Genomic DNA, 143,227 nt, shown 5'->3' on the forward strand with positions numbered 1-143,227 from the left:
GTATTTGCTAAGCAGAGTACTACACACGCATTCAGCACACGTCATCTAATCACTTATATCTCGTACATTTTTGCTATAATAAGCATGAACTTAACACAGTTACACTTAGTATGAACGTTAGTTAAGTTGGAAGCAGCAATGATTGGGGATGTAGAAGTACTATGTATATATTATATGAAATAGTTAATGCATGCAAAAATACAGATATATGATATAGTATTTGAATTAGTAATTTTCCAGTTATGTGAAATTGTTAGTAATAATATATATTAAAAAAATTAATAATAATAATAATAAAATTGCTACCTGAGGGTTTCCCGTTCAAGATCCCCGGAGACTGACCTAGATCGACCCCACCTTTCCCGGAGAGAAATTTGCTCAGAGTGTTAAGGCCACTCACTTACCCGGCCGGGGTTTGTTTCTGTTCGGGATAGGGGTAAAGCAGTTGTTCAGTCTCAGATGAAATTAAAAGGAAAAAAATAGATCTCGCTGAAGGGCCTCCAGCTGTTAAAGACGGGAGGGGATCTCACTTCTTCTCAGGTAGACAAAAGAGATTACCTATATAGATTTCCTATAGGAATGACGCTTCAAATAAGACACTCACTACAGACTGTCTCAAGAGAATGATTCTGTTTATTTTAAGATGTAATATAATTATATACCCCAATCAACGTGGGTTGTGCTTTGATACATGCGTATGAGATGATGTAAGTAATATGTTATCTTTGGCGCAGAATAATTAAATAACAGGTGCTTGTCAATACATCTGCAGGATATTCATGATGTATGATACTCCCAACATCCTTTCTCACTGATAGTACTGAATACAGTTCAGGTCATGGTGAACTTAGGGAGTTTCTTGGTGGTGATATATTGGGACTTTATTTTGTGTACAGACATAGGACAAGTATGATAATTATAAACCAATGAGCCAATTCTTATAAAGGTCATGAGAACACTACAAGAAAACAGAACAAACAAAAGTATTGCTAAATAAGGATTATCTAACTGAAAAACAAGTCTTCTTAAAGGCAATGATTCGAAGCTGACCCATTATTTTAACACCTTCAGTACCCCCCTACATCTCCTCCGTCGTCTCAGTCTACCACCCTTCCCGTGCCCTCCGTTCTGCTAATAACTTTAAACTAAAATCCTCCGTAATCCGAACCTCCCACTCCCGTATCCAAGATTTCTCGCGTGCTGCACCAATTCTGTGGAATGCACTACCCAGGACAATTCGATTAATTCCCAATACCCACAGTTTTAAGCGTACCGTAAAAACCCATTTCTTTAGACTGGCCTATCACCTCAACACACTAACTGTCCCAGTTTGGTCCATATTAAAATTTTCTTCAAAATCATGCTCATACCATCCATGCAGTGATTAGCCTCTGTCTGTACTGTACACATACTGGCAGGCGACCAGTTCATGTAGTGTTATGTACTTACCCTATTTAGCATATTAAGGCTGTATTATAGAATATATGTACATTTTACCTTTGTGTCTCCCTATTTTCTTATAGACTGTAAGCTTGCGACCCTCACTCCTTTTAATATCTGAGCTATGTTCATTCTGTAAAGTCTGTATTGTCTGTATAAGTCCCCCCTAAAATTGTAAAGTGATGAGGAATATGTTGGAGCTATAAAAATCAAAATTATTATTATAATTAAATTCAGATGTAAATCTAAAGCCCACTCTACTGATGTTGAGTTCCTCGACAAATTAAAAAGATTGTTCACTCATCCCCGACCAGATGATAAAAATGTAGTCAATATATTTGCACCATATCCCAGTATATGAATGCCACCACTTATAATCATCTCTGAATATTATGGATTCCTCCCACGAGTCCAGGGATAAGTTAGCACATGAGGGGGCACAGGGGCTCCCCATCGCAGTACCCCTGAGCTGGAGGAAGTACTGCCTGTCAATAAGAAAGAAGTTATGAGTAAGAGTGAATTTTAGAAGATCCTCCATGAAGTCATTATGTCTGCTGCACTGTACTGATCTCGATTTAAAGAAATGTCTTACTCCTCTGATACCATCCTCATGCCGTATATTACTGTACAAAGCCTCGATATCTAGTAAGGCCGGCTGCTCCCCTACATGCATGTATACATGCTCGAGGGTATACATGGAGGGGAGCAGGCAAAGGGAAAACCAACTGCAGAGGGATTATTCCAACTGCAGGACCTCAGGCGGTACTGTGGGGGCATCATACATACTGCATAAGGGGCATAATGGTGGCATTATACTGTGTGGGGGCATCATACATACTGCATAAGGGGCATAACACTGTGTGGGGGCATCATACATCCTGCATAAGGGGCATAATGGGGGCATTACACTGTGTGGGGGCATCATACATCCTGTATAAGGGGCATAATGGGGGCATTACACTGTGTGGGGGCATCATACATACTGCATAAGGAGCATAATGGGGGCATTACACTGTGTGGGGGCATCATACATACTGCATAAGGGGCATAATGGGGGCATTATACTGTGGGGGCATCATACATCCTGCATAAGGGGCCTAATGGGGGCATTACACTGTGTGGGGGCATCATACATCCTGCATAAGGGGCATAATGGGGGCATTACACTGTGTGGGGGCATCATACATACTGCATAAGGAGCATAATGGGGGCATTACATTGTGTGGGGCATCATACATACTGCATACGGGGCATAATGGGGGCATTACACTGTGTGGGGCATCATACATCCTGTATAAGGGGCATAATGGGGGCATTACACATCCTGCATAAGGGGTATAATGGGGGCATTACACTATGTGGGGGCATCATACATACTGCATAAGGGGCATTACACTGTGTGGGGGCATCATAAATACTGCATAAGGGTTATAATGGGGGCATTACACTATGTGGGGGCATCATACCTCCTGCATAAGGGGCATTACACTATGTGGGGGCATCATACCTCCTGCATAAGGGGCATTACACTGTGGGGGCATCATACATCCTGCATAAGGGGCATAATGGGGGCATTACATTGTGTGGGACATCATACATACTGCATACGGGGCATAATGGGGGCATTACACTGTGTGGGGCATCATACATCCTGTATAAGGGGCATAATGGGGGCATTACACTGTGTGGGGGCATCATACATCCTGCATAAGGAGTATAATGGGGGCATTACACTATGTGGGGACATCATACATACTGCATAAGGGGCATTACACTGTGTAGGGCATCATACATACTGCATAAGGGGCATAATGGGGGCATTACACATACTGCATAAGGGGCATAATGGGGGCAATACACTGTGTAGGGGGCATCATACATACTGCATAAGGGGCATAATGGGGGCATTACACTGTGTGGGGGGCATCTTACATAATGCATAAGGAGCATAATGGGGGAATAACACTGTGTGGAGGCATCATACATCCTGCATAAGGGGCATAATGGGGGCATTATACTGTGTGAGAGGCATCATACATCCTGCATAAGGGGCATAATGGGGGCATAACACTGTGTGGAGGCATCATACATCCTGCATAAGGGGCATAATGGGGGCATTACACTGTGTGGGGACATCATACATCCTGCATAAGGGGCATAATGGGGGCATTACACTGTGTGGGGGCATCATACATCCAGCATAAGGGGCATAATGGGGGCATTACACTGCGTGGGGGGCATCATACATCCTGTATAAGGGGCATAATGGGGCATTACACTGTGTGGGGACATCATACATCCTGCATAAGGGGCATAATGGGGGCATTACACTGTGTGGGGCATCATACATCCTGCATAAGGGGCACTGGTTGCATTACACTGTGTGGGGGGCATCATACATCCTGCATAAGGGGCATTACACTGTGGGGGCATCATACATCCTGCATAAGGGGCATAATGGGGGCATTACATTGTGTGGGGGCATCATACATCCTGCATAAGGGGCATAATGGGGGCATTACACTGTTACACTGTGTGGGGACATCATACATCCAACATAAGGGGCATAATGGGGGCATTACACTGTGTGGGGACATCATGCATCCTGCATAAGGGGTATAATGGGGGCATTACACTGTGGGGGGCATCATACATCCTGCATAAGGGGCATAATGGGGGCATTACACTGTGTGGGGACATCATACATCCTGCATACGGGGCATAATGGGGGCATTACACTGTGTGGGGACATCATACATCCTGCATAAGGGGCATAATGGGGGCATTACACTGTATGGGGGGCATCATACATCCTGCATAAGGGGCATAATGGGGGCATTACACTGTGTGGGGACATCATACATCCTGCATAAGGGGCATAACACTGTGTGGGAACATCATACATCCTGCATAAGGGGCATAATGGGGGCAATACACTATGGGGGCATCATACATACTGCATAAGGGGCGTAATAGGGGCAATACACTGTGGGGGCATCATACATACTGCATAAGGGGCATAATGGAGGCATTACACTGTGTGGGGACATCATACATCCAACATAAGGGGCATAATGGGGGCATTACACTGTGTGGGGGCATCATACATCCTGCATAAGGGGCATAATGGGGGCGTTACACTGTGTGGGGACATCATACATCCTGCATAAAGAGCATAATGGGGCATTACACTGTGGGGGGGGCATCATACATCCTGCATAAGGGGCATAATGGGGGCATTACACTGTGTGGGGGGCATCATACATCCTGCATAAGGGGTATAATGGGGGCATTACACTGTGGGGGTCCTGTACTCTGAGAACAATACGTTTCCTCCCTTCCTGTCTCCATAGTGGGGTCGTATGTATCTATTACAGGAAACAGAACAGAAACCTTATGATTCTTATAAAGGGGCAACACAAGACCCCAAAAGTCTCCGTGCTGAAGGGGTTAATGCCCCCTGCGCCCAGTAATGGGGGTCTCCACATACCTCCACCTGCAGAGCCGCCACCACATATATGGCTGTTGTGTGCGCACAGGAGCTGTGATGAGGTCACAGGAGGGGAGGAGTCAGGGGTCACATGATCAGGGGCCTCAGTGGATGCAGGACTCTGCTGTGCTGGTTGTCATGGTGCTGGATGAGCTGAAGTATATGTGTGGGGTCAGGAGGGGTTTACAGTGTGGATGTAGCAGAGCCGCGCGTGTACGGAGCAGAGCCGTGTGTGTACGAGGTGTACGGAGCGGAGCCGCGCGTGTACGAGGTGTACGGAGCGGAGCCGCGCGTGTACGAGGCGTACGGAGAGGAGCCGCGTGTGTACGAGGCGTACGGAGCGGAGCCGCGTGTGTACGAGGTGTACGGAGCAGAGCCGCGTGTGTACGAGGCGTACGGAGCGGAGCCGCGTGTGTACGAGGCGTACGGAGCGGAGCCGCGGGTGTACGAGGTGTACGGAGCGGAGCCGCGCGTGTACGAGGCGTACGGAGCGGAGCCGCGGGTGTACGAGGCGTACGGAGCGGAGCCGCGCGTGCACGAGGTGTACGGAGCGGAGCCGCGCGTGCACGAGGTGTACGGAGCGGAGCCGCGCGTGCACGAGGTGTACGGAGCGGAGCCGCGTGTGCACGAGGTGTACGGAGCGGAGCCGCGTGTGCACGAGGTGTACGGAGCGGAGCCGCGTGTGCACGAGGTGTACGGAGCGGAGCCGCGTGTGCACGAGGTGTACGGAGCGGAGCCGCGTGTGCACGAGGTGTACGGAGCGGAGCCGCGTGTGCACGAGGTGTACGGAGCGGAGCCGCGCGTGTACGAGGTGTACGGAGCGGAGCCGCGCGTGTACGAGGTGTACGGAGCAGAGCCGCGCGTGTACGAGGTGTACGAGGTGTACGGAGCGGAGCCGCGCGTGTACGAGGTGTACGGAGCGGAGCCGCGCGTGCACGAGGTGTACGGAGCGGAGCCGCGCGTGCACGAGGTGTACGGAGCGGAGCCGCGCGTGCACGAGGTGTACGGAGCGGAGCCGCGCGTGCACGAGGTGTACGGAGCGGAGCCGCGTGTGTACGAGGTGTACGGAGCGGAGCCGCGTGTGTACGAGGTGTACAGAGCGGAGCCGCGTGTGTACGGAGCGGAGCCGCATGTGTACGAGTTGTACGGAGAGGAGCCGCATGTGTACGAGTTGTACGGAGCGGAGCCGTGCGTGTACGAGGTGTACGGAGCAGAGCAGCGTGTGTTCGAGGTGTATGGAGCTGTGTATCTACCAAGTGTATGGAGAGGAGCCGCGCGTGTACGAGGTGTACGGAGCGGAGCCGGGCGTGTACGAGGTGTACGGAGCGGAGCCGCGTGTGCACGAGGTGTATGGAGCGGAGCCGCGTGTGCACGAGGTGTACGGAGCGGAGCCGCGTGTGCACGAGGTGTACGGAGCGGAGCCGCGTGTGCACGAGGTGTACGGAGCGGAGCCGCGTGTGCACGAGGTGTACGGAGCGGAGCCCCGCGTGTACGAGGTGTGCGGAGCGGAGCCGCACGTGTACGAGGTGTACGGAGCGGAGCCGCGCGTGTACGAGGTGTACGGAGCGGAGCCGCGCCGCGCGTGTACGAGGTGTACGGAGCGGAACCGGCTTTGTATGAGGTGTACGGAGCGGAACCGGCTTTGTACGAGGTGTACGGAGCGGAGCCGCGCGTGTACGAGGTGTACGGAGCGGAGCCGTGTGTGTGTACGAGGTGTACGGAGCGGAGCCGCATGTGTACGAGGTGTACGGAGCGGAGCCGCGTGTGCACGAGGTGTACGGAGCAGAGCCGCGTGTACACGAGGTGTACGGAGCAGAGCCGTGTGTGTACGAGGTATACGGAGCGGAGCCGCGTGTGTACGAGGTGTACGGAGCGGAGCCGCGTGTGTACGGAGCGGAGCCGCGTGTGTATGAGGTGTACGGAGAGGAGCCGCATGTGTACGAGTTGTACGGAGAGGAGCCGCATGTGTACGAGTTGTACGGAGCGGAGCCGTGCGTGTACGAGGTGTACGGAGCAGAGCAGCGTGTGTTCGAGGTGTATGGAGCTGTGTGTCTACCAAGTGTATGGAGAGGAGCCGCGCGTGTACGAGGTGTACGGAGCGGAGCCGGGCCGCGTGTGTACGAGGTGTTCGGAGCGGAGCCGCGCGTGTAAGAGGTGTACGGAGCGGAGCCCCGCGTGTACGAGGTGTGCGGAGCAGAGCCGCGCGTGTACGAGGTGTACGGAGCGGAGCCGCGCGTGTACGAGGTGTACGGAGCGGAGCCGCGCGTGTACGAGGTGTACGGAGCGGAGCCGCGCGTGTACGAGGTGTACGGAGCAGAGCCGCGCGTGTACGAGGTGTACGGAGCAGAGCCGCGCGTGTACGAGGTGTACGGAGCAGAGCCGCGCGTGTACGAGGTGTACGGAGCGGAGCCGCGTGTGCACGAGGTGTACGGAGCGGAGCCGCGTGTGCACGAGGTGTACGGAGCGGAGCCGCGTGTGCACGAGGTGTACGGAGCGGAGCCGCGTGTGCACGAGGTGTACGGAGCAGAGCCGCGTGTGCACGAGGTGTACGGAGCAGAGCCGCGTGTGCACGAGGTGTACGGAGCGGAGCCGCGTGTGTACGAGGTGTACGGAGCGGAGCCGCGTGTGTATGAGGTGTACGGAGAGGAGCCGCATGTGTACGAGTTGTACGGAGAGGAGCCGCATGTGTACGAGTTGTACGGAGCGGAGCCGTGCGTGTACGAGGTGTACGGAGCAGAGCAGCGTGTGTTCGAGGTGTATGAAGCTGCGTGTCTACCAAGTGTATGGAGAGGAGCCGCGCGTGTACGAGGTGTACGGAGCGGAGCCGCGCCGCGTGTGTACGAGGTGTTCGGAGCGGAGCCGCGCGTGTAAGAGGTGTACGGAGCGGAGCCCCGCGTGTACGAGGTGTGCGGAGCGGAGCCGCGCGTGTACGAGGTGTGCGGAGCGGAGCCGCGCGTGTACGAGGTGTGCGGAGCGGAGCCGCGCGTGTACGAGGTGTACGGAGCGGAGCCGCGCGTGTACGAGGTGTACGGAGCGGAGCCGCGCGTGTACGAGGTGTACGGAGCGGAACCGGCTTTGTATGAGGTGTACGGAGCGGAACCGGCTTTGTACGAGGTGTACGGAGCGGAGCCGCACGTGTACGAGGTGTACGGAGCGGAGCCGTGTGTGTGTACGAGGTGTACGGAGCAAAGCCGTGTGTACGAGGTGTACGGAGCGAAGCCGTGTGTGTGTACGAGGTGTACGGAGCGGAGCCGCGCATGTACGAGGTGTACGGAGTGGAGCCGCGCGTGTACGAGGTGTACGGAGTGGAGCCGCGCGTGTACGAGGTGTACGGAGCGGAGCCGCGCGTGTACGAGGTGTACGGAGCGGAGCCGCACGTGTACGAGGTGTACGGAGCGGAGTCGCGCGTGTACGAGGTGTATGGAGCGGAGCCGCACGTGTACGAGGTGTACAGAGCGGAGCCGTGTGTATGAGGTGTACGGAGCGGAGCCGCGCGTGTACGAGGTGTACAGAGGGGGACCTCTGCAAATTTATTAAAAAGAAAAACTGAAATATCACATGGCCATAAGTATTCACACCCTTTGCTCGATATTGAGTAGAAGCCCCTTTTGAGCTAGTACAGCCATGTCTTCTTGGGAATGATGCAACAGGTTTTCACACCTGGATTTGGGGATCCTCTGCCATTCTTCCTTGCAGATCCTCTCCAGTTCCGTCAGGTTGGATGGTGAACGTTGGTGGACAGCCATTTTCAGGTCTCTCCAGAGATGCTCAAGTGGGTTTAGGTCAGGGCTCTGGCTGGGCCAGTCAAGAATGGTCACAGAGTTGTTATAAAACCACCCCTTTGTTATTTTAGCTGTGTGCTTAGGGTCATTGTCTTGTTGGAAGGTGAACCTTCCGACAAGTCTGAGGTCCAGAGCACTCTGGAAGAGGTTTTCATCCACGATATCTCTGTACTTGGCCGCATTCATGTTTCCTTCAATTGCAACCAGTCGTCCTGTCCCTGCATCTGAAAATCACCCCCATAGCATGATGCTGCCACCACCATGTTTCACTGTTGGGATTGTATTGGGCAGGTGATGAGCAGGGCCTGGTTTTTGCTACACATAATTCTAAGCGCTATCACCAAAAAGTTCTATCTTCATCTTATCAGACCAGAGAATCTTATTTCTCATAGTCTGGGAGTCCTTCATGTGTTTTTGAGCAAACTTTATGTGGACTTTCATAGGTCTTGCACTGAGGAGAGGCTTCCATTGGGCCACTCTGCCATAAAGGCCCAACTGGTGGAGGGCTGCAGTGATAGTTGACTTTGTGGAAATTTCTCCCATCTCCCTACTGCATCTCTGGAGCTCAGCCACAGTGATCTTTGGGTTCTTCTTTACCTCTCTCACCAAGGCTCTTCTCCCACGATTGCTCAGTTTGGCTGGACGACCAGGTCTAGGAAGACTTCTGGTGGTCTCAAACTTCTTCCATTTAAGTATTATGGAGGCCACTGTGCTCCTAAGAACCTTGAGTAATGCAGACATTCTTTTGTAACCTTGGCCAGATCTGTGCCTTGCCACAATTCTGTCTCTGAGCTCCTTGGGCAGTTCCTTTGAGCTCATGATTCTCATTTGGTCTGACATGCACTGTGAGCTATGAGGTCTTATATACACAGGTGTGTGCCTTTCCAAATCAAGTCCTATCAGTTTAATTAAACACAGCTGGACTCCAATGAAGGAGTAGAACCATCTCAAGGAGGATCACAAGGAATGGACAGTATGTGACTTAAATATGAGTGCCTGAGCAAAGGGTCTGAAGACTTATGACCATGCGATATTTCAGTTTTTCTTTTTTAATAAATTTGCAAAAATGTCTACATTTCTGTTTTTTTCAGTCAAGATGGGGTGCAGAGTGTACTTTAATGAGAAAAAAATGAACTTTTTAGAATTTACCAAATGGCTGCAATGAAACAAAGAGTGAAAAATTTAAAGGAGTTTGAATACTTTCCGTATCCACGGTATATGGTTTCTGGATTGCTGATTTGTCTGGAATATTGTGTGTAGCTGCCAAAACAGCAGACCCCCTCTCCCACTACAGTGACCCCACTTAGGAAACGATATTCCTCTGGTATTAGAGGTTTATAATACAAAGGGACATGATGAATTCTAAGTCTTTTCTTTAGACTATGGACTTCTTAGGGTGCCAACCTCTGCAGTCATTCAGTGTTAATAGTAATAAGGGTGAAATAGTAATTATCAATAAACCCCATCCTATTTCCTCTCATCTCCCAATGTGCCCGTCCATCTTTGTTATCATTTTTATTCTATCTCATATAAAGACTTAAGAGTCCATCACGCCCCTATGTATTCTAAGCCTCTAATCCCACATTTGTTATTATTCCTCCCCCACGATGGGGGTAAAGGCTGCTGGAATAATTATGTCTAACATTCCGGGAGGGTGTCATGGGTGTATCAGGTTTGACAGACAGTCGTTCTGGATCCAGCTATAGAAGGTCGCTGCGCTTGGCTTTGCAGACACCTTTATGATTCTTTCATCCCTGTAGTGTAGTGCTATCCTTCTCTCGCTAGGACCCAGCAGTGATCTCCTCTTTCTGCTGCTAATTGACACACCCTTGCTTGATATTTAAAAACCCACAGTGTCTCCAGAGAGTCACCAGTGAACTATTTTCCTCTGTTAAGGCCTGGAGTTCCAGCAGTCGGCTAGTTTCTTCTTGGAGTTTCTTGGTGATTAGGGACGATAGGGGAGTCAGGGTGTTGTAAGATCTGCCTAGGGGGTCTCCTCTCTCACTTTCCCTAGTTGTTGGGTTTCCCCCATGTTCCCATGGTCATACATTTGGTCCTTCCCTTCTACTTTGAAGAACCTAGAATATAAGACATATTTTCAGTTGTTTCACACTTTTTTGTTAAGTATATCATTCCACATGTGTTAATTCATAGTTTTGATGCCTTCAGTGTGAATTTACAATTTTCATAGTCATGAAAATACAGAAAAATCTTTAAATGAGGTGTGCCCAAACTTTTGGTCTGTAATGTATCAACCAGATATGGTCGTCATTGTGTCCATGGAGTAAGAGAGAGACAGCACATGTGTCTTGTGATTTTACATCCAGTCCAAGAGGGGCATCTCCAGCCCCCGATGTGGGGGACTGATAGCACCAGCCTATTGTATTCTCCCATTTTCCCCCATCACTGACTAAGAGCTATGATGAACCCTGGTAACCTCAGCTGATAGGACAGAAGGGAACTGGTGTTACGAGTTGTATACACCACCTTTACACAACTATTGTAAATCTGCTTCTGATTTGCCCAGACTGAGCTTCTGTTCAGAGAAAAGTCCTTCCCCCTCCAGCAAAGCACACTGTCTTATATACACACTATATATATATATATATATATATATATATATATATATATATAATAATATATACTCACACACACACACGAGTGGAGCAATATTCATGTGGGATAATATATGTATATATAGTATATGTATACTGTGGGGAAAAAAAGTATTTAGTCAGCCCCCAATTGTGCAAGTTCTCCCACTTACAGAGATGAGCGAGGCCTGTAATTGACATCATAGGCCGAGATCAACTATGAGAGACAAAATGAGAAAACAAATCCTGAAAATCACATTGTCTGATTTGGAAATATTTTTTTTAAATATATATAAATATACATGTATTAAAATGATAACAAATATTAATTTCATATATAAAGAGATAAAACTCAAATAAAAGCTGTGACACCTTCCCATAATGGCTACAGCCAGAGGCATCAAAAGAGAAAACGTATTCAGAGCATACCCCGGCCCCCTCACACCACCCCAACGCCGTATTGCTGATGCTTCGTCAGGGGCACTGTGATTTTCTTGATTTTTTTGGGATATTCTCTCTCTCAATGTTAAAATTAATCTACCCTTAAAATTATAGACTCTTCATGTCTTTGTCAGTGGGCAAACTTACAAAAACAGCAAGGGATCAAATACTTATTTCCTTCACTGTATATAGATATATACACACACACTGCTCAGAAAAATAAAGGAAACACTGAAATAACACATCCTAGATCTGAATGAATGAAATATTGTCATTGAATACTTTGTTCTGTACAAAGTTGAATGTGCTGACAAAATCACACAAAAATCAGCAATGGAAATCAAATTTATTAACCAATGGAGGCCTGGATTTGGAGTCACCCCCAACATTAAAGTGGAAAAACACACTACAGGCTGATCCAACCTTGATGTAATGTCCTTAAAACAAGTCAAAATGAGGCTCAGTATTGTGTGTGGCCTCCACGAGCCTGTATGACCTCCCTATAACGCCTGGGCATGCTCCTGATGAGGTTGCGGATGGTCTCCTGTGGGATCTCCTCCCAGACCTGGACCAAAGCATCCGCCAACTCCTGGACAGTCTGTGGTGCAACGTGACGTTGGTGGATGGAGCGAGACATGATGTCCCAGATGTGCTCAATCGGATTCAGGTCTGGGGAACGGGCGGGCCAGTCTACGGCTTCAATGCCTTCATCTTGCAGGAACTGCTGACACACTCCAGCCACATGAGGTCTGGCATTGTCCTGCATTAGGGGGAACCCAGAGACAACCGCACCAGCATATGGTCTCACAAGGGGTCTGAGGATCTCACCTCATTACCTAATGGCAGTCAGGCTACCTCTGGCGAGCACACGGAGGGCTGTGCGGCCCTCCAAAGAAATGCCACCCCACACCATTACTGACCCACTACCAAGCCGGTCATGCTGAAGGATGCTGCAGGCAGCAGATCGCTCTCCACGGCGTCTCCAGACTCTGTCACGTCTGTCACATGTGCTCAGTGTGAACCTGCTTTCATCTGTGAAGAGCACAGGGCGCCAGTGGCCTGCACGGTCTTGGGCTGTGAGCACAGCCCCCATCTGTGGACGTCGGGCCCTCATACCACCCTCATGGAGTCAGTTTCTAACCGTTTGTGCGGACACATGCACATTTGTGGCCTGCTGGAGGTCATTTTGCAGGGCTCTGGCAGTGCACCTCCAGTTCCTCCTTGCACAAAGGCAGAGGTAGCGGTCCTGCTGCTGGGTTGTTGCCCTCCTATGGCCCCCTCCATGTCTCCTGGTGTACTGGCCTGTCTCCTGGTAGCGCCTCCAGCCTCTGGACACTACGCTGACAGACACAGCAAACCTTCTTGCCACGGCTCGCATTGATGTGCCATCCTGGATAAGCTGCACTAGCTGAGCAACTTCTGTGGGTTGTAGAGTCTGTCTCATGCTACCACGAGTGTGAAAGCACAACCAACATTCAAAAGTGGCCAAAACATCAGCCAGAAAGCATTGGTACTGAGATGTGGTCTGCGGTCCCCACCTGCAGAACCACTCCTTTATAGGGGGGAATCTTTCTAATTGCCGATCATTTCTACAAGTTGTTTGTTCCATTTGCACAACAGCATGTGAAATTGATTGACAATCAGTGTTGCTTCCTAAGTGGACAGTTTGATTTCACAGAAGTTTGATTTACTTGGAGTTATATTCTGTTAAGTGTTCCCTTTATTTTTTTGAGCAGAGTAGTATGGTTGGGTAGTAGTTAATAATTTCTATCTGTCAATAACGTTGCGGACTTCCATTCTGCTATTGGATAATATGGACATAATTGCTGGCACTGTATTGTCTCTCAAGATCTGTAACTTTTTTTCTGTGTGCGCATTTTTTGTCCAGTTATTATTGTATATATTTCGCATTTATAGATTGATATTTTGAGAGATATTTTCTTATATGTTATTATGCATTTATACTATGATCTCATATAATCGTGTTATACTTCATGCTTCACTGTTCTCTGTGGTGTCCTCGTTGGCCGTATCAATTTATCCTCCATGACGTGCGGTCACGTGGTTCCCCACGTGCTTGCGGTGTGATGGATCATATGATGCGTTTGCCTTGGATGCGGCGGTGTAGCAGTGATTGCCATGTGTCATGCCACGCCGTCCCCACACCCATTGGCCGAGAGACTACACACCCCTTTTTCTATTGGCTCAAGGGTCCTTTTTAAACCCTACCCACCTTCATTAACGCCACCTCTTGATGAAGGCATCTGTGCCGAAACGCGCATCAGGGTGAGCGTAATTGAGGGGCGTGTTCACATCCACTGGCTGTAAGTATTTTATAGGGTTCATGCTACACTCTTTTTGCTGCCGTTCTTTAATCTTTTTTTCCTACTTAGGTGCATTTTCTAGGCTTTAATATGTATTAGGATATACTTTTATCCTGTAGCCTAAGAGGTCAGGGCACGGATACCACTTATAATGATCTGCTGTCCCCGGTATGAGCTATCTATATTAGTCCCTATATATAGACAGCGGTGTGACTAACCTCTTATATAGCAACTACTTCTGACCTACCTCACAAGCACCTGCACTTTTATTGAATGCTTCACTGCATTTTAACAATATATTCTTATTTTTTGGCAGCCCAATTATGTATTTACATCAGAAAAGAATCATGTTAATTTGTCTCATGCTCCTCATTAGTGCTCCTCCATTGTTTTACTATTAACGGTCTCTGTTTCTGCGATTCATATTTTTTTCCTGTATAAATTATAATTAATAACATTTTGTAATTTTTTCACTATTATATGGGACTCTGACTTGAAGTTTTTTCCTCTAGTTTCTTATGTATGGAGGAGGATGTGGGGCCCATTATACTGTATACTGGTTGGCCCACGACTTTGTCAAAGTTTTCATGTTGTGAGTTTTACATTCCTGATGTAGAATCAGTCTGGGTAAATGTACATGGACATGGCAATAATGGAAAGCTGCTAATTGGACTTTGCTACAAGCCTCCTAATGTATAGCTGAACACGTAGAGGATGAAATGCTGCAACAAATAAAAAGGCAACAAAAACAAGTCATGGTGAAAAGTGTTGGCTCCCTTGAAATTGTTTCAGAAAATGAAGTAATTCTCCCAGAAAATTATTGCAATTACATGTTTTGTTATACACGTTTATTTCCTTTGCGTGTATTGGAACAACACAAGAAAACAGAGAAAAAAAGGCAAATTGAACATAATTTCACACAAAATAGGCTGGACAAAATTGTTGGCACCTTGCCAAAATTGTGGGTAAACAACTTTGTTTCAAGCATGTGAAGCTTGTTCAAATGCAATTGTGGCAAGTAACAGGTGTGGGCAATAAGAAAATCACAACTAAAACTAGATAAAAAAGGGAGAAGTTGATTCAATCTTTGCATTGTGTGCATATGTGTGCCACACTAAGCATGGAGAAAACAGAAAGAGGAGAAGAGAACTGTCTGAGGACTTGAGAACCAAAATTGTTGAAAAATATCAACAATTTCAAGGTTATAAGTCCATCTTTAGGGAAAAGCATGTTCCTTTGTCCAAGGTGCGCAGCATAATCAATAAATTTACAACCCATACAGTCAAATATGGTGGAGGTTCAAAGGTGATTTGGGGTTGTTTTGCTGCCTCTGGCACTAGGTGCCTTGACTGTGTGCAAGACATTATGAAATCTGAAGATTAGCAAAGGATTTTGGGTCACAATTTAGTGCCTAGTGTCAGAAAGCTGGGTTTGCGTCCTAGGTCATGGATCTTCATACTTTACTTTCCCCTTGTTGACTGTGTGTTGCAGCCTCCCCTCTGGTTCCTCAGGAGGTATGAGAAACTCCTCAACGGCTTATTAGGGAGTTAGGTCTGTGGTGGCGTTTTTAGTTGTGCAGTTAGGGCCTTTCTTGTCTATACAGAGACTAGTTGTGTGTAGTTGCAGCATTCTCCCCTTTGTGGGTTCTCCGGTGGTTATCAAGATGCGCTTTCTGGTTAAAACATTTTCTACAATCTGAACATGAAAAAGGCTTTTCCACTGTGTGGGTCCTCTGGTGCTTAAGAAAACTAGATTTCTGGTTAAAACATTTTCCACATTCTGAACATGGAAAAGGCTTCTCCCCTGTGTGAGTTCTCTGATGTTTGATAAGAGGTGATTTGTCTATAAAACATTTCCCACATTCTGAACATGGAAAAGGCTTCTCCCCTGTGTGAGTTCTCTGATGTTTGATCAGAGGTGATTTGTCTATAAAACATTTCCCACATTCTGAACATGGAAAAGGCTTCTCCCCTGTGTGAGTTCTCTGATGTTTGATAAGATTTGATTTCTCTGTAAAACATTTCCCACATTCTGAACATGGAAAAGGCTTCTCCCCTGTGTGAGTTCTCTGATGTGTGATAAGAGTTGAGTTCTGTATAAAACATTTCCCACATTCTGAACATGAAAATGGCTTCTCCCCTGTGTGAGTTTTGTGATGTTTGATAAGATTTGAGTTCTCTGTAAAACATTTCCCACATTCTGAACATGAAAATGGCTTGTCTCCTGTGTGAGTTCTCTGATGGTTGATGAGAGTTGATTTCTCTGTAAAACATTTTCCACATTCTGAACATGGAAAAGGCTTGTCCCCTGTGTGAGTTCTCTGATGTGCGATAAGATATGATTTCTTTACAAAACATTTCCCACATTCTGAACATGAAAATGGCTTGTTTCCTGTGTGAGTTCTCTGATGTTTGAGAAGAGATGATTTCTCTGTAAAACATTTTCCACAATCTGAACATGAAAAAGGCTTCTCCCCTGTGTGAGTTCTCTGATGTGCGATAAGATGTGATTTCTGTACAAAACATTTCCCACATTCTGAACAGGAAAATGGTTTCTCTCCTGTGTGAGTTCTCTCATGCCTAACAAGATTTGATTTCTGATTAAAACATTTCCCACACTTGGAGCAAGAAAATCTATTCTTCACTGTGTGAATTTTTTGATGTTTAAGAAAAGACTTTTTGAGAGGAAAACTATTTCTATATTCTGAATGTGAAAATGGTTTCTTTGCATTAGGAGCAGTTTGTTTTTTAATGCTTATTTTGTGACTATGATTTTCCTTAGTAGTCGGTAATGAATCAGAAGACAGGACCTGTTTCATAGGACCGGATGACAGATCTTTGCTGTGAAGGGATGATGGTATATCTGGGGAAATGTCATTCACTTCAATTGTATCCTGTGGGATCTGAAAATTATCTGATTTGAAAATTGAAGATGTCAGCTGTCCCTCTGATCTCCAGGTACAGTTATCTGCCAAGAATAAAACTAACTATTATTTTTTAATAAAAAAGCCTTGAATTTTATATTTTTGAACATTTCTACTTACACTGTCTGTAAAAAAAGGCAAGTTCTATAAAAAAAAATTCACTTATTCACCAGGACAATGACCATCTAATAGAAAACCTCATAGGATGAACCAGTGGAGCGTGGTGTTCAACTGTTTGTTCATTCTGCCTCCCAAATATGGAGTAAAAGGCGCAGGCTCTGTCCAGCCACTAAGATTAGGTAACCTGGGACCAGTAGTACCCTCCAGTCTGGCAGTATGGGTGTGTGTGCTGTCCAGCTGGAGTAATCTGCTCCCTGCTTCAGCCATTTGGAAAGCACCGCACCCTACTAAAGCTGGAAGCATATTGCCGGAAGCTGCCAGATCCAGCCTTGTTCTCCTCTGGTTCAGTCCTCTGTGCTCAGCTCCCGGCTTGTGTATTTGTTTCCTGTTGTGACCTCGGCCCGTTTACTGACTACTCTCGTGTCTTCTGATTTAGTATTTTCTCTGCCCTCCTGGTTCTGACCCGGCTACCTGACTATTCTTCTACCCATCTCACACCATAGAACAGCAGGTAACACCGTGGCCCAAGCCTAGTGGGTCTCTGTGTAAGTCCAGATCCATATAGAGGGGTTAAAGGGTGATGAGCAAAGTAATTTGTGAAATCTGTAAATGGAGTAGATAGTGACAAGCCTGTTTGTGGTGGCCATCTTTTGAGCTGCCAGGTGACCATGAACAGCTCCCCCAATACATTGCGTCTGCGAACTATTCCATGAAAATCTGCATTCCTAAAAGCTAAATGGCGCTCCTTCCCTTCTTACCCTGCCATGTGCCCAGACAGTAGTGTACAACCGTATATAGGGGATTGTCAGATTCAGGAGAAGTTGGAAAATAATTTGTAAGGTCCATTTGTTTCCTATTATCATTTGTGAAGAATTCCAAAGTTATCACCACATAAAGTGACACACGTCAGATTTGAAAAATGGGGCCTGATTAGGAACACAAAACTGTCTGCGGGAAGGGGTTAAATCAGAGGATTACTGAAGTCAAAAACTGCGACTATAGACAATAAAACATCTACTGAAATGATCAAACTCAACAGTCTCCATCAGAGAAAAATGAGCAACTAGTGGAGAAACCTCTCTGGGGTAATTAGAGTCTGGGGCTCGGTGGCTCTTGGCAATCTAAACTATCGTAAGGGACAATATTTTCTGTCACATGAGTGTCAAGAAGAAATATTAGACATTTAAAGTGAAGTTTTTTACAATACTGCAAAGCTGAGGTGTCTTAAATTTAGATTTCTGGCATTTGGAAGAAGCAATGGAGATCTTTTTGAAAGACGACCAGGGAGTTACAGACTCACATAAGTGAGGCCGGCCGATCCCACCACAATCAGACTATCATACAGAATGAACTTGTAAAAAAAAGAAAGAACATATAAACATGTAACATCCCCAACAACAACGTATGTATGAAGGGAGAAATCCAACACTAAACTCATATATGGTGGACCATTGGAGGTATGATGAGTCCTGACCAGAAGAGTAGAGAAAGTATTAGTGCCCCCATTTCAGGACAGATTGTGCAGGAATCTGAATTCTTTAGGACTGAAAACATAATGTAATTTATGACGTGGAGTGAATCCATGAAACCAGGGCTTGAGCCATGCCACCACATCTCCTGCAGGAATGAATAAATGTATATTTCAGCCATCAGCCATGCACAGCTTAGAGACATATCATGGCACAAGTGTAATGTTATTGATGTAGTTTATCAAGATCCTGTTTGAAGTTAGTTGGTTTAAAAAGAAATTGAAAAGTCAGGATAAAGGGAAACTCCGTTGTTATTGTACAGAAATTCACACTTGGCCCTCACTGCACATTTAATATTGTCGATCATAAAAGTGAAGTTTGGCCAGAAGACTGGACCTGATCTTGTAGGGACCATATGAGCACATTCAGCCGCACAGAGCGGAGAGAAGGTGGATTCATCCAATAAGATATCAGGGATCTAGGAAGCCAACAGCATCATTACCCTCCGCTTTCTCTTACAGACCCATCAGAATATTTTTCTTCAAGTGATTTTCTCACTTGTCTGCACTTTCTACGTACGCTGTCATTTGGCTTTGTAGTTTACAGATCTGGACAGGTAACGGTCAGCGTCTACTAATCCCAGGGGGTAGGTAGATCCTCCAGGTTATAAGTTCTATAGAAAAGGGCTTTTAAAATTACACAAAGTAAATTGAATAATTTCGGACGGAGGAGAATGTTGTGGTCTAGCGGCAAAATGGTGATCACACGATTGTGATACGGCCGGACTACACCACCGATAAAGCAGCCACAGCCGATGACTGAGAAGAATCTGTGACTTCTCTGCATTTAGTGGTTACTACTCACCTGGGTAGTCATATGAAGGAATCTCCTCCTTACACCGCTCATCACCCCTCACATATGTCTCTGTAGTATTAATATGGGTCAGATCTTCACCCTGAAACAAATATTGTAAAAGTCACAGACAGATGGAGAAGTCACATGTATGATCAGATCTAATCCTGTCATCTCCACCGTTCTCATTACACAAGTATAAAACATATAATATTGGTGGATAAAACAAGACGGAGCACAAGACCTTCACAGCCGTCTACACATCATAGGGGAGATCCCATGACACCTTCTCTCCATCTACCTGATGATCCCGAGGAACATTGGGATCTTCTTGTTCACAGTCCTGTGGAAGAAGAGGACGGGGACATCTCTCTGGTGTTGTCCTCTTACTGGATAGACCTGGAGGAAACACATACAGGGAATGAATTCATTCTTTACATACAGATAATTATAGGCCGTGTGTATTTAGTCCTGTCTATTACCTGGTGATGTGAGGGGCTGGGGAACCTCCATCATGATGTCCCTGTACACATCTTTGCGTCCTTCTAAATACTCCCACTCCTCCATGGAGAAATAGACGGCGACATCCTGACACCTTATAGGAACCTGATACATACAATGATACCGTCATCTCCCCGATCCCTTCATAGTGTTACTGTATAATGTCCCAGCATTCCCAGCAGTGTCACCTCTCCAGTCAGCAGCTCAATCATCTTATAGGCGAGTTCTAGGATCTGGTCATTGATGTCCTCACGTCTTAGGGGGTGAGGTGGAGGCTCCATGATTAACCTCTGGTTATTGAGAGACACATTAATAAATCTCACTACAGACATTTCCAGAGTCCTCACCTCTCCAGTTCTGTCCGTCTGTTATCCCCATAGATAAGAATGATGTAATGTGATGTCATCAGAATCTCTCACCTCTCCAGTAAGCCGGAAGAGAATCTCTAGGGTGAGGTGTAATATCCTCTCCACCATCTTGTCCGTGTCCATATCCATCTTTGATAGGTAAATCAGGAAAATTTTCTTATATAGACGATCTTCACTGAGAGGATCCGGTATTGTAGAGTCCTGAACGAGAAGAAGATGAGCCGAGGTAACATCATAAAAATCCTGTGTAATAATACAATTACTGGAGATAATAAGGGAAACATATGAGGAGATTTATTATTTTTTATTTAGCTTTTTCTTTACATCTAGTAATAAAACCTTTATATTTTAGGCCACAGACAACAAGCAGTTTCTTCCTCGGAGTCTGCAGCTGAATACGTTTCTCATAGACTCACCTTCCATAATTCTCGTCTCATTTTCCGTCACTGGAATTGGCATTAGCAATACTGCAGGAGATATTTATTTTGCGTGACATGAGAAATAACTACTTCATGATGAGGAAACATCTTCTACTACGGATCTAAAACCATATTTGGAGACAGTCCGTCACTGACTACATCTCCACTGGCCGTCTGTATGAATGTTTCCCGTCTTCCCCGAACTGTAATCTTCTATCAAGTTAGATCTCAGGTCTGATTCACACACAGAAGTTTGAGGCTTTTATAAAAGCTGTTTTGTTTGAACAAATGCCGCAGACAGAAATTATTTGATACTAAAGTCTACATGTACAGTGTATTATGGGTTTTATTTCTAGCCTTAGGCTTTCCTTCCTATATTACAAGAAAACAAAAAACAAAAAAGCAAATATTAAAAGGTTTCAAAAGAAAATTTGCACCAACAATTCTTGTAAAAAGAAAAAACATGCAAAAAGCAGAAGACACATTTTGTAATTTTTTAACATGTTATGAACTCTTTTGGGCACCAGAACATAGATGTACACCTCAGGGATGGCACAGGTGTGGCTGCAATAAAATCCCTGGCAGTTTAACCACTTGCTCCTGCAAAAAGCAAACAAGGCATTTAAGAAGGTGTGACAGAGTTCGGCTGAATGCCCTCCTCCCCCAAGTACTGAGCCTGTAATGTACAAAAGTCTATTAGGCCGGGCCAGAGGCAGAGTTCCATAACTTACTTTTTAACACCTCCATAAACATTAGACTAAAGTTACATGGAAGCACTGATTTTGGTCGACTATATAATGTATTTGGGGACCTCCCTACAGATGCAGTCAGTCATACAAACCACAGGAAAGCTGGAATATTTGTGTATGGGGGAGTCTGGAGAGATAGCCATCTGCCAAATGATCCTTCAGCCAACACTTATCTCATGTGTATGGGGCAGTTAGTATTACACTGACAGGCAGTGATAATACACGGCACTACAGTAGTACAGTGCATCACCTGAGCAATCAAAAGCTTCTGTGTTGTATGATCATACTAATGAGAGTTATTTTAAAAAGTTTATAAAAAAGGTTTAAAAAAAGTTTTAAAGTGAAAATATCACAGTTTTAGCAAAAATAAATATTTGTCACTTTAAGGAAAACATGCATATAATGAGAAAATGGAGAGGGAGGTCAGCTCACTGTTTATTTAATGCACCTTGTCTGAAGAATACAGCATGAGCCGCCCTGGTCAGGGACTGTAAAGACCCGGGGTCTTCTGTGGGCGAAACGCTACTCAAACAACACAGGGTGAGGGTAAAACAGTGTGGCAATACTTTATTGAACCACAAAGCGGACATTAAACATACAGAACAGTCCAGCAAATACCCAAGATGGTACATTACACAGTCTCATCCTTCCATCTCCGCCCACCTGGGATAGAACAGCTGCGACTTTGGAGACGTCCAGGGCCAACTACCTCAACCAATGGCCCTCCACTTCTGGCGGGCCCCCACAGAGAGAAGGTAGCGGCAAGATTAGGAAGTCAACAGTCCATCGAGGTACAAGACCAGGAGACCCGATGGTCCCATCCTGGCCTCTCCGAGAGTTTCCATGGGACCAGACGACCGGTGGGTCCCTCCTGGCAACTCCAAATTTCTCCATGGGTTCTAGGTGACCGGTGGGTCCCTCCTAACAACACCAAAACAGCATATCCATGGGGCCAAGTGACTTTTTCATCCTCTCCTGGACTTCCCAAAAGTATCCATGGTCTCTCTGATGGTTAATAGAGCAGATCTGAAACTTTCCAGTGAGGGCTGATACCCTTAGACTAGAATCATGTAGAATACAAATCTGTGTCTCTTTAGATGAAATGCAATCCATCTACTTTCCTGAAGGATGTCTCCCATTTTCCTTCCAAAGTCCTTCTGATGTTCCGTGATTCTCTGTCCCAAATTTCATTCCGTCTACAGCACTACAGACATCCCTGTTTATATTTACATCTGTGTGAGGTCATAAAGCCCAGGTAAAAGAGGTGAAAGGTGCAGGGATCACCTATCATTGTTTGAGCTAATCTATTTACATAGTTGGTATCACAGGGGCTGTTGTAAATAAACTTTCAGCTGACTTAGTACAATTTGTCATTAGCACAGTAAACATGATTGTTTCCAAACGAATAGAATTCAGCATTCAGGGTTATACAAATACTATGACCTTTTTGATCAGCAAGAGAAATACAGCCACTGACTAAGCTACTGTAGTAGTGATACGCGTAGGGCTTACCTCTCTACCGTGGACTCCCTCAGTAGGTATCTATGCCCTACGTGTATCACTACTACATTAGCTTCGTCAGGGGTCGTATGTTTTTTAACCACTTGTGTCCCTACATGAAATAAAGTTGCTATTTATTATTTGTAGTAATTCTTATTATTTTTGGATGTGCATTATCTCACTGTGCAAGCTTTTCTCTACCTACTTCTTTAAGTGCTTTGTTGCACAGTTACCATTGCCCCCCGTATCATATTTCAGTGATTTAGATTGTGTGGTGCCGACTGCCAAATAGATTAATGTCTTCTAATACATTTTTTTAGCGGACCTGACGTGCATCCCACGTATTGTAGTTAACTCTCTATACACTCTATTAAATAAATGACCCCCTATAGTGGTACAATTGATGAAATTGTGTATTGAAAATTGCTGTACAGTTATGTTTTCTTCAAATGTGTCGGTTTTATTAACATAGTTGCATGCTTTACAGGGTGTATGTCCACATTTAAAAACCCCTTATAGGATAACCAAGTTACATTGCGTTTGATATTTGTTTCTTGCTTATTCCGCCTGGTGTAGAAGCCTTTTTGGATCCAAAACTCAAACAAAATATGCAAAAGAATTTGCAAAGTCTGGAGGATGCCATCTCAGACATCAAAAAAACTACGTTTGAGAGAGATATCAAAGACTACGAGTCAAATTCAATTTACACATGGAAATTAAACAAACCAGGAGCTACTGTTCTGAAATACAGGTCACACAATAAATTCAAAGGAAACAGGGGAGAGCGGAGGTCAGCTTCACAAATCCTAATGTGTCCATGGGTTCCTCTAATTATAATTCTCTGAGGACTTATCTGATGCATCAGTGGGATCAACTAAAGAAAGATGGAACAAAAATAAATTCTCAAGAACGCCCCACAATCCAGCACAAAACAACGGGCGGGCAGAAAGCTCAAACGTGCCCGGACATGTGCGTTCCATGCCGGAGGGCATCACGGTCTCCTATCTGCGAATGCGCATGTCCGGAAGCATGCGTTCCACGCCGGATCGCATATGGTATTGGATTGCATACCACCAACATAGAAAAATCCTATCTCTGAGATCAGCATCATGGGAGACTAAAAACAAGTACTGCACATCCTCCCATCATGTAATAGGCATGTCGATCTACTTTATCACCACAAAAATATGGGATGGTGGCCCACAGTATATTCCTAAATGGACAAATTTGACCTCTATTGCACAATTAGAGATACACAGAGTTCACCACACTTGTCAATGACGAAATAGTATAAGTGGAATATAATTGATAAGTAATAATTCTGATATAGAAGCTCAGATATCTCGGTGAAGTACAACAATATGTGAACCCCATTCACAGGGAACTGACTAGCAATGGGTAGAGCATACAATCCAAAAATATAATCCAGAATGGGGCTGTATTCCCACAAATCAGGCATAGGAAATTTGCTCATTGAGTCCCTTAGGGGCTCGAGAATCCAGTCTAACAATCCACTCACTTTCCTTTCAGAGGATACATCTATTGTGATCACCTCCTCTCACATTGGCTTTAACCACCTCAATGATACAAAAGGAGAGGTCTCCGGTTTCACCTCGATGTGCACTGTTCATGTGTCTCACTAATGGGATCTCCTGACCATGGCGTATATTGCCCAAATGCTCCCCTACTCTCCTCCTAGACTCCCTCTTGATCTTGTCTACATATTCTAGGGGGCAGGTGCATGTGACCATATATAGTAGTCCTGAGGTTTTACAGCTGGAATAATACCACTGGAAAAAGATTTTAACCATGGAGGAACTTGAGAAAGATTTACATGGTCTCATCCAATTACATGTACAACATTCTCCAGATCTAAAGAAACCGCAGATTCTTCTATCTAGACAAATCCCCTTGGGGGCAGGTATTTTATAGAAACTGTGCACTAAATTGTCCCTAATTGACCAACCCTTTCTGAAAGTTATTGTGGGAGTAGCTTCCACAGCACCCTCAGGTCCGGGTCGACCACAAGTATATCCCAGTGTTTTCTGAGGATATGAAAGATACAGTCACTCTGATTGCCATAAGTTTTTCTTACTCGTGTAGTCCAATCTTCTTCTTGGTCTCTTGGATTGGTATGCAGGAGTGTCTCTCTTCTCTCCCATTTTTCTGCAAATGATGATGCGGAATTCAAAATGTACCATGAGTACCCTTTATCCCTTAATCTGGTGTTCAGGTCTATTGCCTGTATATTAAAATCTGTGACATTCGAGCAGTACCTTCTCAACCGTAAAAATTGGCCCTTGGGTTTTCCTCTTTGTATGGGGATGGGGGTGGTGGTTATCCCACTTCAATAGTTTATTAGTGCTTGAAGGTTTATGGTAGATGAGTGACCCTGGGGTCCCATTCCAAACTAACTTGATCAGTACATACAGGAACATCAACAGGTAATAATTAGTGTTGGTCTGCCCCTTTAAACAAAATGTACTTTTCAGGTTATCCCCCCAGCACCCTCACTTATCTTCCCTTCTTTTGAGGCCCACAGAGTCAGACTCTACAGGCCATTCTCCCTGCGAGTGGCGGTTGTGTATCGCCCTCCGGGCCCCTCCCGTCAGTTTGTGGATCATTTTGCCACTTGGCTTCCAAATTTTCTATCCTATGACATCCCCACCCTCATCATGGGAGACTTTAACATCCCAATTGGCGATTCCGTCTCCCCATCTGCCGCTGATCTTTTATCTCTAACTTCCTCCTTAGGCCTTTCACAGCTTGCTAATTATCCTACAGTCATGGCCAAAAGTATTGAGAATGACACCAAAATTATATTTTCACATGATCTGCTGGCCTCTGGTTTTTATTAGTGTTTGTCTGATGTTTATATCACATACAGAAATATAGTTGCAATCATATTATGAGTACCAATAGGTTATATTGACAGTTAGAATGAGTTAATGCAGCAAGTCAATATTTGCAGTGTTGCCCCTTCTTCTTCAAGACCTCTGTAATTCTCCCTGGCATGCTCTCAATCAACTTTTGGACCAAATCCTGACTGATAGCAGTCCATTCTTGCATAATCAATGCTTGCATTTTGCCAGAATTTGTTGGTTTTTGTTTGTCCACCCGTCTCTTGATGATTGACCACAAGTTCTCAATGGGATTAAGATCTGGGGAGTTTCCAGGCCATGGACCCAAAATCTCTATGTTTTGTTCCATGAGCCATTTAGTTATCACCTTTGCTTTATGGCAAGGTGCTCCATCATGCTGGAAAAGGCATTGTTGGGCGCCAAACTGCTCTTGGACGGTTGGGAGAAGTTGCTCTTGGAGGACATTCTGGTACCATTCTTTATTCATGGCTGTGTTTTTAGGCAAGACTGTGAGTGAGGCGATTCCCTTGGCTGAGAAGCAACCCCACACATGAATGGTTTCAGGATGCTTTACAGTTGGCATGAGGCAAGACTGGTGGTAGCGCTCACCTCTTCTTCTCCGAATAAGCTGTTTTCCAGATGTCCCAAACAATCGAAATGGGGATTCATCAGAGAAAATGACTTTGCCCCAGTCCTCAGCAGTCCACTCCCTGTACCTTTTGCAGAATATCAGTCGGTCCCTGATGTTTTTTCTGGAGAGAAGTGGCTTCTTTGCTGTCCTCCTTGAAACTAGCCCTTGCTCAAAGAGTCTCCGCCTCACAGTGCGTGCAGAAGCACTCACACCAGCCTGCTGCCATTCCTGAGCAAGCTCGGCACTGCTGATAGTCCGATCCCGCAGCTGAAACAGTTTTAAGATATGGTCCTGGCGCTTGCTGGTCTTTCTTGGGCGCCCTGGAGCCTTTTTGACAACAATGGAAGCTCTCTCCTTGAAGTTCTTGATGATGCGATAGATTGTTGACTGAGGTGAAATCTTTGTAGCTGCGATACTCGTCCCTGTTAGGCCATTTTTGTGCAGTGCAATGATGGCTGCACGTGTTTCTTTAGAGATAACCATGGTTAACTGAAGAGAAACAATGATACCAAGAACCAGCCTCCTTTTAAAGTGTCCAGTGATGTCATTCTTACTTAATCATGACTGATTGATCGCCAGCCCTGTCCTCATCAACACCCACACCTGTGTTAATGGATCAATCACTAAAACGATGTTAGCTGCTCCTTTTAAGGCAGGACTGCAATGATGTTGAAATGTGTTTTGGGGGTTAAAGTTCATTTTCTGGGCAAATATTGACTTTGCAAGTACAGTAATTGCTGTTAAACTGATCACTCTTTGACATTCAGGAGTATATGCAAATTGCCATTACAAAAAATGAAGCAGTAAACTTTGGAAAAATTACTATTTGTCTCATTCTCAATACTTTTGGCCATGACTGTACACATGTAAATGGAAATACTCTTGACTTGATCTTCGCCCGGCTCTGTTCAATAGATGACTTTACTAACGCTCTTCTTGCACTCTCTGATCACAACCTTCATTCATTCTCTGTCAAGGACTGTCCCCCTGCTCAGGACACCCCCACTTTCCACACTTACAGAAATATACAATCCATTAACACCCAGAAATTTATGAAAACGTTGCAAACATCATTGGCCCAAATCTCCTCCCTCTCATGTCCGGACTCTGCACTGAAGCATTATAACGAAACATTGCAATGCTCCCTGGATGAAGCTGCACCTCCTACATAGAGAACAACTCGACACAGACGGCGACAACCCTGGAACACGCCGCAAACACGTCTTCTCCAGCGGTGCTCCAGGTGCGCTGAACGGCTGTGGAGAAAATCTAATCTCGCCGAAGATTTCCTCCATTATAAATTTATGCTTAAAACCTATAAATCCGCCCTTCACCTCTCCAAACAAACCTACTTTAACAACCTCATCATCTCACGGTCCAATAATCCTAAAAGCCTGTTTGACACTTTTCACTCTCTCAATCAAACAGCACAGGCCCCGACCACCGACCTCAACGCTGACGATCTGGTCAATTATTTCAAAGAGAAAATTAACCATATCTGACAGAAACTTTTCTCCCAATCCTCAAATGTAATGCATGCTCCTCCCTCCCACACTGCATCTTGCTCATTTTCTGAGTTCGAACCAGTCACGGAAGAAGAAGAAGAAAAAAACCATCCCTGGACCAGAACAGTGGTGCTAACTACAGACCTGTCTCCAATCTTCCCTTTATCTCTAAACTCCTGGAATGCCTGGTCCACTCTTAATCTGCTATCTCTCAGATAACTCTCTTCTTGACCCTTTACAATCTGGTTTCCGCTCTTTACATTCTACTGAAACTGCCCTCACTAAAGTCCCTAATGATCTACTAACAGCTAAATCTAATGGTCACTACTCCCTGCAATTTCTCTGGATCTCTCGGAATCATTCGACACTGTGGATCACCAGCTCCTCCTCACTACGCTCCGCTCTATCGGCCTCAAGGACACTGCCCTCTCCTGGTTCTCCTCCTACCTCTCTGACCGCTCCTTCACTGTATCTTTTGCTGGCTCCTCTTCTTCTCCCCTTCCCCTTATTGTCAGGGTTCCTCAAGGATCAGTCCTAGGCACCCTTCTTTTCTCCTTATACATCGCTCCTATTGGACAATCAGCAGATTCGGTGTTCAGTACCATCTCTATGCTGATGACCCAATCATACACCTCTTCTCCAAACATCACACCGGAATTATTACAAAACACCAGTGATTGTCTTTACGCTGTCTCTAACATTATGTCCTCTCTCTATCTAAAATTGAATCTGTCAAAAACTGAACTACTCGTATTTCCTCCCTCCACTAACCTACCTGTGCCCGATATAGCCATTTCCATTTGTGGCTCCACCATTACTCGCCAGCAACATGCCCGCTTGTCTTGGAGTCATACTTGATTCAGATATTTCCTTCACTCCTCATATCATCTACACCTCAAAAACATCTCTAGATTCAGAAATTTTCTTACTTTTGACTCTGCAAAAACTCTTACTGTAGCTCTTATTCATTCTCGTCTAGACTATTGCAACTCTCTACTAATCAGTCTCCCTCTTTCTAAACTCTCCCCTCTCCAATCCGTCCTGAATGCAGCAGCCAGGGTCATATTCCTCGCCAACCGCTACACCGATGCCTCTTCCCTGTGCCAGTCATTGCACTGGTTGCCCATCCAATACAAAGTTCAATATAAACGTATCACTCTCACCCACAAAGCGCTCCATGCTTCAGTACCCCCCTACATCTCCTCCCTCGTCTCAGTCTACTACCCTTCCTGTGTCCTCCGTTCTGCTAATAACTTTAAACTAAAATCCTCTGTAATCCGAACCTCCCACTCCCGTCTCCAAGATTTCTCACGTGCTGCACCAATTCTTTGGAATGCACTACCCAGGTTAATTCAATTAATTCCCAATACGGAGAGTTTTAAGCGTGCCATAAAAACCCATTTCTTTAGACCGGCCCATCACCTCAACACACTTATCTAACTGTCCCAGTTTGGCCCATATTAAAATTTTCTTCAAAATCATGCTCATACAATCCATGCACTGATTAGCCTCTATCTGTTCTGTACACATACTGGCTGGCGACCAGTTCATGTAGAGTTATGTACTTACCCTATTTAGTATAATATAGCTGTATTATAGAATATATGTACATTTTACCTTTGTGTCTCCCCTATTTCCTTATAGACTGTAAGCTTGCGACCCTCACTCCTTTTAATATCTGAGTTAAGCTTATTCTGTAAAGTCTGTATGGTCTGTATAAGTCCCCCCTAAAATTGAAAAGTGATGCGGAATATGTTGGTGCTATAAAAATAAAAATTATTATTATAATTAAATTCAGATGTAAATCTAAGGCCCACTCTATTGATGCATAGTTCCTCGACAAATTAAAAAGATTGTTCACTTGTCCCCGACCAGATGATAAAAGTGTAGTCAATATATTTGTACCATACCCCAGTATATGGATGCCACCACTTATAATCATCTCTGAATATTGTGGATTCCTCCCACCAGTCCAGGGATAAGTTAGCATATGAGGGGGCACAGGGGCTCTGCATCGCAGTACCCCTGAGCTGGAGGAAGTACTGCCTGTCAATAAGAAAGAAGTTATGAGTAAGAGTGAATTTTAGAAGATCCTCCATGAAGTCATTATGTCTGCTACACTGTATTGATCTCGATTTAAAGAAATGTCTTACTCCTCTGATACTATCCTCATGCCGAATATTACTGTACAAAGCCTCGATATCTAGTAAGGCCGGCTGCTCCCCTACATGCATGTATACATGCTCGAGGGTATACATGGAGGGGAGCAGGCAAAGGGAAAACCAACTCCAGAGGGATTATTCCAACTGCAGGACCTCGGGCGGTACTGTGGGGGCAACATACATCCTGCATAAGGGGCATAATGGAGGCATTACACTGTGTGGGGACAACATTCATACTGCATAAGGGGAATAATGGGGGCATTACACTGTGTGGGGGCATCATACATCCTGCATAAGGGGCATAATGGGGGCATGACACTGTGTGTGGGCATCATACATACTACATAAGGGGAATAATGGGGGCATTACACTGTGGGGGGCATCATACATCCTGCATAAGGGGCATAATGGGGGCATTACATTGTGTGGGGGCATCATACATACTGCATAAGGGGCATAATGGGGGCATTACACTGTGGGGGGCATAATACATCCTGCATAAGGGGCATAATGGGGACATTACACTGTGTGGGGGCATCATACATACTGGATAAGGGGCATAATGGGGACATTACACTGTGTGGGGGCATCATACATCCTGCATAAGGGGCATAATGGGGGCATTACACTGTGTGGGGGCATCATACATACTGTATAAGGGGCATAATGGGGGCATTACACAGTGTGGGGGCATCAAACATCCTGTATAAGGGGCATAATGGGGGCATTACACTGTGTGGGGGCATCATACATACTGCATAAGGGGCATAATGGGGGCATTACACTGTGTGGGGGCATCATACATACTGTATAAGGGGCATAATGGGGGCATTACATTGTGTGGGGGCATCATATATACTGTATAAGGGGCATAATGGGGGCATTACACAGTGTGGGGGCATCATATATACTGCATAAAGGGTATAATGGGGGCATTACACTGTGTGGGGGCATCATACATACTGCATAAGGGGCATAATGGGGGCATTACACTGTGTGGGGGCATCATACATACTGTATAAGGGGCATAATGGGGGCATCATGCATACTGTATAAGGGGCATAATGGGGGCATTACACTGTGTGGGGGCATCATACATCCTGTATAAGGGGCATAATGGGGGCATTACACTGTGTGGGGGCATCATACATACTGCATAAGGGGCATAATGGGGGCATTACACTGTGTGGGGGCATCATACATACTGTATAAGGGGCATAATGGGGGCATTACACTGTGTGGGGGCATCATACATACTGTATAAGGGGCATAATGGGGGCATTACACTGTGTGGGGGCATCATACATACTGCATAAAGGGTATAATGGGGGCATTACACTGTGTGGGGGGCATCATACATACTGCATAAGGGGCATAATGGGGGCATTACACTGTGTGGGGGCATCATACATCCCGCATAAGGGGCATAATGGGGGCATTACACTGTGTGGGGGCATCATACATCCCGCATAAGGGGCATAATGGGGGCATTACACTGTGTGGGGGCATCATACATCCTGCATAAGGGGCATAATGGGGGCATTACACTGTGTGGGGGCATCATACATCCCGCATAAGGGGCATAATGGGGGCATTACACTGTGTGGGGGCATCATACATCCTGCATAAGGGGCATAATGGGGGCATTACACTGTGGGGGTCCTGTACTCTGAGAACAATACGTTTCCTCCCTTCCTGTCTCCATAGTTGGGTCGTATGTATCTATTACAGGAAACAGAACAAAACCTTATGATTCTTATAAAGGGGCAACACAAGACCCCAAAGAGCCTGCGTGCTGAAGGGGTTAATGCCCCCTGCGCCCAGTAATGGGGGTCTCCACATACCTCCACCTGCAGAGCCGCCACCACATATATGGCTGCTGTGTGCGCACAGGAGCTGTGATGAGGTCACAGGAGGGGAGGAGTCAGGGGTCACATGATCAGGGGCCTCAGTGGATGCAGGACTCTGCTGTGCTGGTTGTCATGGTGCTGGATGAGCTGAAGTTTATGTGTGGGGTCAGGAGGGGTTTACAGTGTGGATGTAGCAGAGCCGCGTGTGTACGAGGTGTACGGAGCAGAGCCGCGCGTGTACGAGGTGTACGGAGCAGAGCCGCGCGTGTACGAGGTGTACGGAGCAGAGCCGCGCGTGTACGAGGTGTACGGAGCAGAGCCGCGCGTGTACGAGGTGTACGGAGCAGAGCCGCGCGTGTACGAGGTGTACGGAGCAGAGCCGCGCGTGTACGAGGTGTACGGAGCAGAGCCGTGCGTGTACGAGGTGTACGGAGCAGAGCCGCGTGTGTACGAGGTGTACGGAGCAGAGCCGCGTGTGTACGAGGCGTACGGAGCAGAGCCGTGTGTGTACGAGGTGTACGGAGCAGAGCCGCGCGTGTAATAGGTGTACGGAGCGGAGCCGCGCGTGTACGAGTCGTACGGAGCAGAGCCGCGTGTGTACGAGGCGTACGGAGCGGAGACGCGTGTGTACGAGGTGTACGGAGCGGAGCCGCGCGTGTACGAGGTGTACGGAGCGGAGCCGTGTGTGTACGAGGTGTACGGAGCAGAGCCGCGCGTGTACGAGGTGTACGGAGCGGAGCCGCGCGTGTATGAGGTGTACGGAGCGGAGCCGTGTGTGTACGAGGTGTACGGAGCGGAGCCTTGTGTACAGAGCGGAGCCGTGTGTACGGAGAGGAGCAGCGTGTGTGTACGAGGTGTACAGAGCGGAGCCGTGTCTACGAGGTGTACGGAGAGGAGCTGCGTGTGTGTACGAGGTGTACGGAGCGGAGCCATGTGTACGAGGCGTACGGAGCGGAGCCGTGTGTGTACGGAGCAGAACGTATGTAACAGAAGTAGTTCGTGTACGATGCCGTGTGTGCGATGCCTCGGGTATATAGTCTGCATTGTAGACATTTGCTGAGTGTGAGGAGCGAGTGGAGTCTGGAGAATCTCAGCTGTTCCCTCCATTGATGCAGTAAACAGCGCGCAGCAATGATAAATGAGATTGTGATCCTTGGTTGTGAATATCGGGACGTTTCAGTGTAATAACCTTTCTCAAACACTCGCTGGATGGGGGCACTGTGGGCAGGAATAGCTTATAGGTGGCTACACAATTTTTAACGCAGTTTCTCAACAATAAGGCGACACCGGAATGTGGCAGAAGATCTCGCTTCCACGGCTCGGAAGGGAAGAATCACTACAGTGGTACGGAAAGTATTCAGACCCCTTTACATTTTTCACTCTTTGTTTCATTGCAGCCATTTGGTAAATTCTAAAAAGTTCATTTTTTTCTCATTAAATACACTGCACCCCATCTGAACTGAAAAAAAAACAGAAATGTAGAAATTTTTGCGAATTTATTAAAAAAGAAAAACTGAAACATCACATGGTCATAAGTATTCAGACCCTTTGCTCAGTATTGAGTAGAAGCCCCCTTTTGAGCTAGTACAGCCATGAGTCTTCTTGGGAATGATGCAACAAGTTTTTCACACCTGGATTTGGGGATCCTCTGCCATTCTTCCTTGCAGATCCTCTCCAGTTCCGTCAGGTTGGATGGTAAATGTTGGTGAACTGCCATTTTCAGGTCTCTCCAGAGATGTTCAATTGGGTTTAGGTCAGGGCTCTGTCTGGGCCAGTAAAGAATGGTCACAGCGTTGTTCTGAAGCCACTCCTTTGTTATTTTAGCTGTGTGCTTAGGGTCATTGTCTTGTTGGAAGGTGAACCTTCGGACAAGTCTGAGGTCCAGAGCACTCTGGAAGAGGTTTTGATCCAGGATATCTCTGTACTTGGCCGCATTCATGTTTCCTTCAATTGCAACCAGTTGTCCTGTCCTTGCAGCTGAAAAACACCCCAATAGCATGATGCTGCCACCACCATGTTTCACTGTGGGGATTGTATTGGGCAGGTGATGAGCAGTGCCTGGCTTTCTCCACACATACCGCTTAGAATTATCACCAAAAAGTTCTATCTTCATCTCATCAGACCAGAGAATCTCATTTCTCATAGTCTGGGAGTCCTTCATGTGTTTTTGAGCAAACTCTATGCGGGATTTCATAAGTCTTGCACTGAGAAGAGGCTTCCGTTGGGCCACTCTGCCATAAAGGCCCGACTGGTGGAGGGCTGCAGTGATAGTTGACTTTGTGGAACTTTCTCCCATCTCCCTACTGCATCTCTGGAGCTCAGCCACAGTGATCTTGGGGTTCTTCTTTACCTCTTTCACCAAGGCTCTTCTCCCACGATTGCTCAGTTTGGCTGGAAGACCAGGTCTAGGAAGACTTCTGGTGGTCTCAAACTTCTTCTATTTAAGGATTATGGAGGCCACTGTGCTCTTAGGAACCTTAAGTAATGCAGACATTCTTTTGTAACCTTGGCCAGATCTGTGCCTTGCCACAATTCTGTCTCTGAGCTCCTTGGGCAGTTCCTTTGAGCTCATGATTCTCATTTGGTCTGACATGCACTGTAAGCTGTGAGGTCTTATATAGACAAGTGTGTGCCTTTCCAAATCAAGTCCTATCAGTTTAATTAAACACAGCTGGACTCCAATGAAGGAGTAGAACCATCTCAAGGAGGATAACAAGGAATGGACAGCATGTCACTTAAATATGAGTGCCTGAGCAAAGGGTCTGAAGACTTATGACCATGTGATATTTCAGTTTTTCTTTATTAATAAATTTGCAAAAATTTCTACATTTCTGTTTTTTTCAGTCAGGATGGGGTGCAGAGTATACTTTAATGAGAAAAAAATGAACTTTTTAGAATTTACCAAATGGCTGCAATGAAACAAAGAGTGAAAAATTTAAAGGAGTTTGAATACTTTCCGTATCCACGGTATATGGTTTCTGGATTGCTGATTTGTCTGGAATATTGTGTGTAGCTGCCAAAACAGCAGACCCCCTCTCCCACTACAGTGACCCCACTTAGGAAACGATATTCCTCTGGTATTAGAGGTTTAGAATACAAAGGGACATGATGAATTCTAAGTCTTTTCTTTAGACTATGGACTTCTTAGGGTGCCAACCTCCGCAGTCATTCAGTGTTAGTAGTAATAAGGATGAAATAGTAATTATCAATAAACCCCATCCTATTTCCTCTCATCTCCCAATGTGCCCGTCCATCTTTGTTATCATTTTTATTCTATTTCATACAAAGACTTAGAATCCATCACGCCCCTATGTATTCTAAGCCTCTAATCCCACATTTGTTATTATTCCGGTCCCACGATGGGGGTAAAGGCTGCTGGAATAATTATGTCTAACATTCTGGGAGGGTGTCATGGGTGTCTTGACAGAGTCATTCTGGATCCAGCTGTAGAAGGTCGCTGCGCTTGGCTTTGCAGACACCTTTTTGATTCTTTCATCCCTGTAGTGTAGTGCTATTCTTCTCTCGCTAGGACCCAGCAGTGATCTCCTCTTTCTGCTGCTAATTGACACACCCTTGCTTGATATTTAAAAACCCACAGTGTCTCCAGAGAGTCACCGGTGAACTATTTTCCTCTGTTCAGGCCTGGAGTTCTAGCAGTCAGCTAGTTTCTTCTTGGAGTTTCTTGGTGATTAGGGACGATAGGGGAGTCAGGGTGTTGTAAGATCTGCCTAGGGGGTCTCCTCTCTCATTTTCCCTAGTTGTTGGGTTTCCCCCATTTTCCCATCGTCATACATTTGGTCCTTCCCTTCTACTTTGAAGAACCTAGAATGTAAGACATAATTTCAGTTGTTTCACACTTTTTTGTTAAGTATATAATTCCACATGTGTTAATTCATAGTTTTGATGCCTTCAGTGTGAATGTACAATTTTCATAGTCATGAAAATACAGAAAAATCTTTAAATGAGAAGGTGTGTCCAAACTTTTGGTCTGTAATGTATCAACCAGATATGGTCGTCATTCTGTCCATGGAGTAAGAGAGAGACAGCACATGTGTCTTGTGATTTTACATCCAGTCCAAGAGGGGTATCTCCAGCCCCCGATGTGGGGGACTGATATCACTAGCCTATTGTATTCTCCCATTTTCCCCCCATCACTAAAGGCCCCGTCACACTTAGCGACGCTGCAGCGATCCCGACAACGATACGACCTGTCAGGGATCGTTGCTGCGTCGTTATGTGGTCGCTGGTGAGCTGTCAAACAGGCAGGCTCACCAACAATCAGGGGAGCAGTGACATCGTGGAAAGAATCTTTCCACGATGTCCTGCTCCTGGTTACCAGCCTGCTGAAGCAGGAGCAGGCTGGTAACCATGGTAAACATCGGGTTACTAGGGGCACACGCGCAGCTAGTAACCCGTTGTTTATCATGGTTACGAGCCTGCTAAAGTGAGCGGTAACCTCCCGCTCACTGTAGCAGAGTGGTAACTATGATAAACAACGTGTTACTAGGGGCACGTGTGCCCATAGTAACCCGATGTTTATCATGGTTACCAGCCTGATCGCTGCTCCCGCTGGTCACACACAGCGATGTGTGCTGACCAGCGGGAGGGCAAAGACCAAAAAATGGTCCAGGACACTGTGCAGCGATCAGCGACCTCACAACAGGGGCCTGATCGCTGCAAAGTGTCACACATAGCGACATCGCTGGTGAGGTCGCTGTTGCGTCACCAAAACCGTGACAGCAGCGATCTCGCTAGCGATCTCGCTATGTGAGACGGGGGCTTAAGATCTATGATGAACCCTGGTAACCTCAGCTGATAGGACAGAAGGGAACTGGTTTTACGAGTTGTATACACCACCTTTACACAACTATTGTAAATCTGCTTCTGATTTGCCCAGACTGAGCTTCTGTTCAGAGAAAAGTCCTTCCCCCTCCAGCAAAGCACACGGTCTTATATGCACACATTATATATATATATAATAATAATATATACTCACACACATGAAAATATTTGTATATATATTATATGTATACTGTGGGGAAAAAAAGTATTTAGTCAGCCCCCAATTGTGCAAGTTCTCCCACTTACAGAGATGAGAGCGGCCTGTAATTGACATCATAGGTCGACCTCGACTATGAGAGACAAAATGAGAAAACAAATCCTGAAAATCACATTGTCTGATTTGGAAAGAATTTTTTTTAATATACATAAATATGCATGTATTAAATTTTTATATGAAATGAATATTTGTTATCAAGAGATAATACTCAAATAAAAGCTGCGACACCTTCCCATAATGGCTACAGCCAGAGGGATCAAAAGAGAAAACATATTCAGAACATACCCCGGCCCCTCACACCACCCCAACGCCGTATTGCTGATGCTTCGTCAGGGGCACTGTGATTTTCTTGATTTTTTTTGGATATTCTATATCTCATTGTTAAAATTAATCTACCCTTAAAATTATAGACTCTTCATGTCTTTGTCAGTGGGAAAACTTACAAAAACAGCAAGGGATCAAATACTTATTTCCTTCACTGTATATATATATATATATATATATATATATATATATATATATATATACATACACACAGTATATATATATATATATATACAGTACGGAACAAAAGTTTGGACACCCCTTCTCATTTAAAGATTTTTCTGTATTTTCATGACTATGAAAATTGTACATTCACACTGAAGGCATCAAAACTATGAATTAACACATATGGAATTATATACTTAACAAAAAAGTGTGAAACAACTGAAAATATGTCTTATATTCTAGGTTCTTCAAAGTAGCCACCTTTTGCTTTGATGACTGCTTTGCACACTCTTGGCATTCTCTTTGATAAGCTCCCGGCTTGTGTATTTGGTTCCTGTTGTGACCTTGGCCCGTTTACTGACTACTCTTGTGTCTTCTGATTTTATACTTTCTCTGCCCTCCTGGTTGTGATCCGGCTACCTGACTATTCTTCTTCCCATCTCACTCCACAGAACAGCAGGTAACACCGTGGCCCAAGCCTAGGGGTCTCTGTGTAAGTCCAGATCCATGTAGAGGGGTTAAAGGTTGAGAGCAAAGTAATTTGTGAAATCAGTAAACAGGGTAGATAGTGACAAGCCAGTTTGTGGTGGCCATCTTTTGAGCTGACAGGTGACCATGAACAGTGCCCCCAATACATTGTGTCTGCAAACTATTCCAGCAAGATCTGCATTCAAAGAGCTAAGTAGCGCTCCTTCCCTTTTTAACCTGCCATGTGCCCAGACAGTAGTGTACAACCGTATATAGGGGATTGTCAGATTCAGGAGAAGTTGGAAAATAATTTGTAAGGTCCATTTGTTTCCTATTATCCTTTGTGAAGAATTCAAAAGTTATCACCACATAAAGTGACACACGTCAGATTTGAAAAATGGGGCCTGATTAGGAACATAAAACTGTCTGCGGGAAGGGGTTACATCAGAGGATTACTGAAGTCAAAAACTGAGTATAGACAATAACACATCTACTGAAATGATCAAACTCAACAGTCTTCATCCGAGAAAAATGAGTAACTAATGGTGAAACCTCTCTGGGGTAATTAGAGTCTGGGGCTCGGTGGCTCTTGGCAATCTAAACTATCGTAAGGGACAATATTTTCTGTCAGATGAGTGTCAAGAAGAAATATTAGACATTTAAAGTGAAGTTTTTACAATACTGCAGAGCTGAGGTGTCTTAAATTTAGATCTCTGGTATTTGGAAGAGGCAATGGAGATCTTTATTCAAGGACTACCAGGGAGTTAAAGACTCACATAAGTGAGGCCGGCCGATCCCACCACAATCAGACTATCATACAGAATGAACTTGTAAAAAAAAAGAAAGAATATATAAACAAGTAACATCCCCAACAACAACGTAAGTATGAAGGGAGAAATCCAACACTAAACTGGAGTTGGCTCATTTATGGTGGACCATTGGAGGTATGATGAGTCCTGACTAGAAGAGTAGAGAAAGTATTAGTGCCCCCATTTCAGGAGAGATTGTGCAGGAATCTGAATTTCTTAGGATTGAAAATATAATGGAATTTCTGATTAGTGTTGAGTGAATTTGTTCGGCATTTCAAATTTGGGTTCGGGGTTCCGGCTTGTTCGCACCAAAAAAATCGGCTCCACCCACGAACATCCCTGATTTGCCACGCTGTCACGCAAATGTGCGCAAACAAGCCGGAACCCCGAACACGAACCCAAATTTGAAGTGCCGAACAAATTCACTCAACACTATGATGTGGAGTGTATCCATGAAACCAGGGCTCGAGCCATGCCACCACATCTCCTGCCGGCGTGAATAAATGTATATTACAGCCATCAGCCACGCACAGCTTAGAGATATATCATGGCACAGGTGTAATGTTTTTTGTGTAGGTTATCGCAACCCTGTTTGAAGATAGTCGGTTTTAAAAGAAATTGAAAAGTCAGGATAAAGGGAAACTCTGTTATTGTACAGAAATTCACACTTGGCCCTCACTGCACATTTAATGTTGTTGATCAAGAAAGTGAAGTTTAGCCAGAAAGACTGGACTTGGTCTTGTAGGAACCATATGAGAACATTCAGCAGCACAGAGGGGAGAGAAGGTAGATTCATCTAATAAGATATCAGGGATCTAGGAAGCCAACAGCATCATTACCCTCCGCTTTCTCTTACAGGCCCATCAGAATGTTTTTCTTCAAGTGATTTTCTCACTTGTCAGCACTTTCTACGTACGCTGTCATTTGGCTTTGTAGTTTACAGACCTGGGCAGGTAACGGTCAGCATCTACTAATCCCAGGGGGAGGTGGATCCTCCAGGTTATAAGTTCTATAGAAAAGATCTTTCACAATTACACAAAGTAAATTGAATATTTTTGGACGGAGGAGAATGTTGTGGTCTAGCGGCAAAATGGTGATCACATGATTGTGATACGGCCGGACTACACGACCGATAAACCAGCCACAGCCGGTGACTGAGAAGAATCTGTGACTTCTCTGCATTTAGTGGTTACTACTCACCTGGGTAGTCATATGTAGGAATCTCCTCTTTACACCGCTCATCACCCCTCACATATGTCTCTGTAGTATTAATATGGGTCAGATCTTCACCCTGAAACAAATATTATAAAAGTCACAGACAGATGGAGAAGTCACATCTATGATCAGCTCTAATCCTGCCATCTCCAACGTTCTCATTACACAAATATAAAACATATTAATGGTGGATAAAACAAGACTGAAGACATGACTTTTACAACCGTCTACACATCATAGGGGAAAACTCATGACATCTTCTATCTACCTGAGGAACATTGGGATCTTCTTGTTTACAGCCCTGTGGAAGAAGAGGACGGGGACATCTCTCTGGTGTTGTCCTCTTACTGAATAGATCTGGAGGAAACACATACGGGGACTGAATTCATTCTTTACATACTGATAATTATAGGCCGTGTGTATTTAGTCCTGTCTATTACCTGGTGATGTGAGGGGCTGGGGAACCTCCATCATGATCTTGTACAGATCTTTGTGTCCTTCTAAATACTCCCACTCCTCCATGGAGAAATAGACAGCGACATCCTGACACCTTATAGGAATCTGACACATACAATGATAGAGTCATCCCCCCGATCCCTTCATAGTGTTACTGTATAATGTCCCAGCAATGTCACCTCTCCAGTCAGAAGCTCAATCATCTTGTAGGCGAGTTCTAGGATTTGGTCATTGATGTCCTCATGTATCAGGGGGTGAGGTGGAGGCCCCGTGATTAATCTCTGGTTATGGAGAGACACATTTATAAATCTCACTACAGACATTTCCAGAGTCCTCACCTCTCCAGTTCTGTCCATCTGTTATTCCCATAGATAAGAATGATGTAATGTGATGTCATCAGAATCTCTCACCTCTCCAGTAAGCCGGAAGAGGATCTCTAGGGTGACGTGTAATATCCTCTCCACCATCTTGTCCCTGTCTATATCCATCGTTGATGGGTAAATCAGGAAAATTTTCTTATATAGACGATTTTCACTGAGAGGATCCGGTATTGTAGAGATCTGAACGAGAAGAAGATGAGCCGATGTGACATCATAAAAATCCTGTATAATAATACAATTACTGGAGATAATAAGGGGAAACATATGATGAGATTTATTATTTTATAGTATTTAGTTTTTTCTTTACATCTAGTAATAAAACCTACATATTTTAGGCCACAGACAACAAGCAGTTTCTTCCTCGAAGTCTGCAGCTGAATACGTTTCTCATAGACTCATCTTCCATAACGCTAATTTTCGTCTCATTTTTCGTCACTGGAATTGGCATTAGCCATACTGCAGGAGATATTTATTTCACGTGACATGAGAAATAACTACTTCATGATGAGGCAACATCATCTACTACGGACCTAAAACCATATTTGGAGACAGTCCGTCACTGACTACATCACCACTGGCCGTCTGTATCAATGTTTCCCGTCTTCCCTGAACAGTAATCTTCTATCAAGTTAGATCTCATGTCTGATTCACACACAGAAGTTTGAGGCTTTTATAAAAGCTGTTTTGTTTGCACAAATGCCGCGGACAGAAATTATTTGATACTAAAGTCTACATGTACAGTGTATTATGGGTTTCATTTCTAGCCTTAGGCTTTCCTATATTACAAGAAAAAAACCAGAAAAAAGCAGATATTAAAATGTTTCAAAAGAAAATTGGCACCAACAATTCTTGTAAAAAGAAAAAACATGCAAAAAGCAGAAGACACATTTTGTAATTTTTTAACATGTTATGAACTCTTTTGGGCACCAGAACATAGATGTACACCACAGGGATGGCACAGGTGCGGCTGCAATAAAATCCCTGGCAGTTTAACCACTTGCTCCTGCAAAAAGCAAACATGGCATCTAAGAAGGTGTGACAGAGTTCGGCTGAATGCCCTCCTCCCCCAAGTGCTGGGCCTGTAATGTACAAAAGTCTATTAGGCCAGGCCAGAGGCAGAGTTCCATAACTTACTTTTTAACACCTTCATAAACATTAGACTAAAGTTACATGGAAGCACTGATTTTGGTCGACTATATAATGTATTTGGGGACCTTCCTACAGATGCAGTCAGTCATACAAACCACAGGAAAGCTGGAATATTTGTGTATGGGGGAATCTGGAGAGATAGCCATCTGCCAAATGATCCTTCAGCCAACACTTATCTCGTGTGTATGGGGCAGTTAGTATTACACTGACAGGCAGTGATAATACACGGCACTACAGTAGTACAGTGCATCACCTGAGCAATCAAAGGCTTCTGTGTTGTATGATCGCACTAATGAGAGGTATTTTAAAAAGTTTATAAAACAGGTTTAAAAAAAGTTTTAAAATGAAAATATCACAGTTTTAGCAAAAATAAATATTTGTCACTATAAGGAAAACATGCAAATAATGAGAAAATGGAGAGGGAGGTCAGCTCACTGTTTATTTAATGCACCTTGTCTGTAGAACACCGCATGGAGCCGCCCTGGTCAGGGACTGTGAATACCCGGGGTCTTCTGTGGGCGTAACGCTACTCAAACAACACAGGGTGAGGGTAAAACAGAGTGGCAATACTTTACTGAACCACAAAGCGGACATTAAACATACAGAACAGTCCAGCAAATACCCAAGATGGTACATTACAGTTTCATTCTTCCATCTCCGCCCGCCTGGGATAGAACAGCTGCGACTTTGGAGACTTCCAGGGCCAACTACCTCAACCAGTGGCCCTCCGCTTCTGGTGGGCCCCCACAGAGAGAAGGTAGAGGCAAGCTTAGGAAGTCAACAGTCCATCGAGGTACAAGACCAGGAGAACCGATGGTCCCATCTTGGCCTCTCCGAGAGTTTCCATGGGTTCTAGGTGACCGGTGGGTCCCTCCTAGCAACACCAAAACAGCATATCCATGGGGCCAAGTGACTTTTTCGTCCTCTCCTGGACTTCCCAAAAGTATCCATGGTCTCTCTGATGGTTAATGGAGTAGATCTGAAACTTTCCAGTGAGGGCTGATACCCTTAGACTAGAATCATGTAGAATACAAATCTGTGTCTCTTTTGATGCCATGCAATCCATCTACTTTCCTGAAGGATGTCTCCCATTCTCCTTCCAAAGTCCTTCTGATGTTCCGTGATTCTCTGTCCCAAATTTCATTCTGTCTACAGCACTACAGACACCCCTGTTTATATTTACATCTGTGTGAGGTCATAAAGCCCAGGTAAAAGAGGTATAGGTGCAGGGATCACCTATCATTGTTTGAGCTAATCTATTTATATAGTTGGTATCACAGGGGCTGTTGTAAATAAACTTTCAGCTGACTTAGTACAATTTGTCATTAGCACAGTAAACATGATTGTTTCCAAACGAGTAGAATTCAGCATTCAGGGTTATACAAATACTATGACCTTTTTGATCAGCAAGAGAAATACAGCCCCTGACGAAGCTACTGTAGTAGCGATACGCGTAGGGCTTACCTCTCTACAGTGGACTCCCTCCGTAGGTATCCATGCCCTATGTGTATCGCTACTACAGTAGCTTCGTCAGGGGTCGTATGTTTTTTAACCACTTGTGTGTCCCCTACATGAAATAAAGTTGCTATTGTATTTATTATTTGCAGTAATTCTTATTATTTTTGGATGTGCATTATCTCACTGTGCAAGCTTTTCTCTACCTACTTCTTTAAGTGCTTTGTTGCACAGTTACCATTGCACAACATACCATATTTCAGTGATTTAGATTGTGTGGTGCCGACTGCCAAATATCTTAATAGATTAATGTCTTCTAATACATTTTTTTAGCGGACCTGACGTGCATCCCACGTATTGTAGTTAACTCTCTATACACTCTATTAAATAAATGACCCCCTATAGTGTTACAATTGATGAAATTGTGTATTGAAAATTGCTGTACCGTTAGGTTTTCTTCAAATGTGTCGGTTTTATTAACATAGTTGCATGCTTTACAGGGTGTATGTCCACATTTAAAAAAACCCTTATAGGACAACCAAGTTACATTGCGCTTGATATTTGTTTCTTGCTTATTCCGCCTGGTGTAGAAGCCTTTTTGGATCCAAAACTCAAACAAAATATGCAAAAGAATTTACAAAGTCTGGAGGATGCCATCTCAGACATCAAAAAAACTACGTTTGAGAGAGATATCAAAGACTACGAGTCAAATTCAATTTACACATGGAAATTAAACAAACCAGGAGCTACTGTTCTGAAATACAGGTCACAAAATAAATTCAAAGGAAATAGAGGAGAGCGGAGGTCAGCTTCACAAATCCTAATGTGTCCATGGGTTCCTCTAATTATAATTCTCTGAGGACTTATCTGATGCATCAGTGGGATCAACTAAAGACAGATGGAACAAAAATAAATTCTCAAGAACGCCCCACAATCCAGCACAAAACAACGGGCAGCAGAAAGCTCAAACGTGCCCGGACATGTGCGTTCCACGCCGGAGTGCATCACGGTCTCCTATCTGCGAATGCGCATGTCCGGAAGCATGCGTTCCACGCCGGATCGCATATGGTATTGGATTGCATACCACCAACATAGAAAAATCCTATCTCTGAGATCAGCATCATGGGAGACTAAAAACAAGTACTGCACATCCTCCTATCATGTAATAGGCAAATAGATCTACTTTATCACCACAAAAAATATGGGATGGTGGCCCACAGTATATTCCTAAATGGTCAAATTTGACCTCTATTGCACAGTTAGAAATACACAAGGATCACCACACTTGTTAATGATGAAATAGTATAAGTGGAATATAATTGATAAGTAATAATTCTGATATAGAAGCTCAGATATCTCGGTGAAGTACAACAATATGTGAACCCCATTCACAGGGAACTGACTAGCAATGGGTAGAGCATAAAATCCAAAAATATAATCAAGAATGGGGCTGTATTCACACAAAACAGGCATAGGAAATTTGGTCATTGAGTCCCTTAGGGGCTCGAGAATCCAGTCTAACAATCCACTCACTTTCCTTTCAGAGGACACATCTATTGTGATCAACTCCTCTCACATTGGGTTTAACCACCACAATGATACAAAAGGAGAGGTCTCCGGTTTCACCTCGATGTGCACTGTTCATGTGTCTCACTAATGGGATCTCCTGACCATGGCGTATATTGCCCAAATGCTCCCCTACTCTCCTCCTAGACTCCCTCTTGATCTTGTCTACATATTCTAGGGGGCAGGTGCATGTGGCCATATATACTAGTCCTGAGGTTTTACAGCTGGAATAATTGCACTGGAAAGATTTTAACCATGGAGGAACTTGAGAAAGATTTACATGGTCTCATCCAATTACATGTACAACGTTCTCCAGATCTAAAGAAACCACAGATTCTTCTATCTAGCCAAGTCCCCTTGGGTGCAGGTTTTTTATAGACACTGTGCACTAAACGGTCCCTAATTGACCAACCCTTTCTGAAAGTAGAAGTGGAAAGTGGAAGTAGATTTCACAGCACCCTCAGGTCCGGGTCGACCACAAGTATATCCCAGTGTTTTCTGAGGATATGAAAGATACAGTCACTCTGATTGTCATAAGATTTTCTTACTGGTGTAGTCCAATCTTCTTCTTGGTCTCTTGGATTGGTATGGAGGAGTGTCTCTCTCTCCCATTTTCTGCAAACGATGTTGCGGAATCGAAAATGTACCATGAGTACCCTTTATCCCTTAATCTGGTGTTCAGGTCTATTGCCTGTATATTATATTCTGTGACATTCGAGCAGTACCTTCTCAACCGTAAAAATTGGCCCTTGGGTTTCCTCTTTGTATGGGGATGGGGGTGGTGGTTATCCCACTTCAATAGTTTATTAGTGCTTGAAAGTTTATGGTAGATGAGTGTCCCTAGGGTCCCATTTCAATCTTTCTTGATCAGTACATACAGGAACGGCATGTGTACTAATTTTCCTACACATGAAAATGGATATACTCTTGACCTGATCTTCGCCTGGCTCTGTTTAATACATGACTTTACGAACACTCCTCTTCCGCTCTCAGATCACAACCTTCTTTCATTCTCTGTCAAGAACTGTCACCCTGCTCAAGACACCCCCACTTTCCACACCTATAGAAATATACAATCCATTAACACCCAGAAATCTATGAAAACGTTGCAGTCATCATTGGCCCCAATCTCCTCCCTCTCATGTCCTGACTGTGCACTGAAGCATTATAACGAAATATTGCTATGAGCCCTGGATGAAGCCGCACCTCCTACACAGAGAACAACTCGGCACAGACGGCGACAACCCTGGCACACGCTGTAAACACGTCTTCTCCAGGGGTGCTCCAGGTGCCGAACGGCTGTGGAGAAAATCTAATCTGCCCGAAGAATTCCTCCATTATAAATTTATGCTTAAAACCTATAACTCCGCCCTTCACCTCTCCAAACAAACCTACTTTAACAACCTCATCATCTCACGGCCCAATAAGCCAAAACACCTGTTTGATTAAGGAGAGAGTGAAAAGTGTCAAGAAGCACAAGGCCCGACCACCGACCTCAGCGCTGACGATCTGGCCAATTATTTCAAAGAAAAAAATTGACCATATCAGACAGGAAATTTTCTCCCAGTCCTCAAATGTAATGCATGCTCCTCCCTCCCACACTGCATCTTGCTAATTTTCTGACTTCGAACCAGTCATGGAAGAAGAAGTGACAAGGCTCCTTGCTTCCTCTCGCTCTACCACCTGCACCAGTGACCCTATTTCCTCACATCTCCTTCAGTCCCTTTCTCCAGCTGTCACCACGACTCACCTAACTAAAATATTCAACCTCTACCTCTCATCTGGTATTTTTCCCTCCTTTTTTAAACACGCCAGCATACATCCGCTACTTAAAAAACCATCCCTCGACCAGAACTGCACGGCCAACCACAGACCTGTTTCCAATCTTCCTTTTATCTCTAAACTCCTGGAACGCCTGGTCCACTCCTGTCTATTACGCTATCTCTCAGATAAATCCCTTCTTGACCCTTTACATTCTACTGAAACTGCACTCACTAAAGTCTCTAATGATCTACTAACAGCCAAATCTAATGGTCACTACTCCCCGCTGATTCTCCTGGATCTCTCTGCAGCATTCGACACTGTGGATCTACCTCTCTGACCGCTCCTTCACTGAGTCTTTTGCTGGCTCCTCTTCCTCTCACCTTCCCCTTATTGTTCCTCAAGGATCAGTCCTAGGCGCCCTTCTTTTCTCCTTATATACCGCTTCTATTGGACAAGCAATCAGCAGATTCGGTTTTCAGTACCATCTCTATGCTGATGACACCCAATTATACACCTCTTCTCCAGACATCACCCCTGCATTATTACAAAATACCAGTGATTGTCTTTCCGCCGTCTCTAACACTATGTCCTCCCTCTATCTAAAACGGAATCTGTCAAAAACTGAACTACTCGTATTTCCTCGATCCACTAACCTACCTGTGCCCAATATTGCCACTTCAGTTTGTGGCTCCACCATTACTCCCCAGCAACATGCCCACTGTCTTGGGGTCATACTTGATTCAGGTCTTTCCTTCACTCCTCACATCAAATCACTCGCTCACTCGAGTCATCTACACCTCAAAAACATCTCTAGAATCAGAAATTGTCTTACCTTTGACTCGGCAAAAACTCTTACTGTAGCTCTTATTCATTCTCGTCTAGACTATTGCAACTCTTAACTAATCGGTCTCCCTCTTTCTAAACTTTCCCCTCTCCAATCCATCCTTATCGCAGCCGCCAGGGTCATATTCCTCACCAACCGATACACCGATGCCTCTTCCCAGTGCCAGTCATTGCACTGGTTACCCATCCAATACAGAGTTCAATATAAACATCACTCTCACCCACAAAGCGCTCCACGATTCAGCACCACTCTACATCTCCTCCCTCATCTCAGTATACCACCCTTCCCGTGCCCTCCATTCTGCCAATGACTTAAAACTAAAAGCCTCCATAATCCGAACCTCCCACTCCCGTCTCCAAGATTTCTCGCGTGCAGCACCAACTGTTTGGAATGCACTACCCAAGACAATTCGATTAATTCCCAATACCCACAGTTTTAAGCGTGCCATAAAAACCCATTTCTTTAGACTATCAGTGAATATGAATAGCGGTACCAGAGCGCCAATAACAGGGCAAAAATATTAAAAGGACTGATTTATTAATATACACACAACGCGTTTCGGTGGACACAGCCACCTTCATCAGGTGTGACAAGCAGCAAACAATTGATCCTTATATACATTTGACTAGGTATACAATTACTTAAAAGGGGCGGGGCCAGATACAGAGTAATACCTCTATATTAACCCCTTGAGTTCATATATGCTCAATAAAGTAAAAAGGATTTGTAACATACCTGGCGGCGTCCTTGCATAGTGGTCCATCTCCCACTGTGCAAGAGCGCGCACTTGATCTCCTGTCCAGAATGTCTCTCTGGCTTCCCTCCATGCTGTCTGTTTGTGTCTGTTTCTGCTGCTTAAGGGCGGCGCCCGATCACTTCCTGCTTTTTGTACCTGCTGTGGGTCACACCTCTTGTGCGTCCTCAGCCTATTGCTGTCTGTCACCTGGTATATAGCTCAGCTGCGCCCATCTATCCCTGCCTGAGCATAGTGTTTCTTTCTGTGTGTGCTTGCACTCTGAAGGTGCCAGGTCCCGTTCTGTGTTCTCTTGTCTGCCTATCCTGGAGGCTGTATTTCCAGGCCTGTCTGAACACGCTCCTAGCCTGTTCCTCCTGCCTTCTAGGGGCCGATTACCTAGACCTGTTCCTGTATCTTGTCTGTCCTGTCTGAACACGCTCCTTGCCTGTTCGTCCTGCCTCTCTGGGGGCCGTATTCCCAGACCCGCTCCTGTATCCCACTGCAGTGTCGGTCTCCTCCGTACACTCAGTTCCAGTCTGAACTCTCTCCTATCCTTTACCTGTTTTGCCTCTACGTCCGTTCCCTTCCTTTTTCTGCAGAGTCTGAACTCGTACCTAACTCCTGCTTGTTGTCTCTGTACTCCCGTTTGTGAGTTTGTGGTCCACTCGCTACTTCACTGCAAGTACCCTGTGGGTGTCTGGCTCTGCCTTTCCCTTCCTGTCTGTTCCGTGTGAACAGAGCCCTGTCCCCCCTACTCAGCCTAGCCTGCTCTGACTCCTTTGCTCACCGCTCCGGCGGTTCTAGCCTGCTCTGACTCCTTTGCTCACTGCTCCGGCGGTTCTAGCCTGCTCTGACTCCTTTGCTCACCGCTCCGGCGGTTCTAGTCTGCTCTGACTCCTTTGCTTACCGCTCCGGCGGTTCTAGCCTGCTCTGACTCCTTGCTCACTGCTCCGGCAGTCCTGTCCTGCCCTGCTTCTGCCCGCTGCTCCGGCAGTCCTGTCCTGCCCTGCTTCTGCCCGCTGCTCCGGCAGTCCTGTCCTGCCCTGCTTCTGCCCGCTGCTCCGGCAGTCCTGTCCTGCCCTGCTTCTGCCCGCTGCTCCGGCAGTCCTGTCCTGCCCTGCTTCTGCCCGCTGCTCCGGCAGTCCTGTCCTGCCCTGCTTCTGCCCGCTGCTCCGGCAGTCCTGTCCTGCCCTGCTTGTGCTCGCTGCTCCTGCAGCCCCGTCCTGCTCTGTTCTTGCCCACCGCTTCGGGCGTTCCCTCTCTGCTGTGGTTGTCTACCGCATCTGCGGTTCTGTGACCCAGTCTGTACTGGGTCTTAACCTTTCTGTGCTCCAGCCCGTCCTTTCGGCCAGTACCTCCCTGCCTGCATACCAGTCGTGCCTGCCTATACCCTCCAGTCTGTGCGCCAGCCTAACCAGCCTGATCCAGTAATCCCTGTGTGGGTCAACCCCCGTGTCCGGAGTTTGACCTGGAGTAGCACCTGGTCCCTCTGCCCGGTTTCTCCCTGGTGCACTGGCGTCGTATGCCGTTGTGCCATCTTGGTCGGATCGGCCAGATACTTAGTCACGCCCCTCCAGGCACTCTCCGGTTCATGGTCCAGTGGAATCACTACAATCACACGCACACGCCGCTCAGCCCGGGCGTGTGCATAACAGCATGCTCAGGCCATGGTTCCCGTTGAGCCCCACGGCCTTCGCTCTCTGAGAAGTTTTCCAGCGAATACATGCATTAAAATAAATAAATAAATATTTTTTTTTTCCCTTTAGCTGAGTTCCAGGCGAATTACGCACCCGTCCAGATGGATCTATCTGCTCTCGTTCCCGCGGATCCGCTACGTTATTATGGGGATCCTAGACAAAGTCGTGCATTTGTGGAGCAATGCATGCTACACTTCAAGTTCTACCCTCTATGTTTTCCCACCGATCGGGTTAAGGTGGCATTCATTATGTCTTACCTGGCGGGTGATGCCTTGGAATGGATCAACCCCCTATATGAAACACAGGATCCGATCCTCCTGGACCTAATGGCCTTCCTGGTGGCCTTTCTAATGGTCTTCGATGATCCTAACCCGGAGGCTCCTGCTGAAGCTTCACTTCCCAATATCCCGGAGCAGCCCCAATGGGTAATGTGTGTGGGTAGCGCAATAGTCCTCCAGCCCAATGAGACTACTGCCCACCCAGAATCCTCACAGGGTGACTACGCTTTCCGGAATACTTCTCCCAACCTCAAGAGGCAGTCCAGACGTGCTAGACGTAGAGGCAAGCCGTCACGCCAGGGTCTGTCCTCCCTGAGACCTCCTGACCCCAACCTTGAAGTCCCTACTGAAGCTTCATCTCCCTGTATCCCGGAGAAGCCCCAACGGGTAATGTGCGTGGGTAGTGCACCAGTTCTCCTGCCCGAAGAGACTTCTGCCCATCCAGACTCCACACAGGAGAACTTCCTGCACCCGGCATCAGATGCTTCACCCACTTTAACCGGTGTGCATGTCCAAGGATGCTCCAAAGCTGTGGTTACCTCAGAGTCTGTGCACCTCTACTACCTGGCGGAGGACCCCCTGTTGCCTCCTGAATCCTCCGGGATACCACTCGATGACAAATGGAGAGAGAATTCTCTACACCCGGTACTCGATACTTTGTCCGCTTCGTCCTGTGAGCCTGACAATGGGTACCCCAAAGTGGTAGTTACCCCCGAGTCTCTACACCCCTCCGACCAGGCAGAGGACCTCCAGTTGTCTCCTGAACCCTTCGGGATGCTACCTGGTAGCGAAAGGACAGAGACTCTCCTATACTCTGTACCTGATACCTCGCTCGCTTCGTCCAGTGAGTCCAACCTAGTGTACTCCGAAGCAGAGGTTACTCCCGAGTCTCTACACCCCTCCGACCAGGCGGAGGACCTCCAGTTGTCTCCTGAACCCTTCGGGGTGCTACCTGGTAGCGAAAGGACAGAGACTCTCCTATACTCTGTACCTGATACCTCGCTCGCTTCGTCCAGTGAGTCCAACCTAGTGTACTCTGAAGCAGTGGTTACTCCCGAGTCTCTACACTCCTCTGACCAGGCGGAGGACCTCCAGTTGTCTCCAGAACCCTTCGGGGTGCCACCTGGTGGTAAATGGATAGAGACTTTCCTATATCCTGGATCTGATACCTCGCTTGCTTCGTCCAGTGAGTCCGACCTAGTGTACTCTGAAGCAGAGGTTACCCGTGAGTCTCTACACCCCTCTGACCAGGCGGAGGACCGCCAGTTGTCTCCAGAACCCTTCGGGGTGCCACCTGGTGGAGAATGGACAGAGACTTTCCTATACTCGGTACCCGATACCTCGCCTGCTTCGTCCAGTGAGTCCGACCTAGTGTACTCTGAAGCAGATGTTTTCTCTGAGCCTCTGCACTCTTCTGACCCGGCGGAGGACCTCCAGTTGTTTCCTGAATCCTCCGGGGTACCACCAGAAAACAAAGAGACAGTGACTTTTCCTCATTATGTACCTGATAACCCGTCTATTTCTTCCTGTGAGCTTGACAAGATGTACCTCGAAGCAGAGATTACCCCCAAGTCTCTGTCCCCCTCCAACCCGGTGGAGGACTTCCAGTTGTCTCCTGTACCCTCTGGGGTGCCACCTGAAAATATGTGGAGAGAGACTTCCTTGTGTGCTGTTCCTGGTACTCCACCCGTTTCGTCTGTTGCTAAGGGTGGCTGGATGGGAGGTAGCATCCTAGCTACCCAGAGGAGACCAGTTTTTCCGGTGGACAGTGGAAGTGATCTCTTCGAAGTGAAGAATTGGCCCTCGAATTCCCTGCGGAAGATTCTGGCAGGCCTGAAGAAGAGGGGGCGTAAGGGGGGGGGTACTGTAACATACCTGGCGGCGTCCTTGCATAGTGGTCCATCTCCCACTGTGCAAGAGCGCGCACTTGATCTCCTGTCCAGAATGTCTCTCTGGCTTCCCTCCATGCTGTCTGTTTGTGTCTGTTTCTGCTGCTTAAGGGCGGCGCCCGATCACTTCCTGCTTTTTGTACCTGCTGTGGGTCACACCTCTTGTGCGTCCTCAGCCTATTGCTGTCTGTCACCTGGTATATAGCTCAGCTGCGCCCATCTATCCCTGCCTGAGCATAGTGTTTCTTTCTGTGTGTGCTTGCACTCTGAAGGTGCCAGGTCCCGTTCTGTGTTCTCTTGTCTGCCTATCCTGGAGGCTGTATTTCCAGGCCTGTCTGAACACGCTCCTAGCCTGTTCCTCCTGCCTTCTAGGGGCCGATTACCTAGACCTGTTCCTGTATCTTGTCTGTCCTGTCTGAACACGCTCCTTGCCTGTTCGTCCTGCCTCTCTGGGGGCCGTATTCCCAGACCCGCTCCTGTATCCCACTGCAGTGTCGGTCTCCTCCGTACACTCAGTTCCAGTCTGAACTCTCTCCTATCCTTTACCTGTTTTGCCTCTATGTCCGTTCCCTTCCTTTTTCTGCAGAGTCTGAACTCGTACCTAACTCCTGCTTGTTGTCTCTGTACTCCCGTTTGTGAGTTTGTGGTCCACTCGCTACTTCACTGCAAGTACCCTGTGGGTGTCTGGCTCTGCCTTTCCCTTCCTGTCTGTTCCGTGTGAACAGAGCCCTGTCCCCCCTACTCAGCCTAGCCTGCTCTGACTCCTTTGCTCACCGCTCCGGCGGTTCTAGCCTGCTCTGACTCCTTTGCTCACTGCTCCGGCGGTTCTAGCCTGCTCTGACTCCTTTGCTCACCGCTCCGGCGGTTCTAGTCTGCTCTGACTCCTTTGCTTACCGCTCCGGCGGTTCTAGCCTGCTCTGACTCCTTGCTCACTGCTCCGGCAGTTCTGTCCTGCCCTGCTTCTGCCCGCTGCTCCGGCAGTCCTGTCCTGCCCTGCTTCTGCCCGCTGCTCCGGCAGTCCTGTCCTGCCCTGCTTCTGCCCGCTGCTCCGGCAGTCCTGTCCTGCCCTGCTTCTGCCCGCTGCTCCGGCAGTCCTGTCCTGCCCTGCTTCTGCCCGCTGCTCCGGCAGTCCTGTCCTGCCCTGCTTCTGCCCGCTGCTCCGGCAGTCCTGTCCTGCCCTGCTTCTGCCCGCTGCTCCGGCAGTCCTGTCCTGCCCTGCTTCTGCCCGCTGCTCCGGCAGTCCTGTCCTGCCCTGCTTGTGCTCGCTGCTCCTGCAGCCCCGTCCTGCTCTGTTCTTGCCCACCGCTTCGGGCGTTCCCTCTCTGCTGTGGTTGTCTACCGCATCTGCGGTTCTGTGACCCAGTCTGTACTGGGTCTTAACCTTTCTGTGCTCCAGCCCGTCCTTTCGGCCAGTACCTCCCTGCCTGCATACCAGTCGTGCCTGCCTATACCCTCCAGTCTGTGCGCCAGCCTAACCAGCCTGATCCAGTAATCCCTGTGTGGGTCAACCCCCGTGTCCGGAGTTTGACCTGGAGTAGCACCTGGTCCCTCTGCCCGGTTTCTCCCTGGTGCACTGGCGTCGTATGCCGTCGTGCCATCTTGGTCGGATCGGCCAGATACTTAGTCACGCCCCTCCAGGCACTCTCCGGTTCATGGTCCAGTGGAATCACTACAATCACACGCACACGCCGCTCAGCCCGGGCGTGTGCATAACAGGATTGTTATAAATTAATGCCTAATGAAGCATATAGGGTTGTTATAAAAAGGATTCGCTGTATAAAAACTTGTGAATCCTATAATCATAAATAATAATTTTTACATACAACATAAAACAATGTATAAATATAAAGTTATAAAATTACAATCAGTTTCTATCATTATAATTAGGGAAAAGTAGACGAAGAAAGGAAAGAGAAAAAAAACAAAAAAAATAAATAAATAAAAAATTTTTTTTAAAAAAATATTTTTTATTATCCAAAAAAAAAATTTTTTTTTTTTTTAATTATTTTTTTCCTTCTTTTCCTCTCTCCTTTCTCTCTCTCCTCCCTCCTCCCCTCCCTCTCTCCTTTCCCCTCTTCCCTCCTTCTCTCTCTCCTCCCCCCTGCTCCTCCATATAAAAGATATATATAATAAATTTGGTAAAATATAAAAACAATTATTTAAAAAGTTGTCTTCTCTATATTAAGGTTCAAACCTTCAGGAGACAAGGTTCCCATTTTGAAAATCCAATAATTTTCATGTGTAATGAGACGATTTAGTCTATCAGGGTGTGTATCAACTATATGATCAATGATAGTTAGTTTTAGGTTATTAGGATTTTTTTGATGTTCTTTTAAGAAATGATTAGAAACACTATGTAGGGGAAAGCCGTTTCTAATATTTTGGCGATGTTTATTTAATCTGGAGTGCATTTCCTGGATAGTGCGGCCAATGTATTGCAGATATATCACATATGAGGACTGACATGTAAGTCTAAAGCGAATGGGATATATCTCTCCAGTGACCACAGAGACGAATGTTTTAGCTCCGTTATCAATGGATTGACAGCATAAGCATTTAGGGACGTTGCATTTATAACATCCATTATTGCTAGTAGGAGCTGAATTTAAATGGTTCGGTCTTCTACCAATTGTTGTATTGCTAGGGGCTATATAGTTTCCTAGATTTTTACTCCTCCGATATATGACATGAGGAAATTCCGGTAAATGACCAGTTAATATTGGATCATTACTTAAAATGAACCAGTATTTTTTTAATAAACTGGATAACACTTGCGTAGGTTTACCATAGGTAGTAATCAGATTTAAACTGAAATCGTTGTATGGCTCTTGGCTGGTATTCTTGGATTTGTTGATACACAAGTTCTGTGATAGGGATCTAGTTTTGGTGAAAGCATCCTTTAATAATTTCTGGGGGTATCCCTTAGCTCTAAAACGTTTTTGTAAAACCTTAGATTCCAGAAAAAAATCCGAATCATGTGTACAATTTTTTCTGACACGCCAATATTGACCGTATGGAATATTTCTAATCCAGCTGGGTAGATGGCCACTGTCAAATTCAAGATAGCTATTTACATCCACTTCCTTAAAGTGGGTAGATGTGGATATTTTACCCGAATTGTCTATATTTATCTGAAGGTCAAGATATTGAATATTACTCTCAGATATGGTAGAGGTAAAGTAAAGACCCCAGGGGTTAATATAGAGGTATTACTCTGTATCTGGCCCCGTCCCTTTTAAGTAATTGTATACCTAGTCAAATATATATAAGGATCAATTGTTTGCTGCTTGTCACACCTGATGAAGGTGGCTGTGTCCACCGAAACGCGTTGTGTGTATATTAATAAATCAGTCCTTTTAATATTTTTGCCCTGTTATTGGCACTCTGGTACCGCTATTCATATTCACTGATTGTCCCTTTCCCCCTGTTGGGGTGCGGTAGAGCTGCCTTTAATTTATTGTTCTTTCACCTGTGGGAGGAATTTAATTAGAATCACTACCCAGGTTTTCCAAGCTGCGCTGCCCTAACCCCTCCGGAGCGCTGCCTGGGGTGTTGGTGAAGCTGGGCGTCCATCTCGGCGTTACATGCAACTAAACTGACCACGTGATCCACCACCGAGAGATCAGGATCTGTGAACGCCGCTGGAATTAGATGACAGCCACCAACAGAGCGGAGCTTGTGGAGCTTTACACTGGGGTTGTGCAGAGGTGCACAACTTCATAAGGTTAGTAGCCATCCTCACACCCCTCTAACAATTGCAATACTGAGTCACCCATTGCGCCTTGTTCTCTCCTCTCTTTACATTTCTTTAGACCGGCCTATCACCTCAACACACTTATCTAACTGTCCCAGTTTGGCCCATATCAAAAGTTTCTTCAAAATCATGCTCATACCATCCATGCACTGATTAGCCTCTGTACTGTACACATACTGGCTGGCGACCAGTTCATATAGTGTTATGTACTTACCCTATTTAGCATATTAAGGCTGTATTATAGAATATATGTACATTTTACCTTTGTGTCTCCCCTACTTCTTTATAGACTGTAAGCTTGCGACCCTCACTCCTTTTAACATCTGAGTTAAGCTTATTCTGTAAAGTCTGTATTGTCTGTAGAAGTCCCCCCTAAAATTGTAAAGTGCTGTGGAATATGTTAGTGCTAAAAAAATAAAAATTATTATTATAATTAAATTCAGATGTAAATCGAAGGCCCACTCTATTGATGTTGAGGTCCCCGACAAATTAAAAAGATTGTTCACTCGTCCCCGACCAGATGATAAAAATGTAGTCAATATATTTCTACCATACCCCAGTATATGGATGCCACCACTTATAATCATCTCAGAATATTGTGGTTTCCTCCCAACAGTCCAGGGATAAGTTCGCATATGAGGGGGCACAGGGGCTCCCCATCGCAGTACCCCTGAGCTGGAGGAAGTACTGCCTGTCAATAAGAAAGTAGTTATAAGTAAGAGTGAATTTTAGAAGATCCTCCATGAAGTCATTATGTCTGCTACACTGTATTGATCTCGATTAAAAGAAATGTCTTACTCCTCTGATACCATCCTCAGGCCGTATATTACTGTACAAAGACTCGATATCTAGTAAGGCCGGCTGCTCCCCTACATGCATGTATACATGCTCGAGGGTATACATGGAGGGGAGCAGGCAAAGGGAAAACCAACTCCAGAGGGATTATTCCAACTGCAGGACCTCAGGCGGTACTGTAGGGGCATCATACACACTGCATAAGGGGCATAATGGGGGCATTATACTGTGAGGGGGGCATCATACATACTACATAAAGGGCATTACACTGTGTGGGGGCACCATACATACTGCATAAGGGGCATAATGGGGGCATTACACTGTGTGGGGCATCATACATCCTGCATAAGGGGCATAATGGGGGCATTACACTGTGTGGGGGCATCATACATACTGCATAAGGGGCATAATGGGGGCATTACACTGTGTGGGGCATACATACTGCATAAGGAGCATAATGGGGGCATTACACTGTGTGGGGACATCATACATCCTGCATAAGGGGCATAATGGGGGCATTATATTGCGTTGGGGGCATCATACTGTTTTGCCAAGTTTTTAGCAATAAGGTTCGGATATGACTTTAAAGAAGGCAACCACTTGTAATATAACGCAATTTTATTTATAACACTTCATTTGAAAGATAAAATACAGAATCAAAGGAATAGTATGATATTATGATATTGCGTACACTTTTGTAGATTAAAGGTTACATACTTATAAAGGTTACATACTTACTATTAGATAGCAGAAGAAAAAGATTTCCCTAGTAGCATGTACATCATCTGTCTGGAAACTTCAGCTGGAGAAGCGTTCAGCGATGGGCAGAGAATGCATCCTAGGTCCTACACTGTGAAGAGCATCCTCTTCACAGGTCCACAATGCTTCTGCCATAACTGAATTCTTCAACAGCTTTTATATTTTAGAAAAAGGCTTACCCAACCTAATATTACGTAAGCATGAAAGTTCATAGGTTATTGTCCAGCATTCCAATCCTGTGACAGTGGCCAGCTATCACAGATAAGCAATGCCGGACAAGACCTGTTCACGGACCATTCTACTTCTGTCATAATGTTTACATATGATAAGAGTAAATCCTACACTGGGTTATAAATCAGAACAAGGTTTTCTTCCCAGACAGTATATTGTGTTAAGAAGCTATGTATCAGTGAGATACATTCACAGATAAAGTATACCTTAACACAGAATATATAAGAATATTTAATTAAAGGTTGGATACATCATAATGGGTTTCAGATAGCCACTTATATTTTTGGTACTACAATAAGCTTCTCCATCTTAAGCCATATGCCTGTAGTCTTATTTACAATATTGTGCAATCGTCGGTCTCTGGTTCTAGCAAACACAGCGTATACAAAAGGCTAACTCCCTTCAGTAATAAAGATTAAACCTCAGACTGTTAGCAAACTTAAACTAAAGCTATGCTTTAGTATGTCAGTACTAATGACCCCTAGTCTACTGAGGTAGGATACCTACAAATGCTGACATGTCTGGTTCCTATTTTATTTCAATATGGATTTGAAATATAAAATAGCCATTTTTCATATTCATACTACACATACATCCTGCATAAGGGGCATTACACTGTGTGGGGGGCATCAAACATCGTGCATAAGGGGCATAATGGGGCATTACACTGTGTGGGGGCATCATACATCCTGCATAAGGGGCATAATGGAGGCATTACACTGTGTGGGGGCATCATACATCCTGCATAAGGGGCATAATGGAGGCATTACACTGTGTGGGGGCATCATACATACTGCATAAGGGGCATAATGGGGGCATTACACTGTGTGGGGGCATCATACATCCTGCATAAGGGGCATAATGGAGGCATTACACTGTGTGGGGGCATCATACATACTGTATAAGGGGCATAATGGGGGCATTACACTGTGTGGGGGGCATCATACATCCTGTATAAGGGGCATAATGGGGCATTACACTGTGTGGGGCCATTATACATACTGCATAAGGGGCATAATGAGGGCATTACACTGTGTGGGGGCATCATACATCCTGCATAAGGGGCATAATGGGGGCATTACACTGTGTGGGGGCATCATACATCCTGCATAAGGGGCATAATGGGGGCATTACACTGTGTGGGGGCATCATACATCCTGTATAAGGGGCATAATGGGGGCATTACACTGTGTGGGGACATCATACATGCTGCATAAGGGGCATAATGGGGGCATCATACATCCTGCATAAGGGGCATAATGGGGGCATTACACTGTGTGGGGGCATCATACATCCCATATAAGGGGCATAATGGGGGCATTACACTGTGGGGGGCATCATACATACTGCATAAGGGGCATAATGGGAGCATTACACTGTGTGTGGACATCATACATCCCGTATAAGGGGCATAATGGGGGCATTACACTGTGGGGGGCATCATACATCCTGCATAAGGGGTATAATGGGGGCATTACACTGTGTGGGGGCTTCATACATCCTGCATAAGGGGCATAATGGGGGCATTACACTGTGTGGGGGCATCATACATCCTGCATAAGGGGCATAATGGGGGCATTACACTGTGTGGGGGCATCATACATACTGCATAAGGGGTATAATTGGGGCATTACACTGTGTGGGGGCATCATACATTCTGCATAAGGGGCATAATGGGGGCATTACACTGTGTGGGGGCATCATACATCCTGCATAAGGGGCATAATGGGGGCATTACACTGTGGGGGGGCATCATACATCCTGCATAAGGGGCATAATGGGGGCATTACACTGTGGGTGTCCTGTACTCTGAGAACAATACGTTTTCTCCCTTCCTGTCTCCATAGTTGGGTCGTATGTATCTATTACAGGAAACAGAACAGAAACCTTATGAAAGACCCCAAAGAGTCTCCGTGCTGAAGGGGTTAATGCCCCCTGCGCCCAGTAATGGGGGTCTCCACATACCTCCACCTGCAGAGCCGCCACCACATATATGGCTGTTGTGTGCGCACAGGAGCTGTGATGAGGTCACAGGAGGGGAGGAGTCAGGGGTCACATGATCAGGGGCCTCAGTGGATGCAGGACTGTGCTGGTTGTCATGGTGCTGGATGAGCTGAAGTTTATGTGTGGGGTCAGGAGGGGTTTACAGTGCGGATGTAGCAGAGCCGCGTGTGTACGAGGTGTGCGGAGCCGCGCGTGTACGAGGTGTGCGGAGCGGAGACGCGTGTGTAATAGGGGTACGGAGCAGAGCCGCGCGTGTACGAGGTGTACGGAGCGGAGCCGCGCGTGTACGAGGTGTACGGAGCGGAGCCGCGCGTGTACGAGGCATACGGAGTGGAGCCGCGCGTGTACGAGGCGTACGGAGCTGAGCCGCGCGTGTACGAGGCGTACGGAGCTGAGCCGCGCGTGTACGAGGCGTACGGAGCGGAGCCACGTATGTACGGGATGTACGGAGCGGAGCCGCGAATGTACGAGGTGTACGAAGCAGAGCTGCATGTGTACGAGGTGTACGGAGCGGAGCCGCGTGTGTACAAGGTGTACTGAGTGTAGCCACACATATACGAGGCGTACAAAACAGAACCACCCGTGTACGAAGTGTACGGAGCATAGCAGTGCGTGTACGAGGTGTACGGAGCGGACCCGTGTGTGTATGAGGTGTACGGAGCTATCTGTCTATCACCCTACACATGCCCTCCATTCCTCCATAATCCAAATCTCGCACAGCAGTCTTAAATACTTCTCCCGTGCTGCGCCTGTTCTCTGGAATGCACTGCCCCAGACAATCTGACTGATACCTAGCCCCCACATTTTTAGGCAAGCTTTAACCCCTTTCTGATGTGGGGCATAATAATACGTACGTGGGCGTTATTGAACAGGTACGTATTATTACGCCCCGGCGATCGCCCGCTGTGCGGGACCAATTGCCGCCGGGTATCAGCTGATTGTGACAGCTGACTCCCGTTACTATGTTTCAGGAGCTGTCCCGCACCGCTCCCGGAACATTAACCTGGAAATGCTGCGATCGAAGTAGATTGCAGCATATCCGGAGTAGGTAGAGGTAAGAGCGCCCCTCTTACCTTGGATCGGAGACCCCGTGCCATGATGACCCGATGTCATCATGACGACATCCGGGTCACCAGGCATCAGGAAGTTAGATAGATCATCTAAATCCTGTATTTTTTTTTTCCTCAGTCAGACTGTCCAAATATGCGTCTTACTAACCTTTTGGTATTTCCCCCCCCCCAAACAAAAAAAATTGAGTGTGTCTGTGACTGTTCAGACACCAATATATCTGTTTAAAAGAGTCTGGTGTAGGCCAGAAAAATATAACTGTGGTTTTGCAGTTCCACGGGTCAAATCTCTGTATTATCCTGTTTTTGGCATTTTTTGCCGTAAAAAAAACTGTAATAGTGTCTCCCTGACTGGTCAGACACCAATATATCTTTTATTTAAAAGAGTCTAGTGTAGGCCAGAAAAATATAACTATGAATTAACACATGTGGAATTATATACTTAACAAAAAAGTGTGAAACAACTGAAAATATGTCTTATATTCTAGGTTCTTCAAAGTATGGCAAGAAAAAAGCAGCTAAGTAAAGAAAAACGAGTGGTCATCATTACTTTAAGAAATGAAGGTCAGTCAGTCCGAAAAATTGGGAAAACTTTGAAATGGTCCCCAAGTGCAGTTGCAAAAACCATCAAGCGCTACAAAGAAAACTGGCTCACATGAGGACCGCCCCAGGAAAGGAAGACCAAGAGTCACCTCTGCTTCTGAGGATAAGTTTATCTGAGTCACCAGCCTCAGAAATCGCAGGTTAACAGCAGCTTAGATTAGAGACCAGGTCAATGACACACAGAGTTCTAGCAGCAGACACATCTCTTCAACAACTGTTAAGAGGAGACTTTGTGCAGCAGGCCTTCATGGTAAAATAGCTGCTAGGAAACCACTGCTAAGGACAGGCAACAAGCAGAAGAGACTTGTTTGGGCTAAAGAACACAAGGAATGGACATTAGACCAGTGGAAATCTGTGCTTTGGTCTGATGAGTCCAAATTTGAGATCTTTGGTTTCAACGACAGTGTCTTTGTGAGACGCAGAAAAGGTGAACGGATGGACTCTACATGCCTGGTTCCCACCGTGAAGCATGGAGGAGGAGGTGTGATGGTGTGGGGGTGCTTTGCTGGTGACACTGTTGGTGATTTATTCAAAATTGAAGGCATACTGAATCAGCATGGCTACCACAGCATCTTGCAGCGGCATACTATTCCATCCGGTTTGCGTTTAGTTGGACCATCATTTATTTTTCAACAGGACAATGACCCCAAACACACCTCCAGGCTGTGTAAGGGCTATTTGACCAAGAAGGAGAGTGATGGGGTGCTACGCCAGATGACCTGGCCTCCACAGTCACTGGACCTGGACCCAATCGAGATGGTTTGGGGTGAGCTGGACCGCAGAGTGAAGGAAAAAGGACCAACAAGTGCTAAGCATCTCTGGGAACTCCTTCAAGATTGTTGGAAGACCATTTCCAGTGACTACCTCTTGAAGCTCATCAAGAGAATGCCAAGAGTGTGCAAGCAGTCATCAAAGCAAAAGGTGGCTACTTTGAAGAACCTAGAATATAAGACATATATGTGCGTGCAAGGCAATCCCCTGTCCATACTGCATGCAAAGATGCCCCCTCCTCTCAGTCTTCACTTGTTATGGCAGTTTCTCAAGAAACAGCATCAACGTCCACGTCCCACCGCAGCGTTCAATTGTCCATATCCCAGAGCTTTGAACGAAAGCGCAAATTCGCAGCCGACGCCCCACAGACCACAGTCTTAAATTCGCACGTTTCACGACTGCTTGCGTTGGAAATGCTGCCTTTTAGGCTGGTGGAGACGGAGTCCTTCCGCAACCTTATGGCGGTGGCCGTCCCTCGGTACTCGGTCCCCAGCCGACACTATTTTGCCCGATGTGCCATCCCCGCACTACACAAGCACGTGTCCCAAAACATCTGCCGTGCCCTCAACAACGCAGTCACTGGGAGAGTCAACCTGACAACGGACACGTGGACAAGTGCTTGTGGCCAGGGATGGTACATCTCCCTGACGGCACACTGGGTAAACATAGTGGAAGCCGGGACCCAGTTGGACCTTGGGATGGAACACATCCTCCCCACAACGAGGATTGTGGGCCCTATGTCAGTCAGAGTTGCCCCCACAGTGTACAGCTCCTGCGCATCATCCTCCTCCTCCTCCTCATGTTCAGCCTCCATCTCAGATATCACCACATCAGTTACAAGCTGGAAGCACTGCAGTACTGCCTCAGCCAAGCGGCAACAGGCTGTGCTGAAACTCATAAGCTTAAGTGATAAACCTCACACTGCTTGTGAGTTGTGGACAGCTGTGAAAGAGCAGGCAGATCTGTTGCTGAGACCGCTGAACATACATCCAGGCATGGTCGTGTGTGACAATGGCCGTAACCTGGTGGTGGCTCTGAGGCGAAGCGAGATCACACACGTACCATGCCTGGCTCATGTGCTTAACCCCGTGGTTCAGCAGTTTCTTAAATCGTACCCCAAGTTGCCAGATCTGCTCGTCAAAGTACGCCGCCTGTCAGATCATTTTCGCAAGTCGGCTACAGCTTCCGCCGCCCTTGCTGTGTTGCAGAAGCGTTTGCAGCTTCCGTCACACCAACTGGTGTGTGATGTCCCCACACGTTGGAACTCTACCCTCCACATGTTGCAAAGGATTTGTGAGCAGAAGAGAGCAGTTGTGGAGTACCAGCTGCAACAAGGCCGTAGATATTCAGGTCAGACTCCACACATAAGACCTCAGGAGTAGACCTGGATGTCTGACATGTGTACCATCTTGACAAAAATCATTAGCATCAGCATCCCACTTGTCTGTCTTTTGCAATGCTTTCTGCAGAGAATTAAAGAGGAGGCATTGCAGCCAGAGTATGATGAGATGGATCAAGAAGCCGTAGCGGGCGATTACACACAACCCAGCCTCATCTCATCCCAAAGTGCTTTGGGGGACAATGAGGGAGAGGAGGAGGAGGAGGAAGAACAGGAGCTGGTATCATGCGCTGTAGACGGTAGTACCTGTACAACTGTCATACCGTCGGTTCAGCGTGGGTGGCCTGAGGACAGGGGGGAGGAGGAGGAGAGCAGGGTCAGTCGTCATCTTGGTGAGGACATGGAAGTCTTGCCCGTTACCAGTCTGGCACGCATGGCTGACTTTATGTTACGTTGCCTTAACTGTGACCCTCGCGTTGTCAAAATGTTGAGTGACAGTCATTACTGGTTGGTGACACTTTTAGACCCCCTCTACAAGGAGAACTTTCACTCTCTTATTCCTGAGGTGGAGAGGTCTACAAAAATGGGGCAGTACCAGAAGGCCCTTACTGCAGAACTGTTAAAAAAATTCCCATCTGAACACGCTAGCGGCAGAGGTCACAGTTCGTTGCCCAACCAAGACGTACAGGTGAGAGAGACGCAACTCTAGTCCAGCAGAGGCAGGGGAACACTGTCAACATTCTGGGACAGTTTTCTGAGACCCGCCCAGCTTACAGGCCCTGAGGCGCGGGGTACTCTCACAAGGAGTGGAAAGTTTCTAAAGATGATGAGGAAGTACCTTGCCGACCGTACCAGCGTCCTCCGTGATTCCTCTGTGCCTTTTAATTATTGGGTATCCAAGCTGGACACTTGGAATGAACTCGCTCTGTACGCCTTGGAGGTCCTGGCCTGCCCTGCCGCTAGCGTGTTATCGGAGCGTGTTTTTAGTGCCGCTAGGGGAATTATAACTGATAAGCGCACTTGCCTGTCAACTGACAATGCTGACAAGCTGACCCTTATCAAAATGAACAAGGGCTGGATTGGGCCAGACTTCTCATCACCACCAAGTGACAGCAGAATAACATAAAGTCAAATCCACTGTGTTATTTCGGGAGGTGTATTCCCATGCACCGCTTCACACCCACACATGGGTATACGCTTCCTCATTTCGGCTGTATTTTGCTCTTCTCCTTATCCTCAGCCTCCATCACCACTATACCACAAGGGTGACCGTGGTCCGTGTTGCCAGCATTGCAAGTTCCTCCATCCTATTTTTTGGCAGCTTTTGCTTGGAAGGCATAGGCAAAGACTATGGGAGACCATCTCCCCAATAATGGGAATAATGTTTTTAATATGCTGTACTGCATGGCTCTTGTAAGAGGCATTGCAAGTTCCTCCGTCCTAATTTTTGGCAGCTTTTGCTTGGAAAGCATAGACTAAGACTATGGGAGACCCACTCACCAATAATAGGAATGTTTTTAATATGGTGTACTGCAAGGCTCTTGTAAGGGGCATTGCAAGTTCCTCCGTCCTAATTTTTGGCAGCTTTTGCTTGGAAGGCATAGGCAAAGACTATGGGAGACCCACTCCCCAATAATGGGAATAATGTTTTAAATATGCTGTACTGCTTGGCTCTTGTAAGAGGCATTGCAAGTTCCTCCGTCCTAATTTTTGGCAGCTTTTGCTTGGAAGGCATAGGCAAAGACTATGGGAAACCCACTCCCCAATAATGGGAATAATGTTTGTAATATGCTGTACTGTGTGGCTCTTGTAAGGGGCATTGCAAGTTCCTCCGTTCTAATTTTTGGCAGCTTTTGCTTGGAAGGCATAGGCAAAGACTATGGGAGACCCACTCCCCAATAATGGGAATAATGTTTTTAATATGCTGTACTGCATGGCTCTTGTAAGGGGCAATAAAATCGTCATGTTAAGCTACTGTGACCTCCACGTCTCTTCCAAGGGTCATTGATATTGTCTTTTTATTCCACTGGGACCTCCACGTCTTTTCCAAGGGGCATTGATATTGTCATTTTATTCCACTGCGACCTCCACCACTCTTCCAAGGGGCATTAAAACCGTCTTGTTAAGCTACTGTGACCTCCACGTCTCTTCCACGGGGCATTGATATTGTCTTTTTATTCCACTGTAACCTCCACCACTCTTCCAAGGGGCATTAAAACCGTCTTGTTAAGCTACTGTGACCTCCACATCTCTTCCAAGGGACATTAAAACCGTCTTTGTTAAACCACTCTGAACTCCACAGCTCTTCCAAGGGGCATCAAAACCGTCTTGTTAAGCTACTGTGACCTCCGCGTCTCTTCCAAGGGGCATTAAAACCGTCTTGTTAAACCACTCTGAACTCCACAGCTCTTCCATGGGGCATTGAAATGTTGTTTTTAATTACCTCTAATCTCTGACCTCCATGTCACTACCAAGGGGCATTGGAGTGCCTCGAAATTTTTGGCAGGCATTGCACTCACTGTATGCCCTATAACTGTGTAGCTGAACCTCTCCTTTTCGTACAGAAACATATCCTACCAGACATGTGTGGTTGACTGGCCTGATATTGATGTGAATGGTCCCTGTTCCTCCTGCTCTTTCTCCTTTGCCACCACCGCATCCATCATTTATCACCTGAAGCTTTGTTTTAACGGGAGCCATAGAACTGGGATAGTAGCAGGAAAACATCCAGCAATCCTCAGAGGAGGTAGGATATGCGCCAAAACGCTGACCACCTCAGTCCTAGCCGCTACTACATACATGCGCTTGCATTCCAAGGAACAGAAAGTTAAGGAGATGGATGGCCTCATGATCATGAATAATTTACTCTTTGTTTAGGAGGCCGACCACTGCTGCTGTCTACCTTCTGAACTTTGTGTTGAAGCCTGATTGACCCAGGACCCACAATCCTCTATGTCTGGAGGACGTGTTGCATCCCAGTGTCCAACTGTGTCCCGGCTTCCACAATATTAACCCAGTGTGAAGGCGTCAGTGAGATGGACCATCCCTGGCCACATTCACTTGTCCACGTGTTTGTGGTTAGGCTGTCCTTCTCGCTAAATGCACTCGGGAGGGCACAGGCAATGTTTTGGTATGCACGCTTGTGTGTAAGGCGCACCGGGACAAATGAGGGCGGCTGGGGATCGTTTATGGACACCTGGCCGCCCCCTGGCAGCTGGGGACCAAGCGTGAACACCCGGCCGCCGGGCGGTTGGGGACTGAGTATGGATACCAGGTCGCCGACGCCGCCATGACGTGGTGGCCAGATTCCGCCTCCACATGCCTAAAAGGCCCAATTTCAAGTGCAAGCAAGCAGTATGGTATTGCAGCCTGGGGGTGGATGGGTGGCAGGCTGCACACTTACGCTTGCATTCTAAGAAAACAAAGCAGATGCTAACTTCTATCATCATCATCATGCTCCTCACCTTGGCACTCTCAACTGGTTGGCTCGTCCAATGCCGCCCTAAAGCAGGCCAGGCTAAGAAAAGTTTTAAATCTAAATAAATTCTCAGACAAAATATACTTCAATCATTAAGTAAAATCATTAAATTTTATTAATCAATCAAAAAATCTACTGACATTGCGACTATAGCGAGGGATTTGTCCTGAATCCTAAAAGGTATAATACTCGACAGATGACTTTTGGACAGAGATTCAACAACAGGGATCAGGACTTGAAGCAGAATGACGATCTTAAGGTAATCAACTTATCTGCCATAGAATTATTGCCTGAACAGATGTCTGTCTTGTCTTTAGGGCTATCTTTTTGCCCTACGGCAGCTTTTGATACCTTTTTGGCTATCAAGGATGTATTTTTGTTTGCTCGCAAACTTCTAAACAAATTTCATAATAAAAAATTCATAGACACTCCTTTTTCTACAGAGAAAGAACTGGAAGCGCTCCGGGTACTAGAGGAATTATTACTTGAGCAAGTTGAATCATCAGGAAGTAAGTTTCCTGATTTTATTAAAAAGAAGTCAATAAGCTTTCCTCCGTTGACACTTAATTCCTCATTGGAAATTTTTGTTAGAATGGTAGTAAATGAACTATATCAGCTCTCTGTTAGAAAACCATATGACAATCTTACTGTGCCACAACGACGAGCTTTATTTGAATTAGCTAATATGAAACAAGTGGTGATTAAACCCGCCGATAAAGGCGGTAACGTTGTTTTATGGGCTGTGGAAGATTATGAGAAGGAAGCCTTTAAACAATTAAATGATATGGTATGTTATCAGAGGTTAGGCTCTGATCCTACTACCACCTTCCAAAAACAACTTTTTTCTCTATTGGATGTGGCCTTGGATCATGGATGTATTACGAAATCTGTATGGGAAGGTTTACGTACTTGCCATCCTGTTGTACCAACGATATATTTTTTGCCTAAGGTACACAAGAATTTAGATAAACCGCCTGGGAGGCCCATAGTCTCTGGCTGTGGTGGCTTATGTGAGGCAACCTGTAGATTTCTTGATTATTATTTGAAACCGTGTGTCTCTGGGGATGTTTTGCAGCGATTACAGGAAATTACATTTGAACGGGACATGTATCTGGTTAGTGGTGATGTGGAGTCTCTTTATACCTGTATAAATCATCATCATGGTCTGGCGGCAGTTAAATTTTTTTTAACTAATAAGGGCATGGATGCTAGACTCCAGAAACTAATTCTGGAATTATTGAAATTTGTATTGACTCATAATTATTTTACATTTAAGGATCGTTACTATCTACAACGTCGAGGGGTGGCGATGGGGGTGACTTGTTCCCCCTCGTATGCCAACTTCTTTATGGGTTTGTGGGAACGGAACCACATGTTGCCTTACCTTTCTAGTGTATCTGGTCCGTCTGTAATCAGTTGGATGCGATTTATAGACGACATCCTTTTCATCTGACAAGGGGATAGGATTGAATTGGATCGGTTTTTGAAACATTTAAACACCAACGATTGGAATGTTAAGCTGAGTTTTAACGTCACTAGGGATAGGATTGATTTTCTGGACCTATTGATTACTATTGATCAGTTTGGAACTATCCACAGTAGCATTCATCGCAAGGACACTAGTACTAACTCAATATTGCATGCTAACTCAGCACATCCTTTGCACACCATTAGAGCTATCCCTAAGAGACAGTTTATTAGAGCTCGCCGTATTTGTGGTTCTAATAGTAAATTTGAAGCTCAAGCTAGGATTCTGACGTCTAGATTTTTGCGTCGGGATTATGATAAAGGTGTTATTGATCATGGGTACCAACAGGCTAGGGATATGGATCAAAATGTTCTTATCCATAAAAAACCCCTACGCAAAGAGGATTCTAGACTAAGGATCATAACTAACTCCCATAGTAGGTGGAGGGATATGACGGCTATAATCAATCATTTTTGGCCCATTTTAAAACAGGATCCTGAGCTTTCAAAATTGATTGAGGATAGACCCCTTATTACGACGAGAAGGAGCAGAACGATTGGTGAAACTATAACACACAGCCACTATGTAGATTGTAGCTCCAGGATCCAAATTTATTTTTGGGTCTAAGGGACCTAGATGAGGTTCTCAATCATGTGGTGAATGCAATATTTGTTGCTTTATGGTCAAAACTGATGGATTTTCCAACTCTGCTGGCACCCGGACGTATAAGATGGTCCATTCCATTAATTGTAAAACTACAGCTGTCATTTACCATCTCACATGTCCTTGTGGCCTAGTTTATATTGGATTCACCTCAAGGCAATTACGTGTTCGGATACAGGAACACATAAGGGACATTAAATCTGCAAGGATTTTGGACCAGGATGGCACCTATAAGGAGGACACTATGAAACTGAAGACATTACCTGCCCATTATCGTAGTCATCATCCACTGGGAATTATAGAAATGCAAGTCTGTGGTATTGACGTTGTCCATATGGGTATACATGGTGGACATCTTATGAATAGATTGGCACAGAGGGAGTGTCGTTGGATAACGACACATAGAACCATGAAGCCACATGGCCTTAATGACCAGTGGGGTTTTTCTAGTTATTTATAATAAATTGGGTTGATCTCTGGTTGCTGCTTCCCTGCATCTTCTTTTATATACACTTTTTATTTTATTTATTATGCCCCATATTTGTATACGGATATATACGTATGTATGTATGCTCTCTGGTAAGCTTAGATGCATGCTTATATATTGTCCTTAGTCATAGGAATATACATATAGATTTTTAATTGGTTCGTTTAGAATTGTGAGTGTGTTTGTCCATGTTTGATTTAACGCATTTTTTTCTCTCCAGTAGTGTGGCTAGGATTTATGGTCATATTCCTTTAATGGCTCTCCAACTATATCCATATCCTCTTGTTATGAATTTCCTTTGATGATGATATGCTAAAGGAACCACCTATTAGATGTTCTATGTTTCCGGCAACATTGGGACAGCCTTAGCCATGTATTGCTTAATCGTGATTTACATCCTTTTTTATGGATTACAGTACTTTTTGATTTATGTGGACCTGCTATATTGTATACATATCACTGGATGAGGCATTGTTTTTATTATCTTTATGTGTGTAATTAAGATCTTTACTATTCATATATTTATTAGCAATGGACCTGGGATTCGGGTAATTTAGTGCTAATTATTTGTCTGCATTTGATTATTTACCTGCCTTGTCTTGGTTTAAGAGGGCTTGCCATTTTGCTTGCCCTCTAGCAATATGGCTCCAGGATACATGCGCATGTCATCGTTCCGCTGTGCCCACGCGTGCCGGCGCGCGCTCGGCACGTGGCGTCACGGGTGGCGCGACCATGCCTCTCTGTGACGTCGCGGCTGTGCTCACGGTGGGCGCGCGGTCATCGCGGCAGGATGTAATCATGCGCCCGGTAGGAAGCATCTGCTTTGATGGATCACATGATCCTCACAAGGTATTTAAGAACTACACATATCCTATTGAGTATCACTCCCTGAGGAAGCATATCTGTGAAACGCGCATTGGAGTGTGGGCTAGTATCGCACATGGTGCTTGCAGCATGAATCCAGGTATATCATTTAATGTCTAAGATGCAGTCTCTTTGAGTATGAGTCATCCTTATATTTTGTCACTTTATGTGCACTGCACTTTATATTTATGGATGGATTTATAGTCCTTCTTTGAGATTTGAATGACTGGGTAAGCAGACATTTGTTTTTTGGCCACAGACCTTTTTGTTTATTGTTATCTAAGGTCTTTAGTAGTGTTGAGCCACCCCCGTAGTGTTCGAGTTCGGTTCGGTTCGTCGAACACCCGTGTGTTCGCCGAACTGTTCGTCGAACTGTTCGTCGAACACCTTCGAACACCGTTAAAACCAATGGCAGGCAAACAAAAACACATAGAAAACACCTTCAAAGGTGTCCAAAAGCTGACAAACTGCTCAGAAGACATAACTAACACATGGAAAAGTGACAAGTACATATAGTCATGCGAAAATAAAAGAGGTGGAGGAGTAAAAGGAGGGGGAGACACAGATATAGGCATGTCATGCCCTTCTAAAATCCAAAAAGTGAGAAGCCGACACGGCCAGTCCGCTCCTGCCCGTGCCACCTCCGTGTCGCCGGGTTTGTGCCAGAGCCGCGGTGAACCCTGATGGCCAGCCCCCCTCTCCCAATACTGGTGCCTGTCCGCTGGTGGGTCGAGCGAGCCCCCCTGTGGTGGAGGCAGCTCTAAGCTTTTTAATTTAAATTGTCTCTCTAATTTGAATGAATACACTTTAAATCCATTTACAAGGATCTATTGGAGGGCAAGTCTCATGCCAGCAGCCGCGGTAATTCCAGCTCCAGTAGCGTCCACTAAAGCTGCTGCAGTTAAAAAGCTTTTATAAGGATCGAGCTCGGCTGTCCACCGCAAGGCATCCTACTGCCAGTCCCAGCCCCTATGCCTTGGGGTGCCTCCTGATGCTCTTCACTAAGTATCCCATGGTCCCGAAGCATTTCCTTTGAAAAAATTAAGTGTCTAAACTACAGGTGGTGTAGCTTGCTTAACAGCCGGGATAATCCGCTGACTAGCAGACACTGCTACTAGGCACAAAGTATTTCCTGGGCTAGATGCAGTTAAAAATTTGTAATTAGATACTCTCGTTGGATGCTGAGAAAGCATTCCATAGAGTCTCCTGGCACGCCATATATGATTCTCTTAAAAAGCTTGGGGTAGGGGTCTAGGGGACCCTTTTATAGCCAAAATCACAGCCCTGTATCGCAATACGTCACCTAGGCTGAAGATAAATGGAACTGTAGCACCCTGAGGGCTCGGTTGCTACAGACGTATTGCACCTCACCCAGAGGTGTGATATCTCACTCTCAGGTAAGGATGGAGTGTGGATCAGGACCCGACACCTGCATGCATTACACCACATTGCCGTGGGGCAGGGCGACCAATATGCCCCTGAGATGGGCACGACAGTCCCTGTCCCTGGCTGGAGTGGGGGGAGGGAACACTGAGGAAGGGGAACCCTGTAGTGCAGGAGCAGGGAGGAAGCAGTTCCTGGGTGCATTGAGAAGGGAGTATAAAAGGTGGGCACCATCTTAGTTCAGTGCAGAGAAGTCTGAGCAGAAGTGGCAGGGAGCAGGGGCTCTGCATGAGCTCTGCTCCGGAGGCGGGCCTAGTAACAGAGGCCCAGGCCTGGAAGAGGGAGAAGGAAGGAAGAGGAGCGGAGAAGGCTCCAGGAACGAGGAATGAAGGGATCCCAGGGGTGCGGACGGGCGAGTCGCCACCGCACGCCCGAATCCACCTGCGTGGAGGGGTCAGGCCAAAGGGGGAGACCGGTCCCCGAACTAGTGGAGGCAGGAAACGACCCTCAGCTAGAAACCGGAGGCTCTGACATTTTATGTGGCGCAGCCCCTCGCTACACCCGCTAGGAAGGCACCACATAGGGTCAGGGAAACTGGCGCCAAGTTTACCAAGAGGAGGCCCGAGGCAGCCGGACAGAAGTGTTGGTAAGAAAGGCCAGACAAAGGACACACAAAGGGGGTCCTGTGAAGTGCTCCAAAGTTATCTGGGAGTTGTCTGAGCCCCTCACCTGGTGAGCACAGTACGACGTGGGCAGCCGTTACCTGCAGACGTGGTCTGGATAATAAGAACTGTGAGTAAAGGCCCTGGACTGCATCACTGACTCCGTGTCGTTACTGCTGCTGCCCTGCACCATCACCCCCATCCTCCGCATACACTGCCCTGAGGCTATACTCCTCCCGTGGGGAGTTATGCTACGCTCTGCTGCACCCACAACACCAGCCTCAGCGGTCTGCCCTGTAGCGGCGGTTCACTCTGACCGCAATCCACGGGTGGCGTAGTCGGACATTTAAACATCAAAACCACATAAATAGTTCCGCCACTGGTTTGACCGCCCTGAGCCACGGAACCGGGTCGCCGCCGCGAAGACTACAACCACCAGCATCCACCAAAAAGGGTCCGGCTCCGGGTGTCCCAAGGCCCAGGGGGTGCGTCAGAACATTTTCATCACCTTTCACAATCACCAATGGGACAAGGCAGGGATGTCCTCTGTCCCCTCTCTTATACATCCTAGTGACGGAGCACCTGCTCTCATCAATTCGCCATAACCCCAATATTAGGTGGATTGAGGTGGGAGGCACCGAGTACAAGTGCTCTCTATTTGCTGATGATGTCCTAGTATATATCACTCAATCACATATATCCATCCCTGCTGTTATGGCTGAAATAGATCACTTTGTTACATGGTAAAATTTTAAAATCAATGCAGCGAAGTCTGAGGCCCTCGATGTCTCCCTCCCCAAATCCATATAGGATTCCATCCAGTCCAACTTTCCCTTTGCCTGGCCCTCACAGGGTATCAAATACTTAGGAATTCCTATTCATAGAGACCTCTCCCATCTATGTTATCTTAATTTTGGGCCCTTTATAGAACAATTCCATACAGACCACGGTTGGCAAGTTAGAACTGTAAGATTCACTACGTGAACCACTGGTGTTTGGTGGAAAAGCACATGTACACTGCGTTCCAAATTATTATGCAAAAAGTGTTTAGGAGTGATAAGGGAAGAATTTGTTTGTTTGTCAGTTAAACTCATTGATGGTGATGTGTGTCAGGGCTCTTTATATCACTGTAAGCAATTGCAGACACCTGTGCTAATTAGTTTGGCAGGTGTGTCCAATGAAAGGCAAGACTACTTAAGAAGGCTCTCTCACATTATTAAGCAGCCTACATTTTCTGCCAAAATGGGAAAGAAAAAGGATGTGTCGGCTGCTGAGAAGCAACAAATTGTGGAGTGTTTAGGTCAAGGCATGACTACAATCAACATTGTGCGATGATCAGGATGAAGTGTCTTGGCAATCAAGAAGTATGTAGCTGATTCACAGTACACACGTGTGCGTGCTGATAAGGGCAAATTGAGGACTCTTTCCTACAGGCAATTACGTCAGGTTAAAAGAGCAGCGGAAAAAAGCATTGTCATAGCAGCAGACAAGTTTTTGAAGCTGCTGGTGCCTCCAACGTCCCCCGAACAACAAGATGCAGGGTCCTTCAGAGGTTTGCAGCTGTGCATACGCCATCCTGTCGACCTCCTCTATCCACTTCACACAAGCAGAAACGGCTCCAGTGGGCCAAACATTACATGAAGACTGATTTCAAAACTGTTTTGTTCACGGATGAGTGCCGTGCAGCGCTCGATGGTCCAGATGGATGGAGTGGAGGATGGCTGGTTGATGGACACCCCACGCAAACACGGCTACAGCGCCAACAAGGAGGAGGTGGAGTAATGTTTTGGGCTGGAATCATGGGGAGAGAGATTGTCGGCCCCTTTAGGATCCCTGAAGGCGCTAAAGATGAACTCCATAATGTATGTGGATTTTCTCAAACAGCACTTCCTGCCATGGTTCAAGAAGAAGAACCGTGTATTTCACAGCAAGATCATTTTTCTGCATGATAATGCACCATCTCATGCTGCACATAAAACATCTGCATCTCTGGCTGATATGGGCATAAAAGGGGACAAACTTATGGTGTGACCCCCATGCTCCCCTGACCTCTACCCCATTCAGAACCTTTGGAGCATCATTAAAAGGAGTGTCTATGATGGCGGGAGGCAGTTCACATCTAAACAACAGCTCTGGGACGGTATTCTGTCCTCATGCAAAACAATTGAAGCAGAAACCATCCAAAACCTGACAAATTCAATGGACGAGAGAGTTCAGAAGCTCCTTTCGAACAAGGGGTCCTATGTGAAAATGTAACATCACCTACAATAAAGTTTTGAGTTGAAAACTGTTTGATTTCAGTTTCTAACAACCTGCTAATGCTTATAATTTCAAAAATGACCATTTTTTTGGTCTTTATTAAAATGAAAAGGTTGATCGAAAAGTTTGGGGGATCTAAGAGTGTGGCAACCCAGTAGTCATGATTACTTCAAATTCTGACAATATGAGGGTCATGCTGCAGGTAGTGCAGCAAGAAGGCACTTATGTGTCTTGCGCATCTCGGAGCCCCAAAATTATTTTCCGGGCTAGATGCAGCTAAAAATTATTTTTAATTTTAAATCTGGTGGAGCTTATTATAGATGGCCTAATAGGATCAGTGCTGCACACTGCTACAAAGCCCAAATTATTTTCCAGTCAAGATACAGATAAACATGATTAGTAATTTGAAAGCTTAAAACGGTTGGTAGGGTGATTTTAACCAATCATCAAGCTTTTACTCTCCCCAGGATGACACAGGGGTAGAAAAGTCGTTTCGGATCCATGATTTGTTCATCTTTATGAACGTGAGTCTGTCTACATTATCAGTGGAGAGCCGCGTGCGCTTATCTGTCAGCACACCACCAGCAGCGCTGAACACACGTTCAGACAGAACGCTGGCTGCGGGGCATGACAAGATCTCCAAGGCGTAAGTGGCTAGCTCCGGCCATTTATCCAGATTGGAAGCCCAAAAAGAGCAAGGGTCCAGTGACACAGTCGTGGCTTCAATGTTTACTTGGAGATACTCCTGTACCATCGTCTCTAGGCGTTGACTATGTGTCAGACTTCTTGTCTCCTGTGGCCTTGCAAAGGATGGGCTAAAAAAGTGGTGAAATGATTCCGCAAAATTGATGTTACCAGCAGATACTGTGGTTCTGTTACGGTTTGAGTGCTGAACACTTGACGGTCCCACGGTTGGCAAGTTGGAACTGTGAGATTCACTACGTGCACCACTGGTATTTTGTGGAAAAGCACATGTAAGATTCTGCAACAGTCTCTGCTGATACTCCTGCATGCGTGCATCCCTTTCTATGGCAGGAATAATTTCTGCAAATTTACTTTTGTACCGGGGATCTAACAGTGTGGCAACCCAGTAGTCAGGATTATTTCTAATTCTCACAATTCGAGGGTCATGTTGCAGGTAGTGCAGCAAGAAGGCACTCATGTGTGTTGCGCATCCAGGAGCACCAAGTCCCTGTTGTGTTGGTGGCGAGGTAACAATCATGCTTCCTTCCTCTGTCCTCTCCCCCCAACCTCGCACAACAGAAATGTGATCAAGGTCTCCCTCATCTGATGAGTCTTCCATCAGTTCGTCCTCCACTTCTTCCTGGGCTCCTGCACCTTCCTCACTAGTTTGGCTGCTACCATGCGCCCTGGTAAAACCATCTCCCCCACCCTCACATGCCTGCCGCCTTGGTGCTGCCGACCGTCTGGACCTTGCAGATGTTAGCCCTTCCGCATACAACTCCTCCTCCTCTACTTCCTCCACCTCCTCTTGTGCCACCACCTGACTCCGAATTCTGTTTAACATGTGCTCCAGCATGTAAATCACCGGAATAGTCATGCTGATAATGGCATCGTCAGCACTAAACATATTCGTCGCCATTTCAAAACTGTGCAGAAGGGTGCATAGGTCCCTGATCTGAGACCACTCCTCCAGCGTGATTTGCCCCACCTCTGAATCTCGTTGGCCCAGGCTATACATCAGAACGTATTGCACCAGGGCTTGTCGGTGCTGCCACAGTCGCTGCAACATGTGCAGAGTTGAATTCCACCGGGTAGGCACATCGCATTTTAGCCGGTGAAGTGGCAGGCCCAACGACTTCTGTAGAGATGTAAGTCGCTGAGCTGCGGGATGCGAACGGCGGAAGTGAGCACACAGCGACCGTGCCCTCTGCAGAAGGCCATCTAGTCTGGGATAGTGGGCTAAAAATTGCTGGACAACCAGGTTCAACACGTGAGCCATACAAGGCACGTGTGTGACATTGCCCCGGCGAAGGGCCGCACCCAGGTTTGCAGCATTGTCGCACACGGCCTTCCCTGGTTTCAGGTCCAGTGGAGACAACCATTCATGAAATTGGTTCTCCAGAGCTGACCACAACTCCTCAGCTGTGTGACTCACATTTCCCAGACATTTCAAAGTAAAAACCGCCTGATGACGTTGAGCCCTACTGCCAGCATAGTAAGGAGGTGTGCAGGATCCCTTCTGCGCAGTTAGAAAGCTTGTGGCATGACCAGACAGGCTTTGGGTGCAGGTGGAAGACCGAGAGGAGGTTGAGGAGGCAGAAGCAGTGGAGGAACTTTGACATAAAGAGGATTGACGCACAACTCGTGGGGACGGCAAGACTTGGACAGCAGCCCCTTGTCCTGCTGTCACCATAGTTACCCAGTGCCCAGTCAGCGACATGTAACGCCCCTGTCCATGCCTACTCGTCCAAGTGTCTGTGGTGAAATGCACCCTGTCACACACAGAGTTTCTCAAAGAAGCGGTGATGTTGTGTGCGACATGCTGGTGGAGCGCAGGCACACCTTTCTTTGAGAAGTAGTGCCGACTGGGCATCTGGTACTGGGGCACTGCGACGGACATAAGGTCTCGAAAATCCTCTGTGTCCACCAGGCGGAAAGGCAGCATTTCTGTAGCCAAGAGCTTGCAGATGGTGAAATTCAACCTCTTAGCTTTCTCATGGCTAGGAGGAAATGGTCTTTTACTTGTCCACATCTGAGGGACCGAGGGCTGGCTATTGTGCTTAGACAGGGTTGATAAGGGTGTCCCCGGCAAACTGCCGGTCTGTGAGGAAGATGCAGGCGGACATGTTAGGTTGCCTTGATCCAAAGGTGGTGCTATCGATGTCGGACAGCGCTCAACACCAGCTGGTGTTACCACCTCCAAAGAAAATGATGACCTGCCAATCACACTGGCTGTTGCGGGTAAAGAGGTGGCAGGTCTGCGCCCCAAAACAGGTGTGACTGCTGTCCCCCCAGTCACAGAGGATGAAGAGGCCGCGGATGCACAAGATATGGCAGACGGTGGTTGGCCCGGCCGGCTAGGCCGCATTGTAGCACACTGAGCTTCCCACTGCAACTTATGCTTCATGTCCATGTGCCGGTTCATGCATGAAGTACTCAAACTATGTATTTTTTGGCCTCTACTTAGCTTTTGCTGACAAATGTTACAGATAACACGAGTTGGGTCATCTTTATCGATCTGAAAAAATGGCCAGGCTATGCAAGGCTTAGCACCCATGCGACCTGAAGAGCCACCACGACTTGTGGTGAGAGGCAGAGTTGTGTTTGAGGATGCAGTTGTTGACGTGCTTCCAGTACTACGTCTCTGTCCAGGAAGGCGCAACCTGACCTCGTCGTCACTAGCATCTTCCTCCACCTCCTCTGCTGACCTCATCTCTTGGCTGACTGTGGGTTGACAGTAAGTGGGATCTCCAACCTCATCATCATCACCCTGTGTGTTATCACACCCGTCGTCCTCAGAGCCAACCTGTTCCTGCCCTGACAAAAAACTAAAGTTGTCGCTCCAATCAGGTATTTGAGTCTTATCATCGTCTTCCTCATTGTCTCCACCAACAGGAGTTACAGTTTGGGAATGAGGGTCTACATTATGGTCAGAACCTTCTGCGTCTGGTCCTGGATCCGACTCATAAAGATTCTGGGCATCAGTGCAGATCATTTCCTCGTCTGGATTCACAGAAGCGCTGGAGTCGACCTCTGATTCCCAGGCTATAGTATGAGTAAACAGCTCTGCAGACTCAACCATCTGTTCTACCTCATACTCAGACGGGCAGCTGGAGATTTGGGAGCTGTGAGGAAGCAAGTGCGATTTGGGTGACACCTTTGAGGACTGGAGTATTTGTGATGTTGAAGTTGATGTGGAGGAGAGCCCACTTAAAGGAGCACTTGATATCCGTTGAAGCACCTGCTGTTTTTGTGCCTCATCTGGAATTTGTAGCGATTGGCGTGGCCGTAAGAAAGGGATCTTATCACATTGTCCGCTAAAAGAAGTAGACATTTTAGTTTGGCTGGAAGATGGTCTTTCTTCTGCAGATGTTACTGTTGCTTTAACACCTACCCCACAGACACAACCTTTTTTCCCCTTCCCAACACGCCTATTCCCCTTTCCACCAGCAGCAGGCCTTTTTCCACTCATTTTGGTGGTTAACTAATTCACAACTCTGGAGTTGTTTGCACAAAAAAACAATGGATGGTAACCGAGCAGAGCTGAGTGGCCAAACTGTGGTATTAGGCCAAAACTATTGGCTGGGTTAGATGCAGAAAAAAATTATATTCAATTTGCAACCTGATGGAGGTCAGTATAGATGGACTAATACAACAAGTCCCACACACAGCTAGAAGCCCAATATTTTTTCAGAGGTAGATGCAGAAAAAAATATATTCAGTTTGCAACCTGATGGAGGTCAGTATAGATGGACTAATACAACAAGTCCCACACACAGCTAGAAGCCCAAATATTTTTTCAGAGGTACTGTAGATGCAGATAAAAATTATTTTGAATTTGCAACCTGATGGAGGTCAGTATAGATGGACTAATAGAGAAAGTCCGACACACTGCTAGAAGGCCAAATATTTTTTCAGAGCTAGATGCAGAAAAAAATTATATTTAGTTTGCAACCTGATGGAGGTCTGTATAGATGGATTAATAGAACAAGACCCACACACAGCTAGAAGCCCAATATTTTTTCAGAGGTAGATGCAGAAAAAAATATATTCAGTTTGCAACCTGATGGAGGTCAGTATAGATGGACTAATACAACAAGTCCCACACACAGCTAGAAGCCCAAATATTTTTTCAGAGGTACTGTAGATGCAGATAAAAATTATTTTGAATTTGCAACCTGATGGAGGTCAGTATAGATGGACTAATAGAGAAAGTCCGACACACTGCTAGAAGGCCAAATATTTTTTCAGAGGTACTGTAGATGCAGATAAAAATTATTTTTAATTTGCAACCTGATGGAGGTCAGTATAGATGGACTAATAGAGAAAGTCCGACACACTACTAGAAGGCCAAATATTTTTTCAGAGCTAGATGCAAAAAAAAATTATATTCAGTTTGCAACCTGATGGAGGTCAGTATAGATGGACTAATACAACACGTCCCACACACAGCTAGAAGCCCAATATTTTTTCAGAGGTAGATGCAGAAAAAAATATATTCAGTTTGCAACCTGATGGAGGTCAGTATAGATGGACTAATACAACAAGTCCCACACACAGCTAGAAGCCCAATATTTTTTCAGAGGTAGATGCAGAAAAAAATATATTCAGTTTGCAACCTGATGGAGGTCAGTATAGATGGACTAATACAACAAGTCCCACACACAGCTAGAAGCCCAATATTTTTTCAGAGGTAGATGCAGAAAAAAATATATTCAGTTTGCAACCTGATGGAGGTCAGTATAGATGGACTAATACAACAAGTCCCACACACTGCTAGAAGGCCAAATATTTTTTCAGAGCTAGATGCAGAAAAAAATTATATTCAGTTTGCAACCTGATGGAGGTCTGTATAGATGGATTAATAGAACAAGACCCACACACAGCTAGAAGCCCAATATTTTTTCAGAGGTAGATGCAGAAAAAAATATATTCAGTTTGCAACCTGATGGAGGTCAGTATAGATGGACTAATACAACAAGTCCCACACACAGCTAGAAGCCCAAATATTTTTTCAGAGGTACTGTAGATGCAGATAAAAATTATTTTGAATTTGCAACCTGATGGAGGTCAGTATAGATGGACTAATAGAGAAAGTCCGACACACTGCTAGAAGGCCAAATATTTTTTCAGAGGTACTGTAGATGCAGATAAAAATTATTTTGAATTTGCAACCTGATGGAGGTCAGTATAGATGGACTAATAGAGAAAGTCCGACACACTACTAGAAGGCCAAATATTTTTTCAGAGGTAGATGCAGAAAAAAATATATTCAGTTTGCAACCTGATGGAGGTCAGTATAGATGGACTAATACAACAAGTCCCACACACAGCTAGAAGCCCAAATATTTTTTCAGAGGTACTCTAGATGCAGATAAAAATTATTTTGAATTTGCAACCTGATGGAGGTCAGTATAGATGGACTAATAGAGAAAGTCCGACACACTGCTAGAAGGCCAAATATTTTTTCAGAGCTAGATGCAGAAAAAAATTATATTCAGTTTGCAACCTGATGGAGGTCTGTATAGATGGATTAATAGAACAAGACCCACACACAGCTAGAAGCCCAATATTTTTTCAGAGGTAGATGCAGAAAAAAATATATTCAGTTTGCAACCTGATGGAGGTCAGTATAGATGGACTAATAGAGAAAGTCCTACACACTGCTAGAAGGCCAAATATTTTTTCAGAGCTAGATGCAGAAAAAAATTAGATTCAGTTTGCAACCTGATGGAGGTCAGTATAGATGGACTAATAGAATGATGCTATGCCCAAAAGATTTTACTTCACTAGGTGCAGTAAAAAAATTGGTATTCTATACACAGGTGGTATATCTTGCAACACAGATAGGCTACTCCACTGACTAACACACTCTGCAATAGGCCAAAAAGGATTAGCTTTGCTAGATTCAGCCAAATGCTGTGAAAAAAACTTGCACAGCACTGGCACAGACCTGCCTGGCAAAAACTGATAGGAACTGATGTAACCTAGTCCTGAAAAGGACTCCAATTACAATTAGTCTTTACTCCCACAACCTATCTATTTAAGAGCACAGACCTGCCTGATAAAAGTCGTAGGAAATGCTGTAACCTAGTCCTTAAAAGGACTGCAATCACAACTATTCCCTACTCCCAAGCTATCTGTATATTTGTGCGAAAATTGGCTTGAAATTAACAAGGTATAGCGCACACAGCAACAGCGGTGCCGTCTAACACGCAGCTGCAGCAGTGAGAAAATGGTGGCGACGGGGAAAATGGCTTGGTCTTATAGGGCAAGGACATGTGACATACACTGCCAATGACACATGCCCTTGCTTGTGTGAAAAAAAGCACTTCGCTCCGTGTGTGCGCTGCTGATAGGCTGACAGATTGCACCTCCCCACTGTAAATGCGGGAAAGAGAAAAAAAAATGGAGATCTTCATTGTTCCTGCAGAGATCCATCCCCTGCCCCTCCCCCCACCCCGCTGTACACTCAAACTGCGTATTAACATTAATTTTCATCATTACTGAGAAAAAATCCAGTTATGATTTTGGTGCACGAACAGTTATCGAACATCACCTCGAACAGCCGAATTTTTCTCAAATTGTTTGTGTTCGCCGAACGGCTCGAACACCGCCCAAAACAGCTCGAATTTGAGATTGGCGAACAGTTCGAGTAGAACAACGCTCATCACTAGTCTTTAGCTGGGTGAAAAGCATAGCACTGAGTCACTATTTGAATAGTCTTTTTATTTGTATTTTGCACCTTTTAGTGACTTCTAAATATGCTAATGTGCTCTTTGTAATTTATTGGAGTCAGTGCCTTGTGCTTACAATAGAATCTATTCATTTGATATCCTCTATTTGTGTCTTACTTACTTTTTATATCCCATGCTGCATACACCTGTTGCCTTTTTTTAATTGTCCTTTGTCTATGTGTTCATATGAATATGTTTTGGTTTTTTGGTATCTTGATTGATTAATAAAATGTAATGATTTTACTTAATGATTGAAGTATATTTTGTCTGAGCATTTATTTAGATTTAAAGCTTGTTCTCTCTTGCTTGGATTTGGCCTTAAATGGCATTATAAAATATGAGATTATGATTTGGGTTTGCAATCCTTCTATATGTTTGGTAATAATCAGGCTAAGAAAAGTGTAGGGAAGGTTCCCGGGACAAATAGTGGCGGCTGGGGACTGAGTATGGAGACCTCGCCGCTGACGTAGCCATGAGGTAGTGGCCAGCTTCGGCCTCCTCCAAACTAAAAGGCCCCATTTCAAGTGAAAGTAGCAGTATAGTATTGCAGCCTGCGGGTGGGTGGGTGGTTGGCTGCATATTTGCGCTTGCATTGCAAGGAATGGGGGAGGTACAATTGAACACTGCCCTGGGACAAGGACTTGCACGGGGATAGTTGCAAGTCTGCATCTTCTGATGCGGCAAGGATCACTTCTGATGGGCACACTTTTAGGCAGTGACCTGGGAGTCAGAGATGCTTCCAGAGGTCTTCCCCATGCTGTTCCCATGTCTTTTCAGCACTGTATGTATGTGTCACACAGCACATGGCCAGATAAGGTTGTAAAATGTTAAAATGACATTTCCCGGTGAATGCATTTGTCACGGTTGAAAGCAATACAAAAGTGCAAAAACGCATTAAAAAATGCTCCTTGTGAACATAGCCCAAGGTGTGGAGGAGTATTTTTGTTTTTAGTTATTTATTTTACCTTATACACAAGTCTTTACCCTGGAAAGGATGTTCCTTAACATATTTCACAGGAAAACAGTTTCAGTTTAGTTTTTGAACGTTTCATTGTGAGCCCGTAAAAGTGGCTTAATACTTCTGACCATGTTGTTGACAGCAGTGACCTGGGGGTCAGAAATGCTTACTGGGGCGATCCCCATGCTGTCCCCATGTCATTTGAGCACTGTCACTATTGTTTTGGGCACTTTTTAGGCTTTCTACAGACTGCCGGGGGTGCCGCCGCAAAAATGCTCGGGTCTCCCATAGACTAACATTGGGCTCGTTGCTCGGGTCGAGCATCCGAGTATCACGGTGAGCCCGGCCCGAGCTTCGTGCACCCGAGCATTTTAGTGCTCGCTCAACACTAGTAATTACGTGTTTATCGGTCATCCATGACAGCACCCCTACGAGAGAATTACAGAGAAGCGTAGAATTAGGGAGGGACCACAGCCTGTAAAACCCTACTTCCAAAGGTGATATCAGCACCAGAAAGATCCAGTCTTTAGTGTTGATAGAATGTAGAAGACTACATTGCCGCTCTACAGATTTGATTAATAGATACTCCTGACCTTTCTGCCCAGGTAGTAGCCACAGCCCTTGTGGAATGAGCTTTGATATTCTTCTCCACTTCTTTGCCGCTTGCAGAATAGGCCATACTGATAGCCTCCCTAACCCAACGAGCTAGTGTGGCTTTGGAGGCCCTACATCCCTTCATTTGTCCCTGAAAGCAGACAAAAAGGGACCTATCCTTTCTCCAGGAGCTATTGGATTCTAGGTACCTTTCTAGACAGCGTTTAATATCTAAGGAATGTAATTTTTGTTCCTTATCGTTGGTGGGGCTACTACAGAAATTGGGCAGGACAATCTCCTGTGACCGGTGAGATGTAGAGACTACCTTAGGGAGGTATGCCGGGTCAGATCTCAAGATTACCCTATCAGCTCGAATCAGGGTAAAGGGATGGTCTGCTGAGAGGGCCTGAATGTCTCCTATCCGCCGAGTGGAGGTCAGGGCTACTAAGAGGACTGTCTTAAGGGAAAGGATTTTGATTTGAACATCCTGTAAGTGTTCAAAGGGGGATTCCATTAATGCTGAGAGTACCAGGTTAAGATCCTAAGGGGCTGAGCTAATGGACTGAACAGGTTTAGATCTTGCGCATGCTTTTATGAAACGGGAAACCCAAGGGTCCCCTGCTAAGTTGAAGTTATAGAGAGCTCCAGGCTGAAACCTGGACTTTGAGAGTGCTTACTGAGATCCCCATCTCCACCCCCTTCTGTAGGAATTCCAAAACTAAGTTAATTGGGACTTCCCCTTTCAGATCTGGGAAGTCCTGTGATAAATCCTGGAAGTTACATGCTTTCTAGATTTGAGGAGAGTCAAAGATACCTCAGCAGAGAACCCCCTACTCCTCAGAAGCTCCCTTTCAAATTCCAGGCAGTCAGGTGTAATCTGTTTGCCTGCGGGTGATGGACTGGCCCCTGGGAGAGGAGGTCTGGAAGATCCGGTAGGACCCAGGGATCGGAGACTGACATCTGTTGGAGCCATAAAAACCATGGCCTCCTTGGCCAGAAGGGGGCTATCAAGATTACCCATGCTCTGTCTTCCCGAATTTTGTGGAGGACTGTCGGTATCAGAATTAGTGGGGGAAAGGCATAAGCTAGCCTGAAATCCCAATTGATCAGTAGGGAATCTACTGCAAATGGACGATCCCTGGGATCCAGGGAGCAGAAGCGATCCACTTTTCGGTTGGATCTGGTTCCAAATAGACCTATGGTGGGGACATGTCTGTAATCTGGTGGAATACTGCTTGACCCACTCGCCCTGGTGAAGGTGTACTCGGCTGAGGAAATCTGCTTTGCTGTTGTCCTTCCCTCTTATACAGTGCACTGTGAAAGTATTTGGCCGCCTTGAACTTTTCTACCTTTTGCCACATTTCTGGCTTCAAACATAAAGATACAATATTCTAATCTTTTTGGGAAGAATCAACAACAAGTGGGGCACAATCGTGAAGTGGAATGAAATTTATTGGATATTTTAAACTTTTTTAACAAATTAAAAACTGAAAAGTGGGGCGTGCAATATTATTCAGCCCCCTTGAGTTAATACTTTGCAGCGCCACCTTTTGCTGCGATTACTGCTGCAAGTCCCTTGGGGTATGTCTCTATCAGTTTTGCACATCGAGAGGCGGAAATTCTTGCCAATTCTTCCTTTCAAAATAGCTCGAGCTCATTGAGGTTGGATGGAGGGCGTTTGTGAACAGCAGTTTTCAGCTCTTTTCACAGATTCTCGATTGGATTCAGGTCTGGACTTTGACTTGGCCATTCTAACACCTGGATATGTTTATTTTTGAACCATTCCATTGTAGATTTTGCTTTATGGTTGGAATCATTGTCTTGTTGGAAGAGAAATCTCCGTCCCAGTCTCAGATGTTTTGCAGACTCCAACAGGTTTTCTTCCAGAATGGTCCTGTATTTGGCTCCGTCCATCTTACCATCAGTTTTAACCACCTTCCTTCTCTCTGCTGAAGAAAAGCAGGCCCAAACCATGATGCTGCCACCACCATGTTTGAGAGTGGGGATGGTGTTTTGAGGGTGATGAGCTGTGTTGCTTTTACGACAAACATATCGTTTTGCATTGTAGCCAAAAAGTTTGATTTTGGTTTCATCTGACCAGAGCACCTTATTCCAAGTGTTTGGTGTGTCTCCCAGGTAGCTTGTGGCAAACTTCAGAGACTTTTTATGGATATCTTTCAGAAATGGCTTTCTTCTTGCCACTCTTCCATAAAGGCCAGATTTGTGCAGTGTACGACTGATTGTTGTCCTATGGACAGACTCTCCCACCTCAGCTGTAGATCTCTGCAGTTCATCCAGAGTGATCATGGGCCTTTTGGCTGCATCTCTGATCAGTCTTCTCCTTGTTCGAGATGAAAGTTTAGAGGGACGGCGGGGTCTTGGTAGATTTTCAGTGGCCTCCTTCCATTTTAATATGATCGCTTGCACAGTGCTCCTTGAGATGTTTAAAACTTGGGAAATCTTTTTGTATCCAAATCCGGCTTTAAACTTCGCCACAACAGTATCTCAGACCTACCTGGTGTGTTCCTTGGTCTTCATGATGTTCTCTGCACTTGAAACAGAACCCTGAGACTATCACAGAGCAGGTGCATTTATACGGAGACATGATTACACACAGGTGGATTCTATGTATCATTACCAGTCATTTAGGACAACATTGGATCATTCAGAGATCCTCACTGAACTTCTGGAATGAGTTTGCTGTACTGAAAGTAAAGGGGCCGAATAATATTGCACGCCCCACTTTTCAGTTTTTAATTTGTTAAAAAAGTTTAAAATATCCAATAAATTTCGCTCCACTTCACGATTGTGTCCCACTTGTTGTTGATTTTTCCCCCAAAAATTAGAATTTTATATCTTTATGTTTGAAACCAGAAATGTGGCAAAAGGTAGAAAAGTTCAACGGGGCCAAATACTTTCACAATGCACTGTATGTACTGCAGAGATGGAGGCTAAATGTGTCTCTGCTAGAAGAAGGATTCGTTCCGCTACATCCATTAGTGTTTTGGACCGGGTCCCTCCCTGGTGGTTTATATATGCTACCGACACCTGATTGTCAGACACAATCTTGACGTGTTGGCCCTGTAATGCTGGCAGAAACCCCTATATAGCTTTTTCCACGGCTACCAACTCCATGTTGAAGGAACTGGTTTTTAGAGAACTTGACCAACCCCCCTGAAGCATCTACTGATCTAAGTGGGCTCTCCATCCCGAAGGACTAGCATCTGTTGTGACCACCTTTGTAGCTGGGGACCACCAGGGGACTCCTGTGGACAGTACTGAATTGTCCAACCACCAGCGGAGAGATTGCAGTGTAGCTGGTTGTAGAGTCAGTTTGCCCTTCAGATTCTGACATTGGGACATTCTGGAGAATCAGGAACCCCTTTGTAGAGTCCTGGTATGGGCTTGAGCCCAAGGTACTCCCGGTATGACATGGCCCGCCTCAGAGTCAGTCAGTGATTCTATGGCCTTCAATACGAGAGTCTGGATCTTCTTCACTTTGTCTGGTGGAAGGCAACACTCTTTTATGTCCAATATAAGTCCTAGAAAAATCTGAGACGTTGATGGAGTCAGTCTTGATTTGTCCAGGTTGATAAGCCAACCCAGATTCTGCAACATCTTGAGGACTTGTTGAACCTGGTCTGAACAATGCTGAGCCGGCTTTCCGATTATCAGGAAATTGTCCAGATATGGCACAATCAGAATTCTGTTTTCCCGAAGATGGGCCGATACCTCCGAAATCACCTTAGTGAAAATTCGAGGGGCGATTGCTATGCCAAACAGAAGGGCCTGATACCGAAAGTGACTGATCTGAGAATCAACCTGAACTGCTACCAGGAGGAACTGCCGGGACTGGACGCATATGGGAATATGATAGTATGCGTCTTTTAAGTCCAGGACTGCCATGTGGCTGCCTGGAAAGAGCAATTTTATTGCAGACCCAATTGACTCCATTTTAAAAGTCAGGATTTCTAGAGAATCGTTCAGGTTTTTTAAGTTCAGGATAGTTCTGAAAGAACTGTCTGTTTTTCTTTTACCACTCCAAAGACATACTGATAGGGAATCTAGATTGTGAGCCCCGATGGGGACAGCGACGATAATGTATGTAAAGCGCTGCGGAATATGTTAGCGCTATATAAAAATAAAGATTATTATTATTCATTTAAGAGCAATACCCTCCTCGGTCGGAACCCAAACTAGGACTGTTTTGTCCAGGAGACTTTGGATTTCGCTCTCCAGCGCCCGTTGTTCGTCTTGCGATGCTCTGGGAGGAGTGATGAGAAACCTGGTTGGAGGAAGATATGGAAACCACAGCTTCAGCCCTGATTTTATGAGGTCTAGAATCCAGTCGCTCGAGGAAATCCGTAGCCAGGCTAGGAAGAAGTGGGAGAGCTGACCTCCCACAAGTGAAAAAGCGTCATTTGGAGACCTTCTTGGAGTCACGGGAGGACCCCTTAAACATGAAACCTCTTCCTCCCCTTTTTCGGTCAGACCAACTGGACTGGTCTTTCTTCGGGGAATACTTCCTTGGGTATCTTCTGGTCCGCAAGGGTTTCTTGAAGGAGAAATAAGAAAAATCCGGGAATTTTTTTTTCTTATCCCCCATCTTCTCCAGGATGTCGTCGAGGGCTGCTCCGAATAAATATTGCCCTTCACAAGGAAGGAGGCTGTTTATTTTTTGTTTGTAGGTCACATGGTCAATTCTTTAACCACAATGCCCTCTTGGCTGCATTGGAAGAGGCTGCGGATCTTGCTGCCAAAACGGCGGAATCTACGCGGCGTCTGCTAGAAACTCTGCAGCCCCTTGTATGACAGGGACTGAGGCCAACATTTCCTCCCTAGGAACCCCGTCTTTCAGCTGGCTAACGAGTTGGTCTAGCCAGACCATCAGGGATATGGTCGTATAGACGGCCGCAATACCCAGTCTCAGTCCACCTGCCGATGACCCCCAGGTATTTTTGAGGAACTGGTCAGCTTTTTTGTCTAGGGGATCATTCAGCGTACCCATATCTTTGAATGGCAAAGAATATTTCCTTGAGGCTTTCAACACTGCTACATCTAGTTTGGGTGCTTTATCCCAAGAGGAGCAAGCAGCTTCCTCAAAGGGATACTTGGGTTTCATGAAAGCTGTAGGAGCACCTTTCCTATCCGTTTTTTTCCACTCTCTGATTATCAGGGCCTGGATTATTTCATCCAGAAGGAAAGGGCGCCGTTTTTTCTGCCCCAACCTTCCGAACATCAAATTCATCTTAGATGGTTGCGCCTTCTCCTCCTCAATCCCCATTGTGGATCGGATGGCTTTGATTAAATTACCCACTTCCTCAACTGATAAACAGTGGCATCTACTGGAGTCGTCATCTGAAGAGGATGCTGAAGAAGCCCCCGAGGACCCACACTCTCCTTCTGATCTATGAGTCTTCTAAGGGCTGGGGGGGACACATTAGAAGAAGTCGGCTGTTTTCCCTGAGAAAAGGTCTTAAAGGTATTCTCAACTTCCGACTTAATTAGGGACTGCAGGCTGGAAGAAAAACCTGGCGCCTCCTCCTTAATGGTCTGCTCTATACAGGCTCTGCATAATTTCTTAGCCCAGGTGACCGGGAGCTCACACTCAGAGCCTACACAGCAAGTGTTTAGATGTAGCCGCTAACTTCCCAGATTTATTTGGAGTCTAAGGACAAAGAGAAAAAACAGGGAAAACCATTCAATAAATTACATTCTTGGAGCTCTCTCACCCATCAGATGTGAAGAAGTACTGAAGCCAGGGGAGGACCCTTGTCTTGTGACTATTCTCCTCTGGAGGTCTTGTGAGAAGAATGACTGCTGCTGCGGTGCATCATCTTCTGAGACCCCGTTTCTGCTGGAGCCTCCGTCCCACTCATGGCTGCTGAAAGGAGCACTGCTTGCTGTCTCAAGCAATGGCACAGGCAGAAGTAGAGTGGAGTACGGAGGCACTGCTCCATCCCCTCCTCCTGCCTTTTATCAGGAAGTGCTTTGGCTCCCTGCAGCCCGCCTCTCGACCTGAATCCGGAAGTAAGGGGGCGTCACATGACCGGAGCACTCGTCATCGGGGACAGCCCCCTGACGTGTGCATACCCGAAACACGGCGGCCGCCAATCAGAAAGCGCCGCCGTGCGTGACGTCATAGGTCCGCCTCCGGAAGTCCGGTGCACTCGTCACCTGGACCCGCCTCTTCCGGCCGGCCAGACGTGTGTGCAGCCCCGGACACCCGGCAGACGCCAACCAAAGCATGGCATCGCCGGGCCATCATCATGAAAGACCACAAGCCTCCGCTGGGACAGGGAGCAGCAACCCTTGGTGTGTGGAGCCACGGGGCCCGCACCCACAGCCAACCGTTTATCCTGTCGCCAGCTTCCAGCTGCCCTGGCCTGCAGGTATGTCCCCCTTTTTAGGGGAAGAGGCAAAAAGCCCAAAACAGCAAAAAAAAATTCTATCTTCTGGAACCGCCGTTCCTGAGGCTCACCGTTCAAGGACAGGAAACCAACTGACATGGGGAAAGGAACCGTCCCCTTTTAAAGCCTGATGGTTCCCTGTCCTTGGAGGGTGGATCCCTCGTTGGGGTGCGGCCATGGACAACCAATAAAATTAGTTAAAAACCATGTGCCAAAAAAGATAAACGGCACATAACAAGGTGATACAAGGAAGGATTATCAAGTGAGACAATACAGGGAGCGGCGAATGTGCTTAATACTTGTATGGTTTAAGGTGCATTCAATAGTGCCTATCTCTATGTCAATTGAACAGTGAGTCACCATCAGTCCGGCATATAGATACCTGATCAGACCTGGGCAAGTAGCATTTGACAGCAAGAGATACAAGGCTAGTAAGAGGTATTACCCTCATTCCTTACCCACAGTCACAAGGCACCGGACAGTTGCGATGGTGCCTTGTGACTATGGGTAAGGAATGAGGGTAATACCTCTTACTAGCCTTGTATCTCTTGCTGTCAAATACTACTTGCACAGGTCTGATCAGGTATCTATATGCCGGACTGATGGTGATCACTGTTCAATTGACATAGAGATAGGCACTATTGAATGCACCTTAAACCATACAAGTATTAAGCACATTCGTCGCTCCCTGTATTCTCACACTTGATAATCCTTCCTTGTATCACCCTGTTAAGTGCCATTTTTCTGTTTTGGCACAGGGTTTTTAACTATTTTTTGTCTAAATAAAATTATTATTCTTTATTATCTTGCTCTAAAGTGGTTTTCTTGGATAGTCTCTATCCAGATCTAGGTTGTATTAATTATATGGAGCAGTAAAAGGAAAACTCTTTGATTTCATAGAAACAAAAGACAACTAAAAAAATTTATTATCAGCTTTGAATGCAGGAGGTCAAAATCATTAAGAAATGGCTCATTTCATTACTAAACCTGACAACTTTTGAAGATATGTAAAACAGTGTTACATGACCTGAAAATTAATTTAGCTAGTCGGGTGGAAGGTTCTTTAGCTGCTCACTCAGTAGGTTCATCCTCTGTGCCGGTCCCGGTACCTTCCTCTACTGCTCTGCACCAATCAGATAAGTGTGGGGCTGGAGAAACAATAGAAATTTTCTCAGTGATTTGGAAGGACAGCGTCTCATTGTTCCACTCGGTCACAGGAAGCTGCCTAGCGTCTACAAGACGCACTCACTTATTATCAAGATTTTTTCTTGCTAAAAGTGTGGCTTTCCAAGTAAAACATTTCCCACATTAAGAATTTAAAAAAGGCTTCGCCCCTGTGTGTCTGTGATGGCGACTAATAAGAGATAATTTCTTCACAAACCATTTTACATTAAAATGGCTTCTCCCCTGTATGAGTTCTCTGATGTTTGATAAGACTCGACTTCTCTGTAAAACATTTCCCACAGTCTAAACATGAAAAAGGCTTCTCCCCTGTGTGAATTCTCTGATGTTTGATAAGACTCGGCTTCTCTGTAAAACATTTTCCACATTCTGGACAGGAAAATGGCCTCTCCCCTATGTGAGTTCTCTGATGATTGATAACACTTGATTTCTTTGTAAAACGTTTCCCACATTCTGAACATGAAAAAGCCTTCTCCCCTGTGTGAGTTCTCTGATGTGTGATGAGATTTCTTTTATCTGTAAAACATTTCTCACATTTTGAACATGAAAATGGCGTCTCCCCTGTGTGAGTTCTCTGATGTGTAACAAAATCTGATTTCTGGTTAAAACATTTCCCACATTCTGAACATGAAAATGGCTTCTCCCCTGTGTGAGTTCTCTGATGTGCAACAAGAGATGATTTCTCTGTAAAACATTTCCCACATTCTGAACATGAAAAAGGCTTCTCCCCTGTGTGGGTTCTCTGGTGACTAACAAAATGTGATTTCTGTGTAAAACATTTCCTACATTCTGAACATGAAAAAGGCTTCTCCCCAGTGTGAATTCTCTGGTGACTAACAAAATGTGATTTCTGGTTAAATTTTTTTCCACATTCTGAACATGAAAAAGGCTTCTCCCCTGTGTGAATTCTCTGGTGCTTAACAACATCTGATTTCCGGTTAAAACATTTCCCACATTCTGAACATGAAAAACGCTTCTCTCCAGTGTGAATTCTCTGGTGACTAACAAGATATGATTTCTCTGTAAAACATTTCCCACATTCTGAACATAAAAATGGCTTCTTCCCTGTGTGAGTTCCCTGGTGAATAACAAGATCTGATTTCTGGTTAAAACATTTCCCACACTTGGAACAAAAAAATCTATTATCAGCTGAGTGAATGTCTCGATGTTTAAGAAAAGAGTTTTCGACGGGAAAACTATTTTCATATTCTGAACATGAAAATGGCTTCTTTTCATTATGAGCAGTTCGTTTTTTAATTCTTATTTTGTGACTTTGATTTTCCTTAGTAGTCGATAATGAATCAGAAGACAGGACTTGTTTCAAAGGATCAGATGATACATCTTTGCTGTGAAGGGGTGATGGTAAATCTGGAGTAATGGCATTCACTTCAATTGTATCCTGTGAGATCTCAAGCTCATCGGATTTGAAAATTGAAGATGTCAGCTGTCCCTCTGATCTCCTGGTACAGTCATCTGCCAAGAATAAAACCAATTATTTTGAGAAAAATATTCTTGAAATTAATATTTTTGAACATTTCTACTTAAATTGTCGTAAAAATGGCAAGTTATGTAAAAATATTTAATTATTCACTAGGACAATGACAGCTCACAGTCTAATTTAAGATCTCATAGCATGAACCAGTGGAACGTGGTGTTCAACTGTTTGTTCATTCAGCCTCCCAAATAAGGAATAAAAGTCACAATGTTATGTAGGCGAAAAGAATATCAATAAAAACTTCTACTCATCTCACACTAAAACAAGTCCCCACTCAGGTCCATCATCTGTCAGTGGAAAAACAGAGGTTTCCACATTATTAATGGCTCAATGGTTCTTGAAATGCAACATGGCTTCCATAAACCAATCCTGCAAAATCCACTCTCCCAAAGTCAAATCTCTCCCTCACTTCTGAGCCTTGCCGTGTGCCCAAACCACATTTATCATCCATGTATTTGGCATTAATATAGTGAGAAGTACCCACTTAATTCACGGTGTGTGTGACCTGGAGCACAAACTGGGCACTATGTGTTGGGCAATAAAATGACATATTTGTAATTTTTACTCTCCAACTCCACTGCGTGCTAATTTCCTGAAAGTGGCTGTGGAGTCAAAATAATCACTACTCCTCTAGATTAATTCACGGAGGGTTAAAAATTCCAAAATGGAGTCACTTTATGGGGATTTCTACTGCTCTGGTTTACTGTTATTTTTTCATATTAGGGCTTCTACAAATGGTGTGGCTCATCTCCTCTGAGATCTGCTCCAGCAACGTCTGCTTCTGTCATTTGGAGCCGCGTTATTCATTCTGCAGGCGGCGCTGGTGATGGAGGAGACGTCAGAACCAGAAGCTCTGGGTTTCACAGACTCTATCCAGCCACTAAGATTAGGGTTCCTGGGACCAGTAGTACCATCGAGTCTGGCAGTATGGGTATGTGTGCTGTCCAGCTGGAGTAATCTGCTCCCTGCTTCAGCCAACTGGAGAGCACAATGCCCTACTAAAGCTGGAAGCATATTGCCGGAAACTGCCAGATCCAGCCTTGTTCTCCTCTGGTTCAGTCCTCTGTGCTCAGCTCCCGGCTTGTGTATTTGGTTCCTGTTGTGACCTCGGCCCGTTTACTGACTACTCTTGTGTCTTTTGATTTTGTATTTTCTCTTCCCTCCTGGTTCTGACCCGGCTATCTGACTATTCTTCTTGCCATCTCACACCATAGAACAGCATGTAACACCGTGGCACAAGCCTAGAGGTTTCGATGTAAGTCCAGATCCATGTTGAGGGGTTATAAGGTGATGACCAAGGCAATCCCTCGGATCTTGACAATGGAGTAGATAGCGCCAAGCCTGTTCGTGGTGGCCATGTTTTGAGCTGCCAGGTGACCACAAACAGTAACCCCAATACATTGTATCTGCAATCTATTAGACCAAGATCAGCAGTCAAATAGCTAAATGGTGCTCCTTCCCATCTTAACCTGCCATGTGCCCAGAAAGTAGCCTACAACCGTATATAGGTTATTGTCGGATTCAAGAGAAGTTAGAAAATAATTTATAAAGTCCATTTATTTCCTGTTATAATTTAAGAAGAATTCCAAAGTTTACACCACATAAAGTGACACACGTCAGATTTGCAAAAAAATGGGGCCTGATTAGGAACACAAAACTGGCTGCGGGAAGTGGTTAAATCTGAGTATTTTGGGCACTAACTACTGTAGTCAAAAACTGTGAGTATAGACCATAACACATCTACTGAAATGATCAAACTGAACAGTCTTCTCAGTAAACAATGATTAACTAGTGGTGAAACCTCTCTGGGGTAATTAGAGTCTGGGGCTCGGTAGCTCTTGACAATCTAAACTATCGTAAGAGCCAATATTTTCTGTCAGATGAGTTTCAAGAAGAAATATTAGTTAGTCGATTTTAAAAGATATTGAAAAGTCAGGATAAAGGGAAACTCTGTTGTTATTGTACAGAAATTCACACTTGGCCCTCACTGCACATTTAATGTTGTCGATCATAAATGTGAAGTTTGGCCAGAAAGACTGGACCTGGTCTTGTAGGGACCATATGAGCACATTCAGCAGCACATAAGGGAGAGAAGGCAGGTTCATCCAATTAGATATCAGGTTTATAGGAAGGCAACAGCATCATTACCCTCCACTTTCTCTTACAGGCCCATCATAATAGTGATTTTCTAACTTGTCAGCACATTCTGCGTACTCTGTCATTTGGATTTGTAGTTTACAGATCTGGGCAGGTAAGAGTCAATCCCAGGGAATAGGTGGATCCTCCAGGTTGTAAGTTCTATAGAAAAGGGCTTTCATTACCCAAAGTCATTTGAACAATTTTTGATGGAGGAGAATGTTGTGGTCTAACGGCAAAATGGTGATCACAAGATTGTGATACCGCCAGACTACACGACTGATAAAGCATCCACAGCCGGTGACTGAGAAGAATCTGTGACTTCTCTGCATTTAGTGGTTCCTACTCACCTGGGTAGTCATATGAAGGAATCTCCTCTTTACACTGCGCATCACCCATTTCATATGTCTCTGTAGTATCAATATGGATCAGATCTTCAGCCTGAAACAAATATTGTAAAACTCACAGACAGATGGAGAAGTCCCATCTATGATCAGCTCTAATCCTGCCATCTCCACTGTTCTCATTACAGACGTATAAAACATATAATACTGGTGGATAAAACAAGACTGAGCACAAGACCTTCATAGCCGTCTACACATCATAGGGGAGATCTCATGACACCTTCTCTCCATCTACCTGATGATCCTGAGGAACATTGGGATCTTCTTGTTTACAGTCCTGTGGAAGAAGAGGACGGGGACATCTCTCTGGTGTTGTCCTCTTACTGGATAGATCTGGAGGAAACACATACAGGGAATGAATTCATTGTTTATAAACAGATAATTATAGAACATGTGTGTTTAGTCCTGTCTATTACCTGGTGATGTCAAGGGCTGGGGAACCTCCATCATGATGTCCTTGTACAGATCTTTGTGTCCTTGTAAATACTCCCACTCCTCCATGGAGAAATAGATGGTGACGTCCTGACACCTTAAAGGAACCTGACACATACAATGATACCGTCATCCCCCGATCCCTCCATAGCGTTACTGTATAATGTCCCAGCATTCCCAGCAGTGTCACCTCTCCAGTCAGCAGCTCAATCATCTTGAAGGTGAGTTCTAGGATCTTCTGGTCATTGATGTCCTCACGTATCAGATGGTGAGGTGGTGGCCCCGTGATTGGGCTCAGGGATCTTCCCCATCCCTCAGACACAGGGGCCTGATACCGGTCACTAGAGGTCTTCTTCACTACTGTGTAATCCTGGTTATGGAGAGACACATTAATAAATCTCACTACAGACATTTCCAGAGTCCTCACCTCTCCAGTTCTGTCCATCTGTTATTCCCATAGATGAGAATGATGTAATGTGACGTCATCAGAATCTCTCACCTCTCCAGTAACCTGGAAGAGGATCTCTAGGGTGAGGTGTAATATCCTCTCCACCATCTTGTCCCTGTCCATATCCATCTTTGATGGGCCCATAAGGAAAATTCTCTTCATTGACAGGATCCGATATTGTACAGACCTGAATGAGAAGATGATGAGCCGATGTAAAATCATAAAAATCCTGTGTAATAATACAATTACTGCAGATAATAAGGGGAAACATATGAGGAGATTTATTATTTTACAGTATTTAGTTTTCTCCTTTACATCTACTAATAAAACCTTTATATTTTAGGCCACAGACAACAAGCAGTTTCTTCCTCGGAGTCTGTAGCTAAATACGTTTCTCATAGACTCATCTTCTATAATGCTAAGTCTCATCTCATTTACAGACACTGGGGTCGGCATTAGCAATACTGCAGGAGATATTCATTACACGTGACATGAGAAATATTCGTCACTATAGGGAAAGCAGACTCACAGCAGAATGTTAGGTAAATCATGTCCATAACAACTTTTATACTCTATTATCCCATACACAGTGGAATAAATAGAAATCACAGGTTCCTCAGCAACAGCTGAAAAGGAAAAAAGAAAAGAATTTATTTATTTATTTTATTCACTTATATAGCGCCATTAATTCCACAGCGCTTCACAGACAATATTGGCACGGTCTCATATATTCAGGTGCTTCTCACAAAATTAGAATATCATCAAAAAGTCAATTTATTTCAGTTCTTCAATACAAAAAGTGAAACTCATATTATATTGAGTCATTACAAACAGAGTGATCTATTTCAAGTGTTTATTTCTGTTAATGTTGATGATTATGGCTTACCGCCAATGAAAACACAAAAGTCATTATCTCAGTAAATTAGAATAATTAACAAAATCACCTGCAAAGGCTTCCTAAGCATTTAAAAAGGTCCCTTAGTCAGTTTCAGTAGGCTCCACAATCATGGGGAAGACTGCTGACTTGACAGATGTTCAGAAGGCAGTCATTGACACACTCCACAAGGAGGGGAAGCCACAAAAGGTCATTGCTAAAGAAGCTGGCTGTTCACAGAGTGCTGTATCCAAGCATATTAATGAAAGGTTGAGTGGAAGGAAAAAGTGTGGTAGAAAAAGGTGCACAAGCAACCAGGATAACCGAAGCCTTCAAAGGATTGTTAAGAAAAGGCCATTCAAAAATTTGGGGGAGATTCACAAGGAGTGGACTGCTGCTGGGGTCATTGCTTCAAGAGCCACCACACACACACGTATCCAGGACATGGGCTACAAGTGTCGCATTCCTTGTGTCAAGACACTCATGACCAATAGAAAACGCCAGAAGCGTCTTACCTGGGCCAAGGAGAAAAAGACCTGGACTGTTGCTCAGTGGTCCAAGGTGTTGTTTTCAGAAGAAAGTAAATTTTGCATTTCATTTGGAAATCAAGGTCCCAGAGTCTGGAGGAAGAGTGGAGAGGCCACAATCCAAGCTGCTTGAGGTCTAGTGTGAAGCTTCCACAATCAGTGATGGTTTGGGGAGCCAGGTCATCTGCTGGTGTAGGTCCACTGTGTTTTATCAAGACCAAAGTCAGCGCAGCCATCTACCAGGAGATTTTTAGAGCACTTCATGCTTCCCTCTGCCGACAAGCTTTTTGGAGATGGAAATGTCATTCTCCAGCAGGACTTGGCACCTGTTCACACTGCCAAAAGTGCCAATACCTGGTTTAAAAACAACAGTATGCTTGATTGACCAGCAAACTCACCTGACCTTAACCCCATAGAGAATCTATTATAGAGACTCTATGGGGTATTGTCAAGCGGAAGATGAGACCCCAGACCCAACAATGCAGACGAGCTGAAGGCGGCTATCAAAGCAACCTGGGCTTCCAAAACACCTCAGTAGTGCCACAGGCTGATCCCCTCCATGCCATGCCGCATTGATACAAAAGGAGCCCCGACCAAGTATTGAGTGATATAGATATAGATATATATAATGAGAGTCATATCTCCCGACTCTGCAGATCGCATGCTACCATTGTACTCCGCTGCCTCGGACCAGATGGTATGGAGATGAATGAGGGAGACCAAATTCCAAAAATAAACTTTTCTTTACTTAACAAGAACTTGATGAGAATTATATACATCAGATAGTAGGCACAACACTTTATAAATGCTTCTTCTGCATTATGCAGAATTTTACGGATACATGTGGCAGTACATAACTTTTGTTACAAGCTACAAAAGTCCAGAAAACCATTATGGGAACGCGCATCATCCCCTATGGAGACCAGTAGGGGGCGAGATGTGTTGCTACGGCCCCTAGACCTACTTTCAGCTCCCAGTTGATTTGGGAGGACCTTACTGGCTGAGGTGCATCGGTACAACTCCTCACTAGTGCTCTCAAAGTCGATTCGATGAGGGCCACACACTCCTTTCTATGGCACTGCATCTTCAGCTCTCCGTAGGAGAACTCCTGTCCCAGTTTGGAGACACTGTAGCTTTCTCTCTAGTATAGACAATTGTTTGTTTAAATCCTGTTTGTCTAAGATAAGGAATCCTTCCTTAGGCTGTGTGCCCACGTTGCGTTTTTTAAGCGTTTCCGCAGCGGCAAAAACACAGCAGAAATGCTTAAAAAACGCATGGTAGAAGGCCTGCCATGTTCCCCAATGATAATCCGCATGTGCTGTGCACATGCTGCGGAAATTTCTGCTGCGGATTATCATTGCGGAAAAAAACGCAGCACTACCAATTATTTTGCGGAAGCGCTACGTTTTCGCCGCCATTGACTTGCATTGGAACGCATGGATTACGCATCACTGCAACTGTACATGTGGAATCCAAGCGTTTCAATGAGCGGATGGTACCCGGATGTGGAGGACAGGAGACTCTCCTCTGGACCCAAGTACCACAGAACCTATAAAAAAAAAAGAATAAAATAAAAAATAAATATTATATTTACCTTCTGATGGCCCCCGGTCTCCTTGTTTTCACTTGCCGGCAGCTCGCGGTGGACTGAAGGACCAGCACTGACGTCATAGTCATGTGACGGCAGGTCCTTCAGTGTAGTGTACCGCGAGCTGCCGGCAAGCCAGGACGGATCGAAGCAAGACTCCGGGGGCCATCAGAAGTTAAGTATAGATTTATTTTTTATTTTTTTTTAACATTCTTTAAGGTCACAGTATATAAATCCATGCCGTTTGCATGGATTTATATAGCGTGACCAAGTTGACAAGCACTTTCCAAGTGATGCTAAAAATCGCTTGGAAAGCGCTTGACAACCCGCATGCGGAAATGCATGTGAAGAACGCTTCACATCCGCATGTCCCTGGCAGGAAAAACGCATGTACAATCCGCATGCGTTTTTTCTGCCAGAGAGAAGCAGAAACGCTCAGGAAAAAATCCGAAGCATTTCTGCATCGTGGGCACAGCACATGCAGATTATCATTGGGGAACATGGCAGGCCTTCTACAATGCGTTTTTTAAGCATTTCTGTAGCGTTTTTGCCGCTGCGGAAATGCTTAGAAAACGCATCGTGGGCACACAGCCTTAACGTAATCCCCTTTAATTAGACCTTCTGACCCCAAGGGCAAAGTTCTGTACTTTTTAAGTTGGTCTCCTGGCCAGAGTCAAGTGCCTCATCATGCTGCTCACCTTAGCAAAGTTTTATCCCTGTAATTAAATCTCCAGACCTTCTGCTGCCTTTGGGCAAAGATTTGTACCGGCTAAGTAGGCCTACCAGCTGAGCTAAGGACCTCACCCTGCTCTTTATCTCCGCTATGCTCCCTGCCTAGAATCCGCATTCTCATTGCCATTATATCTTTGCTTTCATTCAGAATGGACTGATTTCTCCCTTTTGGCACACAACACCATATCAATTCAAGTCTGTAATCAGATATACCAAAGGTCTGTATTTCTCGCTTGCTTACTGTGCCCCTGTAGCATAGAATAAGGGATCCCACATGATGCCCCCCTAGACACCACACAGTATGATGGCCCCCACAGCCTACACAAAATGAAGACCCCCACTCAGTATGGAGGCTCTTACAGTCCACCACAGTTCCCCACTTAGTACTCAGTATACTGGCCCCCCACCAACCATCCACTCAGTATGAGAGCCCCCACAGCCCTTCACTTAATATGATTCCCTCACAGTCCTTCAATTAAAAGTGCACCTGTGAGCAGGATTGTGCTCAGTAATCTACACACACTGTCAGGTTGGTGACATTACACTGATTAAAATGATACCTTGGTTGATGAAATCTGTCCTGTGGTTCTTGTGTAATCCTTACTTTCAGTTTGGAGATAATGATATGCTTGTGCTCCTGGAAGGGGGGGTGGTGGCTCTATCTGGTGCTCTGATTACTTATTCATCTGTATGCTCTTATGACAGCTAACTGTGCCTTCACTGACCAGACTCCTATTTTACATAATACATCTAGTAATAAAGGGCTAGGAAAAATAGTAGGTACATCAGTGAACGATAAGTGACCTGTCATAAGAGCATACAGATGAATAGCTAAGCAGAGCACCAGATAAAGCCCACCCCACAAGCTGCCCCAAAGCACGAGCATATCATTATCTCCAAACTGAAAGTAAAGATTACACAAGAACCATAGCACGGATTTAATCAACCTAGGCATCATTTTAATCAGTGTAATGTCACCCACCTGACAGGTGGGCTTTATTATGATGCCCCCACAATTCCTGATATTTAAAAAAATAACACACACACTACTCAACGAACCCTGTTCCCGAGGTCCTCTGCTCTGGTCTGTGCAGTTTGAGTACTGAGGCTCCATACTACAGGTGTGATGTTGTGACATCATTGTGCCAGCAGTGCATGGAGTCTCAGACTCACAGGAGAAGGCTGAATGGTGGGTCAGGGACCTATCAACTCCCTGATTTGCTAGTCTATTCAATGGTATTGTCATCATGGAAAGGTGGATATTGCTGAAATTGTGATGATGGGGAAGGAAAGGGTCCTGGTGCTGAGCCACATGAGCCCTTTCAATTCACAGGCACCATAGTGACAATGGATGATATGCCTCTGCCTATCTGTCAGGGATTAGATCCACCAATATCACAAATTCACAGGCTGGGAAGGTCACAAAAACCACCTGCTGTGATCTTAGGAGCGAACAGCTCTCAGCTGCCCCCTATCGTCCGGTCAATTACACAATTGGCTGAAGATCAAAGGAGAAGGCCGCAGGCTGTTCGCACTAACAGGCCACTTATCGGGAAACTAACAGTGAGCATATGGTATGTACACCTCCGGATTCCAACCCATGGAATATTTGTATATACCAGCGCACAATCACAACTAACTGCACGATAACCCAACAAAGAGGCAGGGTTACTAGCTGCCACCACCAATCATTTTCCGGCTGACTGGACGCCATTTCAGGTAGCGTATGGCTTCGGGGCCGCAATTTACAGAACAAAAGGAACAGAACTATTAAATTTTATATTTAATTCAAAAGGGAGGCAGTGTTTATGAAAAATATACAAAGTATTTTACAAAGGGGACAAAACAATACAGCATATACAGTTACAGAAAATAAAAGGGACACAAGAACTTATTATACTGATCGCAGAGACGATTCAGTTTAGCCGAAGGAGAGCACTTCAATTGGCCGTTTCAGTGAACTGGGTCCCTGCATACACGATATGTATCTCTCTGCACGAACACAGATCAGAATTCGGCTTGATCTTTTATCAACCCCTGAGTCCCACCCACACACTCCCCCTTCATGACCTCACATGGGCCGTGTTGTGGGCTGGTCTCAGCCCTTCATGATTTTATGAAATATCCAACCTATGAGATAAATCCTCTCCAGTGTCTTAGAAGTTGGAGATTAACGCCATATTTTTTAATCAGGATTTTTTACTTAGAGACCAAGCATAGCATAGCTGTTGTCAGTTATCTTTCCACTGTTGATTAACGGCTCATCGGCAGGTGTCAGATATGAAAAAATATGCATATTGTTTCCCAATTAGCCCTGCTGCTAAAAATATGTCTATCACAATCAAATTTATAGAAATTCCCATATTCTATATTTTCTTTTGGTGCCTTAGTGTCCAGCAATTATGTGTGGATGAAAGGAATGTGAAACTGTGAAGGACAATGCTATTTCTAAAGAGTGCAAGATATTCCCTTTGATCTTTAACAAGCCATTTCCTATCTATTCAATCAATACTCTTAATCTATAAGCAATACACATCCTCATTCAGTCATCTGGCCCACGTATTAAACTGTGTCTATGCGGAAACACATCTCTCTATGGTTTTCCAAAGCTGCTGCGACTTTTGGGCTTACAGGGCCAAATACCCCCACCAGTGGCATCCCGCTCTTGGCAGGCACCCACAGAGAGGAGGTAATGACAAGCTTAGGAAGCTGACAGACCATTGAGATACGTGACCAGATGACCGGAGGGTCCCAAACTAGCTTCTCCGAACATATCCATGGGTTCCAGGTTACCGGAGGGTCCCAACCTGGCTACCCCAAACATCTCCATAGGAACAGTTGACAGGAGGGTCCCAACCTGGTTTCCCCAAATATATCCCTGGGGATCAGGTGACCAGAGTGGTACAATTCTTGCTTCCCCAAACGTATCCATGGGTTCAGTGATATTTAATGTAGCATATCTGTGTTCTTCCAGCTGGGGTCGTGGTCCCCTAAGCTAACATCCTGTAGAAAGTCAAATCTGTGTCCCTCTTGATGGAGCCATGTTGTCCTAGCTGTTGCTCTGGTAGTTGTCTCTGATTCTTCTTGCAGAATGATAGAAATACCATTTTATATTTACATCTGTGACTCGGGTCATCATCCACAGGTTAGGGGGAGGTAGGATGCGGTTAACTCTCATTGTTTGTGCATTTAATCAATCTGCATAGTTCGCCCTTCTCTGTTTTGCTGGTCAACAAGTCACAGGGCCCACACAATGGTCAATCCACATATTTAGCAAACATTCATTGTTCACTGACCCTGCGTCATCGTCTTGAATAGCAGACAATAAGTTGCAGTAAATATCACCTCAAGTGTCAACATCCAGGCTCATACAAACAATAGTATATGCTTCTTGACCAAAAAAAAAACATCAATTTGAAAGTCAACATAAAGATAATAGCTTATGTCTCCTGGCCTATTGAATTTACGTCTGGGTAATTAAGATTAAATGCTGTGTTGTCACATACCATATTGTGTGTTTAGGGGGTAGTACTGTGGGAAAAGCCCTCTAAAGTTAAATCTTAAACCTTTAATAAATATATGTATTAAAAACTGAACAACCTACATATATTCTTAAAGGGGTAATATTAAGTTCTGTTTTTCTATTGTATTAAATATTTATTTCATGCAATAAAATGCAAATTAATTATGTAAAAATCATACAATGTGATTTTCTGTTTTTCATTTTTAGATTCCGTCTCTCACAGTTGAAGTGACCTACGATAAAAATTACAGACCTCTCCATTCTTTGTAGGTGGGGAAGCATGCAAAATCATCAGTGTATCAAATACTAAGTTTCCCCACCGTATAAAGGAAAGGGTATGGTCCTCATCAGAGAATGGTTCAATAATCCACCTCAACAGCTTCATCAGGAGCTTCATACAGGGATGATGATACATGATGTTCAGCATAGTAATAGCCAGGTGTCCATGTATAAAAATCCCACTTCATCCAAACCCCTCCCCAGACTAGGAGACCCATTCCCATTCCTAGAGGTGAATTGTCATAGGACATATAGAATCGAGTCTGTCTACAATAATGTACTGCACCTGCACTACTTCTCATGAGCTAGAGGTCCGATAATGTCCATCCCCTAGTGTGCATGTCCTGAAGTGACGTGTTTTAGACTGAAAAGACAGGTAAACTGATTGCCGCCTCCCCACTCGTACCCGTGACTGCTCATGCCGGTAGTTATGTGTTCCACACTGGAGCTTATAATGGCCTATATGTGTTGGGACCAGCACCCTTGTCAGTAGATAAAGTAACATACGTTTAGAGGTGGCTATTACAGATAGAGTGAGCAGGAGAATTCATTGTATATCTGATATTGTAGATTTCACCTTGTAATTTCCCTGCTCTGCATTATTCACTGTTCCTATAGTTATCACAATTCCCCCATATCAGGGACATAAATAATTATATTGGTTACATTGGCCTTGTGTTTGTCTGTGCTTTGTATCCGGTCACCTGATTATAGGGGCATAATGGGGGAATTACACTGTGTGGGGGGCATCATACATACTGCATAAGGGGCAAAATGGGGGCATTACACATCCTGCATAAGGGGCATAATGGGGGCATCATACATCCTGTATAAGGGGCATAATGGGGGTATTACACTGTGTGGCGGCATCATAGATACTGCATAAGGGGCATAATGGGAGCATTACACTGTGTGGGGCCATCATACATACTGCATAAGGGGCATAATGGGGGCATTACACTGTGTGGGGCCATCATACATCCTGCATAAGGGGTATAATGGGGGCATTACACTGTGTGGGGCCATCATACATACTGCATAAGGGGCATAATGGGAGCATTACACTGTGGGGGCATCATACATCCTGCATAAGGGGCATAATGGGGGCATTGCACTGTGTGGGGGGCATCATACATACTGCATAAGGGGCATAATGGGGGCATTACACTGTGTGGGGGCATCATACGGGCATTACACATCCTGCATAAGGGGCATTACACTGCGTGGGGGGAATCATACATACTGCATAAGGGGCATAATGGGGGTATTACACTGTGTGGGGGCATCATAGATACTGCATAAGGGGCATAATGGGGGCATTACACTGTGTGGGGCCATCATACATACTGCATAAGGGGCATAATGGGAGCATTACACTGTGTGGGGCCATCATACATACTGCATAAGGGGCATAATGGGGGCATTACACTGTGTGAGGGCATCATACATCCTGCATAAGGGGCATAATGGGGGCATTACACTGTGTGGGGGCATCATACATCCTGCATAAGGGGCATAATGGGGGCATTACACTGTGTGGGGGCATCATACATACTGCATAAGGGGCATAATGGGGGCATTACACTGTGTGGGGCCATCATACATACTGCACAAGGGGCATAATGGGGGCATTACACTGTGTGGGGCCATCATACATGTGCTGTTAGCTAATTGTTTGCAGAGACTTCAGCCATTACAGGAACATTTTCCTAATGTTACATGGTTTTACAATATATTGTATTTGTTGTACTTTGCTGCCATCTACTGCCCATTGTTATAATACGTTGCTTATGTATCACCACTATTTTACCCATAAGACCTTTCTGTCTGCAATTCCTCCTATCTCCCTTCCTCCACTTTCTTCTTATCTCAGTGCCATCTTGGACAACACATGTTACAGGTCTGGAGAAAGGATTCTCTCATTACCTCTGACGCTCATCAATTCTAACTTCTACTGCATCTTCATCCATTCACCTTCCCTGGCCTCACCTCATCAAGGTACTGTGAATAAAACCTGTTGAAATGCATAACTGCATCATCCTTCTGGACTACCACAAGGAGTTCATAAAAATAGAAGCACAGGTTAGTGAGTAACGCTATCTGCCATTGCTTATACAGAGTTCCGTGTTCACATCCCTCAGACACATCTCACCAACGTACATCGGTGGCAGAATAGTAATGAGAGACCTAAGTCTACAGTGTCTGTGTGCATATGCATTGTCTGCTAGCAAGTCTATGACCATCCACCATCTTAGCTAAAGCATTTCCACTAAAGGCACCATGGATCCCTCTGTGGGAGAAGCACATCATGTTCCTGACATCACAGATGCTCCAGGAGCAGAGTCCACATTTATTGCAGAGCAAGAAGTACGACCCAAACGTGTAACCAAACTGACACAAAAGGTCAGAGAGAACCTGGAGACAACCAGGAATGAGTTCCATGATAACACAGTATGGGGCAGAGTTGATCATTATTTAGCAGCTCTTCCACGTACTAACAATGACACAGCAGATTTAACCGCCAAATTGAATAGTTTATCTGCCGCCTATGATCGCTACCAGAGACTGTCTGCAAAGTACATCACATTCCTGAGTAACTGTGACATGGAAGATGCCCCAGCAGAGCTGGCTGAAAGGGAGACTACTCCAAGAAAAGACTTCATTAGTGCGAGATGGCCAGGATAAGGCAGAACTCCGCATTGCACACCTCCAAGAGGTTAAGTCACATTGTACAACGTCGACCAAAATCACATCTCGGTCTTCCAGATCATCTCACTCCAGGAAGTCAACATTGTCTGACAAGATACTGGAAATCCGTGAGTCTGCAGAGGAAGCTAGAGTCAGAAGCTCCTTTGCTAGGAAGGAGGCTGAAGTAGAAGCCCAATTAAAAAAGCAGGAGTCTGAGATGGAAACCCAATTAAAAATACTCCAAGCAGAAAGGGAAGAAGCAGCAGCCCTCGCTAAACTGAAAGTCTTTGAACAAGCACTAGGTCAAGATGCTGATATGGACTGCTTTATTCCAGAAGAAATGGAGGACCCAGCTGATCGCAGTACAGACTATGTGCTAAAACATTTACCATCTGTACCAGCGCCACCTCCAATCTACCACACCGATGCATCCGCAACGCAAAAGATGTTACCACATACTGCCGACAAGGTAAGTTGCAGCACTAAACTACAATTTAGGCTGCAGCCAGCAGACCCTATAGAGACTAAACCACAACTTAACCCTCATGCCGCATCATTTCGTCCTGATCCGTCTCAGACATATAAGCCAGAGAATTTACATTCCCCAGGGATGCCACAAGTTAATCCTGCAACTATGACAGGGAGATCGGACATGTCTGAATTCGCCAGGTACATGATTCGCAGGGAGTTAATAAACAGCAGTCTCTCAAAGTTTGATGATCGTGCTGAAAATTATAGAGCCTGGAAATCGACCTTTCAAGCAGTAATGCAAGACCTCAACCTCACCGGCAAGGAACAACTGGATTTGCTGTTAACTGGTTAGGCCCTGAATCAATGGAGCGTATCAAGACAATAAGGGCAGTTCATGTGGACTATTCAGATGCAGGTCTTATTGCAGCTTGGGAGAGACTGGAGCAAACCTACAGCAGCTCAGAAGCCATAGAGTCAACCTTATTTAAGAGAATGCAAACTTTCCCAAACATAACTAACAAGGACAATCAAAAATTTCAAGACCTGAGAGTGACCTGCTAAAGGAAATAGAATTGGCAAAATTAGACCCACGTCTTTCAGGACTGAGTTACCTTGATACTGCTCATGGCGTGAATCCAGTAGTGATAAAGTTGCCACACAGCATGCAGGGTAAATGGGCAGACCACGGCTCACGGTATAAAAGACTACATAATGTGTCTTTTCCTCCCTTTTCATATTTTTCCAGGTTTGTCAGTGATCAAGCTCAGAAGAAGAATGATCCCAGCTTCAACTTCACTGAACCTACTCCACCAGATTCATCGACAAGGTAAGATAGCATTACCACCAAACGTAGAGCGTTAAGGGGCACAGTATTTGTGAGAGACTGACGTTCCACTTACAGCATCCTCCTTCACTAAAACAAATACTGTTGCTCCTAAAGTTATGGACAGTAACCGTATGTGCCCTATCCGCAAACGACCTCACCCACTTAAGGAATGTAGTGGACTCAGGGCAAAGACTTTGCAGTAACACAGAGATACTCTCAAGGAGCTTGGGATATGTTATAAGTGTGGCACCTCCTCAGACTACCTTGCTAAACACTGTAAGGCCGTCATTAAGTGCACTGAATGCAGTAGTGACAAACACGTTACATCCATGCATCCCACACCAGCTCCACACAATTCACAACCTTCTGCAGCATCCAACCCTGCTCAAAAGCATGGCGGAGAGCCACAAGTTCCAGCTGCAGCTGCAGCTGTTTCCTCCTCATGTATTGAAGTACAGTATGTGGAGAAGGGACTGGTCCTAAATGCTGTGCCAAAGTATGTCTGGTAAAATTATATCCAGAAGGACAACCTGACAAGATCTCCAAAATATATGCCATAATAGATGAGCAAAGTAACAGGTCTCTAGCAAAGCCCAAACTGTTTGAGATCTTCAATATAAAGGGACACCTGGTTCCATACACCCTCAACACTTGTTTGGTCGTATTGAGACTTCTGGTAGGAGTGCCTCTGGGTACATTATCTCTTCAATCAAGGGAAACGTGCACATACCCTTGCCAACTTTAATTGAATGTGACCAGATACCCGATAAAAGGGAAGAAATTCCCACTCCGGAAGCCACGCTTCATCACCTCCACTTGAGGCACCTAACGAAATTCCTCCTGTGGACATGAATGCTGATATTCTAATCCTACAAGGGAGGGACATTCCGAAGGTCCACAAGGTGCGCCAACAATGCGATGGCCCAGATGATGCTCCATACGCCCAAAGACTTGATCTAGGCTGGGTAATCGTCGGCAATGTATGTCTGGATAAGAGTCACAAGGCATCCGAAGTCAACTCCTTTAAAACGTATGTACTCCAAAATGGTTGCACAACTCACTTTAAACCATGCTCTCATCACTACAAAGTGAAAGAAAGGTTCTCCACCTTCATTAAAGAGCCTGACATAATTCCTACTCCCTATGGTGATGACTTAGGGAAAACAGTGTTTCCCACAACACAAGTTGACAAAAGGGTCGCCGTATCCATAGAAGACAATTATTAAAATAATGGACAGTGGATTCTTCAAGAACGAATCTGACCGGTGGGTTGCTCCCTTACCCTTCAAAGTTACAATGGCCAAGCTTCTTAACAACCGAGAACAGGCCTTATCCAGGTTCATCCCACTGCAGAGAACATTGAGAAACAAATGAAGGACCATTTCGTAGCCTTTATGGACAAGATATTTTGCAACGATCACGCAGAGCCAGCTGCACTCTTGCAAGCCAATGAAGAATGCTGGCATCTTCCTTCCTTTGGAGTATATCATCCAAGAAAACCTAAACAAATCAGAGTGGTGTTTGATTCAAGTGCCAAACATGATGGTGTATCTCTGAACGATGTTCTCCTCACTGGCCCCAACTTGACAAATAACCTGGTGGGAGTGCTCATGAGATTCAGAAAAGAGCCAGTCGCCATTACTGCTGACATCGAACAAATGTTTCTATGTTTCATCGTGTGACAAGATCACGGAAATCTTCTCCATTTTCTATGGCACTGAGACAATGACTCCGACAAGGAAATGGTTGAAAACCATATGAAGATGCACGTGGTGGGAAACAGTGCTTCTCCTGCAGTTGCTACATACAGCCTATGTAGGACTGCCTCAGATTGCGAATCAGAGTTTGGGAAGGCGGCCCACAGTTCATTGAAAGGGATTTCTATGTGGACAGTGGTCTCAAATCCCTGCCCACAGCAGAAGAAGCCATGGATCTGCTCAAAAGGACACAAGGTATGCTTTCTAAAGTTCATTTAAGATTGCATAAAATTGCCTCCAATAGTGCTGTTGTCATGAAGGCCTTTCACCCTAATGATCATGCTGCAGAATTCAGAGACTTGAATCTAGACTCTGATAATCCACCAGTACAGAGAAGCCTGGACTTGAGATAGAACTTGTTAAAGGACTCCTTCAGCTTTCAGGTTAGTGGTGCTGAAAAAACATTTACTAAGCGTGGGGTTCTGTCAGTGGTGAACAGTCTATACAATCCACTAGGATTTGTTGCATCCCTGACTATACAAGGCAAGCTTCTGTTAAGACAACTCTCAGAGTCTATTAAGGACTGGGATGTACCACTCTCTGCTGACAAACAACTAAAGTGGAAGACATGGAGGGAATCTCTTTGTGCCTTGGATAAAATCCACATACCACGTTGTAACACTCCAGCATCCCGTTCTACGAGTCAAAGGAAAGAGATTCATATATTCTCTGATGCCTCTACTGAAGCTATTGCAGCTGTTGCCTATTTGAAGGTTATAGACTCTAACAATGAAGCCCATGTTGGATTTCTATTTGGAAAGGCTAAATTGGCTCCTAAACCCGAGCACACCATACCCAGACTTGAGCTCTGTGGGGTTGTACTAGCCGTTGAGATTGCAGACTCCATACAGAGTGAACTAGCTTTTCACATGGATGACAAGATTCTACACAGACAGCAAGGTTGTTCTGGGCTACATATACAACCAGACAAAACGCTTCTATGTCTATGTCACTAACCACGTTGAAAGGATCAGGAAATCCTCCAAACCTAAACAATGGCAGTATGTTCCATCCCATCTTAACCCTGCTGACCTTGCTACTGGGCCAGTGTCTGTTGGTGCTTTTTCAAATTCTTCTTGGTTAACAGGACTGGAGTTCCTTCTCAGTCAGTGTGAAGAGACTGCCGTTGAAGACAGCTTCAGCCTTCAGGATCCAGACGTTGACCCAGAGATCCGTCCTGATGTCAACACCCTCATCACCACTTCCAAGGAGAAGGTTGGCTGGGACTGTCGGCGATTTGGTCGCTTCTCCAGATGGACAAGGATTGTTCGTGTCATTGCAAGAAACTTGGAACCGTTCCTAGCCCACCTGGAGACTCTGTGTCTGGCAACAAATATCAGAGACATTGGAAACACATACAACATCTGGCTGTTTCTGGAGTAGATGGAAGATGGAGTACCTTACTCTCCTACAAACACGAAGAAAATGGCAACAAGTAAAACCAAGCTTACAAGTAGGAGATCTTGTCCTCATGAAAGACCAGAAGGCGGAAAGAAGCGCATGGCCTATGGGACTTATATCAAAAACCAGTCAAAGCAAAGATGGCAAGGTACGCAAAGTGGAAGTGACAGTCATGAAGCAAGATGACCCCAAATCTTATCAGAGGTTATCTTACTTATGTCGGTTGAGAATTAACAACTATCCATTCAACCAGATGGAACTTTCAAGGAACTTTCGGACCACTTAAGACACTCATTTGATTGCAACCAGGAACTTAAACCATTGGATTACAATTGGGTTGGAGACAGTTTGGCCTAGTGTGGCTTCTCCAATCCGAAGATGGGTTATCTTTTGGATTACTTCAGGAACTGTTCTAGACATTTGTCTATCTCGTTTATAGGTTATTGTTGCATTGCATGCAATGTTTTTATCTTTCAGATTGAGGTATCCCTCAGGGTACTTCAGGAAAGCACCTCCACCTCAAAACTGTTAAAATAGTAAAATTCAGGGATTTCAGACGGGGAGTGTGCTGTTAGCTAATTGTTTGCAGAGACTTTCAGCCATTACAGGAACATTTTCCTAATGTTACATGGTTTTACCATATATTGCATTTGTTGTACTTTGCTGCCATCTACTGGCCGTTGTTATAATACTTTGCTTATGTATCACCACTATTTTACCCATAAGACCTTTCTGTCTGCAACTCCTATCGTCCTTCCTCCACTTCCTTCTTCTCTCAGTGCCATCTTGGACAACACATGCTACAGGTCTGGATAAGGATTCTCTCATTACCTCTACCTGGCGCTTCTAATATCAATACTAACTTCTATGGCATCTTCATCCATTTACCTTCCCTGACCTCTCACCTCATCTCATCAAGGTACTGTGAATAAAACCTGCTGAAATTCATAATTGCATCATCCTTCTGGACTAACACAAGGAGTTCATAAAAATAGAAGCACAGGTTTGTGAGTAACGCTATCTGCCATTGCTTATACAGAGATCCATGTTCACATCCCTAAGACATATCTCACCCACGTACGTCGGTGGCAGAATAATACATACTGCATAAGGGGCATTACACTGTGTGGGGGGCATCATACATCCTGCATAAGGGGCATAATGGGGGCATTACACTGTGTGGGGGGCATCATACATCCTGCATAAGGGGCATAATGGGGGCATTACACTGTGTGGGGGCATCATACATCCTGCATAAGGGGCATAATGGGGGTATTACACTGTGTGGGGGCATCATACATCCTGCATAAGGGGCATAATGGGGGCATTACACTGTGTGGGGGATCATACATACTGCATAAGAGGCATAATGGGGGCATTACACTGTGTGGGGGCATCATACATCCTGCATAAGGGGCATAATGGGGGCATTACACTGTGTGGGGGCATCATACATCCTGCATAAGGGGGGCATTACACTGTGTGGGGGCATCATACATACTGGATAAGGGGCATAATGGGGACATCGAACATACTGCATAAGGGGCATAATGGGGGCATTACAATGTGTGGGGGCATTATACATACTGCATAAGGGGCATAATGGGGGCATTATACATACTACATAAGGGGCATAATGGGGGCATTATATATACTACATAAGGGGCATCATGAATACTGCATAAGGGGCATAATGGGGGCATTACACTGTGTGGGGGCATCATACATACTGCATAAGGGGCATAATGGGGGCATAACACTGTGGGGGGGCATCATACATCCTGCATAAGGGGCATAATGGGGGCATTACACTGTGTGGGGGCATCATACATACTGCATAAGGGGCATAATGGGAGCATTACACTGTGTGGGGGCATCATACATCCTGCATAAGGGGCATAATGGGGGCATTACACTGTGTGGGGGCATCATACATCCTGCACAAGGAGCATAATGGGGGCATTACACTGTGTGGGGGCATCATACATCCTGCATAAGGGGCATAATGGGGGCATTACACTGTGTGGGGGCATCATACATCCTGCATAAGGGGCATAATGGGGGCATTATATATACTACATAAGGGGCATCATGAATACTGCATAAGGGGCATAATGGGGGCATTACACTGTGTGGGGGCATCATACATACTGCATAAGGGGCATAATGGGGGCATTACACTGTGTGGGGGCATCATACATCCTGCATAAGGGGCATAATGGGGCATTACACTGTGTGGGGGCATCATACATACTGCATAAGGGGCATAATGGGGGACATCATACATCCTGCATAAGGGGCATAATGGGGCATTACACTGTGTGGGGGCATCATACATCCTGCATAAGGGGCATAATGGGGGCATTACACTGTGTGGGGGCATCATACATCCTGCATAAGGGGCATAATGGGAGCATTACACTGTGTGGGGCCATCATACATACTGCATAAGGGGCATAATGGGGGCATTACACTGTGTGGGGCCATCATACATACTGCATAAGGGGCATAATGGGGGCATTACACTGTGTGGGGTCATCATACATCCTGTATAAGGGGCATAATGGGGGCATTACACTGTGTGGGGGCATCATACATACTGCATAAGGGGCATAATGGGGGCATTACACTGCGTGGGGGGCATCATACATAATGCATAAGGGGCATAATGGGGGTATTACACTGTGTGGGGGCATCATAGATACTACATAAGGGGCATTACACTGTGTGGGGGCAACATACATCCTACATAAGGGGCATAATGGGAGCATTACACTGTGTGGGGGCATCATAGATACTACATAAGGGGCATTACACTGTGTGGGGCCATCATACATACTGCATAAGGGGCATAATGGGAGCATTACACTGTGTGGGGCCATCATACATCCTGCATAAGGGGCATAATGGGGGCATTACACTGTGTGGGGGGCATCATACATACTGCATAAGGGGCATAATGGGGGCATTACACTGTGTGGGGGTATCATACATACTGGATAAGGGGCATAATGGGGGCATTACAATGTGTGGGGGCATTATACATACTGCATAAGGGGCATAATGGGGGCATTATACATACTACATAAGGGGCATAATGGGGGCATTATATATACTACATAAGGGGCATCATGAATACTGCATAAGGGGCATAATGGGGGCATTACACTGTGTGGGGGCATCATACATACTGCATAAGGGGCATAATGGGGGCATTACACTGTGGGGGGGGCATCATACATCCTGCATAAGGGGCATAATGGGGGCATTACACTGTGTGGGGGCATCATACATACTGCATAAGGGGCATAATGGGAGCATTACACTGTGTGGGGGCATCATACATCCTGCATAAGGGGCATAATGGGGGCATTACACTGTGTGGGGGCATCATACATCCTGCACAAGGAGCATAATGGGGGCATTACACTGTGTGGGGGCATCATACATCCTGCATAAGGGGCATAATGGGGGCATTACACTGTGTGGGGCCATCATACATACTGCATAAGGGGCATAATGGGGGCATTACACTGTGTGGGGCCATCATACATACTGCATAAGGGGCATAATGGGGGCATTACACTGTGTGGGGGCATCATACATCCTGCATAAGGGGCATAATGGGGGCATTACACTGTGTGGGGGCATCATACATACTGCATAAGGGGCATAATGGGAGCATTACACTGTGTGGGGGCATCATACATCCTGCATAAGGGGCATAATGGGGGCATTACACTGTGTGGGGGCATCATACATCCTGCACAAGGAGCATAATGGGGGCATTACACTGTGTGGGGGCATCATACATCCTGCATAAGGGGCATAATGGGGGCATTACACTGTGTGGGGCCATCATACATACTGCATAAGGGGCATAATGGGGGCATTACACTGTGTGGGGCCATCATACATACTGCATAAGGGGCATAATGGGGGCATTACACTGTGTGGGGTCATCATACATCCTGCATAAGGGGCATAATGGGGGCATCATACATCCTGCATAAGGGGCATAATGGGAGCATTACACTGTGTGGGGCCATCATACATACTGCATAAGGGGCATAATGGGGGCATTACACTGTGTGGGGGCATCATACATCCTGCATAAGGGGTATAATGGGGGCATTACACTGTGTGGGGGCATCATACATCCTGCATAAGGGGTATAATGGGGGCATTACACTGTGTGGGGCCATCATACATACTGCATAAGGGGCATAATGGGGGCATTACACTGTGTGGGGGCATCATACATCCTGCATAAGGGGTATAATGGGGGCATTACACTGTGTGGGGCCATCATACATACTGCATAAGGGGCATAATGGGGGCATTACACTGTGTGGGGCCATCATACATACTGCATAAGGGGCATAATGGGGGCATTACACTGTGTGGGGTCATCATACATCCTGCATAAGGGGCATAATGGGGGCATCATACATCCTGCATAAGGGGCATAATGGGAGCATTACACTGTGTGGGGCCATCATACATACTGCATAAGGGGCATAATGGGGGCATTACACTGTGTGGGGGCATCATACATGTGCTGTTAGCTAATTGTTTGCAGAGACTTCAGCCATTACAGGAACATTTTCCTAATGTTACATGGTTTTACAATATATTGTATTTGTTGTACTTTGCTGCCATCTACTGGCCATTGTTATAATACGTTGCTTATGTATCACCACTATTTTACCCATAAGACCTTTCTGTCTGCAATTCCTCCTATCTCCCTTCCTCCACTTTCTTCTTATCTCAGTGCCATCTTGGACAACACATGTTACAGGTCTGGAGAAAGGATTCTCTCATTACCTCTGACGCTTCTAACATCAATTCTAACTTCTACTGCATCTTCATCCATTCACCTTCCCTGGCCTCACCTCATCAAGGTACTGTGAATAAAACCTGTTGAAATTCATAACTGCATCATCCTTCTGGACTAACACAAGGAGTTCATAAAAATAGAAGCACAGGTTAGTGAGTAACGCTATCTGCCATTGCTTATACAGAGATCCACGTTCATATCCCTCAGACACATCTCACCAACGTACATCGGTGGCAGAATAGTAATGAGAGACCTAAGTCTACAGTGTCTGTGTGCATGTGCATTGTCTGCTAGCAAGTCTATGACCATCCACCATCTTAGCTAAAGCATGTCCACAAAAGGCACCATGGATCCCTCTGTGGGAGAAGCACATCATGTTCCTGACATCACAGATGATCCAGGAGCAGAGTCCACATTTACTGCAGAGCAGGATGTACGACCCAAACGTGTAACCAAACTGACACAAAAGGTCAGAGAACCTGGAGACAACCAGGAATGAGTTCCATGATAACACAGTATGGGGTAGAGCTGATCATTATTTAGAAGCTCTTCCATGTACTAACAATGACACAGCAGATTTAACCGCCAAATTGAATAGTTTATCTGCCGCCTATGATCGCTACCAGAGACTGTCTGCAAAGTACATCACATTCCTGAGTAACTGTGACATGGAAGATGCCCCAGCAGAGCTGGCTGAAAGGGAGACTACTCCAAGAAAAGACTTCATTAGTGCGAGATGGCCAGGATAAGGCAGAACTCCGCATTGCACACCTCCAAGAGGTTAAGTCACATTGTACAACGTCGACCAAAATCACATCTCGGTCTTCCAGATCATCTCACTCCAGGAAGTCAACATTGTCTGACAAGATACTGGAAATCCGTGAGCCTGCAGAGGAAGCTAGAGTCAGAAGCTCCTTTGCTAGGAAGGAGGCTGAAGTAGAAGCCCAATTAAAAAAGCAGGAATCTGAGATGTAAACCCAATTAAAAATACTCCAAGCAGAAAGGGAAGAAGCAGCAGCCCTCGCTAAACTGAAAGTCTTTGAACAAGCACTAGGTCAAGATGCTGATATGGACTGCTTTATTCCAGAAGAAATGGAGGACCCAGCTGATCGCAGTACAGACTATGTGCTAAAACACTTACCATCTGTACCAGCGCCACCTCCAATCTACCACACCGATGCATCCGCAACGCAAAAGATGTTACCACATACTGCCGACAAGGTAAGTTGCAGCACTAAACTACAATTTAGGCTGCAGCCAGCAGACCCTATAGAGACTAAACCACAACTTAACCCTCATGCCGCATCATTTCGTCCTGATCCGTCTCAGACATATAAGCCAGAGAATTTACATTCCCCAGGGATGCCACAAGTTAATCCTGCAACTATGACAGGGAGATCGGACATGTCTGAATTCGCCAGGTACATGATTCGCAGGGAGTTAATAAACATCAGTCTCTCAAAGTTTGATGATCGTGCTGAAAATTATAGAGCCTGGAAATCGACCTTTCAAGCAGTAATGCAAGACCTCAACCTCACCGGCAAGGAACAACTGGATTTGCTGTTAACTGGTTAGGCCCTGAATCAATGGAGCGTATCAAGACAATAAGGGCAGTTCATGTGGACTATTCAGATGCAGGTCTTATTGCAGCTTGGGAGAGACTGGAGCAAACCTACGGCAGCTCAGAAGCCATAGAGTCAACCTTATTTAAGAGAATGCAAACTTTCCCAAAGATAACTAACAAGGACAATCAAAAATTTCAAGACCTGAGAGTGACCTGCTAAAGGAAATAGAATTGGCAAAATTAGACCCACGTCTTTCAGGACTGAGTTACCTTGATACTGCTCATGGCGTGAATCCAGTAGTGATAAAGTTGCCACACAGCATGCAGGGTAAATGGGCAGACCACGGCTCACGGTATAAAAGACTACATAATGTGTCTTTTCCTCCCTTTTCATATTTTTCCAGGTTTGTCGGTGATCAAGCTCAGAAGAAGAATGATCCCAGCTTCAACTTCACTGAACCTACTCCACCAGATTCATCGACAAGGTAAGATAGCATTACCACCAAACGTAGAGCGTTAAGGGGCACAGTATTTGTGAGAGACTGACGTTCCACTTACAGCATCCTCCTTCACTAAAACAAATACTGTTGCTCCTAAAGTTATGGACAGTAACCGTATGTGCCCTATCCGCAAACGACCTCACCCACTTAAGGAATGTAGTGGACTCAGGGCAAAGACTTTGCAGTAACACAGAGATACTCTCAAGGAGCTTGGGATATGTTATAAGTGTGGCACCTCCTCAGACTACCTTGCTAAACACTGTAAGGCCGTCATTAAGTGCACTGAATGCAGTAGTGACAAACACGTTACATCCATGCATCCCACACCAGCTCCACACAATTCACAACCTTCTGCAGCATCCAACCCTGCTCAAAAGCATGGCGGAGAGCCACAAGTTCCAGCTGCAGCTGCAGCTGTTTCCTCCTCATGTATTGAAGTACAGTATGTGGAGAAGGGACTGGTCCTAAATGCTGTGCCAAAGTATGTCTGGTAAAATTATATCCAGAAGGACAACCTGACAAGATCTCCAAAATATATGCCATAATAGATGAGCAAAGTAACAGGTCTCTAGCAAAGCCCAAACTGTTTGAGATCTTCAATATAAAGGGACACCTGGTTCCATACACCCTCAACACTTGTTTGGTCGTATTGAGACTTCTGGTAGGAGTGCCTCTGGGTACATTATCTCTTCAATCAAGGGAAACGTGCACATACCCTTGCCAACTTTAATTGAATGTGACCAGATACCCGATAAAAGGGAAGAAATTCCCACTCCGGAAGCCACGCTTCATCACCTCCACTTGAGGCACCTAACGAAATTCCTCCTGTGGACATGAATGCTGATATTCTAATCCTACAAGGGAGGGACATTCCGAAGGTCCACAAGGTGCGCCAACAATGCGATGGCCCAGATGATGCTCCATACGCCCAAAGACTTGATCTAGGCTGGGTAATCGTCGGCAATGTATGTCTGGATAAGAGTCACAAGGCATCCGAAGTCAACTCCTTTAAAACGTATGTACTCCAAAATGGTTGCACAACTCACTTTAAACCATGCTCTCATCACTACAAAGTGAAAGAAAGGTTCTCCACCTTCATTAAAGAGCCTGACATAATTCCTACTCCCTATGGTGATGACTTAGGGAAAACAGTGTTTCCCACAACACAAGTTGACAAAAGGGTCGCCGTATCCATAGAAGACAATTATTAAAATAATGGACAGTGGATTCTTCAAGAACGAATCTGACCGGTGGGTTGCTCCCTTACCCTTCAAAGTTACAATGGCCAAGCTTCTTAACAACCGAGAACAGGCCTTATCCAGGTTCATCCCACTGCAGAGAACATTGAGAAACAAATGAAGGACCATTTCGTAGCCTTTATGGACAAGATATTTTGCAACGATCACGCAGAGCCAGCTGCACTCTTGCAAGCCAATGAAGAATGCTGGCATCTTCCTTCCTTTGGAGTATATCATCCAAGAAAACCTAAACAAATCAGAGTGGTGCTTGATTCAAGTGCCAAACATGATGGTGTATCTCTGAACGATGTTCTCCTCACTGGCCCCAACTTGACAAATAACCTGGTGGGAGTGCTCATGAGATTCAGAAAAGAGACAGTCGCCATTACTGCTGACATCGAACAAATGTTTCTATGTTTCATCGTGTGACAAGATCACGGAAATCTTCTCCATTTTCTATGGCACTGAGACAATGACTCCGACAAGGAAATGGTTGAAAACCATATGAAGATGCACGTGGTGGGAAACAGTGCTTCTCCTGCAGTTGCTACATACAGCCTACGTAGGACTGCCTCAGATTGCGAATCAGAGTTTGGGAAGGCGGCCCACAGTTCATTGAAAGGGATTTCTATGTGGACAGTGGTCTCAAATCCCTGCCCACAGCAGAAGAAGCCATGGATCTGCTCAAACGGACACAAGGTATGCTTTCAAAAGCTCATTTAAGATTGCATAAAATTGCCTCCAATAGTGCTGTTGTCATGAAGGCCTTTCACCCTAATGATCATGCTGCAGAATTCAGAGACTTGAATCTAGAATCTGATAATCCACCAGTACAGAGAAGCCTGGACTTGAGATAGAACTTGTTAAAGGACTCCTTCAGCTTTCAGGTTAGTGGTGCTGAAAAAACATATACTAAGCGTGGGGTTCTGTCAGTGGTGAACAGTCTATACAATCCACTAGGATTTGTTGCATCCCTGACTATACAAGGCAAGCTTCTGTTAAGACAACTCTCAGCGTCTATTAAGGACTGGGATGTACCACTCTCTGCTGACAAACAACTAAAGTGGAAGACATGGAGGGAATCTCTTTGTGCCTTGGATAAAATCCACATACCACGTTGTAACACTCCAGCATCCCGTTCTACGAGTCAAAGGAAAGAGATTCATATATTCTCTGATGCCTCTACTGAAGCTATTGCAGCTGTTGCCTATTTGAAGGTTATAGACTCTAACAATGAAGCCCATGTTGGATTTCTATTTGGAAAGGCTAAATTGGCTCCTAAACCAGAGCACACCATACCCAGACTTGAGCTCTGTGGGGTTGTACTAGCCGTTGAGATTGCAGACTCCATACAGAGTGAACTAGCTTTTCACATGGATGACAAGATTCTACACAGACAGCAAGGTTGTTCTGGGCTACATATACAACCAGACAAAACGCTTCTATGTCTATGTCACTAACCACGTTGAAAGGATCAGGAAATCCTCCAAACCTAAACAATGGCAGTATGTTCCATCCCATCTTAACCCTGCTGACCTTGCTACTGGGCCAGTGTCTGTTGGTGCTTTTTCAAATTCTTCTTGGTTAACAGGACTGGAGTTCCTTCTCAGTCAGTGTGAAGAGACTGCCGTTGAAGACAGCTTCAGCCTTCAGGATCCAGACGTTGACCCAGAGATCCGTCCTGATGTCAACACCCTCATCACCACTTCCAAGGAGAAGGTTGGCTGGGACTGTCGGCGATTTGGTCGCTTCTCCAGATGGACAAGGATTGTTCGTGTCATTGCAAGAAACTTGGAACCGTTCCTAGCCCACCTGGAGACTCTGTGTCTGGCAACAAATATCAGAGACATTGGAAACACATACAACATCTGGCTGTTTCTGGAGTAGATGGAAGATGGAGTACCTTACTCTCCTACAAACACGAAGAAAATGGCAACAAGTAAAACCAAGCTTACAAGTAGGAGATCTTGTCCTCATGAAAGACCAGAAGGCGGAAAGAAGCGCATGGCCTATGGGACTTATATCAAAAACCAGTCAAAGCAAAGATGGCAAGGTACGCAAAGTGGAAGTGACAGTCATGAAGCAAGATGACCCCAAATCTTATCAGAGGTTATCTTACTTATGTCAGTTGAGAATTAACAACTATCCATTCAACCAGATGGAACTTTCAAGGAACTTTCGGACCACTTAAGACACTCATTTGATTGCAACCAGGAACTTAAACCATTGGATTACAATTGGGTTGGAGACAGTTTGGCCTAGTGTGGCTTCTCCAATCCGAAGATGGGTTATCTTTTGGATTACTTCAGGAACTGTTCTAGACATTTGTCTATCTCGTTTATAGGTTATTGTTGCATTGCATGCAATGTTTTTATCTTTCAGATTGAGGTATCCCTCGGGGTACTTCAGGAAAGCACCTCCACCTCAAAACTGTTAAAATAGTAAAATTCAGGGATTTCAGACGGGGAGTGTGCTGTTAGCTAATTGTTTGCAGAGACTTTCAGCCATTACAGGAACATTTTCCTAATGTTACATGGTTTTACCATATATTGCATTTGTTGTACTTTGCTGCCATCTACTGGCCGTTGTTATAATACTTTGCTTATGTATCACCACTATTTTACCCATAAGACCTTTCTGTCTGCAACTCCTATCTCCTTCCTCCACTTCCTTCTTCTCTCAGTGCCATCTTGGACAACACATGCTACAGGTCTGGATAAGGATTCTCTCATTACCTCTACCTGGCGCTTCTAATATCAATACTAACTTCTATGGCATCTTCATCCATTTACCTTCCCTGACCTCTCACCTCATCTCATCAAGGTACTGTGAATAAAACCTGTTGAAATTCATAATTGCATCATCCTTCTGGACTAACACAAGGAGTTCATAAAAATAGAAGCACAGGTTAGTGAGTAACGCTATCTGCCATTGCTTATACAGAGATCCATGTTCACATCCCTAAGACATATCTCACCCACGTACGTCGGTGGCAGAATAATACATACTGCATAAGGGGCATTACACTGTGTGGGGGGCATCATACATCCTGCATAAGGGGCATAATGGCATTACACTGTGTGGGGGCATCATACATACTGCATAAGGGGCATAATGGGGGCATAACACTGTGGGGGGGCATCATACATCCTGCATAAGGAGCATAATGGGGGCATTACACTGTGTGGGGGCATCATACATCCTGCATAAGGGGCATAATGGCATTACACTGTGTGGGGGCATCATACATCCTGCATAAGGGGCATAATGGGGGCATTACACTGTGTGGGGGCATCATACATACTGGATAAGGGGCATAATGGGGACATCGAACATACTGCATAAGGGGCATATTGGGGGCATTACAATGTGTGGGGGCATTATACATACTGCATAAGGGGCATAATGGGGGCATTATACATACTACATAAGGGGCATCATACATACTGCATAAGGGGCATAATGGGGGCATTACACTGTGTGGGGGCATCATACATACTGCATAAGGGGCATAATGGGGGCATTACACTGTGGGGGGGCATCATACATCCTGCATAAGGGGCATAATGGGGGCATTACACTGTGTGGGGGCATCATACATCCTGTATAAGGGGCATAATGGGGGCATTACAGTGTGTGGAGGCATCATACATCCTGCATAAGGGGCATAATGGGGGCATTACACTGTGTGGGGGCATCATACATACTGGATAAGGGGCATAATGGGGGCATTACAGTGTGTGGAGGCATCATACATCCTGCATAAGGGGCATAGTGGGGGCATTACACTGTGTGGGGGCATCATACATACTGGATAAGGGGCATAATGGGGACATCGAACATACTGCATAAGGGGCATAATGGGGGCATTACAATGTGTGGGGGCATTATACATACTGCATAAGGGGCATAATGGGGGCATTATACATACTACATAAGGGGCATAATGGGGGCATTATACATACTACATAAGGGGCATCATACATACTGCATAAGGGGCATAATGGGGGCATTACACTGTGTGGGGGCATCATACATACTGGATAAGGGGCATAATGGGGGCATTACAGTGTGTGGAGGCATCATACATCCTGCATAAGGGGCATAATGGGGGCATTACACTGTGTGGGGGCATCATACATACTGGATAAGGGGCATAATGGGGACATCGAACATACTGCATAAGGGGCATAATGGGGGCATTACAATGTGTGGGGGCATTATACATACTGCATAAGGGGCATAATGGGGGCATTATACATACTACATAAGGGGCATAATGGGGGCATTATACATACTACATAAGGGGCATCATACATACTGCATAAGGGGCATAATGGGGGCATTACACTGTGTGGGGGCATCATACATACTGCATAAGGGGCATAATGGGGGCATTACACTGTGTGGGGGCATCATACATCCTGCATAAGGGGCATAATGGGGGCATTACAGTGTGTGGAGGCATCATACATCCTGCATAAGGGGCATAATGGGAGCATTACACTGTGTGGAGGCATCAAACATACTGCATAAGGGGCATGATGAGGGCATTACACTGTGTGGGGGCATCATACATACTGCATAAGGGGCATAATGGGGGCATTACACTGTGTGGGGGCATCATACATACTGCATAAGGGGCATAATGGGGGCATTACACTGTGTGGGGGCATCATACATCCTGCATAAGTGGCATAATGGGGGCATTACACTGTGGGGGGCATCATACATCCTGCATAAGGGGCATAATGGGGGCATTACACTGTGTGGGGGCATCATACATCCTGCATAAGTGGCATAATGGGGGCATTACACTGTGGGGGGCATCATACATCCTGCATAAGGGGCATAATGGGGGCATTACACTGTGTGAGGGCATCATACATCCTGCATAAGGGGCATTACACTGTGTGGGGGCATCATACATCCTGCATAAGGGGTGTAATGGGGGCATTACACTGTGGGGGCATCATACATCCTGCATAAGGGGCATAATGGGAGCATTACACTGTGTGGGGGCATCATACATACGGCATAATGGGGGCATTACACTGTGTGGGGGCATCATACATACGGCATAAGGGGCATAATGGGGGCATTACACTGTGGGGGTCCTGTACTATGAGAACAATACGTTTCCTCCCTTCCTGTCTCCATAGTTGGGTCGTATGTATCTATTACAGGAAACAGAACAGAAACGTTTTGATTCTTATAAAGGGGCAACACAAGACCCCCAAAGAGCCTCCGTGCTAAAGGGGTTAATGCCCCTTGCCCCAGTAATGGGGTCTCCACATACCTCCACCTGCAGAGCCGCCACAGGAGGTCACAGGAGGGGAGGAGTCAGGGTCACATGATCAGGGGCCTCAGTGGATGCAGGACTCTGCTGTGCTGGTTGTCATGGTGCTGGATGAGCTGAAGTTTATGTGTGGGGTCAGGAGGGGTTTACAGTGTGGATGTAGCAGAGCCGCGCGTGTACGAGGCGTACGGAGCTGACCCCCGCGTGTACGAGGCGTACGGAGCTGACCCCCGCGTGTACGAGGCGTACGGAGCGGACCCCCGCGTGTACGAGGCGTACGGAGCGGAGCCGCGCGTGTACGAGGCGTACGGAGCGGAGCCGCGCGTGTACGAGGCGTACGGAGCGGAGCCGCGCGTGTACGAGGCGTACGGAGCGGAGCCGCGCGTGTACGAGGCGTACGGAGCGGAGCCGCGCGTGTACGAGGCGTACGGAGCGCAGCCGCGCGTGTACGAGGCGTACGGAGCGCAGCCGCGCGTGTACGAGGCGTACGGAGCGGAGCCGCGCGTGTACGAGGCGTACGGAGCGGAGCCACGAGGTGTACGGAGCGGAGCCGCGCGTGTACGAGGTGTACGGAGCGGAGCCGCGCGTGTACGAGGTGTACGGAGCGGAGCCGCGCGTGTACGAGGTGTCCGGAGCGGAGCCGCGCGTGTACGAGGTGTATGGAGCGGAGCCGCGCGTGTACGAGGTGTACGGAGCGGAGCCGCGCGTGTACGAGGTGTCCGGAGCGGAGCCGCGCGTGTACGAGGTGTACGGAGCGGAGCCGCGCGTGTACGAGGTGTACGGAGCGGAGCCGCGCGTGTACGGAGCGGAGCCGCGCGTGTACGAGGTGTACGGAGCGGAGCCGCGCGTGTACGAGGTTTACGCAGCGGAGCCGCGCGTGTACGAGGTGTACGCAGCGGAGCCGCAGGTGTACGCAGCGGAGCCGCGCGTGTACGAGGTGTACGCAGCGGAGCCGCGCGTGTACGAGGTGTACGCAGCGGAGCCGCGCGTGTACGAGGTGTACGCAGCGGAGCCGCGCGTGTACGAGGTGTACGCAGCGGAGCCGCGCGTGTACGAGGTGTACGCAGCGGAGCCGCGCGTGTACGAGGTGTACGCAGCGGAGCCGCGCGTGTACGAGGTGTACGCAGCGGAGCCGCGCGTGTACGAGGTGTACGCAGCGGAGCCGCGCGTGTACGAGGTGTACGCAGCGGAGCCGCGCGTGTACGAGGTGTACGCAGCGGAGCCGCGCGTGTACGAGGTGTACGCAGCGGAGCCGCGCGTGTACGAGGTGTACGCAGCGGAGCCGCGCGTGTACGAGGTGTACGCAGCGGAGCCGCGCGTGTACGAGGTGTACGCAGCGGAGCCGCGCGTGTACGAGGTGTACGCAGCGGAGCCGCGCGTGTACGAGGTGTACGCAGCGGAGCCGCGCGTGTACGAGGTGTACGCAGCGGAGCCGCGCGTGTACGAGGTGTACGGAGCGGAGCCGCGCGTGTACGAGGTGTACGGAGCGGAGCCGCGCGTGTACGAGGTGTACGGAGCGGAGCCGCGCGTGTACGAGGTGTACGGAGCGGAGCCGCGCGTGTACGAGGTGTACGGAGCGGAGCCGCGCGTGTACGAGGTGTACGGAGCGGAGCCGCGCGTGTACGAGGTGTACGGAGCGGAGCCGCGCGTGTACGAGGTGTACGGAGCGGAGCCGCGCGTCTACGAGGTGTACGGAGCGGAGCCGCGCGTCTACGAGGTGTACGGAGCGGAGCCGCGCGTCTACGAGGTGTGCGGAGCGGAGCCGCGCGTGTACGAGGTGTGCGGAGCGGAGCCGCGCGTGTACGAGGTGTGCGGAGCGGAGCCGCGCGTGTACGAGGTGTGCGGAGCGGAGCCGCGCGTGTACGAGGTGTGCGGAGCGGAGCCGCGCGTGTACGAGGTGTGCGGAGCGGAGCCGCGCGTGTACGAGGTGTGCGGAGCGGAGCCGCGCGTGTACGAGGTGTGCGGAGCGGAGCCGCGCGTGTACGAGGTGTGCGGAGCGGAGCCGCGCGTGTACGAGGTGTACGGAGCGGAGCCGCGCGTGTACGAGGTGTACGGAGCGGAGCCGCGCGTGTACGAGGTGAGCGGAGCCGCGCGTGTACGAGGTGTACGGAGCGGAGCCGCGCGTGTACGAGGTGTACGGAGCGGAGCCGCGCGTGTACGAGGTGTACGGAGCGGAGCCGCGCGTGTACGAGGTGTACGGAGCGGAGCCGCGCGTGTACGAGGTGTGCGGAGCGGAGCCGCGCGTGTACGAGGTGTGCGGAGCGGAGCCGCGCGTGTACGAGGTGTGCGGAGCGGAGCCGCGCGTGTACGAGGTGTGCGGAGCGGAGCCGCGCGTCTACGAGGTGTACGGAGCGGAGCCGCGCGTCTACGAGGTGTACGGAGCGGAGCCGCGCGTCTACGAGGTGTACGGAGCGGAGCCGCGCGTCTACGAGGTGTACGGAGCGGAGCCGCGCGTCTACGAGGTGTACGGAGCGGAGCCGCGCGTCTACGAGGTGTACGGAGCGGAGCCGCGCGTCTACGAGGTGTACGGAGCGGAGCCGCGCGTCTACGAGGTGTACGGAGCGGAGCCGCGCGTCTACGAGGTGTACGGAGCGGAGCCGCGCGTGTGCGAGGTGTACGGAGCGGAGCCGCGTGTGCCCGGCCTGCACTGCTGCAACGGAGAAGTCAGAGCAGGCAGGAGGAATGGAGCCGGGGGATGGTGAGTCTGTGTGTGTGTGTGTGTGTGTGTGTGTGTATGTATGTATGTATGTACAGTATGTGTGTGCAGGCAGATATCATTGTGTGATGTCTGTTTATATGTATTTTTGTGTTTCAAATGTGTTTATGAATGTATGTATATGTCTGTGTGCTTGACTGCGTGCGGCCTCCTGCTGAGTATAGATGGCGCTGTGCGGCCTCCTGCTGTCTCCGGGGGGGGGGGGGTCGTGCGGCCTCCCACTGTGTATAGATGGTGCCGTGCGGCCCCCTGCTGTGTATAGATGGTGCCGTGTGGCCCCCTGCTGTGTATAGATGGCGCCGTGTGGCCCCCTGCTGTGTATAGATGGCGCCGTGCGGCCCCCTGCTGTGTATAGATGGCGCCGTGCTGCCCCCTGCTGTGTATAGATGGCGCCGTGCGGCCCCCTGCTGTGTATAGATGGCGCCGTGCGGCCCCCTGCTGTGTATAGATGGCGCCGTGCGGCCTCCCGCTGTGTATAGATGACGCCGTGCGGCCTCCCGCTGTGTATAGATGGCGCCGTGCGGCCTCCCGCTGTGTATAGATGGCGCCGTGCGGCCTCCCGCTGTGTATAGATGGCGCCGTGCGGCCTCCCGCTGTGTATAGATGGCGCCGTGCGGCCTCCCGCTGTGTATAGATGGCTACGTGCGGCCTCCCGTTGTGTATAGATGGCACCGTGCGACCCCCTGCTGTGTATAGATCGCTACGTGCTGCCTCCCGTTGTGTATAGATGGCTACGTGCGGCCTCCCGCTGTGTATAGATGGCGCCTTGCGGCCTCCCGCTGTGTATAGATGGCGCCGTGCGGCCTCCCGCTGTGAATAGATGGCGCCGTGCGGCCTCCCGCTGTGTATAGATGGCGCCGTGCGGCCTCCTGCTGTGTATAGATGGCGCCGTGCGGCCTCCTGCTGTGTATAGATGGCGCCGTGCGGCCTTCCGCTGTGTATAGATGGCGCAGTGCGGCCTCCCGCTGTGTATAGATGGCTACGTGTGCTCAATATTGAGTCATACAATTAATGTAAGGCTAGGTGCCCACGATACAGAAATGTTCCGGATTTTTTTTGAGCGTTTCTGCATCTCCCCGGCAGAAAAAACGCATGCGGATTGTACATGCGGATTGTACATTCGTTTTTCCTGCCAGGGACATGCGGAAGTGAAGCGTTCTTCACATGCATTTCCGCATGCGGGTTGTCAAGCGCTTTCCAAGCAATTTTAGCATCACTTGGAAAGTGCTTGACAACTTGGTCACACTATATAAATCCATGCAAACAGCATGGATTTATATAGTGAGACCGTAAAAGAATGGTAAAAAATAAAAAATATATACTTACCTTCTGATGGCCTGCCGACGTCAACGGTCGCGTGACCCGTCACATGACTAAATTATGTCACGGCAGGTCCTTTTCAGACCATCGCGAGCAGCCGGCAAGCCAGGACGCATCGGATAAAGGCACCGGGGGCCATCAGAAGGTAAATATAATATTTATTTTTTATTTTATTCTTTTTTTTACAGGTACTATGGTACCCCGGTCCGGAGGAGAGTCTCCTGTCCTCCACACCCGGGTACCATCCGCACATTGAAACGCATGGATTCTGCATGTACAGATGCAGTGATGCGGATTCCATGCGTTCTAATGCAAGTCAATGGCGGCGAAAACGCAGCGCTTCCACAAAGTAATTGGTAGTGCTGCGGATTTTTCCGCAATGATAATACGCAGCGGAAATTTCCGCAGCATGTGCGGATTATCATTGGGGAACATGGCAGACCTTCTACCAAGCGTTTTTTTAAGCGTTTCTGCAGCGGAATTGCCGCTGCGGAAACGCTTAAAAAACGCATAGTGGGCACACAGCCTAAAAAAAATATTATAATTAATATTGTGCCAAATTAATTTCATGTGAACTATGACATGATCTATCACAGGGGATCATGTGACATGTCACGTGATAAATCAGGTGTGTGTGTGTGTGGGGGGGGGGGTGCCTTCTAAACTGCCCGGTGCCCTTGCTACTCTTACTCCACCCCTGCGTGTGTGTACGAGGTGTACGGAGCGGAGCCGCGCGTGTACGAGGCGTACGGAGCAGAGCCGCGCGTGTACGAGGCGTACGGAGCAGAGCCGTGCGTGTACGAGGCGTACGGAGCAGAGCCGCGCGTGTACGAGGCGTACGGAGCAGAGCCGCGCGTGTACGAGGCGTACGGAGCGGAGCCGCGCGTGTACGAGGTGTACGGAGAGGAGCCGCGCGTGTACGAGGTGTACGGAGAGGAGCCGCGCGTGTACGAGGTGTACGGAGAGGAGCCGCGCGTGTACGAGGTGTACGAAGCGGAGCCGCGCGTGTACGAGGTGTACGAAGCGGAGCCGCGCGTGTACGAGGTGTACGAAGCGGAGCCGCGCGTGTACGAGGTGTACGGGGCGGAGCTGCGCGTGTACGAGGTGTACGGAGCAGAGCCGTGTGTACTAGGTGTACGGAGCAGAGCCGTGTGTACGAGGTGTACGAAGCGGAGTCGTGTGTACGAGTTGGCCATGGAGTGGCCATGGAGTAAACGAATACAGTATAAAAGACCACATAACCTGTTCCAGTAAAGGTGTAGTGTATAGCCTCAAATGTCCATGCAACAAGTTATACACAGGACAAACTATTTGCCAGATGAGCACGAGGATAGGCGAACATTTAAGGAATATTAAGAATAAATTTGATGGTCATCAGCTATATTGAAAAATATGGAGGCTCCTCCGAAAATATCCAAGTTATGGGTATTGAAGTGGTACAGAAATACTGGCGAAAGGGTGACTTCATTAAACAGATGTCCTGAGCAGAAAGACACTGGATATTTACACTGGACACTGAGACCAAAGGGCCTCAATAGTGAAATCAAACTATTTGCCTGCAACTAAATCTAACGAGGAAAGGGGATTATCATGCGACTGATTGATACATGACATTTGTATCCAACTTACCAGCATGGATATAAAAATCCACAAACCCTGAAGGACCATCCCTGATGAAGGAAACCACTAGATTTCTGAAACGGGTAGAAACTGGTCCTCTGTGGTCTCCGTATGGATCCGAACCACGTGACCACGTGTCTCGCAGGTTCTCAAGCGTTGAAGCGCCAAGCGCGCCAACCTCCAGAGGCGACCCTCCCACTTAGTCACCAGCCGGGATTAAGTGTATCCAGTGTGCCGCCCGCCGTGCCTACTCCTAACCTCTGGATCCATCGCCCTCCACCTATCAGTAGTATAAAGGTCCTACCTCCAAACAGTCCACCAATGTCGGCATCTACGGGACACAAGCACCCAGCTGCGCTGCCATCGCAGAACTCCTGGTCTTCACATACTTCCTCTTCTAGATGGTTCAACCACATTGGCAAGCCTTTTACTAGCTATCACATACCAGTCACAGACTCCATAGACCAGATAAGGTCACCAGGTATTTTGCCAGATAGCATATTTCATCAAATCTATTACTTATTCTTTATACTTACTCAATAGCACTTATCTAATCCCATTGTCTATTTGCAGAATCTAATAGAAAGAAAAATCATCCACCATATCTATCCCTATCCGGCACGTCCAGATCTGCACCAAGGAACATCAGGTACTTCTCACCCAATTGTGTACCCAGTCAACAACACCCATACGAATTCTCTACCTCATCTCTAATCTATCTTCTTTGGATTCCCCCACCGGAGCCTCCTGCCTACTTATACATTCTTGCAGACAAAGCCTCGCGGAAGTGAACAAGAAGAACCTACATGATCTCTTTTTTTAACGGATTTTAATTCTCTACCTTCGTTTAAATAAACCATATATTTTTAATATCCACTTGGCATCTTAGTCCATTTTCTATTTTATCTTACTCCTGTACTCACTCGATCCAGCGCAGAGATATATATCTTTTATTTATAATTAATTACCCTTCCCAGCTTGTGGGAACATATTCCGCAGCACTTTACAATTTTAGGGGTAAGGGTATTATTCGGCCATCCACCTCCATCTACCTCTCCAGTCACAGTGGGGGGGCTTTGTTAAAAAAAATATAGATATGGAGAGTTATGTCCGTACTTGGATTTTAGAGAGATTAATAAAATCACTGTTCACAATCCCTGTCCTTTAACCTGAGATGTTTAAACAATTATCTGGAGATAAATGATTTTTCAAACTTGACTTGAAAGGTGCATATAACCTTATACACGTACGTCAGGGTGATGAAGGGAAGACAGCGTTCAATTCGCCTTAGGGTCATTTTGAAAATTTGATGATGCCATTTGGGTTAACCAATGCTCCAGCAGTCTTTAAAAAAATTTCATAAATTACATTTTTCAATCTGCTTTTTTTTAGTAGAGGTAGACGCTTCTGCTTTTGGGATGAGAGCTGTTCTTTCATAGAAAAAAAAGTGGGTATCTACATCCTTGATGTAGAGTCTTTGAGAAATGGAGACATTGGTTGGAGGGGGCAAGATATAAGGTCTTTACCGATCATAAGAACCTGTTGGATATTGATGCTACTAAGTGCTTAAACACCAGATAGGCTTGGTGGACCCTGTATTTTTTGCCAGTTTGGTTTTGTCGCTGCTTATCTCCCTGGATCTAATAATGTCAACATGAAAATCGAGTCAAGATTGTTAGTGAGGGAGTGGGGGTAGTCCTCAGGCAGCACATTCAGGATGCTCAGGACAGTGCGCCGGAAGGGTTTCCTATTAACAAACTTTAGGTATCGCTCTCTTTATGCGTACATTTTATTAATAAAGTACATGATTCCGTTTTAGCTGGGCATGCGGGTTCGTTTGCCATTCGGAGATCTCCATCTAGGTCCTTTTGTTGGCAGAATGCTCTTAAGGATATTAAAGAGTATGTCTGTAAGGGCTCATACTCACTTGGGAGAAAAACGGATGAGAGCAATCCGATAAAAAAATCGGATTGCACTCGGACCAATGTCAATCTATGAGGTACATCTCATATGAATTTTTTTTCTCAGCTAAAATAGGACTGAGAAAAAAAATGGCAGCATGCTGCATATATCTGACGAGACTCGCCAATGCAAATCAATGGGTCCTAGAAAAAAAACGGACGTCATACGGACCATGCGCGTGCCATCCAATTTTCACGCACCCTTCTCTTTAAAAAAGCCGTTAATTCATCAGCCCCGTACAGTTGCAATACATTGATACCCGACAATTTAGAATAGAAAGAATAGAACAACACACATAGAATAGATACACACGTGGTCAAAATTTTTGGTACCCCTCGTTTAATGAAAGAAAAACTCACAATGGTCACAGAAATAACTTGAATCTGACAGAAGTAATAATAAATTAAAAATCTTTAAAAATTAACAAATGAAAGTCAGACATTGCTTCTCTGCTTCCACAGAATTTAAAAAAAAAAATAAACTCATGAAATCGGCCTGGACAGAAATGATGGTTCTTCTTAATTTAATATTTTGTTGAAGAACCTTTTGAGGCAATCACTGCAATCAAACAATTCCTGTAACTGTCAATGAGACTTCTGCACCTCTCGACAGGTATTTTGGCCACTCCTCATGAGCAAACTGCTCCCGTTGTCTGGTGTTTGAAGGTTGTCTTCTCCAGACGGTATGTTTCAGCTCTTTCCAAAGATGCTCAGTAGGATTTAGGTCAGGACTCATAGAAGGCCACTTCAGAATAGTCCAATGTTTTCCTCTTAGCCATTCTTGGGTGTTTTTAGCTGTGTGTTTTGGGTCATTATCCTGTTGCAAGACCCATGACCTGCGACTGAGACCAAGCTTTCTGACACTGGGCAGCACATTTCTCTCTAGAATCCCTTGATAGTCTTGAGATTTCATTGTACCCTGCACAGATTCAAGACTCCCTGTGCCAGATGCAGCAAAGCAGCCCCAGAACGTAACAGAGCCTCTTTCATGTTTCACAGTAGAGACAGTGTTTTTTTCTTCATATGCTTAATTTTTCCATCTGTGAACATAGAGCTGATGTGCCTTGCCAAAAACTTCCATTTTTGACTCATCTGTTCATAGGACATTCTCCCAGAAGCTTTATGGCTTGTCAACATGTAGTTTGGCAAGTTCCAGTCTGGCTTTTTTATGATTTTTTTTCAACAATGGTGTTCTCCTTGGTCATCTACCATGAAGTCCACTTTGGATCAAACAATGATGAATGGTTCAATCTGACATTGATGTTCCTTGAGCTTGAAGCTCACCTTTAATTTCTTTAGAAGTTTTCCTGACCTCTTTTGTTACCATTTGTATTATCTATTTGATTTGTCTTCAATTTTCCTCCTGCGGCCACGTCCAGGTTGGCTACAGTCCCATGGATCTTAAATTTCTGAATAATATGTGCAACTGTAGTCACAGGAACATCAAGCTGCTTGGAGATGGTCTTATAACCTTTACCTTTAACATGCTTGTCTATAATTTTCTTTCTAATCTCCTGAGACAACTCTTTCCTTCGCTTCCTTTGGTCCATGTTGAGTGTGGTACACACCATGTCACCAAACTGCACAGTGAGTATCTGTAGCCCTATATACAGGCCCACTGACTAACTACAAGATTGTAGATACCTGTGATGCTAATTAGTGGACACAACGTGATTTAACATGTCCCTTTTGTCACATTATTTTCAGGGGACCATCATTTCTGTCCAGGCCTATTTCATGAGTTTTTCTTTTAAATTCTGTGGAAGCAGAAAAGCAATGTCTGAATTTCATTTATTAATTTTCATAGATTTTTAATGTATTATTACTTTTGTGAGATTCAAGTTATTTCTGTGACCATTGTGAGTTTTTCTTTCATTAAATGAGGGGTACCAACAATTTGGACCACATGTGTAGATAGAAAAATGTCAGTCACATACATAAGTAGTACAGTGACCCTGCTGGTTACTGTACTTGCCATTTGTTAAAATAATTTATATAAAAAAAAAAAAAAAAAAAAAGAAAATTGCTGTGGGGTCCCCCGTAATTTTATACTTTAGCAGAGGTTAAGCAGACGGCTGGGGCAGATGTTTGAAGCCTAGGAAAGGGGTAATACCCACGGAGCTTCCCAGGCTACTAATATCAGCCCCCAGCTGAATACTTTGCCTTTACTGGCTATTAAAATGGGAGACCCCTATTTTAACAGCTAGCAAAGACTATGCAGACAGCTGGGGGCTGATATTAATAGCCTAGGAAGGGGCCATGAATATTGGCCCCCTCCGAGGCTAGAAACAGGAGCCCTCAGCTGCCCCAGAAATGGCACATCCATAGAATGCGCCAAATCTGGCACTTAGCCTCGATCTACCCACTGCCCTGTAGCGGTGGCAGTGGGGTTATACGGTTGGGGTTGATGTCAGCTTATGATGCCAGCTGGCATAAAGCCCAGGTTAGTAATGGAGAGGCGTCTATAAGACACCCCCATTACTAACCCCACAGTGATAATGATATGTGAAAAAAAGACAACCACACCATGAAGAAAATAATTTATTTGAAATAAAGACAGACTCCTTTAATAATCTAAATTAAACTCTACTTACCTTCACGCCCATTCCACCTGAAGCCAATGTCAGACTCTGTCACATGTGCTCAGTGTGAACCTGCTTTCATCTGTGAAGAGCACAGGGCGCCAGTGGCGACTTTGCCAATCCTGGTGTTCTGTGGCAAATGCCATCGTCCTGCACGGTGTTGGGCTGTGAGCACAACCCCCATCTGTGGACGTCGGGCCCTCATACCACCCTCATGGAGTCAGTTTCTAACCGTTTGTGCAGACACATGCACAATTGTGGCCTGCTGGAGGTCGCTTGGCAGAGCTCTGGCAGTGCTCCTCCTTGCACAAAGGCAGAGGTAGCAGTCCTGCTGCTGGGTTGTTGCCCTCCTATGGCCCCTCCACGTCTCCTGGTGTACTAGCCTGTCTCCTGGTAGCGTCTCCAGCCTCTGGACACTACGCTGACAAGACATAGCAAACCTTCTTGCCACAGCTCGTATTGATGAGCCATCCTGGATGAGCTGCACTACCTGAGCAACTTCTGTGGGTTGTAGAGTCTGTCTCATGCTACCAGGAGTGTGAAAGCACAACCAACATTCAAAAGTGACCAAAACATCAGCCAGAAAACATTGGTACTGAGATGTGGACTGTGGTCCCCACCTGCAGAACCACTCCTTTATTGAGGGTGTCTTGATAATTGCCAATAATTTCCAACTATTGTCTATTTCATTTGCACAACAGCATGTGAAATTGATTGTCAATCAGTGTTGCTTCCTAAGTCGATAGTTTGATTTCACAGAAGTTTGATTTACTTGGAGTTATATTCTGCGGTTTAAGTGTTCCCTTTATTTTTTGAGCAGTGTGTATATATACAGTACAGACCAAAAGTTTGGACACACCTACACATTTAAAGATTTTTCTGTATTTTCATGACTAGGAAAAATGTACATTCACACTGAAGGCATCAAAACTATGAATTAACACATGTGGAATTATATACTTAACAAAAAAGTGTGAAACAACTGAAAATATGTGTTATATTCTAGGTTCTTCAAAGTAGCCACCTTTTGCTTTGATGACTGCTTTGCACACTCTTGGCATTCTCTTGATGAGCTTCAAGAGGTAGTCACCGGAAATGGTTTTCACTTCACAGGTGTGCCCTGTCAGGTTTAATAAGTGGAATTTCTTGCCTTATAAATGGGGTTGGGACCTTCAGTTGTGTTGTGCAGAAGTCTGGTGGATACACAGCTGATAGTCCTACTGAATAGACTGTTAGCTGCTTTTTTCTTGCCATAATACAAATTCTAAGTAAAGAGGGAGGGGAACACTGTCAACATTCTGGGACAGTTTTCTGAGACCCGCCCAGCTTACAGGCCCTGAGGCGCGGGGTACTCTCACAAGGAGTGGAAAGTTTCAAAAGATGGTGAGGGAGTACCTTGCCGACCGTACCAGCGTCCTCCGTGATTCCTCTGTGCCTTTTAATTATTGGGTATCCAACCTGGACACTTGGAATGAACTCGACCTGTACGCCTTGAAGGTCCTGGCCTGCCATGCCGCTAGCGTGTTATCGGAGAGTGTTTTTAGTGCCGCTGGGGGAATTATAACTGATAAGCGCACTCGCCTGTCAACTGACAATGCTGACAAGCTGACCCTTATCAAAATGAACAAGGGCTGAATTGGGCCAGACTTCTCATCACCACCAAATGACAGCAGAGTAACATAAAGTCAAATCCACTGTGTTATTTCGGGAGGTGTATTCCCATGCACCGCTTCACACCCACACATGGGTATACGCTTCCTCATTTCGGCTGTTTTTTGCTCTTCTCCTTATCCTCAGCCTCCACCAGCACTATACCAACAGAGTGACCATGGTCCATGTTGCAAGCATTGCAAGTTCCTCCATCCTAATTTTTGGCAGCTTTTGCTTGGATGGTATAAGCAAAGACTATGGGAGACCCACTCCCCAATAATGGGAATAATGTTTTTAATATGCTGTACTGCATGGCTCTTGTACGGGGCATTGCAAGTTCCTCCGTCCTAATTTTTGGCAGCTTTTGCTTGGAAAGCATAGGCAAAGACTATGGGAGACCCACTCCCCAATAATGTGAATAATGTTTTTAATATGCTGTACTGCATGGCTCTTGTAAGGGGCATTGCAAGTTCCTCCGTCCTAATTTTTGGCAGCTTTTGCTTGGAAGGCATAGGCAAAGACTATGGGAGACCCACTCCCCAATAATGAGAATAATGTTTGTAATATGCTGTACTGCATGGCTCTTGTAAGGTTCATTGCAAGTTGCTCCGTCCTAATTTTTGGCAGCTTTTGCTTGGAAAGCATAAGCAAATACTATGGGAGACCCACTCCCCAATAATGGGACTTATGTTTGTAATATGCTGTACTGCATGGCTCTTGTAAGGGACATTGCAAGTTCCTCCATCCTAATTTTTGGCAGCTTTTACTTGGAAGGCATAGGCAAAGACTATGGGAGACCCACTCCCCAATAATGGGAATAATGTTTTTAATATGCTGTATTGCATGGCTCTTGTACAGGGCATTGCAAGTTCCTCCATCCTAATTTTTGGCAGCTTTTGCTTGGAAGGCATAGGCAAAGACTATGGGAGACCCACTCCCCAATAATGGGAATAATGTGTTTAATATGCTGTACTGCATGGCTCTTGTAAGGGGCATTAAAACCGTCTTGTTAAGCTACTGTGATCTCCACGCCTCTTCCAAGGGGCATTGATATTGTCTTTTTTTTCCACTGCGACCTCCACCACTCTTCCAAGGGGCATTGATATTGTCTTTTTATTCCACTGCGACCTTCACCACTATTCCAAGGGGCATTAAAAGCGTCTTGTTAAGCTACTGTAAAGAGGAGAGAACAAGGCGCAATGGGTGACTCAGTATTGCAATTGTTAGAGGGGTGTGGGAATGGCTACTAACCTTATGAAGTTGTGCACCTCTGCACAACCCCAGTGTAAAGCTCCACAAGCTCCGCTCTGTTGGTGGCTGTCCTCTCATTTTTGCCCTGTTATAGGCGCTCTGGTACCGCTATTCATATTTACTGATTGTCCCTTTCCCCCTGTTGGGGTGCGGTAGAGCTGCCTTTAATTAATTGTTATTTCACCTGTGGGAGGATTTTAATCAGAATTACTACCCTGGTTTTCCAAGCTGCGCTGCCCTAACCCCTCCGGAATGCCGCCGGGGGTGTTGGTGAAGCTGGGCGTCCATCTCGGCGTTACATGCAACTAACCTGACCACGTGATCCACCACCGAGAGATCAGGATGTGTGAACGCCGCTGGAATTAGATGACAGCCACCAACAGAGCGGAGCTTGTGGGGCTTTACACTGGGGTTGTGCAGAGGTGCACAACTTCATAAGGTTAGTAGCCATTCCCACACCCCTCTAACAATTGCAATACTGAGTCACCCATTGCGCCTTGTTCTCTCCTCTCTTTACACGTTTATTGGGTAGGCACAGATTAAGGACTTCTGCACCCTTCTGAACAGTTTTGAAATGGCTACTAAAATAGCGCTGACTATGCCATCATCAGACTTTGAATAGCCTGCGGCAGGAGGTGGTTGTCCCAGAAGAAGAGGAGGATGCTGAAAGGATAAGAATGTCTCAAAGTTAAAGACTGTCGTCACACAGGCGGATGCCAAGTGACGGTGGATTACTATGATCAATGGGGGGTTGGTGATAAAACAGTTAATGAAGGTGCAAGAGTCGAGGAACAAATGGAGGAGTAAGAGGTGATGGGTGAGCAACAGTCAGAAGATGAAAAGGATAATCATCCCCTCTCTGTTGAACGAGGTGGTTGGCAGGAGGGAACGGAGGAAACAAGCATCAGTGTTACACAGCCATCAATACAGCCAGCCTTTGGACCTCCTGGAAGAGCCCGATATGATGCACTATCTGCAGCAGGATCCCCGTATAAATAGGATTCGAAATAATGCTGACGACTGGGTTGCCACTCTGTTAGATCCACGTTATAAGAGTAAATTTTGCCTGATGCTTCCCGCCCTGGAACGGGACCTGCTAATGCTGGAGTATCGAAACAAGCTTTTAAGCAACCTTAAGAGAGGTGTTCCCCAAGATAGCAGTGAGGCACACAGTGTGCATCACAGCTGTAGTCTTTCGTCAACACCAAAACATTAGCAGCAGCAGAGTAAATGGCAGAAGCAATTTCTGAGAGTCCTTTCACACATTTTTTAGACCAGATCGTGCACCAGCACAACAGAGTACAAGTCTGACACGTGGTGAACGACTGGATAGGGTGGTGCAGGAGTATCTAGAGCTCAATATGAATACCATCAGGGAGGATGTGGAACCTTTTACATTTTGGTCTTCAAAAATGGATGCATGGCCTGAGCTCGCCTGTCACGCCTTGGAGGTTTTATCATGCCCGGCAGCCAGCAGAACATGTCTTCAGTGCTGCTGGTGGTGTCCTGATGGATAAGCGCAGCCGGCTGTCCCATGAAAATGTAGACTGCCTAACTTTCATCAAGATAAACAAGTCATGGATCTCCAAGTACTTTTGCACCCCAATAGCAGACGGTACAGACTAGGCGATGTTCTAGTTTTTAGTGTGCGGCAGTCTGCGATATGGCTTTTGTGCCTGCTCTTGCTGCAGGTTTTAGGCCCTCATTTTTTTAAATGTGAACACTCCTGATTGTGTCTCCATCTGCTGGGTTGGCTGTAGTGGAAGAGGTGTCAGTCCTAATTGTACAATTTCTACTGTAGTGAAATTGATGCCACTTCGCTGGTGTCTGCCATTAATTTTTGGAAATGTGGAGAATCCTGATTGGGTCTCCATCTATTGGGTTGGCTGTAGTGGAAGAGATTTTGGTCTTCATTAAACTACTTCTACTCTGGTGAAATTGATGCCACTTTGGTGGTATTAGGCCTTAATTTCGGGCCTAGTGAACACTCCTGGTTAGGGTCTCGATCTCCTGGTGGGTTGGCTGTACTGGAAGAGGTTTTGGTCTCCTTTACAATTGTTATACTCTAGTGAAATTAATTTTTTGGTGCAGATATTGTTCTCCACACAAAGGTACACAGACATGATAAACTCAAAATTGTTTATCTTACTACCGTGGTATATAAAGCAGGCTACATCTCCGCTTAAAATACTTTGGTGCAAATATTGCTCTCCATACAGGGGGAAAAAAAAGTAGGGTCCGCGCAGCTTCCTGATCCTTGTCACCAGACATTAACCCCTGGAGGGGGAGGTGATCCTGATGAGACTTAGATATCTGACGGTCATACGGACTGTGCTGTGCTGTCAGGGCAAAAAGAGGAGGGTGACTGTGGGCGAGGAATGGGTTAACACATTGGATGATGATGAGGTTGTAGATCCCACTTGGTGTGAACCCAGAGGCACGCAGCTGAATAGCTCATCTGAAGAGGTGGAGAAGGGAGACGAGGAGGTTACTTTGCATCCTATGGCACAGACACGGAGTGATGCAAGCACGAGGAGCACTGCATCCTTAGCCACAACTGTGGCCAGCAGCGGTCGCGGGTCTGCAGCTCGCAGGGGCGGCAAGGGTTGCCTTGAGACTGCAAAGGTTGAGCTAACTCCGGTTATCTGCAAACTTTGCGATAAAAAATGCAGTAGAGGGAAAAAGTGCAATAATTTGACTACTACATGCATGAACCTTCACATGTGCACACAACATGCGTTACATTGGGAATCTCACTGTGCTAAAATGCGGACCTCAACAACCACCAGCTGCCCCATCAACCATATCCGCTGCTTCTTCCTCCTTCTGTCACTCATGGTCCAGCAGTTTGTCCGGTTCACAGCACTCTACCCTCTCTCAGCACTGCAGCCAGCCCTCGGTCCCGCTGTTGTGGTCAGGTAAAAGATTGTTTCATCCTACACATGACTGATATAAGAGATTGAACTCCACCATCTCCAATCTGTTTGCCACAGAAATGGTGGTGTTAGGCCCTAATTTTTTTGAAATGTTAACACGCCTGATTGTGTTTGCATCTGCTGGGTTGGCTGTAGTGGAAGAGGTCTCGGTCCCCATTATAATACTCAATTTAAATTAATTGTTTGGTGCAGATATTGTTCTCACAGGAGAACACATGATGAAATAGAAATTGTTTTTCTTTCTGCTGTGGAATATAAAGCAGGCACCATCTCAGTTGAATTCTTTGGGGCAGATATTGTTCTCACACAGGGGTACACAGACCTGATAAACTCAAAATTGGTATAAAAAGCAGACTACATCTCAGCTTAAAATTCTTTTGGGCAGATATTGTTCTTCACACAGGGGGAAAAAAAAAAAGGTTGGGTCGGAGCAGCTTCCTGACCCTTGACTGTACTGTGCTGTCGGGGCAAGAAGAGGAGGAGGGTGACTCTCAGGGCGAGGAATGGCATAACACACTGGCTGATGATGAGTTTGTAGATCCCACTGGGTGTGAACCCAGAGGCACACAGCTGAGTAACTCATGTGAGGTGGAGGAGGAAGACAAGGAGGTTACGTTGTGTCCTATGGTACACACAGAGTGATGCAACCGCGACGAGCACTGCATCCTTAGCTACAACTGTGCCTGTGGCCAGCAGCGGTTGCGGGTCTTCAGCTCAGAGGAACAGCAAGGATTGCCAAGCCTGGGCCTTTTTTGAGACCGCAAAGGATAAGCCAACTCACGTTATCTGCAAACTTTGCGATAAAAAAACTCAGTAGAGGGAAAAAGTGCAATAATTTGACTATTACATGCATGAACCTTCACATGCGCAATCAACATGCGTTACTCTGGCAATCTCACTGCAATAAAATGCAGACCTCAACAAACATCAGCTGCCCCTTCAACCGCATCTGCTGCTTCTTCCTTTTCCTGTAACCGTACCAAGTATTGTCACGCAGGTCTCCCACCACAGAACCTCCGGTTCTTTACATGCTCCAGACAGGCTGAGTGAGAACCTGTGATCTGAAACAGGAGCGGACATGCCTGCTGTTTTTGACCGATCTCAGAAAATGAGTACACCACAACTTTATCAATCCATCGTAACATCTCCGCCAGCATCTCATCATGGTCCAGCAGTTTGTCTGGTTCACCGTCCTCCGCCCACTCTCAGCACAGCAGCTAGCCCACGGTCCCGTAAAAGATGGTTTCCTACTACACAATGGCAGATTTGGAATGAGGGGTGCCATGCGTACCAGGATTGGGGATGAGGGGTACCATGTGTACCACGATGAGGGTTGGGGTGCCATGCATACCAGATTTGGAATGAGGGGTGCCATGCGTACCAGCATTTTACTGAAGACACATTTGCCTGCGCAGTCTGGCTTCAGACAGAAGAACAGTTACAGGTAAGAAGAGTGTATAGCGCCAGAGATCGTGGTATGCGTAGACACTGATCTCCGGCGCCATACTTACCTAACCGGGAGGAGCGTTGCTGCGGCGCCTCTCTTTTGTCCGAAGACCGGAGCAGGAGTGAGGCATCGGAATCGGCACATGCTATCGGGCGACATTTTACTGGACACATTTGCAGCGTGTCTTCAGCAAAATGGCGCCGGACAGCGAGGTATGGGCATGCGTGTACTCTGGCGCCACACTCCTCCCCCGTCCTCCGGCAGAACAGGACGCAGCACTGGAGCACAGGGAAGAAAGGTCAGTGTGTTTATTTTTTTGTATGTGTCCAGCGTAATAGGGAAGAGGGGTGCCATACATACCACGATTGGGATGAGGGGGTACCATGCATACTGGGATAGGGATGAATGGGGTACCATGCATACCAGGAAAGGGATGAGGAGGTGCCATGCATACCAGGATAGGGAAAAGAGGTGCCATACATACCAGGATTGGGGGATGAGAGTATCATACATACCAGGATAGGGATGAGGGGTGCCATGCTTACCAGGATGAGGGATGGGGTGCCATGCATACCAGGATGAAGGGTACCATGCATACCAGAATAGGGATGCGGGGTGCCATGCATATCAGAAAAGGAATGAGGGGTACCATACATCCCAGGATAAGGGATGGGGTGCAATGCATACCAGGATTGGGGGATGAGGAGTGACTTGCATACCAGGATAGGGAAAAGAGGTGCCATACATACCAGGATTGGGGGATGAGAGTATCATACATACCAGGATAGGGATGAGGGGACCATACATACCAGGATTGGGGATGACGGAGCCATGCATAGCAGGATGAGGGATTGGGTGCCATGCATACCAGGATTGGGGGATGAGGGGTGCCATGTATACCAGATTTGGGATGAGGGGTGCCATGCATACCAGGATTGGGGATGAGGGGGCTATGCATACCAGCATGAGGAATACGGTGCCATGCATACCAGGATTCGGATGAGGTGTGCCATGCATACCAGATTTGGAATGAGGGGTGCCATACGTACCAGGATTGGGGATGAGGGGTGCTATGCATACCAGGATTGGGGATGAGAGGTGCCATGAAAACCAGGATTGGGGATGAGGGGTGCTATGTATACCAGGATTGGGATGTGGAGGGGCCATGTATACCAGGATTCGGATGGGGGGCCATGCATACCAGGATGAGGGGTACCATACATACCAGGATAGGGATGAGGTACCATTCATACCAGGATAGGGATGAGGAGTGCCATGCATACCAGGATAGGGATGAGGAGTGCCATGCATACCACGATGGGGGTGAGGGGCCCA

The 143,227-nt window shown here is 46.1% G+C and overlaps 2 protein-coding genes and 2 long non-coding RNA genes across 14 annotated transcripts in view; 1 reads left to right on the forward strand and 3 right to left on the reverse strand.

The window, feature by feature from the left end:
- Positions 1-4,997, reverse strand: part of LOC141178756 (uncharacterized) — a 25,604-nt gene extending 20,607 nt beyond the window's left edge. For 6 of the 9 annotated variants that reach the window (XR_012254868.1, XR_012254869.1, XR_012254862.1 and 3 more), the window contains exon 1: positions 1-552. This exon is cut by the window's left edge. This is a non-coding gene — a long non-coding RNA (uncharacterized lncRNA). The other 3 variants (XR_012254864.1, XR_012254865.1, XR_012254863.1) reach the window with 3 other exon arrangements.
- Positions 4,998-14,904: 9,907 nt separating this feature from the next.
- LOC141178750 (uncharacterized) lies at positions 14,905-59,810 on the reverse strand. Of its 3 annotated transcripts, XM_073660594.1 has the most exons (8): positions 31,976-32,034; positions 29,880-30,015; positions 20,356-20,505; positions 20,125-20,226; positions 19,918-20,041; positions 19,737-19,834; positions 19,448-19,538; positions 14,905-17,038 (listed from the first exon to the last, which is right to left on the reverse strand). In XM_073660594.1, the coding sequence occupies exons 1-8, from the start codon at positions 31,999-32,001 to the stop codon at positions 15,678-15,680; spliced, it is 2,088 nt and encodes a 695-aa protein (XP_073516695.1). In that variant the 5' UTR covers positions 32,002-32,034; the 3' UTR covers positions 14,905-15,677. The 3 variants fall into 3 exon arrangements, with proteins under 3 accessions (XP_073516695.1, XP_073516697.1, XP_073516696.1); XM_073660596.1 differs by lacking the exons at positions 29,880-30,015; positions 31,976-32,034 and adding an exon at positions 59,740-59,810; XM_073660595.1 differs by lacking the exon at positions 29,880-30,015 and having other exon boundaries at positions 31,976-32,064.
- Positions 59,811-91,092: 31,282 nt separating this feature from the next.
- On the reverse strand, positions 91,093-98,139 carry LOC141178752 (uncharacterized). The gene is made up of 8 exons (XM_073660598.1): positions 97,692-98,139; positions 96,832-96,928; positions 96,354-96,489; positions 96,045-96,224; positions 95,839-95,962; positions 95,658-95,755; positions 95,369-95,459; positions 91,093-92,860 (listed from the first exon to the last, which is right to left on the reverse strand). Exons 3-8 carry the CDS (start codon positions 96,462-96,464, stop codon positions 91,596-91,598), a joined length of 1,869 nt encoding a protein of 622 aa, XP_073516699.1. The 5' UTR covers positions 96,465-96,489; positions 96,832-96,928; positions 97,692-98,139; the 3' UTR covers positions 91,093-91,595.
- An 11,453-nt stretch (positions 98,140-109,592) lies between these two features.
- Positions 109,593-130,941, forward strand: LOC141178757 (uncharacterized). Its single transcript, XR_012254870.1, has 3 exons — positions 109,593-111,887; positions 117,777-117,857; positions 130,639-130,941. It is a non-coding gene; the product is annotated as an uncharacterized lncRNA (long non-coding RNA).
- Positions 130,942-143,227: the final 12,286 nt, after the last annotated feature.

This window comes from Phyllobates terribilis, unplaced genomic scaffold (assembly GCF_046119375.1).
Source record: "Phyllobates terribilis strain yellow unplaced genomic scaffold, ASM4611937v1 Scaffold_30__1_contigs__length_15301838, whole genome shotgun sequence".
NCBI classification, from domain to species: Eukaryota; Metazoa; Chordata; class Amphibia; order Anura; family Dendrobatidae; genus Phyllobates; species Phyllobates terribilis.

Excerpts from the sequence above, each read along its gene's own strand:
- LOC141178750 (XM_073660594.1), bottom strand. The coding sequence starts at position 32,001 with ATGTGGTGGCGGCTCTGCAGGTGGAG. Across the intron at positions 19,835-19,917 it reads CCAGCCCCTCACATCACCAG|GTCTATCCAGTAAGAGGACA; the intron begins GTAATAGACAGG and ends TGTTTCCTCCAG. Across the intron at positions 17,039-19,447 it reads TCCTTCATATGACTACCCAG|ATAACTGTACCTGGAGATCA; the intron begins GTGAGTAGTAAC and ends TATTCTTGGCAG.
- LOC141178752 (XM_073660598.1), bottom strand. The coding sequence starts at position 96,464 with ATGAAGAGAATTTTCCTTATGGGCCCATCAAAGATGGATATGGACAGG. Across the intron at positions 96,225-96,353 it reads TCTTCCAGGTTACTGGAGAG|GATTACACAGTAGTGAAGAA; the intron begins GTGAGAGATTCT and ends CTCCATAACCAG. Across the intron at positions 95,756-95,838 it reads CCAGCCCTTGACATCACCAG|ATCTATCCAGTAAGAGGACA; the intron begins GTAATAGACAGG and ends TGTTTCCTCCAG.